Raw genomic sequence first — 121896 nt, forward strand, 5'->3', positions numbered from 1 at the left:
CAATTCCTTTCCATCATCTTTATTTCAAGGTCAGTTCTTAAACATCCCTTGGTATGATCAACATTGTTCTTTCTGCCTTTCCTATACTGATTCCCTTGAATACATCTTGCTCTCCTGCTCAAGCATAACAGCTTTAGGGGCGATTTCTCTGCCTTAACCTTGGCTGGGTTCTCAGATCTTTCTACCAATGCAAAGTTGATTCTTCTGCTCAACAATCCTGAGGCTGAAATAACGGAGATTGTAGCCAAATTTTTGCCGTGCACTTAGAACTAGGTTTCCTTGGCTTCTATTGGATTTACTCTTTCCTTTTCCCTTTTCGTCCCTATGCTGTATATGCCTAATAAAGGTCTCTGAATCTGAAATCATAGAGGTGTTCAGTATTCACCTCTGCACCATTTTCTTGATTTGAAACAGCCAGAGGGAGGGCAATATCTCACCCATTCTGGAAAGCCACATATTTCGTAGGTTACACATGGGTTTCTCCAATGGGCCAGATTTCAGCACCTGCTTTCAGTCCTTCGCTCTTGATCATTTGAATAGCAGGAAAAAATGGGGGTGGGGAGGAGAGAGTGGCAGGGAGACTTAGAATTTTCCTTAGTCTCTATGGTCTTTACCAAAGAGATCGGGGAAACTGCATCACTCTCCTCAGACACTGCCCCAAAACTCTCCCAGCACTTGCTAGTGCAGGACTTGGTAACCTAAATAGCACCCCCATGACTGTTACAGAACAGGAAAAAAGTGGAGAGGAAACTGAATCCCTTTCTCCATGCATGCTGTGGTCCCAATCTGGACCAGAAATTGTGCATGTAGAAATTGAGGAGAACCCCCAACTTATATGACAGTACAGGGCAGGGTTCACAGACTCCACCTATTTCCTCCTCAATGTTTGAACTGGCAACATTTAGCATATTGTTTGTCTCTTTTCATACACTATTCATACTAGTCCTATACCACCTATGGAACTCCTTTCCAGTACAGATCCATCAAAGTTTTAGATTGCTATACATTTGCATATGCAGGTATTTTGGGTCGAATCCCTAGGGTCAATTAATCGCATGATACTCACGCAAAATAATCAGGTTTCAGCAAGAACTCCCCACTGCTTAACCGCTAAACATGGATTCATCCTGGTTCTGGTGCTCCCACTCCCCCTTATCACATGTTTTTTAAGAACCTGCATGAAAGTGCACCTTTTAAAAAAACACACACTGAATCCAGATCAGTGGGGAGGTTCGAGGGTTGATTGTAGGTTTGTTTTCCTGCCATTGGCAGTGACGTGGAGCCTTCCAGCCAATCAGAGCGCAATCCTTTTTTTTTGTTTCACACTTGCAGAGACTAAGTTGAAATGTGGGTGCATGGAACATGATTTCTGTGCCAACTGTTAACTAAAATTTGACTTTCGTGGGTAAAGAGTGCCGAAGCCGCATGTAAATGTAGTCTAGCACGAAAACTATCCACTCATGCACGTGGTGACGTAGTTGTGCAAAAAAAAGTTTTAAAAAAATTCCCGCCCCAACACACCACAACAACCAATCAGGACGAGGAAGAAAGAACCGCTGAGCAGATTGCGCAATTGTGGGGAGAGCTACACTTTTTGAAAACGTGATTGACATAGATGTCTTCATCACACACACACACACTGCAATGGGGAGGGTGAAACCGCGATGAAAAGGTGCCATTTCTTTTGAAACCTGGTTGTATCTAGCTTTAATTTCTCAGTGGGGAAATGGCCTTGGATTCAGAAAAAGTTAGAAAATGGTTTACTGGGTTATTGTATACAAATGCTGGTTTAGTTGCATACACTTTATTTGAAAGTGCCCCTGGGTAAGCTGCAGTGAAACAGAAATGAGTTTCGCAGCAGCATGGTAAGTTAACTACAGTGAAATGCTCAGCGCCCATGGTATAAAGATTGAAAGTAAATAATAATTTTTCAATCAACTTGCAATGAAAAAGGGAAGAAAGCTTCACCAGTAGTCTGTACACATGTTCTACTGAACCTTCGGTTTCAACCCATCTTGACTTAATTACAGGTTTCTGTGAGGAATGTCATTGTTCAGCTAATTGTGTGAAGCTCTCTTCAAGGAAGAGATTATTAAATAGCAGCCAACCTGCTTTTATCATTTGCACTGATTAGGAACAGACAAATCCCTCTTTCACACGCACACACACACAGCTTGGGAACTACTTTCCAAGATGTAGTCACATACTACTGTAGAGCATGTGTGAGTATATCAAAACTGGGCAGTTCTAAGCACCTTGGTCTTTTCTATCCTGGCACTACCAGTACAACACAACAGGAAAATGCCAATCAAACAGGAATGACTCATGTCATTGGCCATGTCCACCTGCTTAGAATATTCATACTTCCCAGTGGAAAGGGGTGATTGATCACCATAGAAGCTGTAGCCCTTTTCTAGACCAAGGTCAAGAAAATTAAGACTCCAAATTCAGTTCAAGCTGCATTAGATTTAGCACTGATGACTTTATCTTATTTATGGACTATTTGCAGGTCACAAACCTCCTTCCAAAATACCCAGTTCACACTATCTATGAATACAGTGAGGACATGCAAAGAATCTAGCTGCTGTTGAAGTGTGATAAACTGAGAAGAATGTGCTGTCATGCTGCAGTCAACTCACAGTGACCTGGGGAGTACCAGGCAGGAGGCAAGCAGAGATGGATTATTGCCATTGCCTTCCTTTACATAACAGAAGTCTTACCGGTGGATCCCCATCCAAGTATTAACTTTGGCTGACCCTACTTGGCATTCAAGTTCTGATAAGCTTGGGCTAAGTTTAACCATTCAAGCTTTTGTGATCCATTAAATAAATGTAGAACTCAAATCCATCCTCCCAAGTCTGTATACTCATGAGCTGGCCTCAGGTATCTTTACCTCTATTTTTCTCTTCAGTATCTACTGGAGACTGAAAACTCCCAGGATAGATGCTGTTTCACTTGCACACCCTTAAAATATTCTTGTATCTGAATAAATATTAACAATAAGAGAACTGTCATTGCAGGACATTTTTATGAGTATATCAGGAATACATCAGTGCCATCTAGTGGTAAACATAATGATTTATTCCAGTGGCGTCAGAAAAAATATATAATTTTTAATCTGCTTGACAGGATATAAACCAGAATTCTTAGCTAGAACGGTTGTTCTAGTGTCCATGCAATACAATGAGATTGTTTGTAATTAAATGACAGGTGGTGTTCAGTTTTGAAAAACACTGGGGAGCAATCTGAAGCACTTTTACTTGGAAGCAAGTCCAGTCTTATTGAATGGAGCAAACTCCAAGGAAGGTATTCTTAGGACTGCAGCTTTTGTCAATTCAATCTCTATTTTCAACACAGTGCTGCAAACCACCTTGAGTGTTACAGCAGTGGCTAGATAGATTATCAATATTTAGTAGCTCTAGTTTCCTCCACAGGAGATCTCTCAAGATAGAGTAAAATGTGCCTTTCAAGTTAACAAAGGCAGTGAATAGTTTGGTTTATCTCTTATGACATATTTATTTATTAAGTAGGAGAGTATCAAGCAGTGATCCAGGGTAGAACTACCTTGTCAAAAGCCCACTTGTTCAGGGCCAGAGATTCCCTGGAGAGACATCCAGGACTTTAGTCTCATAAGAAGGATAGGTTATCTATTTCCCAAAGAAATGCATAGGTGCCCTCCAGCCAATGGGTTGACAGCTTTCCTCATGATAATAACATCCTTCTAAAGGGATTTTTGGGGAGAAAGCAGGGTACCTAGGAGAGCTTGTAACCACTATGATTAGGACCAGCGTACTAGATAGAAAATTATAGATGTAAAAACACCACCAGTCCTACTGCCATAAGTCCTACTGCCACTACATTCTGAGGGCCTGGATTGATGCTGCTATGCCCCCCACCCCCACCCCCACCTAGGCGATGGGCATATTTTGGCCTGCCTGCGGAGACTAATGGACCTGGAGCAGTTCCAGAACATCCTGAGGGAGACCCCCACACACTGATGGCTCACTTGACTCGCTGGTGGATACCAGACTCTCTGAAGTGATCGAGCTTGTCGCCCTAAGATATCCTCTCCGCCTCCGTACCAAGTCGGCTACCTGGTTTACCGAGGAACTGTGGCAGTTGAAACTGTTTGAGTTGGCTCGAGCGAGTGTGGTGGCGGGGTTTTGATGAAGGGTCCAGATGCTCGCAGAGGATGTTTATGAAAGCTTATGAGAGTGCGGTGAAGGAGGCAAAGAGAACTTACTTTGCCACCTCAATTGTGGTTGCAGACTCACGTCTGGCGCAATTATTTAGGGTAGTTCGGTCTTTGACAACCTCTTCAATAAGTCCTAAAATTAGGGAATTGGCTTTTAGCTGTGAGGCATTCGCGAGCCATTTTGCAGATAAGGTCTTGTCCCTCCGCCAAACTCTTCCGGCCACAGTTGATACAATAAGTGAACTAGAGGTCCCTTAGCTGTCTTCTGGTCCTCCTTTGAACCACTTCAGTCGACTCACACTCGATGATGTAGACAGGCTTCTGCTGACAGGTGCAAGCTACCACTTATTCTTTTGATCCATGCCCTTCCTGGCTGGTGAAAGTCAGAAGGGAGGTGCTTCGGAGCCACCTGTTGAAGATAATCAATGGCTCCCTTGAGCAAGGAGTCTTTCCAAGTTGGCTAAAGGAGGCAGTGGTCTATCTGCTTCTGAAAAAACCTCAGCTCAATTCTTTAGATCTAGCCAATTACCGCCCAGTCTCAAATCTTTCATTTCTGGACAAGGTAATTGAGCAGCCAGTTGCGGACCAGCTCCAGTTGTGGACCAGTTCCAGAAATTCCTGGATGGCACAGAGGCATTGGATCCCTTTCAGTCCAGCTTCCACACTGGCCATGGGATGGAGACAGTACTGTTAGTCATTGTGGATGAGCTCTGACTCCAGCGAGACTGAGGCGGCTCGGCGCTGCTGGTGTTATTAGATCTCACCGCAGTGTTCGACACAGTAGATCACAACCTTCTGGTTCACCGTCTCACCGAGATTAGAGTCCATGGAACAGTCTTGGAATGGCTGTCCTCGTTTCTCCATGAACGGGGATGGCAGGTAGCATCAGGGGGAGAGGACTCTAAATGGCACCACATGGTATGTGGGGTGCCACAGGGAGTAATCCTCTCCCTGATGCTCTTTAATATCTACATGCGCCCCCTGGCTGGGTTGGTTCGGAGCTTTGGCCTGTGGTACCATCAGTACGCTGATGACACCCAGCTCGTGTTCACAATGGCAGTCATCTAGCCTCTGTCCCAGGGGCTCTCCAGCATTGTTTGGAGGCTGTGAGTGTCTGGTTGAAAGCGAGCCAACTGAAGCTTAATCTAGCGAAGACGGAGGTCCTGTAGGTGGGTTGCGGAGAGAGGGCTGTTGAATTTTGCCTGCCAACACTCGATGGGGAGACCTTACATCTTGCCTCATCAGTTGTCAGCTTGTGGGTTACCCTGGACTCCACATTGTCGCTGGAGTCCCAGGTGGCAAAAACCACCCGGGCTGCCTTTTGCCATCTGCATCAGGCACGGCTGCTGGCTCTGTACCTCTCTACCACTGACCTGGCCACAGTGATCCATGCAATAGTCACCTCTAGAATAGACTATTGTAACTCACTGTATGCTGGCCTTCCTTTGGCTCTGCTCCAGAAATTAAAACTCATTCAGAACATGGCTGCCAGGTCCCTTTCAGGGGTGCATAATGGTGACCATATTACTCTGGTCTTGTATAAACTCCACTGGCTGCCAATCGAGTTCCTGATCAGGTTCAAGGTGCTTGTTCTGACATTTAAGGCCATGAGTGGTCTTGGACCTACATACCTATGGGACTGCCCATATTGCTCCTCTAGACCCCTCCATTCATCGGGGGGAACTTACTGGAGGTCATGAGTGGTCTTGGACCTACATACCTATGGGACCGCCTCTCCCCATATTGCTCCTCTAGACCCCTCCGTTCATCGGGGGGAACTTACTGGAGGTCCCTGGCTCGAGACAGGTCCAGCTGGCTGCCACTAGGGCCATGGCTTTTTCGGCCCTGGCCCCTACCTGGTGGAATGAGCTCCCGGCTGAGATTAGGGCCCTGTGGGACATCTGTGAGTTCCACAGGGCATACAGGGCATACAAGACTGAGCTCTTCTGCCAGGCTTTTCTATCATGCCAGCCAACCTGATTGGAATTTCGTTGCCTCCCATGGGTGTCTGGTTAGGGTTTTATCGCCATCTTTTTTTCCTCTTTTTTCTCTTTTATTGTTTTATTATGAAGTTTTAAAGTGTGGGTACCAGTTTTATACATTGTATTATATTATCTATATGGTTTTATTCTGATGTTTGCCACCTAAGCCCTATTGGGAAAGGGAGGGATATAAATTCAAAAATAAATAAATAAATAAATAAATAAATAAATAAATAAATAAATAAATAAAATCATAGACACACATACAAAAAAAATCCTGTGTTAAGCGAACCGTTTACTAAGTGGAGGAAAAAATAATAAGTGCCTAGTTATCTAATACAGTGTGAACATATAACACATTCCACCATACAAATGTATACAAAACATATAAGAATCAAACAATTCCCTTAATGATAGTCCTTGCTGCCTTATTAGGGACTTGAGTAATGCTGTACTCCTTCTCTGGAGCACGAAGTATTCAGAGGAAAACTATTCTATTCCCTTAATGACAGTCCTTGCTGCCCTTTTGAGGATTTGAGATGTATGTACTCCTTCTGGAACCTCCAGTAAGGAGCAGCAGTGGCACAGTGGTTAAGAGTAGGCACATTCTAATCTGGAGGAACCAGGTTTGATTCCCTGCTTCCGCCTGAGCTGTGGAGGCTTATCTGGGGAATTCAGATTAGCCTGTGCATTCCTACAAATGCCAACTGGGTGACCTTGGGCTAGTCACAGCTTTTCGGAGCTCTCTCAACCCCACCCACCTCACAGGGTGTTTGTTGTGAGGGGGGAAGGGCAAGGAGATTGTAAGCCCCTTTGAGTCTCCTACAGGAGAGAAAGGGGAGATATAAATCCAAACTCTTCTTCTCTGGAACACTAAGTATTCAGAGAAAAGGCATTCTATAATGCCATTTGCGATAACTAGCGTTTTCATAAATACTTTTTCGGTGGGATACTGCTGAATGCTCAGTGTTGTAAATAATCTCTGCACAGTGATAAACCAAAATATTATACAATTATCCACATAAAGGAATGTAACTCCTAATCTCATGCAGGTACACTTACAATGGATTATTCAGTATCACATCAATGCAACTTTCTTAATCATTTTCAAGGCACAGAATTCAGAACATGATCAGATGCAGCATACAGGGAATTACCCAAACATTCTTTAAATAGTTTATCTTCCCACAGGTGAATGACATCCAATTAAGGTAAGTATCTATGGTATGTGATTTAACACTCCATGTCCTTATACAAAAATATTTTTACAATACAGATGCAAAAATATTAAGGATTCACAAGACAGATAAATATAACATGGCAGTCATGAAAATAAACCTCAGTTTTATGATGTTACAAAAAATCAGGATAAATCAAATTCAGTATTATTCAGTATTATTATCGGATTGGCGCTGCTGGTGTTGTTAGATCTTACCGCAGCGTTTGATGTGGTCGACCACAACCTTTTGACCCACCGCCTGGCCGCTTCCGGGGTGCGGGCACTGTCCTTCAGTGGATTGCCTCGTTTCTCCGGGACCGGGGTCAGCAAGTGTGGTGTGGGGACCAAGCTTCCCGGTGGTGCCCACTTCATTGTGGTGTGCCTCAGGGGGCACTGTTGTCCCCGCTATTATTTAACATCTATCTGTGACCCCTTGCTCAGTTGGTACGGAGCTTTGGGCTGACCTGTCATCAGTACGCTGATGACACTCAGCTCATTCTGTTGATGGAGAGGGGAACGGTCATTGCCCCTGCGGCTCTCCAGCATTGTTTGGAGGCGGTTGCTGGTTGGTTGAAGCAGAGCAGGTTAAAACAGAACCCGTCAAAGACGGAGATCCTCTGGCTGGGGAGGGGAGGAAGGGGTGGGGATTTCCAGCCGCCGATATGGGAGGGGGCTACATTGGCACCGGTCTCCTCCGTTCATAGCCTGGGGGTCCACCTGGATTCGTCTCTTTCAATGGAGACCCAGGTGGCCCATGTAACCCAGGTTGCGTTTTTCCATCTGCGCCAAGCACGGCAGCTGGCCCCCTTCCTCTCTCAACCGGACCTGGCCACCATGATCCACGCAACAGTCACCTCCAGACTGGATTATTGCAACTCGCTCTACGCAGGCCTTCCCTTGCGTCTGATTCGGAAATTAAAATTGGTCCAGAATGCGGCGGCACGCTTGCTCACAGGAGGTGCCGCCAGAGACCATATCTCGCCTGTGCTGTGCCGCCTGCACTGGTTACTGATTGAATTCCGAATCGTTTTCAAGGTGTTGGTTTTTACCTTTAAGGCCTTGCGCGGCCTGGGACCCTTGTACCTACGGGACCGTCTTGACCCACATGTGTCAAATCGGCCTCTGCGCTCAGCAGAGGCAAATTTACTGGTGATCCCTGGCCCCTCAATGATGCGGCTGGCCTCCACCCGGGCCAGAGCCTTTACAGCTCTGCCCCCTGCCTGGTGGAACACTCTACCTCCAGCTACGTGGGCCCTGCGGGATCTTAATGAATTTTGCAGGGCCTGCAAGACAGAACTGTTCCACCGGGCCTTTGGGGAGCCCAGCCGCTGATGCCCACCCCTCTTTCTAAAATCTGTGGACCCTGCCATTCCCCTTCCCTCTTCTTTCCTCCCCCCCTCTTTTCTTAGGGGACTACGAGTAGGACGCCATCGGTAATTTTGATAGATGCTGCATTTTAACGGGGGTCAATTTTAACATATAGAGCCATATTTAATAACTATTTTAAACAATTTGATTTTATTTGTGCTCTATCTATTTGTTTGTTCGCCACCCTAAGCCCTTCGGGGGAGGGCGGGTTATTATTATTATTATTATTATTATTATTATTATTATTATTATTATTATTATTATTATTATTATTATTATTATTATTATTATTATTATTATTATTATTATTATTAAACTAAACTAAATGGAGGAAACTAAATGGATCCATAAATTTGACTCATATGATAACGGATTTTATTATTATTATTATTATTATTATTATTAATGATGATGATGATGATGATGATGATGATGATGATGATGATGATGATGATGATGATAATAATAATAATAATAAAATCCGTTATCATATGAGTCAAATTTATGGATCCATTTAGTTTCCTCATGCAAAAGTACTGTTCTGACATCCACTTGAAGGTTTTTAGTATGGTCATATGAATACACAATGCCAAATTTAAAGTCTCTAGTCTAGAACCATGATTGAAGTCCAAGAAATGTTTAACCATAGTTTCAGATACATAAGCATGTTTTATCTTACTGCTGTGCTCTAACACATGAGTCCTAATAGCACAACATGTCATTCCTACATAAGGTAAGTTACACAGGCAAAAGATCACATACACAGACCATTTGGTGGAACAATTAGTGAATGAGTTCAGTTTCCATTTTATATTAATGGGAGCATATTCTATAAGTTTAGTATTCAAAGATAATTCACAGGCCTTATAGTGCCCACAAGTATGATGTCCTAATACAGGATATTGTTTTTTATTAGGCATATGGATATTAGACCTCATAAGTTGTTGTTTTAGGTTCCTACTTCGTCTGAAACCTACAAGAGGTGGTGCAGCACAACCTGGCATATCTTTTACAATATGCCAGTGTTTATTTATTATCCCTTTAATTTGGTGTACTAAAGGGGTATAATCTACAGCCCAAGAAATAGCCTTCCTTTTATATTTTTCTTAAAGTGCAAGTACTGTCTGCCTCGTAGTGTTATTTACTCTGTTCCATGTACTCTTTAATGTATATTTTGGAAAACCTATCTTTTACAATGACTCTAGAGTAGACTGAGCTGAGGATTGAAAATCTGACTCAAAAGTAGAATTCCTCTTAAGGCGAATAAATTGGTTCAAAGGTAAATTGTGCCAACTGCAATGTTCTTTAAGAAATGGCAGGCACTGTGGTGTGGTGGTTAGAATATCAGATTAGGATCCAGGAGCCTCAGGTTTAAATCTTCACTATACCATGGAAGTTCATGGGTAATCTTGGATCAGTCACATACTCTCAGTCTAACCTACCTCATAATGTTGTTGTGAAGATAAAGTGGAGAAGTGAAAATGTAAGCCACTTTGGTCCTCACTGAGGAGAAAAACAGAAAAACTGAGGAGAAAAACAGAAATTAAATAAACAGAAATTATACAGAAAAAAATCTGGGAAAAGGCTTTTTGCTTTTTCTTCCACTGATGGGATCTTTCCCTGCCCATCCAAACTGATATTTGCTCTGCTGAAAAACAATATGCAACTGGCATCGCTCCATCATGCCTTTCTGTATCCCTCAAACATTGACAAACTATGTGAGTCTGACATACTTTATTATCTGATGAAGGGAGCATTGACTCTCGAAAGCTTATACCCCGAAAATCTTGTTGGTTTCTAAGGTACTACTGAACTCAAATATATCTGTTCTACTGCTGACCAACATGGTTACCTTCTGAAACTAACATACATTATGGTTCTGGATACACTTCCACATAACAGTTACCATTACAGTTAGCAGGCAAGCTATATAAAAATGCTAAGCAAAAGGAATGGTACAGAAAACAACAACAATGCTATATAGGATGGAAACAAAGATTCCATAATGCTATAGAAAAACAAAAAACAGCACTTTGATTGGTGGGGAAGAGGGTACTTTTGCCTATCTCCCTCTCCCCCTTCCCCAATACTATAGACCTCACACTGCTATAGCCTGCACAGATTTTCAGTTGTGCCATTTGTTCAAGCCTATGTATAAAACCAATACTGGAGTCTCTTAACAACACTTCCTGGAAGTTTCCATTAAGTTGTGAAGATTTGCCAGCAGCCCCACACATTCCTGATGAAACTAATGTGAACTTAATCTTCCTTCTTTTGGCCTGTGATAATTATTTATTAAATGAGTGGGAGACAGCTGTACCTCATGTACACATCCATTTGGTAATATTCATGTGAATGCCAGTAATTTATTCTTTCTATTAACTTTTCATGAAATGTTTACATGACCAAACAGCACATCTGGTGTTAACATTAGTAATCACTGCCCTGGTACCTGGAAAAATTATTTCTTTGCTTCAGCTGTATTGCATGCTCTCAATACTAATTATGTGTTCTAGAATGCTCCACTTAGGCCCTAGGGAACAGGACAAGGTGGGACCCAAACGGAGAATTCTAGAACAAAAATGGTCCAGGAAATGAAACATGGATTCACAAATCTTCTGTCATCTTTATCCTGAACAGGTTATAGAAGGGTGTAAGGATTTTCACTGGCCCTCCACTCATCATCTCAATTTGTTTGTCATGTTGTTGCTGGGGGCTTCCTATTGTCCAACAGCAGTATTTCAGGGACACCAGTGGAATCAGCAGAGGCAGGGAAACTCTGTTTGCTTGATAGAAGTACATTCCAATAGCAGCAACTGGTCTTTGGATCCAACTCTGTATGTTTCATAGCTGTACTGTGTTCAAAATCTCTAATAAATAATTCATTGTCATGAAGATCTAAGCATTCAACACACTACCTTGGGGCCCAAAATCTAACATATACATTCCTTTATGTAGCATTGGGCTGTTTGGGTTGTCTTAGTTGCAGGGCATTCATGACACCACAAGGTGGCTGTTCTTGGAACTCCCCCACCCACCACACTGCAGCCAGCAGCCCCTGCCACTCCTCTGAAGCTGCAGAGCCACTGCTGATGCCCATGCTGCTGAAGACTCAGGCAGAAGGAGAAAAGGGCAATCAACTGGGCCATTGGGGGGGGGGGCATTTTTCCCGCTCCCACTATCTGAACTATTTTTTACTTTCGCTTGGATCCCGAGAATTACTAAGGCAACCCCTGTCTGTGTGATCTGGAGATGAAGATTTAGATCCTGGTTCCTCAACTGTACATTGTTAAAAGAGACATAAAAATAATAATGAAAGCATTCACATGACCAAAAAGTCTTATGATTCATCTTTAGAAGATTACATACATGGATGGTGTACACTGGTTTATACTAACCAGCAGTGGCTCTCTAGGGTAGAGGTTCTTCCCAGCCCTTGCTAGCACAGATGCCAAGGACCTTATGAATGCAAAGGATACGCTCTACTTCTAATCATTGACCCATTCACGAACTTCCACAAATAGTAAATTTTCTCATAATCCATATGGGAGTGAGAAGCTCACAGTGTTAATGTTGTGCTTTTGCTTTACCTGCATTTCAAAATCAGATTCCTAACTTTGCCTATGTTCTGGTCCATTTTACTTTGTCTAGATCAGGTTTGTAACTCCGTGCTCTAGTGTTCATGGATCAGATCAGCCCCTGCCAGCATGGCCAATTGGCCATGGTGGCAGGGGCTGATGGGAACTGAAGTCCATGAACATCTGGAGAGCCACAGGTTGCAGACCCCTGGTCTAGATATTTCATTTAGGTTGAAATTTCTTTGGACCATCTGAATTAAAATGCTTACTCAAGCCAAAATACATCACTGCATGTTGCAATCGTAATATTATATGCCAGTTGGGATCTAGTGTATAGGACCATTAACAGAAGAACAAATGTCCCTGAAGTAGATAGCCCCAGGCTAGCTTGATCTCATCAGATCTCAGAAGCTAAGCAGGGTCAGCCTTGGCTAGTATTTGGATAAGAAACCACCAAGAAATACCAGGATTATAACATGGAGGCAGGCAGTGGCAAACCGACCGCCTCTGAACGTCTCTTGCCTTGAAACCCCACCAGGGGTTGCCATAAGTAAGCTGTGACTTGACTCCAAAAACAAAAGAACAAATGCTACCTGTCTTGTGCAAGGCCAACTACAAGCAATGCCAGCACTGCTGAGTCACAGGACCCCAGCTTTGAACACTCAGTAACCTTGCCATTCCTAGACACGTAATAATGACTTTTCATTTTACAAGTCAGTTCAGAAAAGGTGTTTGGACACCAGAACGGGCCTTAGCAAGCATGTGATTGATGGCCTCCAGTATTTTTTTCCAAGGTCTGGAAAATGTTCCACTTAGGATGTGCATGGCTGTAAAATAAATAAGGGCAATGTGTGTTTGTATGTCCTTTTTTGGATAAGATTCAGGCAGTCCAATATTAACTGGGGTGGTTGAACAAGACCACCCAGACTTTTTTGAAGGGCAGTCACAAACCCTAAACCAGAAGACTATTGTAGAAAACAAAGAGAATGCAGTAGTTCTCTGTTTCCATCATTAATGAAACTCTGACTGGTCTGAAATACAGTAAAGACTTCCTATTTGGTCATGTTGGTATGTATGTTATTATGATTGCTGAGTATCGAGGCAGTCAGCATGGCTGAACATTTTCCTTCCTGCCAGTTGCCAGAAAAAAAGGAGAAAGGCCTTTTTTTTAAAAAAAAAAACTGTAGCCACTTTAAACAATGTGGAAGATAAAATATAAATGTTTAAATAGATAAAAAGATGAATAAAAACTTTTGTATTTGGTGTAATTCCTTGACCTGCACAAACGTCCCACCCCAGTTTGTTCCAGTCCTGACTCACTAGTATACATTTTGGCATTACTTTGGATCTGCTGTTATCCCTGCCTCTCTAATCCAGACAGCTCTTCCTCCAAAACCAAAACCTTTAATGTCTTGAATTGGCAATCCTCAATCTTATTTTGCCATCCTCTAATTTAAATTTAAAATGTCATCAAAAAGGACAGTTGAACTAATAAAACAGTCAGATTTATAGTGGAATATCCTGGTTCAGTTTCATTTTTAGATCTGTTAACAACTCAATTTCAAGCTTGAATGTCTTTCCCCACCATTAATAGAGGTTGTGTTTGATGTTTTCAAAAGTTATGTTCTCCCTGCCTCTTATGGATATTAAGTCTGTTTTAAAACAATATATCAGAAGGAACAAACATGGCACCTCCCCCTCCTTGAATTAAAGATTGCAGGATTAAAGATTTCAGTGATCCATGCAAGAAAGTACCATATATACTTTAACATAAAGATGCTCTGGCCATTCTGCTGGAATCCCAGTATGGAGATGTTGCATCAGAGATTTTGCAAGTCACACCACAGATGCTGAATCCAAATGTAACTGGAATAGCGTTGTAGCACCAGAGCCAAGATTTAGGTCTGTTGTGCTAGACATTTGGCATATAGTCAGCTTGCTGCAACTATAATTTTTAATTGGATTGTTTTGGCTTTACTGTAATATGCAATAGGGTACAATATGGTACAATCCAAACCATTTGGGGGGGGGGATGACTTTGCACAGGCACTGTTCCTAAAATCAGTTTACCCCATCTTATTTCCCTAGAATTTTCAAAAATCACTAAAACCAGCAATTCTTTTGCAAAATCCCAGGTTTGAGCCACTGCCGTGTGAACAGTCAGGTAGGAGACATTTTATTTTCCTCCCTTCAACCCATTCACTGTAAGTTCCATGCCATCCATCGTCAGGGAGAATCTGCCCATCTGGCATTCTGTGCAGGTTTGCTCGGCAGGTTGTAGGAAGATTCTCTGAGCACTCCACCAGGTACAAAGTCCCCCAAGCACATTTTCTCCCTGTGGCAGGAAATGTGACCAATCTACAGTAAGATGTTCATCGTTGCCCTGCCATTCCAGGGAGGCTCCTTTTTCTTTTCTTTTTCTTTTGCGTGTTGCACATGCACAGCTATGAAGGTGCAGCCAATCATATTGTGGGATGGTCAGCATAGATGTGAGGGTTTGTTTATTTATTTATTTATAGTTTATATTTACTATACCGCCCACCCCCAAAAGGTTCTGGATAGTGTACAGTCTAAAACAACAGATAAAATACATCATAAAAAATTTAAAATCATACATAATTTCTGTATGCCTGCACAACTATGTACGTGTGGCAGTACATTAAAAAAAAGAGAGAGAAGTGTCTCTGTGCAAAGGTGCAAGAGCAACCCGAATTGTTTCTATGGGGTTCAATAGCTGCCTGAACAGCTCACATGTGAATTAGAGCAAGGAAAATGTGTTCCTTTATAACAACTGCAAACCATTATACATTTGCTGTGTAGAATCCACCTCAGCCATATCTGGAGTCCCTTTCAGTGGAACAGATTTTAACAGGCCCTGCACTCTCCCAGAAAAATTCAGTGCAAGTCGCTCACCCCTGTAGTTAATGGTGCAATCGCTTATCAAAGCAAGAAGACCCTGCAGTATATCTAATAACAAGAAATGGGTAAATCAGGGTAGAAAAAGAAAACAGGAGGGTTGTTATCTCAATGCAGAAAACTTCCAGATTATATATTATGAGACTGGGTTCCTCTGAAAAGCAGTCCTAAGTAGGTGTACTTTATGGCTGCAGTCCTATGAACACTTTCCCCGGGAGCAAGCCCTATTGACTAAAATGAGCTTATTTCTGAGTAGACCAAAGTGGTGTAGTGGTTAGAGTTGTGAACTAGGATCTGGTAAACCTAAGTTAGATTCTCTATTCTTTCACAGAAGCTTTCAGGGTGACCTTGGACCAGTCATCCTCAATCAGCCTCACTTATCTCACAAGGTAGCTATGAGGATGACATGGAGCAGAGAATAATATTGGAAGCCACTTTGAACCCTCAATGTGGATAACATATATATATCTGAGAATACTTAAATCCACGGATCAGGCTCATGGTGAGAGAAAGATTTTCTCCAGATTTGGGGAATTCTCCAGATTTACAAAAAAAAAACCCTAAAAATATTTTAAATATACCTTGAGTAATTTAAATCCTTCCCCCAAAATAAAAATGTCCTCTGTGCAGTGTAGAGAACTTACCAGAAAGGGGGCCTGTCACAGCCACTACCACCATGGTTCCTGAGGACCTGCCAATGATGCTGTGGCTCTGGAGAGCCCTGTCAAGCTTAGCCCAGTGTTAAACTCCCCACCATTTAACTATGATCCCTGCCCCTGAACTCCACAGGGGGGATTCGGGGGTAAGGCATGCACTTGAATGGTGGGCTTGGTGTGGCTGGGTCCAGAATTTAAACCTACACACTATCCCTGAACTCCACATGGAGTTTGGGGGTGGAGCATGCAGTACAATGATGGCCTTGACCTGGCTGGGTTCAGCTTTACTGCTGGCTTTGTCTGCAAAGTCTTGTGAACAATGCAGGTGGAACTAGCAGTATAAAGCTGGGCCCAGCAATGTCAAGCTCACAGTTTAATGCTGGGCTCAGCCCGGCTGGGTCCAGCTTTAAATGACAGTCTTTGAAGATGGAACCTGAAGTTTACAGTTGGACCCGACTAGGCAGAACCCAGCATTGAACTGCACATCCCACTTCCAAACTCCTGAGGACAAGCACTTAAACACTGGACCTGGCAAGCCTGAGCCCAGTTAAACACTGGACTCGGCCTGATTGGGTCCAGCATTCAACTACCAGTGGCAGGCAAGTGAGGGAGGGCATATGGAGAGGGGTTTTCATTCTTTTTTTTTAAGATGGTGGGATGAAGAGGCCCAAAATGCAGCAAAAATAGGCATTTTTTAGGATCCGCTGTTTTGGCTCCCTTTTATTGCCACCTTTTGGGGGGAGGAAAAAAATGAAAAATACCAACACGGTATTGGGGGGGGGAGATTCTGATAGGATTTACTGAATGCCCACCCCTATCAGTGGGTACCACCCTCAAAATGATCAAGATGCTTGCATACACCTTGATAACTTTCAGAATGGTTATCTGCCCTGAATTCAATTTTTCAGAAGCAGGTCCTTCTTCTGCTTCCCACAGCATTGTGGTATATTTGTGCACAGGTTTCCCTGACTTTTGTTCACTCATTCTCAAACTCGCTTTGCTCCAAAGCTTGAGAAAAGATTGCAGTGAAACCTGGCTGGCTGCTGTGAGGGTGGGAAAATTTGGTCCACATGGCAGCCATTTTCCCTGTTGCTGTCCCTGCAAGATCCTCTGTCTCCCACTGCTACCCAAAGGCTTTTCATTTTTTTAAAAAATAGTCCCAACAATATATTTATAGTGATATAAGGTTGGACCAATAGATGCTGGAGTTTTCTAAATTCTCAGTTTTCATTTTTTAAAAAGTTTCTATTTTCTTTTCTTGGCATATCTTTGTAACCAAAGGGAGTAGACAGTGTCTGAGATCTTTATAACAGTTCACACTGATTTTTAAAGTGAAGCCTGTATTTAATGCCCTGTGTTTTTAACAAACTTTTTTGTGTATACAATATAATAAATATAACTATTTTGGTATGGTTTTTATCATTTTTAGCTCAACCTTTGAAGTTTTCTGGCATTTGATAGTGACTAGTGTTGCTATTTGCCGACCTATGATGGGTAAACTAATTTTCTTGGTCTCAATCCTCCATCCTCAGGAAACTGGGGAGCAGAAGACAATGTATTATTGAAGGCTTTCATGGGCAAAATCAACTGGCTGTTTTGGGTTTTCTGGGCCATGCAGCCATGGTCTGGTAGTTTTTGCTCCTAATGTTTCCCCTGTACCTATGGTTGACATCTTCAAAGGCATGTCATGGTAAGATGTATTTCTCTCCATAATTACATAAGAAGTAGAGTTCAAGAGCACAAAATATAAAAATGATACTACAGAGTGCAGCAACTTCTAGCTATACAGGACAGCAGAGGGAATACCTTTTTTCTAAAGGCACCTCTTCATGTCTGTCTAAAGTTCTAAAGTTAACTTTCCCTTTCTCTGCTAGTAAAGAAGATAGGTCTTTCTCTTTTCTTTCCTATCCAGTTTATTAGTTTCTAAATAAAATTGTTGTTACTGTTTAATCAGTTCAGTGTCCTGACTGCTGCATAAGCACCCTGCCAACAAAATCCATTCAATCTGCACCTTGCTTATCTTATAAAGGGGAGGGGGGAATGGTTGATAATAAATTCACATCCCTTGGGAAATTTGTACATCTGCTTTAAAAGACCTGAAGTGAGGTTCTGTTGCAGACATAACATTCAAAGTCTGCCTGTCTGCGCAGCCTTAATAGATGGTGGACTCTGTTCACCCTCACAAATACGCAAAGTGAAACAACTTTGCCACAACATTGCTAACCATTTGTAAATTCCTGAGACAAGTCTGCATCCTGCTATTGATGTTGTATACTCATTTCTAGTAAACAAAGAATTAACATTACTTCAATTACTTATCTGTATAATAAGACTTAACATTCTTTCCGGGTTCTATAGTTCTTAAGGCATTTTATCTCAGCAGGTTTCGGTTGTAAACATGCTTTTTCTTGCTAGGGCAACACTAATTTCCAGAAGCTATCAAAGCAAATTATGCTGAGATTTATAGTCCAGTCTGCCATAGCTGTACAGAATTAGACCATCTATCACCACCCTCAAAACACAGCATTATGCATATGTTTGCCAACTGCACAGCAGATGGGTTCGTTTTCCTAAACTATAGATACACTTTTCCATTATATACACATACACTGTGTGACATCTAATTAAGGAATAAAAATGACTTCAGATGTCTAAAAGCACAAATCTAAGCAAGCAGGCTTGCATTAGCTAAAGAAAGCAATGCACTCTCAAAGGTTAATGTCATAATGAAAACCCAGTAGGAAAGCAGTTGAGTGATTTCTGCTTTCAAGGATGGCTTAATGCAGACTGAGATCTCCTTGCATAGCCTTAACACTTTCTTGTACCCAGAAGCAAGTTAGTTAGAAGAAAAGGTGGATGAATATTAGATCACACTCTATGCATTTCAAAGGCACAGTGGTGTCTTTTATGCCACATTTGTATCCCATTCAAGGAAGTTAAGGTAGTTTATATTTCCTATATTTTATCCTTACAACACCTCTGTGAGGTATTTTGGGCAAATAGAGGATGACTGAAGCAGTTACTGAGGAAGATTCACAGATTAATGGGGATTTTAAAATTTCCTCCCCATTTCTATACACTAAACAAGAATTATTACAGGGTGTAACAGGCTGGTATTTTTTTCCAAAATACCTTCACATTCAGCCTTGTTTCAGTTAGAAACCCAAAACCTAATATGTAATTCTCTATGGAGGCAGAACAAAGCAAAAACCCAATATACCAGATTGACTGGTTTCAGGAATTCTATTCCTGTCCTGCATATGTGGTCCCCTATGGAAAGACTCTGCTCTTGCACCCCAGCTTTGACCGCTCAATAAGCTACCAGTTCTCTTGTCTGGTTATAATTTTGCTCTCTCACAGCTCAGACTGTCACCAAATAATCAGTCAAATTCTTTACATTGACTGAAATATTCCCTCAGAGTAGATATGTTTAACATAGTTAAGGCAATCAGATATTCACACGAAGGAATCAAAATCCAAAAGCTTCTGAAACTTTTCCTGTCAGGGAGATAGTTTCCTCCCGCTCTGAGTCATCCAGCGGCTTCATCAGAGTGCAGGGCAGGGACGTAGGTATAGATTTTTATGGGGGAGGGGTTGGGGGGCCACACCCCACCCGCCCCTAGGGCATGGCCACGCCTCCCAAAGCCCCGCCCCTGGCCTAGCACTTATAAAAGCAGCTCTCCGAGGTCGGGGATGGCAGACTCCCCTGCCCTGCCCTGCCCTGCCCCTCCCCTCTGGGCAGAGGCATAGAGGGAAAATGGAGCCTAGTACAAAATCTGAGTTTTGCGGGGGGGCCCAGGCAGCCGCTGTGATGCTGGAATCCACCCCCAAACAGCATCACTTTCAATGGTGTTTAAACTAGAGAGCCCAAATTCTCCTTTTAATTCCACCGTAAAGGGAAAATTTGGGGTCCCTAGTTAAACAACATTGAAAGTGAGGCTGTTTTGGGGTGTGGATTATCCCCCACCCTGAAACAGCATCACTTTCAATGTGGCGTAGTGGTTAAGAGCAGGTGCATTCTAATCTGGAGGAACCGGGTTTGATTCCCTGCTCTGCCACTTGAGCAGTGGAGGCTTATCTGGGGAATTCAGATTAGCCTGTGCACTCCCACACATGCCAGCTGGGTGACCTTGGGCTAGTCACAGCTTTTCGGAGCTCTCTCAGCCCCACCCACCTCACAGGGTGTTTGTTGTGAGGGAGCAAGGGCAAGGAGATTGTAAACCCATTTGAGTCTCCTACAGGAGAGAAAGGGGGATATAAATCCAAACTACTCTTCTTCTTCTAAACTGAGGACCTCAGATTCTCCCTTTAAATCCATGCCGAAGGGGGTGGATTTAAAAGGAGAATCTGGGGAAATTTGAGGGGTGCCTGCTGTCAGGGGTGCACCGAGTTAAGCTGTTAGAGCATCAAACTGTTCAGGGTATCTTTAAGAGTTCTTCTTCCTAATGATAACTACCTAGGGTTTGGTGAAAGCGAACCAGGGGGTCCAAAGTTATGGATCCTCAAAGGTGTAGCCCCATCTCCTATTAGCTCCCATTGAAAACAATGGAGGATGGGGCACTCCCTTTGGGAGTCCATAGCTTTGGACCCCCTGGACCAAACTTCACAAAACCTGGGTAGTATCATCAGGAGAGTTTCCCAAACAATCCCTGAAAGTTTGGGGCTTCTAGCCCAAATAATGCGCCCCCTGCAGGCCCAAAAACCGAAAAGCACTAAAATGTTTTAAAAACCCACAAATGGGTGGGCGGAGCTTCGGACATAAGGGGGAGTTCAAACCTGAGAAACCCCCCCCCCCTTACCTACGTCCATGGTGCAGGGTAGCATATCCAATCAGGTTGCTTCCCCTGTTCCTATTCTCCACTCTGAAATTTAAGCAACCAAGTCATAGACAGACCTGCACTTTTTTTAACTCACTTATACTGGGAGGTCTGTCATACCCACAAGGGCTTTTCCTTTTATAAAGCCAAAGGAAATCAGATTTTGGAAAAGTTTTAATAATTTTAGTAAAGAATTAAAATAATAAAAAGTAACACATATTTGGCAAAAATATACACAGAGAGAGAGAAGTTCAAGAAGCCTAGGATTTAGATAGAGGTTTAAAATAGCTTTGGAATAGCAGAGATCATTGTGGGAAGTGCCCAAGGTCTAGAAGAGGAAGGTCTAAGGAGGCAGAATCCAATCCCTGTGTTGATGCAAAGAAAGCAGCAGCATTGCTGCAGCAGCTTTCTAAAATCTGTGGACCCTGCCGTTCCCCCTCCCTCTTCTTTCCTTCCCCTCTTTGCTTAGGGGACTATGAGTAGAACACCATCGGTAATTTGGATAGATGCTGCATTTTAATGGGGGTCGATTTTAACATATAGAGCCATATTTAATAACTATTTAAAAATGATTTTATTTGTGCTCTATCTATTTGTTTGTTCACCACCCTGAGCCCTTCGGGGGAGGGCGGTTTATAAATGTTATAATAATAATAATAATAATAATAATAATAATAATAATAATAATAATAATAATAATAATAATAATAATAATAATAATAATAATAATAATAATAATAATAATAATTGGGCACATCATGCAATTGACCCAAAAGCTGTTCAGAAAACACTGGGCGATGGACCTTTGTTTGGACAGACTAGATACAGAAAGATGTGACGAGGCAATCTTCCTAAACAAAGTGGATTTCCATTCTCAAGAGAGAACAATACAATGAACAATGACTCAGATGAGTAGAGCTCAGGATAGTCCCATTTTTTATTAGATTTTAGGTAGAATCAGTGAATTTACTACTCACTCAGGGTATTCCAATTCAGAGTAAAGTTTAATGATCCTCCAGTAATTGGACAGGAAAGGCATGATTGGATTGATTAGGGAAAAAAGGATTCAGGAAAGTTAATTGTGTTAAGGCTGAGTAATATTTGCACATCCTTTGTGGCTACAGAACAGGGGTGTCTTTTCCAGGCTAGATTTTTGTTATTCAGATGGCAACAGTCAAAACTGCAGGAAAAGTCTTGCTAACTGCCATGCATATTGATTCAGAGTGGGAAAAGCATGTTCAGGCAAAGCCCCTCTCTTGGTATCAAAGTCCAGAATTAAGATTTGACATCCATCTCAATCTGAATTGTATATGACATCAATAGAGGTGACCAGTAAGGCACTGTAAAGAGATAGTGCCCCCCCCCCATCTTGCCATGGGCTTGCCTGCCAAACATGCATGTACCCCAGGTTGGGAATCACTGACCAGCAATGGTGGTCTGCCAGCAAGAGGCCTTCCCCATAGTGCACTACACTTTCACATTTCACGCACAATCATGGTTGCTGTCAATACACTTTTTACTGTATTATTTCCAAATTATATCCTTTCCAATTCAGCATGAAGAGAAATGAGGCCTCAACTGAGCCAATGGGGGTGGGATTGAGAGATCGGCCCATAAAAGAAACAGAGTGGGGAATATCACAGGCAGCAACTTCTCCCATTACATGTACTAAAGGTAAAGGTACATATACTAAAGGTTGCAACTTAACAACAACAAAAACCCTTCCAGTTGAATGCTGGGAAATGTGATGTGCCCTCAGGACAATCAGAAAGACATCAGAGACCTTCATGACTATCAATGACAAACTATTATATACAGGGCTGGAGCGAGAGGAAACTGCGCCTGGGCTATGCGCACACCCAGCGCCCCTACCATGCCCCTGCCACACTCCAGAATGCCCCCTCCATGCCCTGGCCATGCCCCCACACTGGCGTGCACCCAGTGCGTCACCCCTCCCCACCCCCTTGGTGCTACGTGTCTGATTATATCCCATACTCAGTCATCGTTCTTGTGAAAACTTCCTTTTAGAAATTGCTGTCATCACCATTGTCAACATGGAAAATTGGACCTTTTCCACTGTTAGGATTTAGCAAACAGTTCAAAACAGCAACAAATATGGGGGTGGGGAGGAAAGGATAGACAGCTGGTCTCCGTTCAAAATGTGGTCCTCAGGAAAATGTTGGAGCCTCTAAAGGTTTCCTTGGTGCAGCAATAAATGAAGAGATGCAATAGAGAGCAACGGTAAAACAAAGTTTCCATCAATTATTCATATCATAAAATTTAATTGTACATAGACATTGGGGCATGTTTCAAAATGAGGAGGAAGAGAAGGAGGAGAAAGACATGAGACAAATCCGGAAAGCAATCCACCAAGTCCCTTAACAAGGGCTTCAGGGTGATCCCCGGCATGTTTGGTACATTTATAGCCTGCTTTTAATTCTGGCAGTCTTGAGAAATGCCTGCAGTGAGTCAAATAGTTTCTTTCTGAGCTTATATTGTAATCCATGTTGGAATTTTCAGCCTTGCTTACATGCAGCACCAGCAGCAAGGAATGCTGGGATACCTCTACAAACATTCTAAAGATAATAGTTAAAAACCGTTGGTAGTTCTTCTTCTGCTCCCTGACTGACTGAGAGAAAGATGTTCTCTGTGTACTGCTAACCAATGCTATGCAAAATTGCCTTTGTCTAAGATACTGTATAAGCTTACTACCACAACCAAAATTGTAAAAAAACAATGAGCCATAAATGAAACAATGTATGTGTGATACTTTGTTGATATATATATATGTGAGCCCCAAGGTCTCCCGGGAACTGTAGTTCCTCAGGCTGTTTTGAGAATGAGCTGTAAATAGGCCACTTTTTTCAGCCTGAAAAAGTATTAGAAAAAGAAAAGGAACTAAGGTAAATGTGGGAAGGGGGCGGAGGGGGGGCGCGGGGGGTGGGGGCACAAGGAAAAGTGGAGGGGCCAGGGGGCAATTTTCCACCCCCCAGGTGTGCGCCCAGTGCACAACGCACCCCCCCGCCCCTTGCCACTCCACCACTGCCTGTCCATGATCACTTTGAAGAATAGATAAGCCCAGCAAGCCAGTAAATTGTGCACATCAACAGTGGACAGAAATGCAGGTGCCAGACAATCTTCAAGGGCATTCATCAGGTAAAGTGCAACCACTGAAAAAGTCCTTTCTCTGAATGTCATCCAGTTAAACTCTGGAGAATGGGGTACAGAGACCATGATTTGGGAAGATAATCTTAACCAGAGGACAGATTGATCCTTAGCTCCTCAGTGTTGACTAAATGCTTGAAAATCTTTTTGATTGCTATGAACATACCCAAATCATAAAACCAGCTAGATTTGTAGGTATATGTGGGGATTCTTTCACAAAGCCCCTAGCTTTTCAGAATGCTCTTGTCCATTCCCATGCACTGTATTATCTGATTAAGTATCCTTTTCTTAGTGAATATCTTCACACTGTATAGGTAAATTCTCTCAATTATTCCCTGATAATAGTTTTAGGTGGTCATTATTCAGATCTCAAACCTTCTCTGATGCCAGGTGAGTTTGTTCTTGCATGGACAGGGAAGGCAGACAATTTCCAATCAGTTCTCCACCACGGCTTGGACAAGGTATGACAGTTCACAGTAGGGGTACATTAAGGTACATGCATTTCTCAGCACCCAAACACATCTGCCAGCATTATTAGCTGAGAAGAGAACTCTGGGGAATAGATGAGCAGTTTTCCAAAACATGTGCCAAGAATGTTCATAAATGGCAAGCAGATTCCAAATCAAGCTGAGGAGAGAGCTGTGTTGAACATCAATAGCTATAATGACCATAGCATCATCCATACTAGCACCTTAGAGAGAAATAAATACCTGCATTACAACACAGCTGTCACTGAAGTTTCACACAACAGAGCAATAGCTGTCCAAGCCATTCTCAGCTTGTTTACAAGCAATACAAAATATTTTTATATCTTGTCACTATCTTTGCAGAAACTGTAAACTAGGGAAGAATTTTGCTAACACTTCATTTGGAAACTTTAAATCAGAACTTGAGAAAGGACTTGGGAAAAAACCTCTGTTTCTCTCACACTGCTTTTCCTAATAAATTAATGATATAATTACCACAGACAATGCTTAGGACAGCTCTCATACTGAACTTTCCTGTTTCTGAAAACTGGAGCACAATAACAGGTGCAAAAGCACCACATGATATTCCTCAAGAATGGCTTGACTCTAAGCAGTATTTATTTACTATATAGATATATTTTTCCAGTTACACATCAGAGTATATTGCTTGATTTCTTATTGCCTGATTAGAGTTTAGAGTTTGATGAGTCATATATGAATTAATTCCATTGAAAATATCATTCTGAAGTAGACACTAGATAATATAATTAAGTTGGACAGTATTCTGACAGGTTTGTTGGGGCTAAACACCACCCAAAGGATTTTCTGACACTGTTTCCTGTCTATCTCACTTTACTGGAGTTCCCAGCAGGAATTTAAAAGGTTTGGGGAATAGAATATGGGCCTAGATATAAAACATACCCCAGCCTGTGGCTGCTGAGAAACCAGGTAAGCTGTCAGGGGCAAGATGATTTACTTTTTGAAAGAACAAGAACCAAGTATATTCAGAAAAATGCACACATAACTGAGGTAAGCATTAACAATCAGTAAGAAAATGTGGGATGTTATGTTTTAAATAGTACGTGCCCAAGGAAGAACCATCCCTCTGCACAAACAAATACAGCACTCTGTAAATTAGTCAAACCTTCGACCCAGCAAACCTTGCTGTAACACCTTATACTGATTTATGTGGCAAGGGAACTTAATTTATATACATTTTTAATCTACAGTTTCTTGTTAAACCCCTTAACAACCCTTCTATCTAATTCTAACTGTATTAACTAAAAGCATAATCCACAGTGCTGAGGCAACCAGGGGTGGCACCTGGAAAGGTGGCACCTGGAAAGGTGGCACTGGAAAGCAGCAACAAAGAAAAATCCCCTGGATAGTCTGAAATGAAGTTATGCCACCCTTTCATAAGTCCGAGCCATGGACCACAGAGTTTCTGGCTCCAAAGTCTAGGTGGAAACCAGCTAAAGTTGGCTCCACCCCCAGGAATGCCCCAGCCACCCCCCACTGATATCCACTCAGATGCCAGCATAGCTCCATGGCAGCACCCACTTCTAGGTTTCACTGCTGTAGAGCTGCAGGGCAGCCCGATGCTGGCATCTGTGTCCTCTCCACCAGCAGAGGTGCACTCATCAAATGAGGAGCATACATGTGAACTCGTCAATTGTGTGCATAGCGAAGGGACAATAAGAATGCTCATGTACAAGAGACTTCTAATGGCAAAATTCAGTGACTGTTTTTTAATGAAATTATGTGACACAGGAAAACCTGAAACCAGGATCACAAGTCTAATGCTTGGAATTTCTCACTGATGCTGACACTGTAAATATCCACTGTTTGCAGTGCAAACTTGCAGACAGCACTGTAAATTACACATAAAGTTTTGGGCCCAACCAATTTCAATTTCAGGAATCACTTAAGAACATAGGATATTGTAGAGGACATAAAATGGGAACGATTTGCAGAAATTCTCTTCCCCTTTCTTTTTCAAGCTCTTCCTTTCTTCACACAAGAGTGGGGAAGATCCATTTCTAACAATTCCCCACCCCCCCACATTCACCCAGCAACTCCTGTGCCTTGCCCTACACAATTCTCAAGGGTTTGCAGGTTAATGGGAAACTTTTCACAATATGGGGGGAGGGGGCTGCACTGAGCAGGCGAAGCAGCAAAGATCTTGTCCATGAATCTGCTGTTGTTTGCAGTTGGGTGATCCCAACCCAAGGGGTTATCGGGCTGACAGGGCTCAGATGTACTTGCTAGAATTTTTAACATGCACGCATAATATCATTTGGATCCACAATGATCAAAGGCTAATTCTCTAGTCTAGACACTCATTGCTAGACTTTGCTCAGGAGTATAGCAACCCATAAATGATTGCTTACTCTCTTGTTTGCCATCACAAGGATCACTCTACAATATATATCAGAAGCAATTACATGGATAATAGTACATAATCAGAACACTGTATGATCTTGTTTGATTGACTGCTATTAATTTCCTTTGTGAACATGCTATTAAGGAAATGACTTCTTGAAAGGACTGTATAGGAAGCCATAGGTTTTAATGATGCTATTTATTTTCAGAACTTGAATTGATGACAGCAGAGTTCATCTAAACTACACAGGAGATTGATTCATAGGTAGTTGTTTGGATCCACTTTTATTATTTCCATCTCAGTCTGGTTTTTGAACGCTGCAACTCTTAAGAGAAAGATGAAAGAAGATGACAGTCTCAGCACCAAAGTGACTATACTTTTCTGTAGTTTACTAAACAGGCCAAATAAATCATGCCATGACTCCACCTGGGACCTTCTAATTGACATACGATACTCCACAAATTTGAAGGACCATAATTCAAGAATTTTTATTACATGAAATTTATTATTACATTTTATATATAATGATATACTAAATGAAGTTTCTGAATATGCAGTTTGACTCCTAAGTCTACAAGGCTTAGGAGGACTACATCAATCCAAAGCTTTAAATGCCTTCTATTCTGTCTTCTGTATTTCATCTAGTTATCCAAGCTTGCTGTGAATTTTTAAAGCAAATGTGATGGGGGAGGGGGTTACTGAAGCTGAGAGCAATATTATCAAAGGTCTAGACCAGCAATTCCCAACCAGGGTTCCGCGGCACCCTGGGGTGCCATGAGCACGTCCCAGGGCTGCCACGAGAATGCTACTGGCCCCCTCCCTTCCCCCCACCCCTTCTTTATTTTCCTGGACGGGCCTTCTTCTCCCTTCCTCATTTCTATGCCTGCCTGTGCATTTTTTAATCTCCCTGATTTTAATCTCTCGCTGATTTACCAGCTGTGTCCATGGCTGTCGTTCCGTTTTTTCCCACTTCTCTCTGCCTACCTCTCCCACCCCAGTCATCTAAATTCCACCCTCCCCCACCCATAACCACATCTTTCAATCCTTCCCCACCCCAATACTCACCTCAACCTCTTCCCAACTCCTACACACACCTTCCAACCCTCCCCCACCCTAATACTCTCCTACCAATCCTCCCACTATCCCAACCCTTACCTTTCAACCCTAACCCTGCCCCACCAGAACCCTCACCTTTCCACCCTCCCCCACCTCAGGCCTCTCTGTTCCATCCTTCCCCACCCATGCCCACACCTTTCAACTCTTCCCTGCCACAATACTCACCTTCAACCTCATTCCCCACTCCTACCCACACCTTCCAACCCTCCCCCACCCTAATACTCTCCTACCAACCCTCCCCCATCCCATCCCATCCCAACCCTTACCTTTCTTTCCTCCTTCACCCCAAGCCTCACCTTGCCACCCTGCCCCACCAGAACCCTGACCTTTCTGCCCTCCCCCAAATCAAGCCTCTCTATTCCACTCCCTCCCAATCTGCCACCCCAAGCCTTCCCTTTCAACCCTCCTGCCATCTCTAGTCACTCCTCCCCACCCTCCCCCTATCCTCACCTTCCAACTTACCCCAAGCCACACCTCTCTGACCCCTGAGTCACAGACCTAGAACCAGGTAAGTGTTGTTCCATGAGAAAGGGGTGTAGGATTCACTACAGCCCCACTAAAGCCCATTGGTGTGTGTGTGAAAAACTCAGATTTTGCCCTGGGCTCCATTTTTCCTAGATATGCCTCAAGAGGGTGGCAAGCAGGAACACTGGGAGGGGAAGGTGGGGGTGGCAGGCGCGTGCCGCCCACAGGTCAAGGGTGCCGCAATGTCGAAAAGGTTGGGAACACTGGTCTAGACTCTGTCAAAGGGCTAAACTTCTAGCAGAGTAATTCAAGGCAGAATGCTTGCAGCTGAGATACCAACTAAAATGTCCCCACCTTGTTCAGGGAACAACGACCACAACTGCAGAAGAGAACAGATAGTTCCAATACTGATGGGGGCAGAAGAATCCTTAAAGTTTAGCTGTTAGAAACTGGGCAACAGCAGTAGGGAAAGTTGGCAGTGACGGAGCATCTTTTGTAGATAATGGCAGTGCCACTTCTGCTAACCCTGTTAAGTCCTTCACAGAAGAAGGCAACGGAAAACCACTTCTGGGAAATGCTTACTTCAAACACACTATGATGAGACAATCCAAAATGAAAAAAAAAGATACAGTGTGGAAGAAGCCACAGCTCTCAGTTCACAAGACCTGAGTAAGGTTGTTTATGATAGAACATTTTGGAGGATATTGATTCACAAGGTTGCCATGAGTCAGAAGCAACTTGGCAGCACTTAACACATATACACCCAGTGACCCAGCTGTGGATCATTTGGCACCAAACATACCAAACCAAGGTGGAGTTAAGATATGAAAAAGGAATGTAGGAAGCAGAAGATAAGCACAGGTAGGGTAAACAAGAGAACAGGAAGCATGTGTAGGAACAAGAAATACCTAGTAAAAGTTTGCCTTTTTTTGTTCTTCCTCACCCTGTACTCTGAGATAGTATTCTAGAAGTGAGTTTTTCTGCTGCTGCTCCTCCCAGGCCATTTTTCCATGGGAAAATTGTACTGATGTTAGCATGGGGAATATCCCTGTGCAGCAGGAAACTCTGCACAGTCCCCGAAGCCGCAGAAGGTCTGCAGAGGGGTTGCACCACCATTTCCCCTTTTCCCCATGACTTTCAAAAACCACCAAATTGGAGGTTCTTTTGAAATGCCCCCATGTGACTCCACTTGCTTCCACTGCCATGCAAAACCCCATGGCAGCAGAACCGTGGCCATTTTTCCTGCCTCGCGACTCTGGCCCACCCCCCCAATCAACAGGCACAGAATGTTTGACAGAATTTGTGTATAAGCCTTAAAAAAAACCCTTTCAAAATCTTCATGGGTTTTTTTCCCAGTATTAAAGAGGAAAATCACCTCTGAATGCCCATAGGAGAATGCCAGTCATTCCAGTGTAGCACCCATGAAGACTATAATGATTCTCCTACAGTAAAAGGCCAGTTCTGGCTTTCCTCCATTGCTCTGGCATTGGAGGCCACACCTTTTGGTCTACAACGAGACCATCAATTCAAAAACAGCTATCTCCATCAGAACAGAATGCTTAGTTTAAAACTTCGTTTAAAACTTAGTTTAAAACTATCTCCCTTATAAGCCATTTTGTGGTGATACCCATTGCCCCTTCTCAAAACTGTGGTGATACCCATTACCCTTCTCCTCCCATACCACTTTCTTAATCTGAATTGGGCCCATGCAATCTCCACAGCATTTCAGAATGGAGTTCCCATGGAAAACTTTGAGATGTTGTGCTGCAGAAGGTCCCATAGTGATCATATTACACATGCTGTCTAGTTTGGGTCACTTTCCCTCAAATAGAAATAAGATGTCAATCCACCTAAAAATTTGACTTAGCTGTTAATTCATTATTACAATTGAGATAGTTGAACCAATTTATGAGTCCTTCAGGTAGTCTAGTCAATATGACTGACTTTTCTGCTTCTTCTTCAGTTGGTGGAGTCCTGTGGCTCCACTGCTGCCGGCTGGGGGTAGAGCACTGTGCCACCATTTGGCTCCTCATCTGATGAGGCCTCTAAATCCCTGTGTTCAGCTGAGCCTGGCTGGGCCATAAGAAAATCCCTGGGCCATAAGAAAATCCCTGATGATTTTCTGCTCAAAACAAAAAAATTGAATTGATGATTTGTGGATTTGAGGACTAGTAGAATAAGGTAATGGACATAATAGAGAAAAGTGTGTAATTAGTAACAGCAAATTAGTAATAATTAGTAATAAAAAATAAAAATTAATGGAATTATAATTTTATAATTGTAACTAGGGATCAAGTGGTAAATGTTTGACTGTTTACATTTGGCTCAGAAGACAATGGAAGGCCTTCCTTTCTCCCTTATAGTAGAGGTTTTTTCTTCATGTATATTCTTAGTTGTTACTTGTTTGTTTCCTAACAAAATTAATAAAAAAATAAAATGGCTACTATTGGATTACAAAATTTTGGGAGGTTCCAAGCTAAGTATCCTGCTATGGATGGAGGCAGCTGTTTCTGAATGGGTGCTTCCTGCAGACACAAAGATGAGTCTTCATAGGCGTTCTTCTGAAGTGATTCTTCTAAAGTACCTCCAGCTCCAATGAAGTGGAAGAAAGCCAGGACTGACTCTTTGCTTTGGGGAAAGACATGTTTTGAAGAAAAAGGAAGGGCACTAGGAAACATTACTAGTCCTACATTTGGAGTGATTGCTCTAGCCTCTTACTCCCAGAACTAGAGATATGAGGTCCTTAATTTTGTTTCAGTAAAAGCATCATCAGTGATATGTGCCTATTCTTTATCATTCAAGATGTTAGTTAACTGACTCAATTTGGTGACATAATCCTGTGGAAATAAACTTTTTTTCTAGGCTTAGAAAAACATGGCATGATTCAAGTGCACTTCTAAAAGAAAACTATTCCACTCAAGCTATAGAAGAAGGTTCAAGGCAGTAACTTTTCTTTATGAGATCATAAAAAGAACATGTAATTTTATTTTTGCCAGGGAGAGGTAAGGAAACTTGGGAAACACATTGTAACAGGCCCGGGGCGGGGGGGGGGGGGGGGATAGGGGCAGGGGGGAAAAAACAACAAACAGCTGTTGTTCTTGTCTGCCACGACACCTCCATATACATTTACTCTAGAGAGAAAATTTTTTAAATGCCTTGCCAGCAGTTGGCAAAGAAGAGATCAGAATCAGGAAAGACAGGGGCCTTTCTAATTGCCTTAACAGGTATTAAAAAGCAAATGCAGTCCATGATGAGGGGCTGTGGAAGAAATGGATGTTGATCAAATGCAACTTGTCCAGCTGATAGGCATGGTGTGATGAATGTAACATGATGCTACAAGTCAATTTCTTAGCCACATATAGTCATCATTTACTAAAAATTGGATCATTGATAGAGCATTTCCTTTCATTTGATGACTCTCCAACAAGCACAGGGCAAACCAGGTTTATGCAGGATGTGTCATCAAACATTCTAGAGTTTGGTCTGGCCATAGCTGCCACATAGCATCAGCAAACAAACAACATCAGTCTAATCATCCAATGGTTCGATACCTGGGAAGCATTGTTGGAACGCAAGGCAGTGTGTTCCATCCAAAGAATTGGAGCATTTGGCTGTGGCAACTAAATTTGCTCAAGTGCCACCAGGAGATCAGATGGCTTTCCAGCATTCATGCCATGTCCCTTTTAGTGGAGGAAATGCCAAAATAAGCAATAGCATATGGAGGAAAGGAGGGGGGTGGAAATGTCAAGGTTAGAGAATCAACCACTTCATTATTAGCTCATTTATCCCTCTGTCAGCAAAGAGTGGCTAAATCAATACATTGTACACAACTGCCAACATTTCACTCCCAAATCAGAGCTGTGTTGGCTTCACCAGTCTGTTATAGATAGGCCTAAAGCTGCCAAGAAGAAGGATCTTTTCCAGCTACCTCTGCAAAGCAAGAAATAAAGAAGGAAAATACACCATTTAATGTAATGATTCTGCCACCATCTCAGGAGATCCTAACGCAGTGGATCCTACGCCTATCCTACTATTCTACTATGCAAAGTTGGAAGGCTCCTTGGAGGCTGGTTTGATCCTCACCAGTAAGTCTTGGGGCATGGCCGTATTTTAGATCAAATCAAATATTTAGGAGAAAATTTTCTCCTCACAAAAGGTGTGATTTGGTGCCAGAAAATTCTTCACTTACAGCAGGGGTCCCCAAACTTTTTAAACAGGGGGCCAGTTCACTGTTCCTCAGACTGTTGGAGGGCCAGACTAAAAAAAAAACTATGAACAAATTCCTATGCACAAATGATTGTAAAATGTTTGATTTCACCTTTCAGCCTTTCTGTCATGGTCTATTTTTAGAACAGTGACCAAAGTATGTCAAGTACAGGGTGGGCTCCAAATATTGTTGGGGAGGCTGTGGAATACCTTCCCCTGTAAAAAAAAAAGCAGAACTTTCCCAATGAAGCATTCCATCTAACCCAGGATCAGGTATCTTCCTGGGTTCTTTCCTCCCTAGCAGCCAGCAAGCGATTCGCCAGCCTGGCTGATGCCAATGGGAGTGAGGCGGAACAGAAAGCCTGAGAGCAACACATGGAGTAGCCGAGAGGGAAGGGCGGAGCAGGAGTTGCCACATGTAAGGTTTCCAACTCTGGGTCAAAAAATTCATGGAGATTTGGGGGTGCCATCATGTAATTGCAATCAACAGCCGTTGGGGCCGGTTCCTCCTCTCCCTCGAGCCCCCACTGCACATGAATGGAGCCATCGCCGCCATGCCTGGCAGGCCGGATAAATGCCTTCAGGGGGCCACATTTGGCCCCCGGGCCGTAGTTTGGGGACCCCTGACTTACAGTGTCATCAATCATGAACTATCAGGGCAAAGTGAAGCAGAATGAACAAGGATTTATCATTTTGAACTCATTTTGCCTTGACATAGCAGCATGTGTCAACACACTTCATGTGCTACAGACTGTCTGTTAGTAAATCCTGCACCAACCACTGCTCTGTGGACTGATGAGAAAAATAAACTAAAAAACTGCTGTCAGTCCTGTTGGAAGTGAATGACTTGGTGTTTCCCTCCCTTCTAGTTTGTTACACTAGATGAGGAAACTGTACCTACTCTATCGTATCTAAAAATGGAATTCCTACAAAAAATGAAGTATATTTGAATAAATAAAAACACTCCTGTGGTTATCCATTGCCAGTCTACACTTTTTTATCCCTGTAAGGCAGATTTTTCTGCTTTTTCCTTTTTTGGGTTCTTTGGAACTGAGTAGCTTTTCTGGTAGTGTGTGATGGTCTCAGGCTATAGTTCTAATAGTGTCCCACCCTAAGGGTTAGAATGCCTTTTTCTTTGGAAAACTGGCATTGGAAAACTGAAGCAGGTTGAAACAGATTAAGAGAAAAATTGATTGAACAAAGATGGAATTATGATGGAAATCAGGTAGAAGTAAGTTATGTACAATCTTAGGTTTCTGTCACAGACAAAAGATTTTACCAAGCTTCCTAGGTTTTTCAGATTCTCAGTTGTTATATTTCATACAAAGGTGCAGTTTCGTCTTCAATTACTCTGAGGTGTTACTGACTTATGGATTCAAAAAGACTTTGGGTTCTTCTCAGTGCACATCCTCTTTATTGTTAGACACCCATTCTGCAGAAATCTCCCTTGTGAGGTAACTTCAGCAGATCACTAATGCATCAGACAGGAAATCCTCCTCTGGATATAATTCCCCTTCTAACTGGTTTAGGAACTCTTCTTCTATCTCCCAGAAAGAAATATTCCCCTCACCCTTTATTTTTGGTCACTGTGGAAAGTCTCTCTCTAGTATTCCACCTCTACCTTTTCCAATAAATAAACTTCCAGTTCTTTTATTTGTGTATTACTGCTCTCAGCATTCTGTGACACACTCCCTATTTCAGATCAGATTCACTCTCTGGCCCATTATTCACTCACCTCCTATGGTGCAGCAGGGAGCCTCAAAATGAGTTTCCCTTCTGCTTTCTGGGCAAACAGGGATTCTCCAGCAGTAAAGTATCTGGCAGCTCCACTTCCTAATTCTCTCCCCGCTGGTGTTCCTGCTGTTTTGTGGGCAAGGACAGACAGAAAGAGCAGGAAGTCCTATGGAGGGCAGAATGTACAGTGGAGTTTTTCACTTTTTTTGCAAGGAAAGAGTTAACATAGTGCTTTAAGAGGTTTGGGAAACCTTGAGCTTTGATGATCAGGGTAGGTTAGCACAAAAAAACCCCTAAAGACTGTGCATGCAGGGGAATCAGCCACAATGGGAATGAAGCCTGAAGTCAAAGGAAACCATGAATGTATAATGGGCCAAAGACTGAAATTCTCTCAGGATAGATTTTTACACACAGGAATCCAAATCCAAAAACCTTTAGCTTTTTCCCCTCTCAGAGAGATATCTCCTTCCCCTGTTAGTCAGCTGGTTGCTCCATCTATCAGAGTGCAGGTGAGGTTACCCAATCAGAGTGCAGTCCTGCTCTTATTAAGATTTTTTTTCTTTCCATTCTATTTGTCTCTGCACTTTGTTTTCAGCTGCACTTCCAAACCTTGGCCGTTTTTGCATGGCAAAATTGCAATGGTGTGAGCCCGGAAATATACTTGTCCAGTCAAGAATTCCTCACGGCTCCCAGAGCTGCAGCAGATCTGCCCCGGTGTTGCTCCGCCATATTGCCTTTGCTCTGTTACTTTCAAAAATTGCTAGCAAGGTTTTTTAATATCCCTTTTTTAATATCCCTGTGTGACCCTGCTGCTGTGCAAACATCACAGAAGCAGAACCAGGGCAGAACTAGTGTATTTTTCCCACCTTGCCGTTCTGGCCCACCCAACACTTTCTGCGCCTCCCCTCCTCTTTTGTCACTCCCAGCCTAGTCATGCCAGGCACCCCTCTACAGGCGGCGCGCCTGGCCAGCCCCGAGCTCCCACCTTCCTTTCCCAAGGCTGGGGCAGGGAAGGGGCCAACCAAGGCCAGATACAGGCATCACTCCTCCCCTCCTCCTCAGTCGTTCCCAGCCCAGCCATGCCAAGTGCCCACATCTCAGAAAACATGCCCTGTTTTTAAATAGGACTGTCCCACGTTTTCACAAGACCATAGGTCACAGAAACTGGCTCAAAGCCAGAGGACCCAGCCCTTCCCTGGGCAGGGGACGACATGCCCTTCAGCCCATTGCAAGATCTGCAGCTGTGTCTTGTCCTTAGAGGGGTGGTGGTGCTGGGGCAGGAAAAGTTGTTTCCGCAGGGAGGTCAGGTTTCGCAGGCAAAGTGGGGAAAAAGAGGGTCTGCATAACTCAAGGTGGAGGGGAATGCCAACATCCCACCACTCTCAGGGATGAAATGCCATTCCCCCCCACAAGGAGGGGTATGCTATCTACACGGGGGGGGGGAGCCATCTCTCTTGTACAGAGGAAATGCCATTTACTCCACATAGGTGGAATGTCATCTCGCTCCTTGCAGGGCATGTATTTCCTATCCAGGGAATGCCAACTCTTCTTGAAGGGATGGAGGAATGCCATCTTCTCCTTGTGGGTGGACAAACATCTTCCCCTCATAAGGCGGTGGGGGGGAGAATGTCATCTCTCAATTACAGAGGGAATTCCATCTCTCCTTTCCCCCTCTCAGTAAAATTGCCATCTCACCTTGCAAGGATAGGGGAATGCCATGTCTCCATTAAAGAAGGAATGCATTTTCCTCCTCACAGGGGGGAATGCCATATCCTCCTTGCATTGGTGGAGGAATGCCATGTCCCCCGTAATGGAGAGGGAATGCCATCTCTCCCTTGTGTGGGGAATAGTATCTCCCACTCGTAGGAATGTGGCAAGGAGGAGTCTGCAGGAGCAGCCACTGCTGCCTCCCACTCACACGCTTTCTTCTCATCCTGCCTGGGAAAGGCATGTTGCTATTCATTCCTCTTCTTTTCACCCCTCCTTTTCTTTCTTAATTCACAGTTTCTGTCTCTGTGACAGTGAGTGGGGGAATGAGGGAGAATGATGCCATGTGTGTGACATGACCAGCAGCCAATCAGAATGCAGGAAAAGGAGCTTGTCTGCACATGAGTGGAACAGATCACAGTGCAAATTAAAAAAAGACCTGTGCTCATACGGAAACAACTGGAGCATTATAGGAGCAGAAGCGGGGATCCGTGCAAAGGTACAAACCGGGGCAAAATTGATCCAGTATGTGAGATCCCAGTTCCACCCCTATGCAATTTTGCAATGCAAAAATAGCCCTTATTTGTCTGTGCAGTCCATCACAGTTCTGTGCAATTTTGTTTATTAGATGGGCTTTGCTATGCAGAAAAAACTTGGAAGTGATATTATGCCTCTCTATGAATCTCTTTTCTAGGAATCACCTCTCTGGGAACCTAGCAATTCCAAGAGAAGCATTACATCACTTCCAGATTTTCCCCAAAAGTAATGTAACAGTTGTGCTGATAGCAACCCCCCATATTCCTGCCCCTCTAACTCCTGCTGGTTCCCAGCCACTATCAGGTAACTCAGCAGAATATATGCATTGAGTCTAGGATCCCGACCCTATGTCCTGGTATAATAGTCTCAAGTGGGTTATCTTTTGTTCCTGCATGTGTAGTGCTTAGTACAGATAGTGACTGCATGGCTTCAGCCTTACCCCTGTGGCATTTTCCTGTCTTGAAACAGACCGTTGCAGGTGAGGAAAACTGTGTGTGAAGAGATGCAGCTCCTTCTTCATGCATGCCAAAGTTGTGAACTGAAGAGAACCGGCAAGGCATGTGCAACTGTTACATCAGGACACAAAATAGAGAATCTGGACCCAACCAGTATACTCTACAATGTGAGAACTAGAAGTTGCGTTTTAGTTTCACCTTTTAAAATTATTATCCGCACAACCTGATTCCAGTGCTGTGAGGCACATATGGCTTATGGTTTGGGGAGTGGGGGAGAAAAACAATTTATTTATTTTATTTATTTATTTCTTAAATTTCTATACCGCCCGATCCCCGAAGAGCTCCGGGCGGTGAACAACATAATTTCAGAAGACTTCCTTCCTTTCGTTTCAGCAGTCACCCCTAGTACAGTTCCCAAGGTAAAGAAAGAGATTAAACTGGGGAATCTCTTTATCCATTTAACTTTGGACTGAACTAAACATGACAGAATCCATGGGGCCAACCCATGGCCTCCAATGCCATTTTAGAGGACAATTTAGACATTTAAAAATTGTCACGAGGGCTCAACCAGAATCAGGTCTGCAGCAACTGTGTCTCCCTCCCCCGCTGTGCCTTTAAAAATACCCAAATAATTCTGTTTCAAATAATTCTGCCTTTTAAAGGCATTGTGGGGGATGACAGATCATCTGTTGCCACTATGCCATGGTCCCAGTCAGGACTGGACCCTCTCAGTCATTCACCCATAAAATTGAATCGGGGCCATGGCTGCTGTCATGTCTAGTTTGGACAGGGTCTACAGGTGATATAGCTATTGTTATTGGGAAATGGGTGGAATGGTTAGAAATCTAGTTAAGAGAAGAAAAAATAATGTGTAAAGGTTTTCCAAGATAGCTATCCTTTCTGGAAAATAGAGTTAATTGTATAGAGCAGTGGTTGCCAATCTCTTTTCACTCATGTACCCCTTGGCAACCCATTTCCCTAAAATTGTACCCCCATATTAGCAAACCATATTAGCATATATATATGTAGATGTAGATGTAGATGTAGATGTAGATGTAGATGTAGATGTAGATATATTTGTGTACTCCCAAATGCTCCGGCATGTACTCCTGGGGATATGAGTATCCTAGATTGGGAACCACTGGTATAGAGGCTGTAAATTATGCAATCAGTATTATCTGTATAACAGTCACACCTGAGTGGTGGGTTCTTCTCAATGTCTACATGTATAGTGCCCAATTCAGATCATGACTGTGTTGTACATGAAGATGGGGTTTTAACCCTTCCCCTGCAACTGCCCAGGGGTGCTATCTACCCTACTGGGGGAAGTCCACAAGTATACACATGCATGTTCCCAGCAGATCAAATAGGGTATTGCCAAGACCATTTCCGATCAGGAAAATGCCCTTGGGAAGGAACCTGAGGCCCCTTCTCCACATACACCAATCACAATCCAAACTGGATTCCATATGCAGAGGTAGTGCAACTCGTGTGACAGTTGCACAAGTCACAAGCTGGGGAGCCCAGACCCAACCTGTGGTACCCGTAAAATATGAATTGGACATTGATCTTCATAGAATTTGCAAATTATTTGCCAGAAAGAAAAATTTATTTGATATGGAAGAATATGAAAGTTTCAATGGATTTGCTGAACGTGGGCCTCTTGTTGAATGAGTCACTGGCTGAACTGCCCAATGAAGTATATATTGGTCTAGGTATCCTTTCAGGAATTAAGTTTGCTGATGTCTGAACAGCAGGTACCTTTCTGTGTGGCAATTGTTACTGACACTTTCAGACAAAAGCAAATAAAATGCCATTACACAAAAGATCCATCATTTTTACCCTGCCTGTCATAACTGTTTACTAAAATATGTCTAAATCCTAGCAAAATCTTTTCAACGACACCTTCAAGGAAAGGAAGGGAAAGAATTAACCACTACAAATATCAATCACTTCTGTAATCCTGTCCAAGGAGATGTGAAGAATTTGTCATATACCCACAAAGAGCTTCTAAGTAATTTTCCAGTGATGTTCTTTGCAAATGTAATACTAGTACTTTTCCAGTAAAGGTTAAGTTACTGCTATATCATTCTTCATAATGTTGGCTTTGACATGAAAACAAGATTCCCCACACACAGATTCACACGTTTTTCTAAAATAAAAAAAATCATAAGGACATTTGAATCCTCTTACCTTTTTGTAGATTTAAAAGTGATGTCCCCAGGTTTCTTCTGAATCACCTTCTGCCCCAGTGAGGAGGAGGAAAGCCGGAACTTCCTGTTTGCATTGAAGAATAGATGTTTCAGAGAAGGAGGATGTCCATCAGCAGGTTCAACAGAATCCATGTGCATAACATTGGGGATCACTAATATACACTGTAGTGCTACGGCTGGCAGTGATGGGTTGGGTCTTAGAAAGAACCACTGATAAACTAAGGGCTGGTTACATGTTATGACCACGTTTTGGAAGCTGCTACAAATGCTCTGAAGAATGACTGTTGATCTGTGGATCAGCTGTTCACTACTCCTGGCATATTTAATTGACTGACCAATTTATGCCCTTCCATTACAATCTGTACTGTATTGTAGGCTTGCTATAATGCCATAAAATCTACTTTCCAAAGCAGCCATTTGCTCCAGGGGAACTAATCTGTAGTCTGGCAATCAGATTTAATTTCAGGAGTTCTCCAGGGCCCACCTGGACATTGGCACTCCTAAAAATAACACCTTGTCTTGCTTTACAGATAATACAAGCAAAGACTTTTCCTCTTTCCCCAAATGCACCAGGAGTATGGCGGATTTCTCAGAAGTGAGAGCTTCCTTAGAAAGTTTCAGCTTCGGTTTCCCCCAACGCACTCATACTGCCAATGGCTGCAGGCACATCTACCTATTCCTATTGTAAATGGACAGGTTCAAGGAAACAGTGCTCTTGTGTATCTAGAATGAGAGCTATCACCAAGTTAGTGAAACCAGCATTATGACTGGGCAAAGATTGTGCAGTCAGAAGGACACATAGGCTCCTTCCGCACATGCAGAATAATGCACTTTCAAACTGCTTTCAGTGCTCTTTGAAGCTGTGCAGAATAGCAAAATCCACTTGCAAACAGTTGTGAAAGTGGTTTGAAAACGCATTATTTTGCGTGTGTGGAAGGGGCCAAAGATGGTGAAACCAAATGGACATATGAAGCTGCCTTTCTAAGGAAGCTCAATTAAGGTCAGTATCATCTACTTCAACAGACTGCAGCTCTCCAGAGTCTCAGGCTGAGATTTTTCATATCACCTATTACCAAATCCTGTAAACCAGACATGCCAGGGATTGAACCTGGGACCTTCTGAATGCAAAGCAGGTGTTCTGCCACTGAGCCATGATGACCCTTCAAGAATGATGTTGTGTCGCATTCTAAACTAGCATGACTGCAGTTCCGGCAAACAATGTATCTGCTGACTCACTGTTTCCCTGCAGTCCATCTCTTTTACCCTTCAGTATCCTGGGAAAACAGAAGTGTAAAGGCTCTGCAGGGAAACTAAAACAGGAAGCATAGCACAACCCCCCATCCAAAACAGTGCCAAAAAGTGGTTAGAACCAGCCGAGACAGTTTGGATCTAAAAGCCAAAGGAACTTCAATTCAGGTTAGTTACCCTTAATAAGCAAGATGTGATTGATTTGACTTTTGGTTAGCAATTCTATGAATGCAGATCCCTAAATGAGTTTTGATGAGCTGAATATTTTCTCAAGTATTTGTCTAGCTCTCTTCCCAGCAATGTGTGTGTTCTGTTGTAATTATTACAGTGCATCCCATTAAGCTGTCTGCTTACTCAACACTTTAAAATATGCCCCATCTTTTGAATCAATTTCCAAGCCTCCCCACTTCCTTCCCTGGAGTGCTGTTCATTTTCATGCTGGTCTGCAACAGGCATTTTTAAAGCAGTCGGTCAGCCTGACAATGAAATCTAGCCAGACAGGGCATGTGATCCAACTGGGCCCTGCTTTTTTTTTTAATCCAGGAAAACGTAGATGTTACACTAACTTCTGCTAAAGCCACTGCAACTAAGGGTTCTCAGTGACCTGTGCACAGCAATTTTGGGAAGTCAATGATTTTTTTTTTCATGTGGAGGAGCAGTGGTGGTGAAATGTTAGCAGCAAGCTGTGATAGAGCCTTTTGAAAACTATTGCTGCCCAAAGGTAAAATAAATTAAAAGTCAATTCTGCCACCTTGTGGCAGACAAAGAGTAGGATGTCCTATTATTTGAGTTTTGGAGGTTAACAGTAGTGTACAATACAACTTGCCCCCCACCCCAGCGGTCAACATTCAGGGAGCCACTGTGCATGTGTGGTCAGAGAAGCTCTGTCATTGGATATCTCTTTCTCTCCTGTATTAGAGGCCTTACTATTTCTAGTGGGAAATATTACTATGTCTTCTCCTGTTGTGACACACGAACTCCAAGTTAGAAACAAGGATGTTGGTGTTAGAGAACTGGTTACAACTCCAGCTCAGTTTTCATAATGCCAAACTAGAGCTGCCAGGTCAAATCTGATGACTGGTGGAAGGGGCACCAGTGTGATGATATAATTTCTGGAGGGAATGCAGAAGTGATAGTGAGTAGCACTAGGAATTGCCAGAAACTCTATAGTAAAACCATAGAGTTTCTGATTATTCCTAGAGCTACCTGCCATCACTTCTAGATTTTCCCAGGAATTGACTTTGTCACATAGGTGGTGCTGACTTTCAAAAATTTTGCCCATGTCACCACTTTGAGTGGTGGGTGGTAACAGCAGCTTAGGGCAGGAATTCCTAGGCAGGTCTTGACAAACCCTATGCCAAACCATTGTTTGATGCAAAATAAGTAAGTTGGGTGCTGTGTGGTTTCCGGGCTGTATGGCCGTGTTCTAGCAGCATTCTCTCCTGACGTTTCGCCTGCATCTGTGGCTGGCATCTTCAGAGGATCTGCCACAGATGCAGGCGAAACGTCAGGAGAGAATGCTGCTAGAACACTCCCCCCCCCCCCCCACCCCCCCCCCCCCCCCCCCCCCCCCCCCCCCCCCCCCCCCCCCCCCCACCCCCCCCGGCCCCCCAAACCCCCCCCCCCCCACTCCCCTTCCCCCACCCCCCCCGCCCCCCCCCCCCACCCCCCCCCCCACCCCCCACCCCCCCCACTCCCATCCCCCAACCCCCCCCCCCCCCCACTCCACCATCCCCCCAACCCCCCCCCCCCCCCAACCCCCCCCCCCCCCCACCGCCCCCCCCCCCCACCCCCCCCCCCCCCCCCCCCCCCCCCCCCCCACCCCCCCCCCCCCCCACCCCCCCCCCCCCCCACCCCCCCCCCCCCCCACCCCCCCCCCCCCCCACCCCCCCCCCCCCCCACCCCCCCCCCCCCCCACCCCCCCCCCCCCCCACCCCCCCCCCCCCCCACCCCCCCCCCCCCCCACCCCCCCCCCCCCCCACCCCCCCCCCCCCCCACCCCCCCCCCCCCCCACCCCCCCCCCCCCCCACCCCCCCCCCCCCCCACCCCCCCCCCCCCCCACCCCCCCCCCCCCCCACCCCCCCCCCCCCCCACCCCCCCCCCCCCCCACCCCCCCCCCCCCCCACCCCCCCCCCCCCCCACCCCCCCCCCCCCCCACCCCCCCCCCCCCCCACCCCCCCCCCCCCCCACCCCCCCCCCCCCCCACCCCCCCCCCCCCCCACCCCCCCCCCCCCCCACCCCCCCCCCCCCCCACCCCCCCCCCCCCCCACCCCCCCCCCCCCCCACCCCCCCCCCCCCCCACCCCCCCCCCCCCCCACCCCCCCCCCCCCCCACCCCCCCCCCCCCCCACCCCCCCCCCCCCCCACCCCCCCCCCCCCCCACCCCCCCCCCCCCCCACCCCCCCCCCCCCCCACCCCCCCCCCCCCCCACCCCCCCCCCCCCCCACCCCCCCCCCCCCCCACCCCCCCCCCCCCCCACCCCCCCCCCCCCCCACCCCCCCCCCCCCCCACCCCCCCCCCCCCCCACCCCCCCCCCCCCCCACCCCCCCCCCCCCCCACCCCCCCCCCCCCCCACCCCCCCCCCCCCCCACCCCCCCCCCCCCCCACCCCCCCCCCCCCCCACCCCCCCCCCCCCCCACCCCCCCCCCCCCCCACCCCCCCCCCCCCCCACCCCCCCCCCCCCCCACCCCCCCCCCCCCCCACCCCCCCCCCCCCCCACCCCCCCCCCCCCCCACCCCCCCCCCCCCCCACCCCCCCCCCCCCCCACCCCCCCCCCCCCCCACCCCCCCCCCCCCCCACCCCCCCCCCCCCCCACCCCCCCCCCCCCCCACCCCCCCCCCCCCCCACCCCCCCCCCCCCCCACCCCCCCCCCCCCCCACCCCCCCCCCCCCCCACCCCCCCCCCCCCCCACCCCCCCCCCCCCCCACCCCCCCCCCCCCCCACCCCCCCCCCCCCCCACCCCCCCCCCCCCCCACCCCCCCCCCCCCCCACCCCCCCCCCCCCCCACCCCCCCCCCCCCCCACCCCCCCCCCCCCCCACCCCCCCCCCCCCCCACCCCCCCCCCCCCCCACCCCCCCCCCCCCCCACCCCCCCCCCCCCCCACCCCCCCCCCCCCCCACCCCCCCCCCCCCCCACCCCCCCCCCCCCCCACCCCCCCCCCCCCCCACCCCCCCCCCCCCCCACCCCCCCCCCCCCCCACCCCCCCCCCCCCCCACCCCCCCCCCCCCCCACCCCCCCCCCCCCCCACCCCCCCCCCCCCCCACCCCCCCCCCCCCCCACCCCCCCCCCCCCCCACCCCCCCCCCCCCCCACCCCCCCCCCCCCCCACCCCCCCCCCCCCCCACCCCCCCCCCCCCCCACCCCCCCCCCCCCCCACCCCCCCCCCCCCCCACCCCCCCCCCCCCCCACCCCCCCCCCCCCCCACCCCCCCCCCCCCCCACCCCCCCCCCCCCCCACCCCCCCCCCCCCCCACCCCCCCCCCCCCCCACCCCCCCCCCCCCCCACCCCCCCCCCCCCCCACCCCCCCCCCCCCCCACCCCCCCCCCCCCCCACCCCCCCCCCCCCCCACCCCCCCCCCCCCCCACCCCCCCCCCCCCCCACCCCCCCCCCCCCCCACCCCCCCCCCCCCCCACCCCCCCCCCCCCCCACCCCCCCCCCCCCCCACCCCCCCCCCCCCCCACCCCCCCCCCCCCCCACCCCCCCCCCCCCCCACCCCCCCCCCCCCCCACCCCCCCCCCCCCCCACCCCCCCCCCCCCCCACCCCCCCCCCCCCCCACCCCCCCCCCCCCCCACCCCCCCCCCCCCCCACCCCCCCCCCCCCCCACCCCCCCCCCCCCCCACCCCCCCCCCCCCCCACCCCCCCCCCCCCCCACCCCCCCCCCCCCCCACCCCCCCCCCCCCCCACCCCCCCCCCCCCCCACCCCCCCCCCCCCCCACCCCCCCCCCCCCCCACCCCCCCCCCCCCCCACCCCCCCCCCCCCCCACCCCCCCCCCCCCCCACCCCCCCCCCCCCCCACCCCCCCCCCCCCCCACCCCCCCCCCCCCCCACCCCCCCCCCCCCCCACCCCCCCCCCCCCCCACCCCCCCCCCCCCCCACCCCCCCCCCCCCCCACCCCCCCCCCCCCCCACCCCCCCCCCCCCCCACCCCCCCCCCCCCCCACCCCCCCCCCCCCCCACCCCCCCCCCCCCCCACCCCCCCCCCCCCCCACCCCCCCCCCCCCCCACCCCCCCCCCCCCCCACCCCCCCCCCCCCCCACCCCCCCCCCCCCCCACCCCCCCCCCCCCCCACCCCCCCCCCCCCCCACCCCCCCCCCCCCCCACCCCCCCCCCCCCCCACCCCCCCCCCCCCCCACCCCCCCCCCCCCCCACCCCCCCCCCCCCCCACCCCCCCCCCCCCCCACCCCCCCCCCCCCCCACCCCCCCCCCCCCCCACCCCCCCCCCCCCCCACCCCCCCCCCCCCCCACCCCCCCCCCCCCCCACCCCCCCCCCCCCCCACCCCCCCCCCCCCCCACCCCCCCCCCCCCCCACCCCCCCCCCCCCCCACCCCCCCCCCCCCCCACCCCCCCCCCCCCCCACCCCCCCCCCCCCCCACCCCCCCCCCCCCCCACCCCCCCCCCCCCCCACCCCCCCCCCCCCCCACCCCCCCCCCCCCCCACCCCCCCCCCCCCCCACCCCCCCCCCCCCCCACCCCCCCCCCCCCCCACCCCCCCCCCCCCCCACCCCCCCCCCCCCCCACCCCCCCCCCCCCCCACCCCCCCCCCCCCCCACCCCCCCCCCCCCCCACCCCCCCCCCCCCCCACCCCCCCCCCCCCCCACCCCCCCCCCCCCCCACCCCCCCCCCCCCCCACCCCCCCCCCCCCCCACCCCCCCCCCCCCCCACCCCCCCCCCCCCCCACCCCCCCCCCCCCCCACCCCCCCCCCCCCCCACCCCCCCCCCCCCCCACCCCCCCCCCCCCCCACCCCCCCCCCCCCCCACCCCCCCCCCCCCCCACCCCCCCCCCCCCCCACCCCCCCCCCCCCCCACCCCCCCCCCCCCCCACCCCCCCCCCCCCCCACCCCCCCCCCCCCCCACCCCCCCCCCCCCCCACCCCCCCCCCCCCCCACCCCCCCCCCCCCCCACCCCCCCCCCCCCCCACCCCCCCCCCCCCCCACCCCCCCCCCCCCCCACCCCCCCCCCCCCCCACCCCCCCCCCCCCCCACCCCCCCCCCCCCCCACCCCCCCCCCCCCCCACCCCCCCCCCCCCCCACCCCCCCCCCCCCCCACCCCCCCCCCCCCCCACCCCCCCCCCCCCCCACCCCCCCCCCCCCCCACCCCCCCCCCCCCCCACCCCCCCCCCCCCCCACCCCCCCCCCCCCCCACCCCCCCCCCCCCCCACCCCCCCCCCCCCCCACCCCCCCCCCCCCCCACCCCCCCCCCCCCCCACCCCCCCCCCCCCCCACCCCCCCCCCCCCCCACCCCCCCCCCCCCCCACCCCCCCCCCCCCCCACCCCCCCCCCCCCCCACCCCCCCCCCCCCCCACCCCCCCCCCCCCCCACCCCCCCCCCCCCCCACCCCCCCCCCCCCCCACCCCCCCCCCCCCCCACCCCCCCCCCCCCCCACCCCCCCCCCCCCCCACCCCCCCCCCCCCCCACCCCCCCCCCCCCCCACCCCCCCCCCCCCCCACCCCCCCCCCCCCCCACCCCCCCCCCCCCCCACCCCCCCCCCCCCCCACCCCCCCCCCCCCCCACCCCCCCCCCCCCCCACCCCCCCCCCCCCCCACCCCCCCCCCCCCCCACCCCCCCCCCCCCCCACCCCCCCCCCCCCCCACCCCCCCCCCCCCCCACCCCCCCCCCCCCCCACCCCCCCCCCCCCCCACCCCCCCCCCCCCCCACCCCCCCCCCCCCCCACCCCCCCCCCCCCCCACCCCCCCCCCCCCCCACCCCCCCCCCCCCCCACCCCCCCCCCCCCCCACCCCCCCCCCCCCCCACCCCCCCCCCCCCCCACCCCCCCCCCCCCCCACCCCCCCCCCCCCCCACCCCCCCCCCCCCCCACCCCCCCCCCCCCCCACCCCCCCCCCCCCCCACCCCCCCCCCCCCCCACCCCCCCCCCCCCCCACCCCCCCCCCCCCCCACCCCCCCCCCCCCCCACCCCCCCCCCCCCCCACCCCCCCCCCCCCCCACCCCCCCCCCCCCCCACCCCCCCCCCCCCCCACCCCCCCCCCCCCCCACCCCCCCCCCCCCCCACCCCCCCCCCCCCCCACCCCCCCCCCCCCCCACCCCCCCCCCCCCCCACCCCCCCCCCCCCCCACCCCCCCCCCCCCCCACCCCCCCCCCCCCCCACCCCCCCCCCCCCCCACCCCCCCCCCCCCCCACCCCCCCCCCCCCCCACCCCCCCCCCCCCCCACCCCCCCCCCCCCCCACCCCCCCCCCCCCCCACCCCCCCCCCCCCCCACCCCCCCCCCCCCCCACCCCCCCCCCCCCCCACCCCCCCCCCCCCCCACCCCCCCCCCCCCCCTCCCCCCCCCCCCCCCACCCCCCCCCCCCCCCCCCCCCCCCAACGCACACCTTGGAGCCAACTGTTTTTTTCTATACTAAAATCTGAGTATCCAGGTTAAATTGCCATGTTGGCACTTTGCAATAAATAAGTGGGTTTTCGGTTGCAGTTTGGGCACTCGGTCTCAAAAAGGTTCGCCATCACTGTGATAGTCGCCTTGCTGGCAGAAAGCAGATACCTACAGCGGGCAGTCCTCAGGAACAATATTATTTTTTTCTTGCCACAATTCATAGTGAATCTCTCCTCCCTTCTCCCTGTCTTTTCCAGACTCCAACGTGGATGTCATCTACATTTGCCCCCTTCAACTGAGCGAGGAGTTACGGCAGTATTACCATAAACTCCTAGGTCTGCAGGCAGCCGCTCGATCTGGAGACCCCGAGGACGTTGCTGACCTGCAGGACAGGTTCAAAATTCTCACCCCCGAAGCCATAAACAGCTTCCCTGTGAGTTTCTCCCTTCTAATTACTACAGCTGGGGGGGATGCCGTAAAATTAAATTGGAAATTTTATAACTTGCAATGCTCCGGTACCCATCAGTGAAATATTATTGCCAGTGTTAAGAGCTTCACAGATTAAGTGACTAGTTAAGGGCGGGTGCTGGAAATGAAGACCCCGGTTTAGCTTTTCTAGGCTGAAAGTGGAGCTGAGCTCGGTCCTTCTTTCCGCCCAGGGTTACGGCCTCCATCCGGAACTCTGAACTCGAGGCGTTTCGCACTCGGTGGAAAACGGAACGCAAAAAAGGCTCAAACTTTCTTCCCCTGCAGCTGTGCGGATATTTGTTTCCTCCTCCTGCCCTCTTTCCTTCCTCTTTAGTTTTATTGCGGGAAAATCCAATTTAAGACTCTTTTCTGCCCCTTCTTTTTCGAGACTTGGATCGTTTAATGGCCTTAATTGAGGGGCGTTTGGTTCTGTTGGTTGTCTCGAACCCATTTGGCCCGTTTGAAATTTACAAGAACGTACTCCAAAAAGCACCCTCACGCGCAGACACACAAACTCTGTAATCTTTGCTTTCTCTCTCTCTCTCTTTCCCTCTCTCTCTCTCTCTCTCTCTCTCTCTCTCTCTCTCTTTCTTGTAGTGCTTTTGATATTGCTGCAATGCAGTAAATCTAATTTATCGCCGGGAGTGTGGAGGCGCTCCTTGCGTTTTTTTTGCCGGCGCTCGGCTGAGGTTGAGCCCGTGTCAAAGTCGGGGCTCCTTCTTGGCTTCATGGTAAGCAATGTTCATTGTTCATTGTTCCTGCTCCACAAGATCCTTGCTGGGTAATTATTTGTACTATAAACCTAGGATGTCTCACCCTGTGACAACTCTGTATGTGCTGTCATTCCAACATGCACATTTGTGAACTTTTAAATTTCGCCCTTTTATAAACCACAGCCTTTCCGTGCAGCCAATCTGTGTTTTTTTGGTCAGGCATTCAGTACAACACAGTACATTATGAGATTTGCTGAAGTCTTGCCCATATTGATTTCAGGGGTGTGAGGAGCACCACTGACCTCACATAGGTCTTCTCACCATACAGAAGTAGCCAAATTCTGTTTTTGGAGGATCAGGGGAGAGCTTGAATAGCTCACATGGACAAGATTTGCAGTTCTTTGTTCTAGAGGCCTAGATAGTTGCACTGAAGCTAAAACTGCACCTTTATTTTTGGTAAGATGGACAATTTCTTCAGTCTGAAAGACAGCGATGGAAATACCTATTAGCAACAAAACCTACACAAGAATCTGGGCAGAAGCTTCCAAATTAAGAGCCTTAAAAAGTGGACTGAACCTCAGAGATCATCAAGCCCAAAGGAACTTTGACTCTCAGACAGCACACAGACACATGCACGCACACACACACGCACACACACCCGATACCAGAAGACAAACTGCTTTTGAAACTTTCAAAAGTAGATTGTGATTTGGAACTGGGGGCGGTGGTGTAAGAGATCCCCGCAGGTTTGCCAGAGTCTGTGAGCACGCCTCAAGTAGCTCTTGGGATCCTGACCAGGATATTTAGCCATGAGTCTTTTCCAGATGTGTCTCTCTGTGTCGTTCATACGATGGTCAACGCTGCATCTGTGATCTTAACATCTCCCAGATATGCTAAGGGCCCGGCACAGGAGATGTTTCGGGGGGCTTTTCTTTAGTTGAGATGCCTATGCATGGTCTAGAACAGTGATGGCGAACCTTTTCGAGACCGAGTGCCCAAACTGCAACCCAAAACCCACTTATTTATCGCAAAGTGCCAACATGGCAATTTAACCTGAATACTGAGGTTTTAGTATAGAAAAAACGGTTGGCTCCGAGGCGTGCATTACTCGTGAGTAAGCTTGGTGGTAGTCGGTGGCTTTGCTTTGAAGCAACTGTGCAACACTTCGAACGGGTGAATCACGACCCTAGGAGGATTTACTCAGAAGCAAGCCCCATTGCCAGCAACCAAGCTTACTCCCAGGTAAAGGATCACGCTTTAGTTCTTTGCATGAAAATCAGCAGGGTTTAACAGCGCTTAACAGGGTTACCTACTCTGCTTCCCCAAAACTAGATCTTAGGTTTATTGCTAATAATCTCCCTGAATAATTACACTATTATCACATGACGAACTCTGTGCACGCGTGCCCACAGAGAGGGCTCTGAGTGCCACCTCTGGCACCCGTGCCATAGGTTCGCCACCACTGGCCTAGAAAGGTTTTTTTTTAAAAGTGCTGCCAGATCTCTCCATGCCTTCACTGGACATTCTCTCGTTCTGTTTCTATGTACTTTGCTGCTTCCCGTCCCATCCTTATTTTGGAATCTGCTTGACTGCAGACAGTCATCGCTGCCGAGTCATTACCTGCCTTTGCCTATTGACCCCGATCTTCCTTGGTGGTCTCCCATCCAAGTATTCATCAGGACTGATCTTGCTTCGGTGCTGTGTGGTTTCCGGGCTGTATGGCCGTGTTCTAGCAGCATTCTCTCCTGACGTTTCGCCTGCATCTGTGGCTGGCATCTTCAGAGGATCTGCCACAGATGCAGGCGAAACGTCAGGAGAGAATGCTGCTAGAACACGGCCATACAGCCCGGAAACCACACAGCACCCAAGTGATTCCGGCTGTGAAAGCCTTCGACAAAATAAGTAAGTTTCAAACTTGTGTTCCCTTAACTCCCTTTCAAGGAAGGATAACCACACTGACACATGCCCTCAAGATGAAAACTCAAAAACATGATGAAACATGGTTTTCATGTTGACTTTGGAGGGTTAAAGCAAACCATAGTTTGGCAGTGTGGATAGAACTGCAAAATATGGTTTGGCAGAAAACCAAGAACTGGAGCTCACAAGAAAAGGACAAGACAGCGAGAAAGCATGTAAAGTTGAATTTTGTTAATCTAAAACTAGACAAGGGTTTGGTGTAATATTGATCTCCAGATGACAGATTGGTCCTACTACAGGAAATGGCTGCTTTGGAGGGTGGACTGCATGACTTCCTGGCTTTATGCTGGCCCTTAGAAACCAGTGAACCAGAGACTGGTCCTCAGGATGAATTTGAGCATGGCTGTGATGTCACTGGCAGGGATTCAGACTGTCCATTGCAAATTTCGCTGTAGGAAGGATCTATCCCCCCAAATTGGTAAGCAACCTGATTACATCTTCCACTTCTTTTTAAAATATGTTCTTTTGATTTGATAATACACATGAATGTGCTAATTTATCAACAGAAAGTATCCTGAAGATATAAATGTTCTCTCTCATGCCATTTTCTGTACATAATATACAGCCTTCACACTAAAGATGTTCACATTCTGTTGTGAATTGACTTGCATCCCTTTCAGAAGGAACATTTGTCTAAATTTCACACCCTTCTAGACCAGTGACAGCTGGTTACAGGCTTTAAGGAGCTGCCGTCTTGCTTTGAATTTTATCCTAATTTCTTCTTCAGATTAACTGGACAAAAACCAGTTGCACTGACTACTTAGGTGATACCATGTAAAAGTGTTTATTTTAAACCTATGAAAAGCAGTGAAATTGTAAAAAATTTGAAGGCATTTGGATGCGCAAGGATTTTTTTTAATTTTGAAAGAAGCAAATATGTTTCCTATCCTCCAATGATTCACCTTTCTCCAGTGTCAAAGGAGTCTTCCTGCAACTTAAGTGACTCTCCTGTGCTCAGTGGTATGGTAGAATCTGCTCATTTCTTCCACAAAGCAAAATAATGGCACTTCTCAACACAGATGGTAAAACATCTGGTTCAGGTTCTGGTCACTTTTCATCTTAAACTCTGCAACATTCTTCTCTCTCTGTTGCTACACTTTACCCTCATTACATCTAACTGGTCTCCCACGGCCTCCAAAAATAATTATCCTCTCACCCAATGGTGGGATCCCAAAATTTTAGTAACAGGTTCCCATGGTGGTGGGATTCGAACAGTGGCGTAGTGCCAATGGGGCTGGGTGGGGCACAACAGGGGCGTGGCTGGGCATTCCGGGGCGGGGCATTCATAATTTCTCTGTTACTGTAAAAAAACTCTTACTGTAAAAAAAAGTTCCTAATTTCCAGCTGGTATCTTTCTGTCCATAATTTGAACTCATTATAGCAAGTCCTATCATCTGCTGCCAACAGAAACAACTACTTCTCCTCTAATTGACTGCCTGTCAAATACTTAATACTTTCAAATACTTAATTTTGTTTCTAGAAATCAAAAGAAGGAGACTTTCCTTAAACAAGGAACTTTACCATATTTCTGAAACATGTTTTTAAAACAGCCCAACAGGGAGAATTATCCCGTTTTCTACCTTCGCTAACCAGCCACACAGGAAACAACAGGACTTTATGATTTTTGGACCTAATGGAATTTCTAACGGAAAAGCAGACCCAATTAGTAACCCCCTCTCGGCACACACAAATAATTAGTAACCCACTCTCGGGAACTGGTGAGAACCTGCTGGATCCCACCTCTGCTCTCACCATTCTAAACATGTGACATACTTCTGTAAATCGATACACTGGCTCCATGCCTGCTCAAACTCCTGGGAAAAGGCTGTGAATCAGTGGCAGAGCATCTGCTTGCTATAAAGAAAAACCCAGATTAAACATCTGGCATCTTCAGCTAAAAGGATCAAGTAGTAGGTAATGTGAAAGATCTCTGCTTAACAGCTTGGAGAGCCACTACTTGTCTGAATAGACACTATGGATCTCCATGGAAAAAGCATCTGTTTCAATATTACACAACTTTCTGTGTTTTTGTTCTTCTGTTGAAAGCCTTTCGGGATCTCACCAACTTCTCACTCATACCTTAATACTCCACATTATATCCTGCCTATGACCTTTGCTCTTCCAGTTCTATCACCATTCAAGGAACATCTTCTGTGCAGTTCTTCAAACCCATCTCCTTGGGTTCTTATATTCTCTATATGTTTTAGTGACCAAAACACAAAGGAGTAAGGAAAACACCACAAAATTGTCTGTTCTTTTAACAAAATAGTACAGCTCACTTTATATGAACCACTCACCAGAATTATTATTGACCCATAAACAAGACAGCATATGGGAATAAAATAGACCCTCCCAGGAATAACTGTGGGGCAATAAACCAAGGTCCACTTCTCTATTACCCGGCCCTTCCCTGAGAAGGTCAGACATATAGTTCTCACTTCTTCCTGTTTTATCCTTATACACTGTCATGAGGTAGGTTAACTGTGTCCCAAGGTCACTCAGTCAGCTATATGACAGAGTTGAGATTCAAACCTGAGACTTTCCACCCCCAAAGCAGAGCTCTGGGGCAGGTTTCTTTTAAAAAACAAAAACCTTCCCCTTCCACACCACTTTCCAGAAGAAACGTTTTAGGGAAATGTTGGCCTGCAGCAGGAAGGGGTAGGTAAGGAATTCCCTTCCATCAGCACAGATTTTCCACAGGAGTCAAGTCATCCATGGAATTCTAGTGTTATGTTTCTTTGGTCCAAATTCAGCATTTTATTCAGTCAGCTTATCAGTGATCAATAGTGACAATCTGGAAATGCTCTTGTAAATCTTTGTCTTTTTTCAAGATGAGGAGGAAAATGAATATGCTAACAAAAAGATGTAGGCAAATCCCAGAGGAACAAGCCGAGCAACTCATGAACTTTGGTCACTCCCTCTTCCCTTTTTGCACACACATTATTCATGGGCTCTTTCTCCAGTTAAAGGGTGGCTTTGATGCACTGAGGCTGCCATCCTCTGGAAGACGGTAAATTGCTCCAGTGAGGATTTTAACTGGAGGCCTGCACAGTTTATTTTAAATAATCCCCTGTGAATGATGACAGAAATGTGCTATGAATAACTTTCCTCCTTGGAATTCCAAAACTGCTTTGAACTTACAGAAAAAAGCTCAAAGAATTCAGAGGCTGGTTTCACTGATGTGCCAGAGGCCAGCATAGCAAATGATACATCAGTGTTTACAGAAAATGTCACATAGAGGAATGGTGAACACTGAGATCTCAAGTCGCTGAAATATGCTGTTCCCCACTACTGCAAACAGTGAAGTTTTGAAATACATTAGATTACTTTTTAGAGGACTCTTTTTCTCAATATGCTCATCAAAATCCACAAATGTTTCATTTTAGTTTAAGAACATAAGAACGAGCCTGCTGGATCAGATCAGAGTCAATCTAGTCCAGCAGTCTGCTACTCGCAGTGGCCCACCAGCTCACATGCAGGATGTGAAAGCAATGGCCTTCTGCTGCTGCTGCTCCCGAGCACCTGGTCTGCTAAGGCATTTGCAATCTCAGATCAAAGTGGATCAAGATTGGTAGCCATTGGTAGTTTGTGATTTCAGAAGATGATTCATAGGAAATTTGACCATTCTTCAACTTCAGCTGCATAACTGCTCCATGTTTCTCACACGGCTGTTTTACAAAATTCCAAATTCAACACAGTACATTCAACAACATCTGTTTTACTCCTACAAGTTAGCCGAGTTACCAGCTCTGGCTTGGTAAAATTCTTGGATATCTTGGGGGGAGGGCAGGGGAAGGAGCTCAGCAGGAATGTCTTGTCATTCATTACAACCCATCCTGGTAAGCAGCCATTTCCTCCAATGGGACTGATCTCAATAGTATGAAGATCTGTTAGAATTCAGGGAGAACTCACCCTGCCCCCCCCCCACGCCCAGTCTTGAGACCGATATCGCTTCACTCAATGGATCTTAATTGTTCTAGTGAAGCAACCTTTAGGGATTGGAGGAGATAACTCCCTGCAATGGACAGGAATGAGCAGGTGAATGTGTGTGTGAAAAGGCAGTATAATTTGCATGCTGAAAGTGACAGAGAAGCAGACAGAAACCCCTGGGGGTTGGCTACAGCCCTATGGAGGGTGAAGGATCTCTCACTTTCCCTGAATTTCATATAGAACAGCAGATCAACTGATTTATAGGGATATCTCTTTGCTTCACCTATATTCTAAGTGTACATCTGTAAATGAAGGAAATTCTACAAAAAACACTAAGTCTTCAATATTCAGGAGACAATCCAGGGTAGGCACTCATCCCAGCAAAACCTGACCTTTCAGAAAAGGATGGGTGCATGCAACCATATACCGGTACTTAGGTAGAGTCAATTATGCTTGCGAACACTTAAAAATGACTTGGAATATTTTATAATTCATTGAATGGAATTTGAAAAGCACAGCTCTTTAAAGAATGTTAATGGTTGGAGGGCCTTACATGAAAATTCAGAATAGGGTATTGAATAGTTGTATCATCTCTCTCTCTCTATGTTGTATCAGATACATATATATGTTAAGTCTCAGCCATTTTAGAGGGAAGTACCCCACCCCCACCCCCGGTCCTTTCTCTGTTGTGCTGGGTTTTCTTCTTTGCCGTAATTTGATGGTATTATTTTCATATTGGATATGAGGTTACCATATATTTCTTGTTTGTTCTGTTGTATGGTTGATTTTCTTGTTCTGTATATGTGCACATATTTAATACAATTTTTTAAAATAAAAATAAAATTGCAGCATCAAAGCAGGGCCTACAGCAGGATTAGTAATATAGACTGGAGCTGGAACTAGGATTGTTAATTACAGTTCAGGAATTAGTTTGGAAGCAGAGCTGGCGGATCACAAAGTTTGGGGATGGGAGGGAGCTCACCAGAGATGTGACTCCATAGAGTCTGCCCTCTGAGGCTGCCATTTCCTCCAGGATGGTCTGGAGGTCCATTGTAATTGCAGGAGAACACCAGACACCATTGAATGATGGCAACCCTAACTGGAACCCTGCAGTTTTATGGCCATTCTAGGACCACTCCCAGTGTTTTACTACAAAAAAATGTTGTTTTGTGAGACTGAGGGTGCCATCAAGCACAAAAGCAGCCTACAGTGTTTACATACTTATCTAGGAGTAAGCCCCATTAAATACAGTGTGAATTACTTATGAGTAAACATGCTGTGACAGAACAGCCCAGCTGGCCTGTGAAGACCCTTCTGTTCAGCTGTCTGAAGCAGTCACTGAGGTGCCCAGCAACTGCCATGACTCTCTACCTGGCAACATGCCATTCTCACAGCTCACCTAGCCCTCAGAGTAGTTTTTCCTCATACTCCTCCATTGGTATGCTGACACCAACAGGTCCTTTTAGGAATTATGCCTCCTTAGAAGTCCAGTACTTCCCGCTTTCCTTCCACATTGGCATTCTAAGGCTACACTTGGTGCCCACTGAAGGGCAACAGGTATATTTAGAATATATAATCCTGTCAAGCAAAGTAATGAGCAGAAATGTGGATTATGTGGCATGTTAAATTAAGAATAGTTATCTCTCAAAAGACCAGCCGTTTTACCTCAGGAGTTCATAAACATAAGAAGAACTTTAACTGACAGAGAAAACATATACAGAATATACACATTAACAGAGAACAGCTTTTCACTTAGTCAAGCAGTCAGGCAAGTGAGTGAGTGAGGGAACAGAACACTGCCAATGGATTTTTAACTGTAACCTTTAGAATGTTCATACAGCTTCCCAGAATTCCATGCTGCTTTTGCTGCCACTGCATGCAAACAAGGCTGAATATTCCAACACCCCTTCTCAGACTTGCATGAATGCACTTTATGAGTCCATATCCACTGTGTAGTTTCTCCAATCTTTCTTTTGGTAGAGGCTTGATTAGTACATCTGCAATCATTTCATTAGTATGACAGTACTTCAGTTCTACAATATCCTGTTCCACTAAGTGGTACCTTACTCTGATGTGCTTGGTGCATGGTTGTACTCTTTTCATCTGCATCTTGTTTTGCTTTAAATTCTCTTTTACATCTTATTGCTTTCTTGTTGGATGGTTGTTTTACTAAAGTCCTCATTTGGTTCTTGTGCAGTGCCTCAATTTCATCTTCTGCTGCCTTTCTCCATCCTATGGCTTCTGCAGCTGGCATTTGTTCAACTTCTTTCCAACTTGTTGGGTCTTTCAGCAATGTTGACTTTGCCATGTATGATAATCGTGGTGTTTGGATTCCTTTATTACTGAATGATGAGCGTCTGGATTGGTCAGGAATTTGATTTGTTCTTTGAACCTCCTCTGCTTCATCTTCTGTGGTTTCATCATCTTTATCCCCTTCTTTTACTGTACTTCTGTCACTTTCTGTGGTATCTCGTTCTCTCTGATCAGGGTCACTGTTCATTATCCTTGGTATTATCAGCCTTCTCTCTGGTTCTGCTATTAGTTCTTGTGATTGATCAAATTGCTTTCTTTCATCAAAACATACCACATGTCTAACTGTAACTTGCTGTGTTCTGGTATTCAGCACTCTGTATCTCTTGCATCCTGGTGCATATCCAACAAAGATGGATGCTTCTGTTATGGGATCTAGTTTTTGTCTTCTTTCTTTTGGTATATAAAGAGTATGCTCTGCTGCTGAATACTCTGATGTGTTTTAACTTTTTAACTTTTTAAAACGTTGAACTTTTTTAAAGATCAAAGCAATACTGCACTGCTCTGGACTAAAGTTTATAGATATATATTATGGATGAGAGACAGATGGGCAGTAGAGCTTGACAGTTCTGAAGGTGGACTAGTGGGATGTAGGCCCAAAGCCTGGGATCACTTCCATTTTACTGGACAGGCTTGGTTTTACAACACAGAAAGAAAACATGATATCTTTTTTATATGTAAATGTACCTCTGTAGGGTAAACAAATTCTGGTGAGCTTCAGATTCCAGGGCCGATCATTCAGATTGTATACTCAGCTTGCATGGTGATGGGAGGCTGAAAAGGAGCTGTGCCTTTGTGTGCTTTGTTGCAGGCTGTTTGTTTGCTTGCGATGTATGTTAAACATAAGGAGCAACATCCATGCCATGCATCCATCAACCAGGCTCCCCGGAGTGTGGGCAGATATACAAGAACCTTAAGTCCTCAGCTGAGGTCTAGATATGACCTTACTTCTGTTGAATGGTAATATTTACAATTAAAAAATCTGTTGACATCTACATATGGCCTATGACATTAAGGATCTCAGAATCCCCTTTGTGTCTGGAAACTATAATTGAATGAAGGCTGAAAAATAAACCTATGATATTTGTTTATACACATTGGATGTTGATTAATAAATATGGTATGCAGAGTCTCAGGAATAAATGGGATAAGGAGCTAGATTGCCACATTTAGCCAGGGTAATGGGATATGGCCTTAAGTTTATACCTGCTCCTTCCATCTTAAGTTGCAACTTATTCAGCAAAAGAGAGAGAGAGAGAGAGAGAGAGAGAGAGAGAGAGAGAGAGAATACACTGCACACCACAGTGATTCTTCAACAAAGGAATTAGTAAAGTGTCTAACTGTTTGCATTGTAACTCACAGGACACAGCCCTCAAATATATGCTGTGGGCATGTCTAGTCATTTGTTTTTTCTGGGAAAAAGGTATTACTCATACCAGTTTTGTATTTGAATGTTCATTGATTTTAGAGGATGGTTATATACTTTTAAACTATTTCCTCATCTCTTGGAGGCTAGCTGATGGCCAATAAAAATTACAGTGCCCTTACTACAGTTACAAGACTTGTATTACAGCATTGGAAACATAAAAGCCCATCGCTGGAAAGATCCTAAATGCTAGGTCTAGCCAAGCCTAGACAACTTTCCACAAATTTCACATGCAGGGATCCTACAATGCAGATTACACCACTGTCAGAATGCAATCATCTAAGGAGTGTCATACAAAACCCTAAAATAGTAGAGACATTTTTCATTTTCAAGTGCCAGCCTTGTGCGGAATTGTACATGAATGAGTCATTGTGAAGATCAAAAGCCCTGGGAACTGGTCTTGTTTACCAGAGATGTGTATTCAGGATCCAAGCTTAAAGCACAGTGATTACACACAGGATCAAAGGGAGAACATCAAATGCATCTGACCCAGCTGTAATGCGCCCACAAGTATGTAGATCGTTTTATCATGTCATGCCAAAGTATATTTTCATTTAAAAACAAAACAGATCAAATTGTCCTTTTTTCCCCTACATTATTACATCTGGTATTTTTCATGCCCTTTCTCCCTCTGATCCCACTGGTTCAATACATAATGTCTAATTAATTCTTATGTGATACACAGCTATTTTCTGCCTGTAGGGATACCTGATGCCACTGCTGCTCATTTTCAAACCATAATGGATTTTCAGAAATGAAGCTGATTTGTTTCCATAAGTGGTAGAAGAATGGCATACCCTAAAAACATTTTAAGTGATTGTTATTGAAAGATTAAAGGGATTCCAGTTTTTAAAAGACAGAGTGATCACATAGCTTCCTGACCAAGCATAATACATTTCTGAAACATAAGCCATCATAGCTTTTATTATAGGAATGAGAAACTGGGAAGTATGACTGCATGGTAGACTCTGAGTTATTAACCTTAGCTAGCTCAGTACAAAGTTGCCTGGCCTTCTATTTTTATGGGATCATAAAGACTTGATGGAGACATCATGCTTAACCATGGTTAATGAAAATAGTAGCATTTCAGTCCAGACATGATTCTAATTTGCACAACCATAGTTAATAGATTAGCAGTACCTTATTGCTCTGATTCTGCATTTTCATCCAATTTCCTCTAGGATTTGAGTTCTGAATTATTTGCTCTTGTTTCCAGTATGAAACTGATGTGTTAAGAATTACTCATTATTCTTCTTAAAATCCTACATCTAGTTGTGGGCAGGCCACCCTGTGGATTGGCAGATCCAGATAATGGGGCAAGGTACTCACAGATATTTTTCTGCAGGCCTGGGAGTCACTGCAGTACAATGACAGCAGTGTTAAAAATGGGGAGTGGGGAATGGAATGGAAGAGCATATACCCTCATCCACATAAAGACCTGAGTAAAATTGTAACTTCATATGCCATTTCCTCCTGCCCCCACTTCCATGTGCTCCATGCCCCCCACTCGTCGCAGCCTGATCCAGACTACACAGTCAGTGGGGAGCATAAAGCATGGGGAGGGAAGAAATTGAAGATGGTTACAATTTTACTTAGGTCTTTATGAGGAACACGGAACAGACAACACCAAGGAAAGAGAAGGAATGGTTTGGTGTAGGGAAGGTAGTAGTGCTCGAATGGAAGTGGGCAGGCAGCAGAAGAGCATGGCCAGGCTGTAACTAAACAATGCTACCATCAGGAGGTAGAGGGGAAAAGAGAGGAGGTATCATGGAAGGGAAGATGAGTTAGGCAGGCAGAGATGAACCAGGCAGAGTTGTAACCAGGGTGACTAGAAAACGAGTGCATAGGTGGGCTGGGAACACAGGTGGGCCAGTAAGCAAGTAAGGGGGTGGTAAGGAGGATGAGTGAGGTGATATAGCCAGATGAATCCAAGAGGATGGTTTGAGAAAATGCATAATAAAAGGGCAAAATGGAAGTAGCAGAATGCCAAAAGGGAGGGAAAGTACCCAAAGGGGAAGAAGCAGAAGGAAGTGGTGATGGTGGGCTGCTGGGGGAGAAACTTAAAGATGAGATTCTTCACCCCTGTTGTGAATCTTACAGATGTTCTGCTTGCTGTTATTATTTCTGAAATTTGGATGGAATACTAGGCATGTAATTTCCATACTGTCCAGGCTGCCTGTGAAGATCTTCTCAAGCCTTGCTCTTCTGTCCTCAACTGCAGAACTACTGAGTGTGACAACCAGCCACAGGGCTTTTTTTGGCCATGGCACCATGCCTTTGGAATATTCTCCCCCTAGAAACTCACCTGATGCCTACCTTATTATCTATTAAACAAAAAGATAAATAATTTTTTCCCAAAAACTTAGTTAAAACCCTGACAGTTTTTAAAGCTTTTAAATGGATATCCTTTCTAGGCTACTTATTTATACTACTTGCAGCAAAGCCCATTGCGGGGGAGATGCAATAGGCCCCAGCAAAGAGTGGAAAAGGAAACATCTCCCTCTGAAATAGGCTTTACTGGAGCTGAAGTGGGCCCTGCCCCCTGTAAGTTGCTTGCCACTTACCTGGTTCTTGATAAGTGGTTTGGGGGTGGGAGAGGATGGAGAGGAGTGCTTTGGGGTGGGGGAGGGTGGCAAGATAAGGGTTGGGGTGGCAGGAGGATTGAAAGGAAGCCTTGAGGTGGGCAAAGAGTTGGAAGGTGTGGCTGGGGGGAGGGTAGAAGGTGTAGTTGGGGTGGGGAAAGAGGGAAATATGTACCTTGGGGTGGGGAAGGGTGGCAAGGTGTGGGTAGGGGTGGATGGAAGGGGTGGTTAGAAGTGTGGGAGAGTGGTGAGGTATGGTTAGGGGTGGGGGAGGGTACCAAGGTGTGGTTAGGGTGGCAAGGTGAGCATTGGCATGCTGGGAGGGTGGGAAGTTGAGGCTTGGGGTGGGGGGATGGTGGTCAGATGAGACTGGGGAAGGATGGAATTTGGATGGTTGGGATAAGAGGGGGAGGCAAAAAGGCCTCTCTGGGCCCTCCATCCCAGGGGTGGGAAGGGGAATGGCTTTGGTCCCTGTGTCTCCTGCATTCTAATTGCCTAAGGACTCATTGTTGGATGTTCGAACCCTTAGCCAATTATGTACAGAGATCCTGTGATGGTAACAGTTCTTATGACTTCTATTGCTGTATGCGAGATGATTTTAAATCGTTTCATGTTTTATTGTATTTTATTTGCTTTGGTACATCTAAGTAGAGTACACCAAAATTAAAATAATCATAATGTCATCCAAATACATGTACTACCTATTAAATCAAAGCTGCATTTCATTGTATTTATTTATGCATCTTTACTGTATGTATATGTTGCATTTTGTGATGGGAGCTGCTTCAAGCAGTGCTCTGGAGAGGCAGCCTAGATATTTTTTAAATAACTAAATAAATACTTCCCTCCAACTTCTACATTTTTCAGCTTATGAAAATACTTTTCTGGAAGATCTCTCTGCTGCTAACCGACCTCTCTTCTATCTTTAAACTAGAACTTCAATGTTGATTAATCAGTTTCATTAAACCAGTTTCAATCAATTAAAAAGAATTCATAATTAACTGGGCAACAAGTTTTTTAATTGGGCAACAGGTTTTTTTAAAAAAATGTCATAGAAGTGCTTCTAAAAAGTCATGATACAAGGATTGTCCCCTCCACCCCATCAGGCCTAACAGTAGTCTGGAAGGGAGGGTAGTTCCACCGGGATTCGGAACAGAGGTCAACAAAAGCCACTTCCCTTAGCACCAATTTAAGGCTTCCCTTAGCCACTTAGCATCAATTTAAGACCTTTTTCTGACTGCTTTTAAAGATTTATAAATACAATTTCTGGTTTGTAGTGTGGCTCTAAGGGGGGGGCAACACTCTTCCAGCAGTGTCAATGCCACCTGGAATATTGTGTACAGTTCTGGGCACCACAGTTCAGGAGGGATATTGACCAGCTGGAGCGGGTCCAGAGGAGGGCAACCAAAATGGTAAAGGGTCTGGAGACCAAGCCCTACGAAGAGAGGCTTAGGGAGCTGGGGATGTTTAGTCTGAAGAAGCGTAGGTTAAGGGGTGACAAGATAACCATGTTTAAATATCTGAAGGGATGTCATGTCGAAGAGGGAGCATTAGGAAGAACTGCCTGACTGTCAGGGCTGTTCGACAGTGGAATTCAGTGCCTCGGAGAGTGGTGCAGTCTCCTTCTTTGGAGGTTTTTAAACAAAGGCTGGATCAGCATATGTCGGGAGTGCTTTGACTGTGTGTTCCTGCATTACAGGGGGTTGGACTTGATGGCCCTTGTGGTCTCTTCCGACTCTATGATTCTAAGAGCCAGTGTGGTGTAGTGATTAAGAGCAGGTGGATTCTAATCTGGAGAACTGGGTTTGATTCCCCACTCCTCCACCTGTGGTGGAAGCTTACCTGCCATATTCACAACCTGAAGGCACCAAACAGCCTAGGGCAGGGGTAGGGAACCTGCGGCTCTCCAGATGTTCAGGAACTACAATTCCCATCAGCCTCTGCCAATTGGCCATGCTGGTAGAGGCTGATGGGAATTGTAGTTCCTGAACATCTGGAGAGCCGCAGGTTCCCTACCCCTGGCCTAGGGGAACAAAAAAAGCTTAAGCCACTTGTAGGAGGGCAAGGATTGGTAGCAACCCTATAAAATGTCTAAATACACAGTAATATGAAACTTAACAAGCAGTCAGTTTTCTTTCTCTAAAAAAAATACATCAACTACTCAAAAACTGCCAGTGTTTTAAACAGTGGCCTTTAATATTCCTTTCAGGGAACATAGGCTTGGAAACGCAAGAGTACCGAATATACTAGTGTATAAGCCGACCCGTGTATAAGCTGAGGCACCTAATTTTACTGCCCAAACCTGGGAAAATTTATTGACTCGGGTATAAGCCGAGGGTGGGAAGCCAGGAGGCAGAGGGAGCTCCTTATTTGGACAGTGACATCAGGGGGAGTCACTGCCCAAATAAGGAGCTCCCTCTGCCTGCCGGCTAGCTGGGCTTTGTCAAACCCAGCGGGCAGGCTGAGGGAGGTCCTTATTTGGGCAGTGACATCAGGGGGAGTCACTGCCCAAATAAGGACCTCCCTCTGCCTGCCAGCTAGCTGGGCTTCGTCAAACCCCAAGGCACCCGGGCTGGCAGGCAGAGGGAGCTCCTTATTTGGGCAGTGACTCCTCCCGGTTTGAGGAAGCCCAGCCAGCCAGCCTCGGGGTTCCCCCCTCACCCTGGAGGAGGGCAGCAACAAGGGGCTTCCAGGCGGCAGGGAGGTTGTCCCGGCCGCCCCCAGCCTTTTTGCAATTGGCAGAAAATGGTGATTCGCGTATAAGCCGAGGGGGCTTTTCTCAGCCTTTAAACAGGGCTGAAAAACTCGGCTTATATGCAAGTATATACGGTAATCAAACCCTGGACTTTTGTCATTTCTTTCCTCCAGTCAAAGCACTCTAAGCATCTGCATGGATTAGATATACCCCATTTCCTTGAGGGCCTAGTAGTCCCTTTCTAGTTCTTCTTTACAGACTCATTTACATACTAAATCCCCCCCCAGCAAACTGCCTCAATGCTAATTAGGTGCAATAGTGTAGAGAAATTCTAACACTTGTAACATAAAATATTACACAACCTTCAGCAGTACATGGTTCTTCTCTTACCCTTACAGATCCCTCTTCTGGATGCCAGCCATAAACATTATTTACAGGCAGTTCAAATTACTCCAGATGCCAGTGTAGGGAACTGAAATGATACATCACAACTAACCTTCAATCTGGAAAGCTCTCTAAGTACAAGTATGTTGAGAATTCCTATATTGTTGAGCTTCATCTTTCCTTCAACTCCTCCATGGTTAGCTGTGGAGAACATTCAGCCAATATATGAACTTGGAGAGTTTTATTATGTTTTTAACAATGCTCAGCTTTAATGTAACAGGAACACCTGGGCATTCTCCTAAGATCACTGGAGCAGTGAAAGACGATTGTGACAACCAAAGGACTCCCTCTTGTGGCTGAAATAGAGAATACTGCAGTCTCTACATCAAAGATGTTGATTTCCATGACAGTAGATCTATGACTTCCTATTGTATCTGCTTATCTCAATACATCTAGCTCTAGCCTTTACATTATTACAACAGATGGAAGTTCGTTACACCTCTGCTGAGGGAACAGACTTCTTTTCCCTCCCCACAAATCAGCCACCCCTCCTCCTGCCTAGGTTGCATATAAATAAGGTCCAGCATACTAATGAGCAACTTTTTGCATAGGAAACTACCTTTAACTTTTTAGTAATCTGTATTTATTTATACTTCCATGCATTTGAAGAAGTGAACTTTAACCCCTGTGTGAATAAGTTTAGTTGAGTGCCACTTGACTCCTCTTTTATTTTACATACTTTTAGGAATTCCAGCCTGATTCAGGGGATTATATTTTCTGCACATACTAAACAAGCAGTTTAATATTAATCTAAGGCAGTACCAATCACTCCATGGCTTGCTTAGAGCCACATTCACATTTACCATCAACTAAAAAAGTCATACGACTACTGTATGCCCTGTTTGCCATCTGATCAAATGTACACATAGAATAATGCAACACTTTTTAAAAAATATGAATCACCTCTCTAATTTCCAGGGTACCTCTGAGCATGCAGAGTTGTCTCCAGCCCTCGTTGTTAAACCTTAGCCAGCCCTTGTATTCAGATTGTGGGGAAGAGCTTTTTTTGTCAGCCTTCTTGATCCCTCTTCAAAAGGAGGCACAACAAGTCAATTAAGAGTGAAATTGCCAAGGTGCCCAAAGACCAGCTGGCTAAGGCGAAAGCAGAGTATGACCACAAAGGAATAAGGAATTCCATAGAAGCAGAAATAAAAGGCTTTTTTGGTGTAAAAGACCGTTTATTCAGACATCCTAGAAAGCTCACGTACACGACGTGGCAGGAATAAAGTCTCCCGCCAGAAGCACAGGTTATAACTCTGTCCATCCCATCCCCCCTCCCGGATTCCCATGGGAACGGAGTTCTCATCTCTCTCGCAGAGATAAGGTCTCCGCCGCAGATGCTGGCCCATCGCCCGGGTTATGGAATGCAGTCAAGGCCAGGCGTCTGTCCCTCTCATCAACACCATTGAATCCTTTACACTCTGCCTCCCTTAAAAAAGACTTCTCCCCCCCAGGTTTGTGCGAAAAGGTGCGATGGAAAGCAGAAATGAGGGCGGGGGCGTCAATATTTTCGGAATAAACCCATTGATTATACCCAGAGGAATATCCCACCCAAGAGACTAAATATTGCAAGCGTTTGCGATTAAAACGAGAGTCCAGGATGGCGTCAATTTCGTAATGCTTGTGGCCATCAATTATAGTCGGTGGGGGTCTCTCCGGCGGGTCGTGCCAGGCATCGGAAACGGGAGCCTCCTTGAGCAAACTGGAATGGAAGACAGGATGGATATTACTTAGAGAATTAGGCAAGTCCAACCGGGCAGTGACATCATTAATCACTTTAGTAATCTGAAAAGGTCCCACGAATCTTTTGCCCAGTTTTGAAAATTTATGCACGTCTCTGAGATTTTTGGTAGACAAATACACCCAGGCGCCCACACGCAAAGGGAAATCCGAGCGGTGCTTATCCGCTTGAAGTTTTTGGGAGTCTTTAGCCTGCTGTAAGGCGGTCTGGACCATTTTCCACCCCTCGGCCAGAGATGAAATCCACTGCTGAAACTCCGGAGGATTCAACGCTTCCGCAGGCAGTTGCGGCAACGGAGGGAAGGACCGACCAGACACAATTTCGAAAGGGGTTTTTTTTGTACTGCTATGAACCGCATTATTATAGGCGTATTCTGCAAACGGAATTAACTCGCACCAATTGTCTTGGTGGTAGTTGGTGTAACAACGTAAATACTGCTCCAGGGTTCTGTTCGTTCTCTCTGACTCACCGTCACTTTGAACGTGGTAGGGGGCGGCAACTGCCGGGGCGGCCCCCAACAAACCCAGAAACGCTTTCCAGAACTTTGAAATGAATTGGGGCCCGCGGTCGGAGACCACCTTAATGGGGGCGGAGTGTAGACGATAAATATGCTGAATGAACAGACACGCTAACTTAGGAGCGGAGGGGATGGAAGCACATGGGATGAAATGGGCTTGTTTAGAAAATAAGTCCACCACCACCCACAAGACCGTGTTGCCTTGACTTTCTGGCAAATCCGTAATAAAATCCATGGAGATGACTTCCCAGGGGCGGGAGGCCACCGGGAGAGGCTTCAACAGACCATGGGGTTTTCCCGGAACGGTCTTGGCTTCCGCACAAACAGAGCAACCTTTAATATATGTCTCGATGTCCTTGCGCATCGCGCGCCACCAAAATTGACGGCGGGCCAAATGTAGAGTTTTTAGGAAGCCAAAATGTCCAGCCGAGCGGGCATCATGACAGGCCTCGAGAACCTGCTTACGGAGGGGGGGAGGCACGTACCAACAATCCCCCCGCCGCCAAACACCATTCTCCAGGCGCAATTGGGAGTCACCTTCCTCCGTTGGTGGCTCGCGCAGCCCCGCCTCCTCGAGTCCCCGTAGGAAAGGAGAGACCAGGCTGGGAATGGGTAGAGAAGGAGGAGTGGACGTCTGAGATCGGGTGACAGCCAGCCCCAATTGGGAGGGGGAGAGAACAGTGCGTGGAATATCCCGTAAGGCAGCTCCACCCCCCTCCCCGGGTAGGCGCGAGAGCGCATCAGCCAGTTTATTGGTTTTTCCGGGGAAAAAATGGACAGTGAAAGAGAAACGAGAAAAGAAATCGGCCCAACGGAGTTGTTTTGCGGACATCTTGAGGGGGGTGGAGAGGGCGGCCAAGTTCTTGTGATCCGACCAAACTTGAAAGGGGTGTTTAGCCCCCTCCAGCCAGTGGCGCCAAGTGGAAAGTGCTACTTTGATGGCCGCAGTCTCTTTATCCCCTACAGTCCAGTTGAGCTCAGCACCGGAGAATTTCTTTGATAAATAAGCACACGGAACCAGCCTATCATCTTTATTTCTCTGCAACAGGGCTGCTCCAAGCGCTTTGTTCGAGGCATCCACGTGAACCACAAACGGAAGATCTGGGTCAGGGTGTTTCAGGATGGGTTCGGTAGTAAAAGCTGATTTTAAAAGCTGAAAGGCTGTCTGACATTCTTTAGACCAGGAAAGGGGGGCCCCGGGCTTGGCAGCCTGTGGATCTTTACCCTTAGTGCGTAAGAGGTCTGTGAGTGGGAGAGTCAGTTCAGCAAATTGGGGTATAAAGTCACGATAGAAATTAGCAAACCCTAGGAAAGATTGGAGTTCCTTTCGATTGGTAGGGGCAGGCCATTGGAGGACTGCGTCAATCTTAGCAGGGTCCATTTTTAGCCCTTCGGAAGAGATCCGGTAACCCAAATAGTCGATAGAGGTTTGGTGGAAACAACATTTAGAAAGTTTGGCAAAGAGGGAGTTGTTGAGCAAGCGTTTCAATACTTCCCGAACCAATGCTTCATGCTCTTCCATGGTTTGGGAATAAATTAAAACGTCATCTAAGTACACCACTACACCCTTGTATAATAAATCATGAAGAACTTCGTTGATAAGGGCCATAAAAGCTCCGGGGGCCCCACTTAACCCGAATGGCATTATTAAGTATTCATACTGTCCAAATTTCGTGTTAAATGCAGTCAAATGTTCATAGCCTTCCGCAATTCTGACCCTGTAGTAAGCTTCTCTTAAGTCCAACTTAGTAAAAATGCGTCCCTTGCCCAATGCATCTAAAAGGTCCTTGATTAATGGCAAAGGGTATTTATTGGACAGGGAAACCGCATTGAGTCCTCGGTAATCCGTGCAGAGTCTTAAAGACCCATCCTTTTTTTTAACAAACAATACAGGAGCAGCATGTGTGTGTTTGGTAGCCCGCCGTATGAACCCGCGAGCGAGGTTCTTGTCCAAGAAGGCACGAAGTTCCTTCTCCTCATTGGGGCTCATGCGGTAGATTCTACCTTTGGGCAGTTGCGCCCCTGGCTGTAATACGATTTTGCAGTCAGTGTCTCTATGGGGTGGCAATTGATCGCATTCTTGCTCCTGAAATACTCTGGCTAAATCTTGGTAAGCCGGTGGAATGCCGGTAGAATCGGGAGCAATTAGAGCGTGCATCGCTGATGAAGCCAAGGGGGGGGGGTATGTCAGGAGAAGGTGAGTTTTCCCCCCAATTCATGTGTTCTCCGCAGGGAGGGTCAGTGAATTCTAAGATCCTTTCCTTCCACATGAATTTTGGTTCATGCAACAATAACCATGGCATGCCCAGAACTATGGAGTGTTTGGCCACCGGCGCCAGAATAAAACTAATTTTCTCCCAATGGTCAGCGCAGCGGAGGAGGACCGGTTGCGTTTTGAACTGGGCCGGTCCTTCGACCCCGAGAGGACTGCCGTCCATTTGGGTGAACGGTATGGGCTTAGCCAGGGGGACTCGGTCTAGACCAAGTTCCTCCGCCACCTGGGGCCGCATTAAACAATGGGAGCACCCAGAATCTACAAGGGCTGAGGCTATAATACGAGTATGCTTAGCGGGGTTGGCCAGAAACGCTTGAATCGTAATGGGAGCGCTGCCTTCACTCACCGCATCTGGAGTCGAGCCCATATCCATGGGGGCTGAAGAGAGGCAAACAGCTGCTTCCCCCTCCTCTGGGTCGCCTTCGGTAACTGCCTTAGATGAGCCCGTTGGGGGCGGCCCGGATTTGCGTGGTGGCTTGGCAGATGGGGTGCGCGCGGCCGGAGCGGTTGGCTTCTGTTTTTTCGGGCAGTTGGCGGCTAGATGACCCGGTCCCCCGCAGTAAAGACACAATCCCAGACGGCGACGATGCTCGGAGGTGGTCTCGGTAGAGGCTGCTGGGCTTGGCTTGGGAGTCGCAGCGGTGGTTGTAGCGGCGGGTTTTGGGCGTGGGCGGCCCCCGGCACGAGCGTACTCCAAACGAGACGCCACTTGGGATCCCAAGTCGATCCAATCAGCAATAGTGCGGGGGATCCGAATTAGAAACACCGTTTCACGCAGTTTGCCGTCGACAGCATCTGAGAAGTATTCACATTTCATGCGCTCAGGCCACTCAGGAGGGAGTCGAGCAGCCGCCGCACGAAATTCACGGGCAAATTCTGCAAACGAGCGGTTGCCTTGCTGAATAGATTTGATGGTGCGGATGGCTTCATTTTCAGCACCCGGATCTTGGAAGCGAGCCCTTAAGGCTTGGAGGAACGCCGGCACCGTGCGAGTATCCTCATCTTGCAGATTCAAAAGAGTCACAAACCAGTCGGCTGCCGCCCCATCTAAGACGGAACCGATGTCCCGTATTTTTTCGCGTTCAGACCGGTACAAATCGTCATAGTCCTCCATGTGGGCATCGAGTTGTAGGATGAAGTAGGGAAGTTTGGAAGCGGTCCCATCGAAACGGGCAGGTATTGGAGGTCTGTAATATCCTCTCTCCACGGCCCTTGGCACCCGCTGGGGCGGCGGTTGCGCAGGTTGAGGCAGCGGCGCAGGGGGGGCCGGAATCGGTGGAGGTGGGGGTACCAACGCCGGTGCCGCTGGTGTTCTGGTGGGAGCCGGTCCTTGGAAGGTGGCAGATGCGCGAGTAGCAGGACCCAGCAGCGTCGCCCCTCTGGCGTTGGCTGTACCAGTGACAGCGTAGACTCCAACTTGGGGCATCTTGTTCTGCTGCTTCTTCAGTTCCCTCTCCAAGGCGGCTAAATCTCTCTCCTTGCGAGTCAAGGCATCCTGGTGCGCATGCAAAGCTGCTTTCTCTCGTTCCAGTTTGGCCAGTTCGTCTCGTTGAACAGCTGCAGTTAGTTCACTTTGCGTACGCAAGGCCTGAACGCTTTCGCGTTGACGCTGTAAGTCCAGTTTGGAGTGTTCCAGGACTTTATCATGGACTGATAGGTTCTGCACATATTGCCGTTGCAGCGCGTCTTTGGCACGGTCCAATTCGAGTTGGATTTCTTTGCGCTGCTGTTCCCGGTCTCTGTGTAGGTTTTCACGCTCTTGCTGCAGCTGCTCTCGTTCCTCTTCCCATAGCTGGCGTTCACGGGCCCATGCTTCTTGGGCATCTCGCAGTCGGCCCACTTCCTCATCCCAGCTCTCTTTGGATGGGAGGGGGAATAGATCCGGATGGGAATGCAGGCTTTCTTCGGATTCCTCTTCATCAGAACGTAGGACATCGTGCCCACCGGTGGCTCCACGGGGCACCTCAGGTGCAGCTGCTGATCCGGGATCTGGGGGGTCCGATCGGAAGCTGGTACGGATACCCCTCCCAATCCCCGATATAGTCCCGGTTTCAACGGTGGTCTTCGGCCGGGCCCCAGTGCTATGCCACGGTGGATTCTTGGGAGCATCACCAAAATACGAGTCCAGGAATCGTTCAATGGACTCCTGTGTTGCCGCATGAAAGGTGGTCAGACCCGTCTCCTCCGTGACAGGTTGCATCTGAGGTTTGTAATCCACACGGAAACGGGCAGATATCCGATCCACAGGCGCTCGATCCATAGACAGCGCCCCAAACGACTCATGTAAGTCCACATGATCGTCTCCTCGTCCCTCGTCCCAACGAAGTAAGGGAAGACTCGTGTCGATACGAGGACGGGAAAGAGTTACCAGCGAGACCCGTTCTCCCGCCGGCTCCTCCAAATCCAGAAGGGAAAGCTCGGAGCCCTCTTTGGGGGCTACCGCACCTTCCACAGGAATATTCGACCTCTCCATGCCGAGACACCAGAGGTCCACTGCACTAGGAAGATAGATGAACTAGGTTTCCTGCCACAATGTAAGGAATTCCATAGAAGCAGAAATAAAAGGCTTTTTTGGTGTAAACCACCCCCCCCCCCCCCCACCCCCCCCCCCCCCCCCCCCCCCCCCCCCCCCCCCCCCCCCCCCCCACCCCCCCCCCCACCCCCCCCCCCCCCCCCCCGCCCCCCCCCCCCCCCCCCCCCCCCCCCCCCCCCACCCCCCCACCCCACCCGCCGCCCCCCCCCCCCCCCCCCCCCCACAACCCCTCAGCCCCCCACCCCCCCCCCCGGCCCCCCCCCCCCCCCCCCGCCCCCCCCCCCCCCCACCCCCCCCCCCCCCCACCCCCCCCCCCCCCCACCCCCCCCCCCCCCCACCCCCCCCCCCCCCCACCCCCCCCCCCCCCCACCCCCCCCCCCCCCCACCCCCCCCCCCCCCCACCCCCCCCCCCCCCCACCCCCCCCCCCCCCCACCCCCCCCCCCCCCCACCCCCCCCCCCCCCCACCCCCCCCCCCCCCCACCCCCCCCCCCCCCCACCCCCCCCCCCCCCCACCCCCCCCCCCCCCCACCCCCCCCCCCCCCCACCCCCCCCCCCCCCCACCCCCCCCCCCCCCCACCCCCCCCCCCCCCCACCCCCCCCCCCCCCCACCCCCCCCCCCCCCCACCCCCCCCCCCCCCCACCCCCCCCCCCCCCCACCCCCCCCCCCCCCCACCCCCCCCCCCCCCCACCCCCCCCCCCCCCCACCCCCCCCCCCCCCCACCCCCCCCCCCCCCCACCCCCCCCCCCCCCCACCCCCCCCCCCCCCCACCCCCCCCCCCCCCCACCCCCCCCCCCCCCCACCCCCCCCCCCCCCCACCCCCCCCCCCCCCCACCCCCCCCCCCCCCCACCCCCCCCCCCCCCCACCCCCCCCCCCCCCCACCCCCCCCCCCCCCCACCCCCCCCCCCCCCCACCCCCCCCCCCCCCCACCCCCCCCCCCCCCCACCCCCCCCCCCCCCCACCCCCCCCCCCCCCCACCCCCCCCCCCCCCCACCCCCCCCCCCCCCCACCCCCCCCCCCCCCCACCCCCCCCCCCCCCCACCCCCCCCCCCCCCCACCCCCCCCCCCCCCCACCCCCCCCCCCCCCCACCCCCCCCCCCCCCCACCCCCCCCCCCCCCCACCCCCCCCCCCCCCCACCCCCCCCCCCCCCCACCCCCCCCCCCCCCCACCCCCCCCCCCCCCCACCCCCCCCCCCCCCCACCCCCCCCCCCCCCCACCCCCCCCCCCCCCCACCCCCCCCCCCCCCCACCCCCCCCCCCCCCCACCCCCCCCCCCCCCCACCCCCCCCCCCCCCCACCCCCCCCCCCCCCCACCCCCCCCCCCCCCCACCCCCCCCCCCCCCCACCCCCCCCCCCCCCCACCCCCCCCCCCCCCCACCCCCCCCCCCCCCCACCCCCCCCCCCCCCCACCCCCCCCCCCCCCCACCCCCCCCCCCCCCCACCCCCCCCCCCCCCCACCCCCCCCCCCCCCCACCCCCCCCCCCCCCCACCCCCCCCCCCCCCCACCCCCCCCCCCCCCCACCCCCCCCCCCCCCCACCCCCCCCCCCCCCCACCCCCCCCCCCCCCCACCCCCCCCCCCCCCCACCCCCCCCCCCCCCCACCCCCCCCCCCCCCCACCCCCCCCCCCCCCCACCCCCCCCCCCCCCCACCCCCCCCCCCCCCCACCCCCCCCCCCCCCCACCCCCCCCCCCCCCCACCCCCCCCCCCCCCCACCCCCCCCCCCCCCCACCCCCCCCCCCCCCCACCCCCCCCCCCCCCCACCCCCCCCCCCCCCCACCCCCCCCCCCCCCCACCCCCCCCCCCCCCCACCCCCCCCCCCCCCCACCCCCCCCCCCCCCCACCCCCCCCCCCCCCCACCCCCCCCCCCCCCCACCCCCCCCCCCCCCCACCCCCCCCCCCCCCCACCCCCCCCCCCCCCCACCCCCCCCCCCCCCCACCCCCCCCCCCCCCCACCCCCCCCCCCCCCCACCCCCCCCCCCCCCCACCCCCCCCCCCCCCCACCCCCCCCCCCCCCCACCCCCCCCCCCCCCCACCCCCCCCCCCCCCCACCCCCCCCCCCCCCCACCCCCCCCCCCCCCCACCCCCCCCCCCCCCCACCCCCCCCCCCCCCCACCCCCCCCCCCCCCCACCCCCCCCCCCCCCCACCCCCCCCCCCCCCCACCCCCCCCCCCCCCCACCCCCCCCCCCCCCCACCCCCCCCCCCCCCCACCCCCCCCCCCCCCCACCCCCCCCCCCCCCCACCCCCCCCCCCCCCCACCCCCCCCCCCCCCCACCCCCCCCCCCCCCCACCCCCCCCCCCCCCCACCCCCCCCCCCCCCCACCCCCCCCCCCCCCCACCCCCCCCCCCCCCCACCCCCCCCCCCCCCCACCCCCCCCCCCCCCCACCCCCCCCCCCCCCCACCCCCCCCCCCCCCCACCCCCCCCCCCCCCCACCCCCCCCCCCCCCCACCCCCCCCCCCCCCCACCCCCCCCCCCCCCCACCCCCCCCCCCCCCCACCCCCCCCCCCCCCCACCCCCCCCCCCCCCCACCCCCCCCCCCCCCCACCCCCCCCCCCCCCCACCCCCCCCCCCCCCCACCCCCCCCCCCCCCCACCCCCCCCCCCCCCCACCCCCCCCCCCCCCCACCCCCCCCCCCCCCCACCCCCCCCCCCCCCCACCCCCCCCCCCCCCCACCCCCCCCCCCCCCCACCCCCCCCCCCCCCCACCCCCCCCCCCCCCCACCCCCCCCCCCCCCCACCCCCCCCCCCCCCCACCCCCCCCCCCCCCCACCCCCCCCCCCCCCCACCCCCCCCCCCCCCCACCCCCCCCCCCCCCCACCCCCCCCCCCCCCCACCCCCCCCCCCCCCCACCCCCCCCCCCCCCCACCCCCCCCCCCCCCCACCCCCCCCCCCCCCCACCCCCCCCCCCCCCCACCCCCCCCCCCCCCCACCCCCCCCCCCCCCCACCCCCCCCCCCCCCCACCCCCCCCCCCCCCCACCCCCCCCCCCCCCCACCCCCCCCCCCCCCCACCCCCCCCCCCCCCCACCCCCCCCCCCCCCCACCCCCCCCCCCCCCCACCCCCCCCCCCCCCCACCCCCCCCCCCCCCCACCCCCCCCCCCCCCCACCCCCCCCCCCCCCCACCCCCCCCCCCCCCCACCCCCCCCCCCCCCCACCCCCCCCCCCCCCCACCCCCCCCCCCCCCCACCCCCCCCCCCCCCCACCCCCCCCCCCCCCCACCCCCCCCCCCCCCCACCCCCCCCCCCCCCCACCCCCCCCCCCCCCCACCCCCCCCCCCCCCCACCCCCCCCCCCCCCCACCCCCCCCCCCCCCCACCCCCCCCCCCCCCCACCCCCCCCCCCCCCCACCCCCCCCCCCCCCCACCCCCCCCCCCCCCCACCCCCCCCCCCCCCCACCCCCCCCCCCCCCCACCCCCCCCCCCCCCCACCCCCCCCCCCCCCCACCCCCCCCCCCCCCCACCCCCCCCCCCCCCCACCCCCCCCCCCCCCCACCCCCCCCCCCCCCCACCCCCCCCCCCCCCCACCCCCCCCCCCCCCCACCCCCCCCCCCCCCCACCCCCCCCCCCCCCCACCCCCCCCCCCCCCCACCCCCCCCCCCCCCCACCCCCCCCCCCCCCCACCCCCCCCCCCCCCCACCCCCCCCCCCCCCCACCCCCCCCCCCCCCCACCCCCCCCCCCCCCCACCCCCCCCCCCCCCCACCCCCCCCCCCCCCCACCCCCCCCCCCCCCCACCCCCCCCCCCCCCCACCCCCCCCCCCCCCCACCCCCCCCCCCCCCCACCCCCCCCCCCCCCCACCCCCCCCCCCCCCCACCCCCCCCCCCCCCCACCCCCCCCCCCCCCCACCCCCCCCCCCCCCCACCCCCCCCCCCCCCCACCCCCCCCCCCCCCCACCCCCCCCCCCCCCCACCCCCCCCCCCCCCCACCCCCCCCCCCCCCCACCCCCCCCCCCCCCCACCCCCCCCCCCCCCCACCCCCCCCCCCCCCCACCCCCCCCCCCCCCCACCCCCCCCCCCCCCCACCCCCCCCCCCCCCCACCCCCCCCCCCCCCCACCCCCCCCCCCCCCCACCCCCCCCCCCCCCCACCCCCCCCCCCCCCCACCCCCCCCCCCCCCCACCCCCCCCCCCCCCCACCCCCCCCCCCCCCCACCCCCCCCCCCCCCCACCCCCCCCCCCCCCCACCCCCCCCCCCCCCCACCCCCCCCCCCCCCCACCCCCCCCCCCCCCCACCCCCCCCCCCCCCCACCCCCCCCCCCCCCCACCCCCCCCCCCCCCCACCCCCCCCCCCCCCCACCCCCCCCCCCCCCCACCCCCCCCCCCCCCCACCCCCCCCCCCCCCCACCCCCCCCCCCCCCCACCCCCCCCCCCCCCCACCCCCCCCCCCCCCCACCCCCCCCCCCCCCCACCCCCCCCCCCCCCCACCCCCCCCCCCCCCCACCCCCCCCCCCCCCCACCCCCCCCCCCCCCCACCCCCCCCCCCCCCCACCCCCCCCCCCCCCCACCCCCCCCCCCCCCCACCCCCCCCCCCCCCCACCCCCCCCCCCCCCCACCCCCCCCCCCCCCCACCCCCCCCCCCCCCCACCCCCCCCCCCCCCCACCCCCCCCCCCCCCCACCCCCCCCCCCCCCCACCCCCCCCCCCCCCCACCCCCCCCCCCCCCCACCCCCCCCCCCCCCCACCCCCCCCCCCCCCCACCCCCCCCCCCCCCCACCCCCCCCCCCCCCCACCCCCCCCCCCCCCCACCCCCCCCCCCCCCCACCCCCCCCCCCCCCCACCCCCCCCCCCCCCCACCCCCCCCCCCCCCCACCCCCCCCCCCCCCCACCCCCCCCCCCCCCCACCCCCCCCCCCCCCCACCCCCCCCCCCCCCCACCCCCCCCCCCCCCCACCCCCCCCCCCCCCCACCCCCCCCCCCCCCCACCCCCCCCCCCCCCCACCCCCCCCCCCCCCCACCCCCCCCCCCCCCCACCCCCCCCCCCCCCCACCCCCCCCCCCCCCCTCCCCCCCCCCCCCCCACCCCCCCCCCCCCCCACCCCCCCCCCCCCCCACCCCCATCCCATCAGCCCCTTCCAGCATGGCCAATTGGCCATGCTGGAAGGAGCTTTGACAGAGCCAGCAGTCCTGCTTATCATCTGGAGATAAGAACCACAGCTCTAGGGAATGGGCAGGCTGGTGTGAGTGTAATGGTGTGTGACAGAGACGATCCAATCTTGTGGCTTGTCTGCAAAAGTCTGTACCTGAAAGCGCTGTAGAAAAGTGTAACTACTTTGTGAACTCATAACCAGTTAAGTTATTGTGCCTCAACCAGGTTTCTACTTTGTCTACCTGGAGATCTGTGCTGCTGTAAATACATAATTCTTGGTTGTTTATATATTAATCCAGCCTCAGTGATCTCAACAATCTCCTTCTGCACCACAAAACTTACCTCGCTGCAGCAAACCCAAAACCTATACACTCACTGCTGGCACAATACCTGGAGGCTGTGTGTCCCCTCAGTAGGAAAAGGAAAGGTTTGTCACACTGCCCTATACTAAATTAGACAACTAGTTCATCAACATTAAGTGTTGTCTGTTCTCACTGGCAGTGGCTTCTGACAGAGGTCTACTACCCAGTTCTTTGAACTGGATTCTGGGGATTCTACATCAGACCTTCGGCAGGCAAAGTAGATGTCCTATTACTGAGCCATAGCCCTTCCCTCTGACTCAAGGACTCCCAAGAGTTCAAAGATCTCAGACAGCAGAACACATGTCCACAGTGAAGGAAACTGGTTTGCTTTCAAATCCAACACAATGATATCATAACTAGCATAATGAAAACCATTCACTATCAACAGATCACTGATAGATTGCTATCAAAAGTGAGCATGAACAATTTTAACCAGTGTTCTTTACATACATCCTATCAAACTGTGTGAAAGTATACCACAGAAGCCTTCTTGGAGGACAGTTCAGATATTTGGAGGCTTGGTAGAATGTTTTATCCACACTTCACATCCCACTTACAGATTGACTGACGGAGCTACAGACTCGTTCAACAGTAGACCACATATAACAGAACTTTTAGACTAATGCATCACACCGTGTCTTTTGGAATGTTGCTCTGTGCCCCTGTAAAATTAGTTCCTAAAAAAAATCTCATTTAAAAAAGTGCCCCCTTTGCTATGCTTATTCTAACAAAATTGTGCTCATGCTAATTCTTAAACTCTACAATTCATGAGGCCCCTATCCACACAAACTATAAAACTCTACATATGAGCCACAGACCTTCATGTAGGTAATGCATTGTGCTTCAAAATATCCATTCAAGTACATGGAACTGATGATTCGATAGAATCAGGTTTGTGATAATGAAGTTTAAAGTGATCTGTGAATTAAAATGGCTGATCACATACCATCAATAAAGGGAAATGCTATGCACAAAGCATATAACAGCCAAAATAATATTTATTGAATGCCCAAATAGATTGTTTTCACGTACAAGGAGTATCTTCCACAAAACAAACACTCCCTATTAACAGTCTTGAAAAGGCATGTTGTGGTCATAAAAAAAGTCCAAGTGCCGAAAGTGACTGAAGTTTGCCAAAAAATTTTTTTACCAGATTTCGCCACAAAAGAGCTATTAGTCCTACAGTGAATTCAAAGTAGTCAACTGTGCTGCCGTTTATTTACCTTCTACTGCCTCTAAGATAATTTAATGACCTTACGATTAATAATAAAAAGGACAGTCATTTTTATTTATTGAAGAAATGCAGTTCTAAGGGCAACTTATCCATTACCCAACAAGAATCATCCTGGAGACCAGCACTTATTTAATACCACATACACAATGCAAAAGATGCTCATTCCGATAATTTAAGCTCAGGATAATTTAAGGTCGGGATACCAATGTCTCTTGTTGTGGAACGTAGATCACAAGTCCTCATGGGTAGTAGGTGAAGATGTGTTCTCTGACACTGCCTTGTCTGTCAAAAGCAATGTAATTCAGTTAAAAAATACATGTTAATATTGTTCATATTACTATCGTCACTTAGAGTATGGGCGATGCAAGACATTTTAAAGTTTAAAGGTCCACGTGATGCAGTTATGGCTCATACCCTCGTTTTCCCTCACCTGGCTCAGGACTGCTTCTCAGATGACTGTCAGCTGGAAGGCCTTTGAAGGGCACATCATCATTATACCCTGAACTTGATGACGAGTGGGAGGCGTGGAGCATGGGGGGGGGGGGAGGAGGAAATGGCGGATGAAGTTACAATTTTTCTTAGGTCTTTATGTGGAACGGTATAGTTGGCTGGTCTGCAGGTATTATCTTAAAGGTTCTACCCCACTCCTGTCTTGAGGAAAGGAGAGGAGGACTCCTTGGATCTCTTCGGGATAGGAGACCGCTGGGGCCCCTCAGTTCCCCAAAAAACTGTGGATGCATACAGTTTGTATGGGGGCAATTTCCCTTTCCAGAGGCTGTCCGGAAAGGAATATTCTGGAGGGCTCCACAACTCATTCATAAAATTTCAGATACGGCATTTTGGATCCTAGCCATCGGGACATGAAAGACCTTATTCCGAGAGGAAAGCAAATACATTCTGTCAGCAACATTAACTTTTATTGGAAGGGGGTGGGGATTAAATTTTATTGTAAACTAGCGGGCCCGGCCACGCATTGCTGTGGCTGAATCTGGTGAAGTGGAAAAGAAAGAAATGACGGTTCGAACGTAGTGTGAACAATGGTTGCTCTCCTGTCGCCCGTGGCAACCCGTCCCGTCCCCCCCCTAACGTTCCCCTTCCTCTGATAGGGTGGGTGGGCCATGTGCAGGTGGCTGACCCTGTCCCCTTCACTTGCCCGGCAGGCAAATTATCTAGCTTAAAACAAGCTGGGAGGCGCCATGAGCTCGTTGTTCAAATTTCAGATCGTTGAAGGTCCAGCCAAACCCCTGGACCCTCCTCACCTTCCCCTTCCTCCGCACTACTGGTGGTAGGTGGGCCATGTGCAGATAGCCCGCCCATCCCTTTCACTCAGATAGGCAGTGGTTTTCCAAAGGAAAGGCATGGTTGTTCCCCTTGTATCAGAGGGTGTTGCTTTGATAGCCAGCAGATGGCGCTGTTGCGGAACAGAACTGTGGTTCCAACTGTCACAGGTGTGGCATGTACACAATAACGGGCACAGTTGTGACATGTACACAACAGGAGGTGTGGAAACAGTATGGAAACCTAGCCGTACGCGAATGCGACGTTGTGTGAAAATTTCAAAGCAATCGGTCCAGTAGTTTTGGAGATTACCTGTCAGCAGAGAAACGCACTGATAGATTTTTATATATATAATTGTTTTGAGTGACAGGAAAAAGTGGTACAGAAACATGGTAAATAAGTAATACTTTAACACTAAGACCATATTTCCTTTACTATGAGAAATCCAAAAGATACCAGGAGTGTGGTTCTCCTAGGAATGTATACTGGATTCATCATTACACTGAACATATTTGTTCTGAACACAGTATCAATGACTCTGATCAGATGTCTTCCAGCTGCGACATGCTGACTAAAGTCCAGTGTGCTCTTTCCCCTTTCAAACATTAGAACCCTCACTGACCGTCAATGTGCTTGAAGCTTTCGAAGTGTACATGCAAAAAAGGAGTAATTAATCTGCCATCATTTATTCAGTGTTATGTAGTCTGATAGCATAAGAATTTGTTTGCTGGATTCAGCCAAGTTTTACCTAGTTCAGCATTCTTTGCAAGAATCCTAAATAGCTGCAGATCCTCTGCAAGAAAGACACAACCATGGCTGGACTACAGTTCACTCATGTCTACTGGAACCAAATTTTAAACACTCAGGATAATTTCCCCCTGGCTTTTAAATTCAAAGGAAACCCCAAGCTAAAATGCTTGGAAAAAATCTTTGGGTCCCATGGTTACCTATATAGATATGATAAGAATCAGAAGGCAGAAAAACAAAGGTATCTGGCACAAGGAACACTGTGGGTTGGGGCCTGTGTCTGCAAAGGTGGTTTCATCGGTGGAATGGATCGATTGCATCAACACAGTCTTTGCAGGACCTAGCAGTTTTGGCATGAAATTAGATTAGATTTTCTGCATTTCCCTATCCCAGGGATCTGTAAGTATACTCACCTGTTTTTATAATTTGAGAACAGACACCATCCTTGTCTTCAAAGCCCTCTGCGCAGACACATTTGAAGCTACCCAAAGTATTTACACAGTCTTCATTTTCTCTCACACACACTTTTTCAGATAGAGTACATTCATTCACATCTGCAAGAGTAAATAAAAGTCATATGATCCAATAATGTAAACTGTATTAAGACTTCAGTAATATTTTCAAAAAAGAAATGTTTAGTGTCTTGATTAACAAGTACAATGCTGTTAAATCAGACCCCAAAATGAATTATAAACTATACCATAGGTTAATGCTCCAAATAGGCTTAGATGACAATGAAAAATGCAGTGCACGTTTAATATACATGCAGTAAATCAACAGACATGCAATATAAACTCAAAGTTTATGGGGATGGAAATATCCCTTTAAAACCCATAATCCAAACTGAATATCCAAACACAGAATGTGCAAGTAGTCCAAGTGGACAAGCCCCAAGTCCTCCTGCAATAGAACAGCACGCAGTTTGATTCAGCCATGCACTGATGGGACACACTTTGTAAGAATGTTCCTATTGAACATGAATTGTATTTATTACACTGTGATCCCAGGAAAATTGTGGGCAAGAAGCTATAATCAAAGCTAAGGAAGAAGATTTACTATTTCCACAAAACGGCCATAGAACCGGGGGGGGGGGGGGGGGTCCACTTGTTTATTATGTTTAAACAAGAAGACCATTCAAGTTCTGCAGCTCACTTTAAAAACAATAATTGGACAAACTGATGACCAATTGAGCAGGGGTGCTCAATTTCTTTAATTGTGTGTTCTGAATTTTGACAGAATGTCAGGTGCAACTATAAAATGGTTGCCACAATATGTTGGAGATCCCTGATTTAGAGACTTTTCCCCCTAAAATGAACAACTGTATTATTACCAATGTAAAAGAATCCTTGACTAATTTGCCCCTTTGTTCCCATGCTTCTTGTTTAAGTCTATGACTGTCAGTATTTCTAGGTCTTCAACAATTATAATATACCCAGAATTATGAAGAATGCAAGTTATGGCTATTATGTGCTTACTACTAGTTATGCTGCCACTGAGAGTTGGAGGAACTTGAAACGCAAAGTCCTCCAGCTCACAAATGCTCATCCTCGTTCTTTCCAAATCCAAGACTCTAAAAGGGCAGTTCTTTGTCTTACCTCATACTCACATCACGAAAAGAAACCAATAATTAAATTCTAAAAATTTAAGAAATGCATATATTTGAATTCTTACTGCTGTGCTCAGTTCTTGCAAAAACACAAATGTTCAGATTTCATACTCAATTTCCCCTGAACTGCAGGATGTTTTTAAATATCAGTGGGATGAATCCCACTCTCCAAAGACCCTCCCTTCAACTTAACTGGCTCTTCTTTCAAGGGGAGAGCCACATAAGGTGAAGGGATGCTCTTTAGGCCAGAGGAATAATTTCCAACTTTGCTTAGTGAAGTGGAAGAATACAGGTAGAGTTATCCTCATTGTCTTAAAAGCCTGTACTGGACAGAAGAAAGCAAGCTAATGTACAAATTCAACTGTAGAAAGTATTATGTTTTTCCTGAAACTATGGCCTTGGATTAAAATGTAAATGTTGGTTTCTGTGAGCAAATGCTCTTGTTTGTTTGTTTTTATGTTTGTTTGCTTTTTTGTGATTAATTTAATCAAATTAGGGCTCCTGCATAAAGTGCAGGGTCGTGTAACTGCTTTTGCCACACATTTAGCTCACCGTTGAGTGCTACCACAAAGCAGCCAGAAGACAGGTTCAGAAATATGGCATTTTATTGTAAGTTGATGACAAGGGCCTAAGAATCAGGGCCAACAGAACTCCCCACAAATTTAAGTGTCAACCGCAATGTAAAGAAGAAATCTGACCTGTGCATTTTTCATCTTCCATTTCATAGCCAGCTATGCAGCTTTTACATTTGCCAGGACCTTCTCCCGTGCACTCTGAACAGCTAATATCACATGCTGAAATACAAAAATGCAAATTCAGTAACACATCACAACTAGGATGCAGAATAGTTAAGGCAAAAACCTAGCACAGAGAGTGCAACTGGGCTGAGAGAGACAGTAATGGCTAATCTTGTGATCAAGGCAAAGTTATACAAGTTACTAAAACAGAGAAAATAAGATGCAAGGAGCCTGAATCTAGATATCTGCAAACTAACTCACCTGCCAAATGTACCGTAAGTAATCAGAACAAATAAGCTACAAGAACACTTCAGAGGTGTTTTTACATATGGATCTTATTTAAGTTTTATGGTTTAATTGTTCAAGACCTTGGCCTATGAACAGGGGATTTGAAAATAAACAAACAAAACAGTTCAGACCATTCCATGATACTACAGAACACAGAAAAGATGCCACAACAAAAGCGTCATTTTAGACTCCTCTTTTCGTTCTCCACTCTTCATTTTCTTAACTCAGTCTGCCATTTCACCCCACTCCATCCCTACCATTTGAACTGCCCTTTCCTTTCACTGATCCTTGTGTTAGGATCACAGTCAGTTTCTATTCCTGTTTTTCCTACAGTTCTCATAATGACAACACCTTCAATGTCTCCTTCTACCCATCAACTTCGATCTTCTAGCCATTGTGACCACTTAGAATTTTTTAAAAGACCCTCTCACTCAACAGAATCTTTTCCCAGTTATTCTTTCTCTTTTATCCCTAACCCTATCTCCTTCCCCATTTCCATTACTTGGAATTATCTAACCCACTTTACTACTTATACCTTTGGCTGACAGCCCAGAGCCAGCTTGCTTGCCCTGACTTCTCTCCACTACTTCCACCTTGTTGAACTTCAGTTCCAATTCCATTAAAATGCTGTTCTCCTTCTGTTCTTATTCTCAAACATCCAAAACTCTATACTAGAAGAAACACATAAGCAATCTTTGTTTATCCAATACAAAACTAAATGTTTTACTACTTAGGGTTAAGTATACACTGAAAGGAAACCTTTGCAAGAGAAGGAGCCATCTGTGTTTAAACAGTATTGGTTACTGCTGCAAGGGGAGTCTTCTACAGCACATTCATCCACATCTGAAAAAAAATGCAGAACAAAAGAAAAAAGTCAGACTTGGCAGATGAACAGAAAACATCCAACATTTGTGCTGAACACCAGGTCGATTTGCTTGGCAGACCTTTGGCTGAGGGAGAGTTCCAGTAGTGGTGCAGATACTTGCTTGGACTCAGCTTGTTTCCAATGCATCTGTCCATCTAAGGTCTTCATCTTCCTGCCCTTCCTTGCTGGCATGCCAACATATTTAGACACAGCAGAGGGTTGGGGACAAGGCCAAAAAAACAGTACATCTACCTTCAAAAAGCGTTGCATTAGGGCAGGGGTATCAAACATGTGGCCCAGGGGCAGATCCAGCACTTGAGAGGGATTATCAGGCCCACGAGCCACCTGAGGCAACCACCCCACCCACTGTCTGGCCTGGCAAGCCGGCAGCAGGCTCGCCACTCCAGGCAGACACCCCTCCACTACTGAGTGGTGAGCCACTCTCCCCAACCTCAATCTGAATTAGGAAGGTTGCTGTGGGCTCACCGCTGAAGTAATCACCCACCCACCCCCAAGTGATGATGTGGGCTGGCGAGCCTGCTTTGGGTTTCCAGTGAAGGTAGCCACCTCCCCAATGCTAATATGGGCTGGCAAGGGTGCTGTGGGTTTACTAGCTGAAGAAGCCATCTCCTCCAGTGCCAACCACCTCCCTCATAGCTTGTCAGCTGAGGTAGCCAACCTTGAGTGCCAATCTGGTCTGACAAGCCTGCTGCGGCTCGCCAGCTGAGGCAGCCCCCCCACCCTCAGTGCCAATCATCTACTCCCACTGCTGCTCTGGGTTGGTGAGGTAACCACTTCCCTCCAGTACTGATTTGGGCTGGTGAGCTGCTGTGGGCTCAACAACCAAGGCTGCCACCCCCTCCTCCATGGGTTTGGCCCTACCAAGTCACATTTCTGTCATATCTGGCCCTCATTAACAAATGAGTTTGACACCCCTGCATTAGGGTATAGCATGTCAGCCTAGGATCTGGAAGACGCAGATTCAAACCCCCACTCTGCCACAGCAGCTTGCTGAGTAGCCTTGGCCAGTTATACTCTCTCAGCCAAGCTTCCACTATAAAGGAAAAAACAACACTATAAGCTGCTTTGAGTCCTTACTGGAGAGAAAAACAAGGTGTAAGCACCTAAATAAATAAAAATATTTAAGGGATGAGGGATAATAACACTAGATTATTGGCAGTTGATTTTTTTTGACTGCCTGAACAGCTAAAATGCAGAGCTAAAGCTGATTGGATCCCAACACCATACTTGATCAGAACATTCTCCTGCAATCCCCCAGCTGGATTCATGCAGTTAAACATATTTTTCAGTTGTGTTTTCATACAGGAGTTTTCATAGTGGTGGTGTTGCCTTTATTCTTTCAGATGTCCATTTCTAAATTGAGCCCAATGTTGTAGATCAGTTTTATATCCAGAAGCCTTACTCACCCACACATGCATCTTCATTTTTGGTCCAACCTTCTTTACACTCCTGGCAGTCTGTATTTGTTGCACCCGTGCAAGTTTTACATGAATCATGACAAGCTATGCAGAGAGAACAACCTTTTAGATACTAAGAACATAATACTACATCACACAGAACTTACGATTTTGCCTGCTTTACGTATGACTTACAAAAATAACTTGTAGGCATGATTTACATACGCATATACTTTATATATTGATATCTGGCTTATAACTCATGAATGCAATCTCTCTTAATTCCCCCATACGTTAGTTTTTACACCCACACATGCACATATCAATACACCACACACAGCTGTCATCTCTGCAGGTCACATTTCAAAGAATTTCTTGTGACATGCACCTAATTCCCACATTACAACACCAGTAGTTTGCCAGTGAGGAATTAGTCAAGTGTAATCCTAAACCCAGCAAAAGGCATGTCCATCTAGTTCAGTCGCCATTTTGATGTGCACCTGTATCTGTTTTCAATACACAGTTGTCTTTTGGGGGAAAATGTTATTTGTGGATTTCAGATTCTATGTAGCATCCTGAGGTTGCAAAACAACTATGGAACTCAGGACATGGAATGGAAAACAGTACAATTTGAAACATTTTGTTACGTAAACTGAAGATATGTTCACTGTCTTTCTGCATATTTTTCCTAACATTTAATTGGTTTTTCTATCTTCTATTGCCTATGCTTAATATTGTAAGCCAGTCATCTGCTTTGTTATTAACTCTGGTATTGCTCAAAGTCTGACAGTATACATATGGAAGACAAAGTAGTTTCATAAGGACATTTTAAACATATATTTGATACTTCTATGGATAAAATCCACATCAACATTAAGATCTTAATTATATTTCAGCAATCAATAATCTATTTTCCAAGAGAATGCTCAGGTTGAGATCTATGGAGTGGGAGCCAGTGAATCCGTTCTCTTAGCAGAGGTTCTTTCTTTAAACTGGAGGAAAGAGCATTTACTTGTGGAATGGATCCAATCAACAGAGCATTTATTTTAAACTACATATGCATTTAGTTGATATAATTAAACTGATTTTAGGATAAGTTAAGAAAGATCCTAGTGAAAATAAATTAGTTCTATTCAATTAACACACGTGATTAGCATTTTCAAGTAAACTTGAAAGTGTAGCACTATAAAGTACACTATCAAGACAGCAAGAAACAATATAAAAGGCTACCAGGTTACTGACTTCCTTAAAAATGCTATATTCGGGCTACAATTAACAGCATGCATAAATGGGAGGAGGGGGCTTGCACTTTCTGCCAATAATTCCAATGGCTTCAGTGGAACAAAACTAATTTAACTTCTTGCCGACAAAGTTCTGAATGTGAACTCAAATAGAAATCCTTCAATTTTGAGAACTACATAGTTACAAAAACATAACCAATGTCCCTTAAGTATATAAATGTACCTGTACAAACAGAATGTGTGTCGTTTTTGTGTGAGTTGTAGTAGCCGTTGGAGCAGTCCAAGCAAAACTCTCCCTTGTATTCCTTGTTACAGCTGCATGACCCATCACCACCTCGAGTGCCATCTCCATCACAATGGCCATTTCCATGGCAAGGCCTGTCTGACCCACCAATGCAAGCTTAAATGACACAGAGTAGGGTTTTAATATTTTAGCACAAAACCAACTACAAGTCTTTCTAACATTTTGCTTACTACAGTTAAGCTTGTTGTTCATAAATTTAATTTCACGTTTAGTCAACTACAATATAACAAATTCTTTTGAACCTATTGTGTCCTCAACCACTGCCAACACCAAAAGTGCCTAAAAGCCATAATTCCCACACAAATAACCTATATCTCACCCTTTTAGGAAGTTATGACAGCTCGCTTGCTTTGCAGCAGCGTTCACTGGAGTTCATTTTTCATTGATGACACTCATTGAGTCATATCACAACAAAAAACATTCTGGCACTCCAAAGACTACCAAATATATTGTGTTAGTCTTCAGGGTGCCACAAAACTCTTTGGTTATTTTTACTGCTACTAAACCAACGAGTCTCAGGAACAGTATTAATATGACTGAAGAGTAACTCAACACATAAGAGTAACTCAACACATTATTATCCTATGATTGCTTAGCTGACAGAGGACAATGCTGGAGTTGCACATTTTATTTTTCAGGCAGCTACTCCAGCTGACCAACACCATACCAGCCTTCTTCTCTGCCTACCACATCCTCATCTAAGATTTTATCTTTAATGTAAACAGCGCTAAAGAAACAAAATTAGAACAGCTCTGCATAATAATGCTTTATTATTATTTCTTCATTACCAAGACAATCAGATCCATAGGTCCCAGCAGGGCAGCAAACTTCAATCTTTTCTATGCAAAGCCACTTAAACAAATCAGAGTTTGTCTTTCTCCTGTAAAGACAATGACATTTATTTTTAAGCAAGCATGAGATTCCTGTATTTCTAGTTCTATGTATCTACAACAGTAACCTTGCTTTGCTCAAGGGGAAAAAAGTACAATTTTGTATCAAAGGTTCTAGACCACAAAGGCTCGCTTCTGCCTATGACAAATAAGTCTCACACTCTTTATAAAGGTGTGTGATAAATCTGAACATACACCTGTACTGACACTGCACATTCCCAGCACTGGCTTATGACTCTTCTGTATAAACCAATACAACAGGTATGTGTACTACATACTAGAATATGGCATACAAGAAAATGCGTAGTACACTGGCTGGCAATTACTAAATATATTGACTCAAAGGCTATTTACAAATACATCTATTCACAATACATACAATATAATACACAACTTATTCAAAACGGAATTTATTTGAAATGGACTCCATATTCCTTTAAAAAAAAGAGAGAGAGAAGAGGCATGATGTTGGATTTCAAGGAGAAAATGGGTAAAGAGCTGCACAAGATGGGACCAGTCACAAAATGTTGGGAGCTTCCACATCAACGGGGAAGGCAAATGGTGCTCTCTATAGATGCAAAGGTGATGTTTCCTAGACTCTTCTCACGATGATTAATTCACCTCAAAATAATTCTTTGTTTTGGGGTGGCGATGCTGTTGGTTTATGGAACATTTGCTTTCTTAGTAACTGGTAAGCCTAGTATTACAATGGTTTGGAAACAAGACTGACAAGAAGCAGTTCCTACATGACAGCAGATTATTTTATAAACAGGACAAATTACTGCTAATTTGATTTTTGTTACTGCAAGGACCCACGGATTGCAAAATCTGCCCCGACTTATTTAATAACTTATTGTTTCATGATGAAGCACTGTCATCCAAGAACCACAGAATTAAGGGCCAAGAACACTCATCCCATAACCAAATCAGAATTTGGCTAAAGAACTGAAGATTCAGAAAGTACAGCTGAGATAGGAATGTTTCCAGCTATGCATGGAAATTTTTTTGTTAAGTTGTGGTTAAACTAAATAGACCAAATTACTCAGCATCTATTCAGTAAGTACCTGGGAGCAAGATGTAAGTTACCTGTGGCCAATTAAGTAGCAAGTTGGCAAAAAATAAACAGCTCCATCCAGCTGCTCTTTAGTTTTTAAACTGAACAGTTAATCTTCTGCACTGGACTATTTGTCTTATTTGGATTGACTGGACTATTCCTATTTATATACATCAAACAGTCAATCACACTGTTTAGTTATTTCAGCAAAAAATTGCAACTGTTGATACAAGGGCCTGGGGACGTCCTCCCCCCAGAGTAGAGGACTGAATAGTCCCAGCATGAGGGAATTTTTGGTCAAACTAGTCTAAGCCTCTATGAGGGTCTTTTGTCCTATGGATGTCCAGAAATGTGGCAAGTATTCTAACTGATGGATCAATTCAGTAATGGAACTGATGGATCAATTCAGCAAAGCACCACACATAGTACAGGAAGAGATTAGCTCGCCCAGCTCTAATTTATTCAGAAATATCGGTTCAGGCTGAGGTCTGGTCAAAATCATGGAAGCTTCTCCTTTTGTGAATCCACTGTAGAGTGAGATAAGCTGACTGTAGAGTCAAAGAGTGAAATAAGGAAAATGGGAGGTGACGTAAGTGCCAGATAGACCATTAGGCATAGGAATTTCAAACTCAAAGAATCCACATTTTGCCTACACATTCAATCTTGCTAGTGCAAGGATCCACGTGTGTGGAAGGTACTTGCTTGATTAAGCCCTTTAAAGCTGTAAACATTCCCATTAAAGCAACCCACCTCGATAGAAATATACCTCATTGGTAAAGTTACATCATTGGCCATACATTTGTTTGGTCAACTAGAATCATGCATAAAGGAAAAATCTTTCATTGTACTGTAGCCCTTTTTCTGGACTACACCCCATGTTGGGACACTTCTTGATTCTGGGTGGGCCATGCTGGCCAGAGCCCATCTTGGACTTTGAAACTCTGCTACAGTCAGTCTTGTTAGGTAACATCTAAATTCAGAATCAATGCTTGCAAATATTCTTAGGTTGCATACTTAACTTTATTTTTTTATCCTCACTGTTCACTGCTTACACAATGTATATTCCTGCACTTTTTTTACTAAATCACTTCAAATGTGGTGTTCTTGGGTTTTTGGCCTTCAATCTGAATCCATTACTTTAATCTATATTGGCTACAGATACCAGAATAACTATTTTCTGGAACTCACCTTGTAAGTAAGCATCCTTCCTTGCAGGGATGACTATTTGATCTTAGACCCAGGAGGACTAGAAACTTAGTCCCTCTGTGTTTAACTGATGAGGTGGCTAAGAGACTGGTAGAAGTGTTACCCTGGGGTTGTGAGGATTCACACTTCCAGCTTTTGAGGTTTTGCCTTTGACCAAACCATCACCCTTAAGGAAGCTTTAAGTCTTTGACAGAGATGAGCTAAAAAGTCATACTTAAGTTAACTAGAATAGCAATTCTTGCTTAAGTCCTGTCCTCTAAACAAATGTGGCCACAGTAGATACAGAAGACAAAGTTGCAGAAAGATACTCTGACTGATGTGCCCACAGAAAATAGCAGAAACATTTTAAAATTTGGAACACGTGATCATCAGGAGCTCACAGAATTCTAGGCTAGAAGAAACTCTAGCCTAGAAACTTTTTTCTATTATTTCCAATGCCGGAAAATCAAAGCTAGATAGGTATCTACTTGCTCCTAGGAAATGCCTAATTGCTTAGGAATGGCAATACAACTGTGATCCCTAACACTTCAGCGAATAGCCAGCCATCTTGCAGTTTTCTATTGGCACCACTGGTGCCTGAGGGAAGGAGGACTCTACATAATCTGTTTGTGTAGAAATTTGCTGGGTGGCCTTGGGCGAGTCACAGTTCTCTCATAACTCTCAGTCCCACCTGCCTCACAATGTTCTGGAGAGAGGAAGGGAAGGCATGTTGTAAGGTGCTTTCAAACTCATTAAAGGTAGAGAAAAGTGGGGTATAAAAACCAGCTCCTGTTCTTTTTTTTTAATTTGCTGCTGTGATTATATTCTGCAATGTAGCTTAATATGCTAGTTTGTGTCATAAATCAGCAGTGCAAACAGCTCAAACGAACGTGTGCAATGTAAAAAATGTCCAACGAAAGTATGCATCGCACTCTGGTGTGGGCTATACAAACTAATATTAGTTGGTTAATTAGTATTTTATTCAACAGTAACAAGCAAAAAACTTTCCAATCAATAGTTCATCATGGATACCTCCCCACAGATTGTTTGCCATGCATCACACAATTGGCAAACACAGTTTTTTGTTCGTATGTACCTTATGGTTACTTTCAGTCACAATCACAAGTTAGTTTTGTTATAACAAGTTTATCATCAACTTTAGTAGAGAGAAATAAAGTATCTGCTTAGACTGTCTAGATCAGGGGTAGGGAACCTGCGGCTCTCTAGATGTTCAGGAACTACAATTCCCATCAGCCCCTACCAGCATGGCCAATTGGCCATGCTGACAGAGGCTGATGGGAATTGTAGTTCCTGAACATCTGGAGAGCAGCAGGTTCCCTACCCCTGGTCTAGATTTCCAGTCAGCTAGGTATGATGTAGTACACAGTCATAACTTTTTCACCAGCATAACGTTAGCTTCAGATAGATAACTGTATCCAAATACATGACCCATAAAGGAAAAGGAACACTATGTTTCTGATCTGCTAAGAAGCAGGTAACCAAACCACTGAACAATTTAATTTGCTCATAACATTTGTTAAAAAGTATCAAATATACAGGCTGAGATGTTTAATTTCATTTTCTGTTAAGTTGTTCAAATAATTATACACGAACATTGTATGGAAAAGAAAATAGTTGTATATTACAATAGTATGCCTTACAATCATAATTGTAATTTATCTTGTTGGGTACATAAATCAAGACACAAATTGCCCAAAGTACTAGAGCAACTAATCATTCCCAGTGACGTAAAAATAATTACTACTGCTACAACTACTACAAAACAAAAAAGTATAAGCAAAGAGGTATCTCTGCCACATACACATTTGAACACTATTGTTCTGAGACAGAATATATTCCCAGGTTTCTTTTGTACATTTTGGGGTTATTTATTTAAAACATTTATTACCTACCTTTCTGTTCCACAGAACTCAAGGTGGCTTATGATGAGTTAGATTACTTTTACCCATCATATACATGATTCTGCATGCCAGTTGTGTGCACATACATGTATAAGGTGACTCACAAATGATTACAATTAATTTGTAACTGCTTAACACTACAACTATAAAAAAGTAAGTATACCCAAATCTCTCCTATTTCACAAATAATTCTGTGTTGATATTGAAGAGAATATTTAATATATTTTATCAACAGCTAACAGTCAGCTTCTCCATATTTCTGTACTTCCACATACAGTATACTTGGAAGAGAGTATGGAGTCTCAAAGCAGTTTACAAACACCTTTTTTCTTCCTCTTCCCCCAACAGACACCTTGTGAGATAGGTGGGGCTGAGAGAGTTCTGAAAGAGCACTGTGACAAGCGCAGCTCACCCAACAGGCTTGTGTAGGAGCATGGAAACAAAACCAGTTCACCAAATAAGAGTCCGCCGCTCATGTGGAGGAGTAGGGAATCAAAACCAAAATCTCCATGTTTAGAGTCCACTTGCTCTTAACCACTACACCATGCTGGCTCTCAACAATCAATATCATTGTATGGGTTACAACTATTAGTCATAAGTATGCAGTTTTAAAGGATTATTGGGTTACTATTATAAGGAACACTATTTGATATATGGAAGAACAGAAGTGGATAATTTCAACATTTAAGTTGGATCCTCTCATTATTCAAATCATAACTAATTCGTGGAGCTGAATTGCCTTTTTAACCCCATACCTATCAGACCTTAAATCTCAAAATAGCAAGTTCAATTCTAACTTGATTTACACATTTACATCATCAAGGTTCATATAACGTTTCACATTTTAAACAAAAATAAAGCTTTGCAGATGCAACTGAAGGCAAAAAAGCTGGCTTTGGAGATTTCTAGAGCTAAGTGAGGATAGACAAGGAAGAATAACTTGCCCTTCTGATCCCAGGTGGAGCTGTCAGTTAGATAAACTGTCTTCTGAAGTGGCAAATGAAGCAGGTCTGATCTGGAATTAATAAGAACCTTATCACGGAATCCTACCAAGCAATGCTGACAAAGTTCATCACCTGCACTGCAGCAGCATTAATGCAAACTTCTGGATTCAACTGACAGTTGAGAGAAAATAATGGATTGGGCCCATGCACAAGAGTCAAGCTTCTTGTTAGTTTCTTCTGCAAGGTACTGCAGAGTTGCTACCCTTAAGTTGGTCATGCAAAAAAGTGAGGCTAGCTTGCTGATTGTGGGGGCTCATCTGCTTCACATACTTTTTCAAACCATGAGACTGGTAAATTAGCTGTGGCATTTTATACTTCCCACAGTTATGCTGTTCGTCAATTGGAGGCACCTCATTCTCAATATACAAAACAGAGAGAAGAACATGAGAGTCAGAGACATCAAGGCCATTCATATTTGTACAGGTGGTTTTCAAAACACCTTGACATCTATTGCTGCAATATAAAAACAACCTATGGCCTCATCTAGGACCCTAAGACATTCATTAGAACTAAGGAGCCCCATTAACTAGGCATGATATTGCCAGTTTACCTAGAGCTACCATTTAAAGTCTGCTACAAATGCACTGTCCTCTTCTTTCCAGAAACAAAATGTTAAGTGCCATGGCTATTCTACTTACCATTTGAACCACCATGCTTCAATGTGTTCTTCATGCTCTTCAACCATGTTGTTGCATTCAAAGTTGCTACTGTCACACAGGTTCTCTATTATCTCTACTAAACGAATTTCACTAAATAATAACAGAAGAGAACAATACTGTTGGTAACATGTTTACAATACTCAGGTTGCAATTCAAGTTCTAATGTGTTACATAAAAACTATATTTGCAAATCCACATGCCCTACTACAAAGATGAAAACATAAGCAACAGATACTGCAAACAAAAAACTTCATTGTATTAAAGGTTAGAGTGACTGCCTAAGACAGAGAGACTTGAGTTCAGATCTCCACTTGACCATAAAAGCTCACTGGGTAAACTTGGGTTAGTCACACTCTTTTAGCTTGAGCTTTGACACTGTTGGAGAGCACAGTATATTGTACTCCTCTAAAAGCAACACAGAAGTGTTGTAAATAATGTCTACTGCAGGGAAAAAGTAAAGTAGCTGCGAAATATGGAATATTCTTGCTTTGAAGGATGCAAATCTTTGCAGCTATCTACAAGCCAGACCCACTTAACTCCATTCCAAATAACAAAACACAGGACTGGTCATGTATGTTAAAAAGACCTAACAATGGCACTTGACTGTCCACCAGAGTTCTCCTTCGCATCTTATGCTTTCCTTTCTAAGATCATACAACTGCAAACAAAAGGAATAATTCACAGTGACTGAACTCAATTGCTTACTCATAGATCTATAACCCTTCTGCCAAATACTCAATATATTATGACCTCCTGTAGACAGCTTAGATATGATGCAAAGGCTCTCCACAGAAAGTACTATGGGCCTTTACCCTGCCTCAGAGATGTAATAAAACTTGATCAGTTATTTCAAGCATTTTTCATATGGAAATTAATCAAATGTTTCTTCAACCTTTGGTTGAAAAAGGTCTCACTCTTCTCAAGTGATGACAGAAAACCTACAGGTCAAGAACTTGTGGGCAAAAGGGGGTGGGACCTCATATTCAATACTCCAAGAGTTTGTGTGATTAACTTGTATGTTTAAGATAAATTCACTTGTGGCAACAGTCCAGCCACTCTGGCAACAAAAGACAGATTTGGCTAGCAGCTCATAAAGTTACTCTCAGAAGATTGAAGGTAGGCAGTTCTCACCTTATAATCCAACCAGAAGGATTTTATATCTGGCATGTGCAGTCAATTGAATGGTCAACATGCATGTGGGTGGGGAGTTATGAACAAAGAAAGGCACTTTTAGGAACTGCTTTTCTTCTGAACTGAATCTTTGAGTGTGCTAAATTTGTGATAAGCATTCATATCGAAGCAAAAGTTGGAAGGGTGCCTGGTAGCTCTTGAACAACTAGGAGCTTTCAAGTTCTTGCAGGTAATAAACAGGAATCTGAAGGCCACAAACAGCTCTGGGAAGAAACAAGGGCAGAAGAGATAAGAAATGCCCAATTCTTCTTTTCCATTCTTGTAAACCATCTATCCCCTTTCTTGAAAGGGAAGCAAGATTGACCCTGGTTAGTTACTTGGATGGGAGACCACCAAGGAAGTGCAGGATTGCTCTGCAGAGATGGACAATGATAAATGGCCTCTGAATGTCTCTTGGCTTGAAAACCCCACTGCTGCAACTTGATAGTACTTTACACTTCCATGGAGATTCCTTGCAACGTCCTGACTCCAGACCTTGATGTCAGAACACACCAGCGTAAAAACGCCACAGCTCTAAAAGGAGTCTCACATAAGTTTGGTTGGCAAGGTCAGGCAGATGGAAGGGGCAAGACTGGATGGCAGAAGAACCTCCATGGGGAGAATGGCTTGCAGTACTTCGCATATGAAACAGAGATCCATTCAGATGTCTCTTCTGCTAGATGCACCTCATGGGCTTATATATTCCACTTATTTCTTGCATCCATATCACTAATCTCTCCTCTTTGCTCAGTTGTAGTAATGGTATGGTGTGATGTCTGAGCTGGGCAAGGAAACCAGGATTTCCTTCCAATCATGGCTAAAAACAACCTTCAAACTATGATTCTAAATCATCTAAACTAGGCAAGCCCAGATGAGCAATAAGCACAACTTGTCATATTTGGAGACGGCAGCAAGCTACCAGTAAAACAAACTAAGAAAAAAAGGTAGAAACATACATGCAAGAAGGCGTATTTGAGCTGTGAAATCTAAAGATTTTTTTCAGTCTGTAACCCAGCACATGCTCTCCTCGTGGTTCCCTGAAGATCACTATGCTCAGTGAATGAAAAATTGCCAGAGGTCCTTGGCTCTAAAGAGATTTGGCTAGCCTCAAGCAGAGCCAGGGCCTTTTGGCTGGTGGAACACTCTACTGAACAAGACCCAAGCACTGCAGGATATTAAACAGTTCTGCAGGGCAATACAGAGTTGTTCCACCAAGTGTATGGTTGAGAAAGCTACGGTTATTCCATTCAGGTCTCCTCCTTTCCCTTTTCTTCCTCCCTTCCTTCCCCTTGTTTTCCTTCCCTTGCCTTTTTCTGTTAGTTCCTTTTTTCCCTTCCCCTTTTCCCTGAAACTTCATTCATTCAGACGTCGAAGATATTTTTGAAGGAATTTAAATTGAAATTGATGTGGGATTTTAAATTGTTTTTAGATACTTGAGATTTCAATATGTTGGACTGAAATTGTTTGTGAATGTTGGGACCTGACCCAAGACCTTATGAGAAGAGGCAGCATACAATACTAAATAAATAAATGATTTTTAGCCCATTTCTTCCAAATACAGAAATGCATAAAAGAGTGCAACTAAGAAGTAGGAACAGCCCAGTTTCTCCAAGTTTAGCTTCAAACATCAACCATATATTACACAAAATGACAGTCGAATAACAGCCTTTCAGCTTTTATTGGCTGTAGCAATAACAAGCTCCCAGGTTTTATCATTAAAATCCCCCCAAAATTGCTGCAGATTAAAATATTCCCAACTTACATATACTGCTTTATCTGGTCCCAGGCATATTATAAATTGCAGCCAAGAATGTTGCCTTGTTGAAAGAAAATGCACTCATACAGTACCTGGTCTCATACTTAGAAAGTGTTTTTTCTTCCCAAGCTGTATTACCACCTCCAAAGTTCTTTTTGGCTGTATCTGTTAGACCCTGCAGAACAGAAGAAGTATTTTTCAAAAATGGCTGACTAGCATTATTGCATCACTGAAACATCACTAAAAGCTAAATAAAGATACTAATAACATTACTTTTCACATCTAAAATTGTTGCATAAGTATTTCCAGAACTCAAATGTAAAAACCAAAAGAAACCAGAACTGTACAGACAGAAGATACAATAAAGCATTATTTAGAGTCTAAAAATAGCAATGTTGCATATGAACTTATAGAATCTGCCAGCAGAACACTATCAGTTGTGATTTTTAATGCCAAAAGATGCAGCAATTTGACAAGGCTCTGTTGAACGAAATCTATTATCAGGCTTACTTCCCTCAGGTTCCAGGTCAGGTTCTAAAGCAGAAATAGTGTTAGCCAACTAGGTCAACAACCATTAAAGGAGAGAATCAGGGAGTTTAATTTTGAAGCATTTCATGGACCTTTCAGCAACTTTCAATATTACCATTTGTTAGTTATGGAATTATTCTGGACTGCTTTACCAGACCCGGTGAAAGCTCAGTGGAAGTCGACTAAAAGTCAGCTCCACTCCTGTGAACCCTAGAATGCCCTGGACTGAACCAGCATGCTCTACCATGCCTGTGAGGCTGCACAGTTGCAGGCTCTTCTGGGTCTGGGTGTTGCAGAGCTGTGAGGCGCCCACCAGCATCTTCATCCTTTCTGTTGACATATGTGCCATTTATGCTAGTGAGGTGGACAAACTTGCCAGCATATACCCCCACCACTCTCAGGTCTATTTTCGTCCCCTACCCCTCTGGATTGGGCTGCCCATCACATGGTTAGCTGTACACATGTTGAGAGTAACACAAGAAAAATTACATGCAAATTGACAGTACATGGATTCATTGTCACAAGACTTCTAGCACAAAAGATCTTTTTAACCTTCTCAACCTTTCAAGACTGCCCATTGTTGGTTTTAAGTTCATTTTTACAAAGATACTTTTTTAACTTTATAAGTTTTATCATTGCATCTAAAATTGGTGGTTGTGGATTTGTTTGTTTTTTGTTATCTTTACCATAAGTCACCTTGGATATAGTTCTATAACAAGAACAATATAAATGTTTGTAACAAAGCAACCTGCCTCTATCATTGTACAGTATAGATTGAAAGGCAGAAATGTTCTAAAGAGACCTGTGTGTTTCAGAATGAACACGTTAAAGAGATCTCCCCCTAGCTTCAACCTATTCTCATTGCCAAGCTCACCTCAGTATCTCCTGGCCTTTCCAAGGAACGCTTCAATAGTCAAACACAGATCAGAAGGGATAAGGAGCAGTATTGGGGGTTTTTTTCCTGGGAAAAATACTTAACAATGCCCAGGAAAGCATTTTGCACACAAATACACAGGTAGAGTAGCCTCAGCTCTCTTTGTGACCCTTATTAGGGCACACATAACACTGAACACACATACACATACACAACAGTTTGTTTTTTAAAAAAACCCTCAACATGTATTAACTGAGAAATAAAATCAGGTTCCAGCACTGGGGAAAAATCACATGGTCTTGCACTAAATGTCAAAAGAATTACTCTCCACACGAAAAAGAGCCATACACAAGGTAGATCTTTGGATGCACACTGAATAGAAAGAAAAACAACCACGAATGTAAGATTGCGCACTTAAAAATGTTATACACACACAAGATTAGTACACCTAATTTGTATGCAAATATTAAACAACCCGCTCATAAAAAAAAAATCTGAAATACCTATAGGGAAAAACATAGTGCTGCATTTGAGAAAGCAGTATGTGTACATTTAAACACGCTCATTTATTCAAGTATTGGTGTCCAGCTTTAATGTTAAAATGTATGCTCACCGGCTTTTTCACAGGGCTGTGCGCGACCCCTTGAACGCGCGGCCACAGGACGAGGACTCTACACACTGATTATACACGTGATACTACGTGCGAACAAAACGAAAGCGCTTACCTGTTTGAATCGGTCCGCGATCCCACGGCAGATACTACAAGCCTGCCTGAGCCGGACCTGGGAAGTGGCCAACCCCAGCGGCAGGACAAGGAGAAAGAAGATGACGAGCGGCGACAGGGCAGCACTCACCCGACCACTCCATGAAGCCCTGCAAGGGCCCAAGGCAGGCGGCCGCCTCATGGTTACTGCTGCCAACTAGCGCCCCGTTTCGCCTTCATACCGCGGTCGAAACATCCGCCCACAAGAGCGCCGGTTCCGCGCCGGGGCCATTCAGAATTCCGTCCCAGACCCACCCAGGCTCTGCCCACTCTAGCCAATCCGCTTCATGCCAGCGGAGGCACATCGCCGTTCCGATCGCCAGCACGTGGCCCAATCGGAACGTGCCACGCTCCGAACCAATGGGAAGCCTACCTGGAGGCAGGAAGGATAGGGATGCAGAGGAAGTTTACCTGGCTGCCATGTTGATTCAGGGCAAGAATTCATGACCGCCATGTTAAGACAGGGGAAGTATTACTTTAGCTGCCACTTTATGCGTGGGAATGTATTTCTGCCCGCCATGTTAAAAGGGAGGTGAGCGGCGGGGGAAATTCCCTCTGAACTGGGAATTAAGCAACAAGTCCCCGACCGGTCAAATTTGAAGTGCTGTTCCGTGACAAAAAACAAGAACAACAACAACAACAATAATGTTGCGTTTCATTTACCAGCGTCAACGATGCCAATGAGCGCCTTGTTCCCTATTTAAATACAGAATTGTCACCCAAAAATTTCAGGCCCCGCCTTCTTGCCGGAGCTGCGGATGTCACGTGACTTGTAGGGTTCCCTGTCTGGAGAGGCCACGTGGGTGGCTTTGCGGGTAAGTCCGGGTGGGGGGCGCGGAGGGAGGGAGGAAGGGATCGAGAGTGGGACAAGCATTGCTTGTCTCTAAAAGGGTTGGGCGGCCCACTTCCTTCGTGTCCGTTGCTCTTCAGTTTAATCTTGTTGGGATGGTGAGGAGGAAGAAATAAAATAGACTGGGATCTCTTGTAGTGAACGGGATTAACGTTTAGAATTAAACACGGAGCCAGGTTTACACGAGAGAAGGGAAATTGGAATCGGGTTGTCGGATGTTGAGCCATGACAAAAACAAGGCTGATATCTCTATCTTTTCCTCCAAAGACGGTGCATTTGTAAATAATTTTTAATGTCCAGACTTAAGTCACATTCCGGAACATTACAACCGCATAATACTGAATGGGCCTCTGTTTGAAACATGAAAAGGTGCAAGGAGCATCACTGCACATGTTTGAATCCTCTCATGTCTGTTTTTTTTTAATCCTTGCAAACAAATTCAGCCTAGCAAGAAAAGAGTATTGGGATTCCCTCATCTGCAAAAGAAGAAGTCCTAAGACGGGTCTGCAACTTGCGGCTCCGTAGCCGCATGCGGCTCTTTCGTCCTTGTACTGTGGCTCTGCGTGGCTGGTTAGTGGCCGAAAAGGCGAGGGATCGAGGGCGGGGGGGGGGGGGGACGAGGGGAGCCTTCCTTCCCTTCGGCCCTCGCAGGCAGCTCCAGGCCTCATCCCCGCCTTTCTTCTTCCTCCTCTCTCTCTCTGGAGAGCCAACGGCTTCAGATCCGGAGGGGAGGGGGATACCTGCGAGTCCCGCTGCAGCCTCAACAGGGAGAAAAACAACAAACCAGGAGCGCTTCTACTGCCACCTCCCTCACATCGCCCCTGCAAAACAGCTCCGACCTCCGCCGAGGAGCCCACGGGCCACGGAGACAGAGAAGCTCTTCCTCGGGGCTACATTACCTTTGTTCTGCGGCTGTTGCTCGCCCATCTGCGGGTCCTCCCTAACTGCGGGTTATTTTAAATGTCAAAAAGTATTTGCGGCTCCAAGTGTTTTCTTTTCCTTGGAAAATGGGTTCAAATGGTTCTTTGGGTGTTAAAGGTTGCCAACCCCTGTCCTAAGACAACAGAATTGAATGCCCGAGGGGAGGGAGCAGAGTTAGAACCAGGCCAGGATAGTGGGCAGTAGACTAAAAGAGCAGGGAAAAGGATATGGGAGCCAAGCATCAGACAATGTACACTACTCAGAACCATACCATGGAGAAATCCTTTTCATTGCTGAGTGGCCTCACTTTACTGTCTTGCTGCTCCTTTTTGGATGCAGTCAGAGAGAAGAGGTGGTGTGGCATCTTTCTGAAAGATAGCAAGAAAAGTGATTCTGTACGATGCTCTTGATCCAACGAAACAACCTCCAAGAGGGACTAAGCTGTGGGTTGAAGACCACTGGATTAGATTATATATGGAGAATAATAAGCATTGCTGAAATACCAGTCACATGGGTGCTTTTCATTGTTGTTGATAGTGAGGATTAAAGCTTCTCATAGACAGTTTGAAAAGAATGCTGGGTAAGACTTACAGGGCTGTCCTAAATACACTCTTTGGAATCCTACTGACATCTACTCAATGGAGCTTGCTCCCAAAGAGTGTGTTTAGGACTGAACTGTGGGCCATGTTACAGTGCAAGAGACTGTGGGCCATGTTACAGTGCGAGAACAAGCACAGAGCACATGCTTGATTTATCTGTGATGTTTTAGAATAGACTGTGACAAAGTCATAGTGAATGATCAATCTTATGGCTAAGGGATCTTCCCTATGCCCACACTGTGGATTTTTCAAATGCTTCTTTTCACTATTTATCTCACAATGATAATGTAGATGGGAATTTTGGATCCAGTATGGCTGAGAAGAAAACCACCAAAGGACAGTTCCTTCTGCTTTTCCTGATCATCGCAGTAGCCTTCACACATTTAGCCATTTGTCCTTTTACAAAAGTAGAGGAAAGCTTTAACCTGCAGGCCATCCATGACATTGTGTATCATAAATTGGACTTGGAGAAGGTAAATTAAGCTTTTGGCATTCTTTAAAAATTATTATGAACATGCTTTTGAGTTGGGGGTTTTCTGCAGCAGAAAGTGAACTGCACACAGCATGATCTTTAAACCCTATTATGGCTTCATATTGTTAGACTCCAGAGTTACTCATCCTGCCCTGGATTTCTAGGTGGATGCAGAAGACTGAAAACAAGGACTTGAATTCTGCCTGCTTTCCATTATCTCCCTTTGCAACTGTGATGCTTTATTTTGGAGTGTTCTTCCCACACTTTGTGCTGTTCATGTGTCTTGAATGCACAGCAAACATGTAATGGTGGAGGAATGGCATTCAACATTCTCTGCAGAGGAGGGCAGTACTGTGCAAGCAGAAGGAAGGTACAGAATCGAAGCCACTGGATTTAACCCTCAGGGATAAACCCTACATACTTATTTGTGTGTTATGCTATTCCTTCACAGATGTGCCTGCAGCAGCTTGCAGTCTTATGAAAGCATTTAAAAATATACATATATCTGGCTGCACGCTTGGTTGGATTTTAAGGCATCTGTCAGTCATTTAGGTATACTCAAACATATTTTTCTACAGGAGGAAGTGGTGAACAAATAAGATAAGAACTTAATTCTTATGTATTGTTCATATGTATGCAGTTGAGTATTAATTGAGAAAAGCATGATGTCACTTCAAAGGTTTGACACCTTAATTTGTCTTTCTCTTAACCAAAGCTAGGCGTAGCTAGGGAAAATGGAGCCCGGGAGAAAATCTGAGTGTTGCTCCCCTCCCCCACCACGACCAAACAACATTTTTTGCACCAGGTCATCTCAAAGTCACCATCACATTATATAACATGCCCCAACACACAAATCTGACAGACACCCAGGGCTCCCTAGTTTACACAACATTGAAAGTAATTCTATTTTTGAAGGGGGGAATCCACCCTGAAACAGCATCACTTTTAATGTTGTTTAAACTAGAGAGCCCAGATTCTCCTTTTAAATACACCTTAAAGGGAGACTCTGGGCTCCCTAGTTTAAACAACATTGAAAGAGATGCTGTTTGAGGGGGGATCCACCCTAGAACAGCATAATTTTCAATGTTGTTTTAACTAGGGAGCCCTGATTCTCCTTTCAAATCCCCCTTAAAGGGAGAATCTACCCCAAAACAGGATCACTTTCAATATTGTTTAAACTAGGGAGCCCAGATTCACCTTAAAGGGAGACTCTGGGCCCCCTAGTTTAAACAACATTGAAAGTGATGCTGTTTCAGGGTAGATTCCCCACCCACTCCCCAGACAGCATCATTTTCAATGTTGGTTGTTGTGGGTTTTCCGGGCTGCGTGGCCATGGTCTGGTAGATCTTGTTCCTAATGTTTCACCTGCATCTGTGGCTGGTATCTTCAGAGGTGTATCACAGAGAGAAGTCTGTTATACACTGTGTCCAGACTTCTCTTATAACAGACTTCTCTCTGTGATACACCTCTTAAGATGCCAGCCAAGATGCAGGTGAAATGTTAGGAACAAGATCTACCAGACCATGGCCACACAGCCTGTAAAACCCACAACTACCAGTTGAATCTGGTTGTGAAACCCTTCAACAATACTTCATTTTTTTAAATCTAAGGAGCCCAGATTTTCCCTTTAAATCCACTCCAAAGGGGGTGGATTTAAAGACAGAACCTGGGGAAAATTTGAGGATGCCTGTCAGGGGAGCAATGTTTAAGCTGACAGTACCAAAATTTTAGGCTATCTTCAGGAGACTCTCCTGATGAAACCATCCAGGCTTAGTGAAGTTTGGTTCAGGGGGTCCAAAGTTATGGATCTTCAAAAGAGTAGCCCCATGTACTATCATCTGCCATTAAAAACAATGGGGGATGGGGGCACCCCTTTTGGGGATCCATAACTTTGGACCCCCTTAACCAACCTTCCCCAAACCTGGGTGGTATCAGCAGGAGACTATCCTGATGATACCACCTAGGTTTAGTGAAGTTTGATTCAGGGGGTCCAAAGTTATGGACCCTCAAAATGGTAGCTCCATCTACTATTAGCTCCCATTGGAAACAATGGAGGATAGGGCACCCCCTTTGGGGATCCATAACTTTGGACCCCCTGAACCAAACTTGGCTGGTATAATCAGGAGTGTCACCTGATGATAGCCTAAAATCTTGGTGCCGCTAACCTAAAAACTGCGCTCCCTGCTGGCCAACAAAGTAAAAACACTAAAAATACCCCCAAAATTAAAAATGAGGCCAAATTTCTCTGCGCCCCCAATGGGAGACGCCTGGGATATTTGTCCCCGGATGTTCCCATTGTAGCTATGCCGCTGCTAGGAACCATCAACCCACAGGCGAGTTAAACTGAAATACTTGACTGAAGGGTACTAATGGCTTGTCAGTCAAATGTGACATCCTCCACTTGATTATTCCTGACGATCTCTGAAAACTAAAAACAAGCTGATTATATGAACTAGTGCTAAGTTGAAATATTTGAATGACTAATAGTAGAGATCTGGCTACTTCTGTGAACTTATTTTATGAGCTCATTCCTGACTCCTCCTGAGAACAATGACCACACTGATTGTGTGAACTGGTGCACCAAGGCTGCAGTACAGAAATTGTGTTAAGAGGGTAGCCAGGATGCTGCTAATCTTTACCAAACATATATTCTGACAAACCCTGTATATGAGGATGTTCAAGAGGGACTATACTCCTTTTTTGCATATATTATCACAACTCTTTTTTCTTATCATATTCTGATACAAAATGTTACCCTAACTTTTTATTTATCAAATCATTCTCTTTTTTCTTAATATGAGTTTGTTGCAAACAAATCAAAATAATTTTTCCTTAAATAATGAAAAGGGTTTTTTCCCCTTTTTTGAGGTGAATTTGATCCATTAATGTCCCAAGAAATTATTTTTGCTTCCATTTCTGTTCTCAGTCTTAATTATATAATATTTCCTTAACTTTGACATTGTATTGCTTTATAGTCACCTATAATCAGTCTAGTCCCTTCTCCGCCACCTTTCTTCTCTCCACTTATGCTCTCTCATGGTTTACTCAGTCCTCCAGTCTATCACTTTCCTCTTAATTTCCCTCCATGTTTTGTTACATTCCTCCTTTAATGTTTATCTTTTGTTTTCCAGATCTTTCTCATTTATCTTTAACTACTTTTTCACTTAATTTGTTTTTCCTCATGGTAGTGTCTTTTCTATTCAGTCAATTTCTGCAACTTTTCTCCCCGTTTCTGCACTCCAAACAAATAACAACCAGCGCATTTGAGAACAATTTCTCAATCACACCCACCTCCCTTTCTGTCATAATACACCTTCTCTTTCACTTCGAAACCCTTTTTCTAGTGTCCAAAAGATTTTTTTTTACAAATTGCAAGATGTCTAACCACCAGCTCACCCTCGGCTGGTGGCTTTCTGCTCCCATACCTGGCAGACATGACTCCCCTGGCATGGGTTCCTCCAAATGGGACACCTGGGCTTCCCAGGTAGGCAAAAATTTCTCTGACTTCTCCACCTTGTCCAGGAAGGATAGGGTGCCCCAACTGAGTGGAGTCCCAAGTTATAACAATTTTAAATCTGTAGGTGATTCCAAGCTCTTTGCTCGCATGTAGCTTGGTCTGCTTGCTGAATGAATGTTGTTTTCTAGTTGTGATTGCTTTTGTGTTTTTTGTTTCCTTTAATTGTAGTACGATCATCATGAATTTCCTGGAGTTGTCCCAAGAACATTTCTTGGTCCAATATTTATTGCCCTGCTTTCCAGCCCAGCCATCTATGTACTGTCTCTGTTTCAGATGTCTAAGTTTTATGCACAACTGATAGGTATGCAAACTCTTACTTGAATCAGTGAGGACTATTTTTTTCTGCTTCGACTATATCTTTTAATGTTAATTCTCTGTAGTCTCTAGTGATGTTATATAGCCAAATTAATGTAGATGTTTTTGTCAGGTAACTGTCAGCTTTGCTGTTTCCACCACCAATTATGAATCCATTTTCTTTTTTGTTCTAATCTAAGTTCGAGGAAGCCTGGGGCTGTGTGTGATTTATGCCTTGTGGCGGTTGCACAAAGAAGTCAGGAAGCAGTTTGGTTCAACCGTGTCTGTGGTTTTCTGTCTAATCACTGCGACTCAGTTTCACCTGATGTTTTATTGTACTCGGACCCTTCCAAACATGTTTGCCCTTCCTGTTGGTAAGTTATTATAGCAAACCTTTTCTTTTGATGGAAATATTGTATAGTTTCAAGGGTGTGTGTGCTGTCAAGTTGCAGCCAGCTTATGGTGACTTCGTAAGGATTTCAAGGCATGAAACAAACCATTGTCTGCCTCTTCATAGCAAATGTGGACTTCCTTGGTGGTCTCCCATCCAATTACTAGCCAGGACTGACCCTGCTTGGTTTCTGAGATGGGGCTAGCCTGAGCTCTCCAGGTCAGGGGTGACCAGTCATAAAGCAGTATCTCTGTAAAACATCATGGAAAAAAACGGCTTCAGGATTTTTTAGCAGAACTAGCTTCAAGGACTGAATAGCAGAATTTTTGGTGTCAATGTTAAACACCACCAGAGTACAGGAGCTCAGAGCACATGTGTGGAACATCTAGATGAATGGCATCCTGGAGGTTGTGGTTGATAAATCTAACTTGAGTTTCTAAGTATGATGCAAATTTGAAATTTCCGTTGATGCCATCCTGGAAGTACAGTCTACTTGCAGTGATATAGTGTGAACCAGATCACAGTTGCTTGTGAACATGGATTTGACAGCAAAGCTGTACCCTTCCCATCACCACCATAGCCCATGGATCATCTCCAGTTTTTGCTGAAGAACATGGAGGTGTTCAGTAAGAGAGCCTAATTAGTGACAATTAATCTCTACTTCTCCATCATGAGAATGGCATGCTTGGATACAACCAGTGGTGGGATCCAAAAAATTTAATAACAGGTTCCGGTGGTGGTGGGATTCAAATAGTGGCATCGCCACACACACACACCTCCAGTTCCTATTGGGCAGGGAGGTTGCTTTAGTAACCCCTTCTTGGCACTCAGAAAAAATTAGTAACCACTTCTAGAGAAGTGGTGAGAACTGGTTGGATCCCACCTCTGGATACAACCTAATATTCAGTGGAAGATACCATATTCGGTGGGTCATTGAGAGAGTTTTTGGAAAGACAACAAACACTCCAACTGGTGTGCTCTAGGGCTTAGTTCAAGTGCATTTGTTGCCTGCAAAACTATCTATGGCCTATTTGGTATGTATCACAAAATATGAACCCACCCTTCCATTAAAACTTTCAACAGCCCTGTTTTATCATAAGGATAAGTTGGGGTGGGGAGAAGGACACTGTCCATTTCAGCACCACTTACAGAGTTTCTGATGTGGTCTGTGATCCGGTACCAAGACTCTGTAGCCTTTTACAAGTAAAGAGGCAAACTGCATTCCAGTTCAGAGCAAAGGATCTACAGCGGCAGAGTAAGAAACTGTTCTTGCATAAACGAAGGTATGCAACTTTATATCACTCATATATGCTGATTCATAACCTGTAAATTTTCTGCAGCCCTAACACTGTTTTCTTTAATGAAGACCTGTATTTGGTTCTGAACTGAGACACATTGGGTTCTTGACCCATAGGTTCTAGACTCCAGATCTAGATAATTTTAGATGAAAATGCAGGATCTTTTTCATTTAAAATGAGCTTTTAGCTACAGATTAATGGGGACTATTTTCAATGGAAGCTTTAGACACTATTGTTATGGTTCCTTTTAAAAAACATGGTTGTTAGCTACCTTGACACTTCTGACCTTAACACAAGGTTTTTGTTCATTTGGGGGGTTTTTTTGTAACCAGTTCTACTGGCAGTTACATCATGGATGCAGCAAAGGCAATTCCAGTTTATCTGGTTCTCAGCTTTGGCGATTATTGTCTTCAGAGCCGAACTCTGTATCTTTCTGGGCCTGATGCTTCTAGTGACCCTGTTCAATAAACGACTCTCTATTCTGAAAATGTTTTCCTATGCCATTCCTGCTGGAGCTTTTTGGTTAGGTAAGTCCTTTTGAACTCAGCAGGATTTGTTCCTGTGTTCTCCTTCCAAAACTGTCTAGTGCTGTGGTTAAACAAACAAGTTCTCAATTTTATGTTAGAAGATGAGCAAAATGGGTTTTCTTTTAAAAGGGAGAACCTGCAGTGTGCCTGTACTTTGAATTCAGCCCATATGCTTGTAGGGCTGGTTTGCAGATGGCTCTTTGTATGCACTTTACACTCAGTCATAGGTGTCTTATATGAACTGGAGAGTATGCATGCACATTTGAAGACAGATATATTCTGTCCATCTCCTCTGACAGTTGTAAAGGAGATTGTGTGGGCAGGGGTGTGGTTTTACATAAGTTCCAGTTGCTATGGAATGTTCCGTGTGATCTATGAGTATGGTTAGTGTACCCTCTAGGCTTGCTCTGAAAGCCCACTGTAAAGTAGGTCTTACACACTGGGGCAGCTTATAAACTCATCTTCTGATTACATTCTACATCACTAAACATCTATGATCCAATGACTTCTTGTTAACAACAGTGTGACTCAGATGGTGCAAAGTAGTGGAGTGGACCAGTAGAACACTGGTGATATTGTAGGATATACATCTTCTTCCTACCAGTGTCAGTTTGGTCTGAAGGCTTTCTGTGAACCATGATCCAGATCAGGCCCACTGTATGCTTACATATGAATTAAAAAGATTGCAGTAAAATACAGGTTTCTCTGTTTTCTGTCTCTTTTGCATTCTTATAGGATTAACTCTGGTCACAGATTCTGTGTTTTGGAGGCAGGTTCTATGGCCTGAAGGAAAAGTGCTTTGGTATAACACTGTTTTAAATAAAAGTTCTAACTGGGGTGTATCCTTTAACTGTTGGATGTATGATAAAATACTAAGCTATCTTATACTCAGATCATTGGTCTATCATGGTCAGTAATATCTGGAGATGATGGGAATTGAATTTGTAATATTCTATATGTAAAACAGGTTCTACTGAGCTATGTCCTAAATTGAATCAGCAAGTCTTATTCAGGAGATTTAATTACAGATGGCTAAATTATGATTTTGACAGAGAAACCCATCAAAAAACCATCCTGGGTGACACTTTTCCCCATATCCAACATAATAATGTAGTATGAGAAACCATAGTTCAGATGAGATGGTTTTGTTGGGCCCAGTTTTGAAATTTCTTTTTCAATCCAGAATCCTTAATTACTAATTAGATCTTCAGTTGTCTACATCATGGTTATCTGAGAAGGTTTTGGATGTCAGTTATATTACTGAGCTCAATAGAAAGTGTTAAAGAAGACCAGTTTCTCACTTATTTGGAAACATTTCTGAATTGTAGTATTGAAACTGGGATAATGTAGCCAACAAAAATGTAAGCTCTTTGTGCTTGAAGCTGACTTGAACTTTAGATGGCTTATAATTTCCACAGCACTTCTGTAGAACTCCATTTTTGTATCATTATCACTGTGTCTTGAGCAGCTTCATAGAAGGAAGGCATTCAGCAAGTGTTACCTTTTTTGCTGCAGCACTGAAACAATTCAGCTATTTGAAAGTGGCTGGAGTGCTGCAAAACAGTGAAAGTCAAACTGCTGAACTTCACGTATCTCAAAACTTTGTTATGCCTAAAAGAGAAAATTGGGAGTATGTGTATCTTTCTATATTTGTGCAGATGCACTAATGTCTACCCGTTTTGGATGACATGTACTAAGGTTGTCGGGCCTAAGGAGTCCAGCACTGGGTTAGATCCAGAGGCTTCCTTCTGTTTCCCTGTTGGAGGAAAACCCCATTACAGAAAATGAAGTCCAACCAAATACAAAATTATAATTTTTCTCAATGGCAAATTTGAATAGCAATGATAAGTGTTTTCAAAAATATTTTTTGGTGGAGTGAAGCTTGCATAGGTGGACTTTCCTACTTCCTCCTTCCATTGGAGATCTTAAGCTTTCTGGAACTTTATTCTTGGGGATCCCATGAACAGCACCGTGGGCAAAGGGGAGGTCAAGAGCCAAATGGGCAGAATCTCTCCCGTAATAGAAGTGCTCTCCTTTTGTTAGAAGCAACTGTTAGAATACAAACCAATGTCTGCTTTAAAGAATCCTTAACTCTTTTTTCTCTTGAAGGTCTCCCCTTTCATGTGGTATTTTTATTCAGCCTTGCCACGAGGTCTGGGGTGTAGTATTCTTTTCATACCACTAGGTACAGTGGACAGAAGGACCCGAGTGTTGATTCTACCAACAGTTGGCTTTATTTTTTTGTATTCATTTCTGCCTCATAAAGAACTTCGGTTTATCATATACACTTTTCCAGTTTTCAACATAGTGGCTGCCAAAGGCTGCTCCCGAATGTAAGTTTAGTATTATCTGTAAGCATAAATAAATTGGATTTCAAATTCACTTAGATTTGAGTAAATCCTCATTAGATCAATTCAGTTTTATCTTGTTTTTTTATTTTGTTTTTAGCTATTCAAAATTAGGAGCCAAAAAAGGTCCTTCACAGATGCCGATCAAATAAAGAATCTAATCAAAATGGAGTTTGACTGGCAATCCTTATATGGTCATATGTGTTAACTCCTTTTTGATATATTGTTTCTACATTTATAATGTTATTTTTCTGTGCATTTTACACACTTATTTGTGCACTGAATATTGTTTGCAATTGTATGCTTGTCACATTTATTCATACTAATGACAGTTTTAAACACAATTATAGCTTTCAAGTCAATTGAAGTTAATGGGCTTTAGAAGGATGCAACTGCTTAGGATTGTACTGAAACAGCACTGGATTTTGCAGAAAGTTCAACAGAAAGTCTGATGGAGGGACTGATAATAGTACGTGGAGTACATGCACCAGCTGACTATTTAATTTAGCTGGGATTTAAAGAGTCCTGCACTTGAGCAGAATGAATTTCTATAAGCATACAAGGGGTGGTTTGTAAATGTGTCCCCCTGATTAATTGCATACCATCTAATGGTTACTGTGACTCTCAGGTGCATATATTCTTTGGATCTTGAGAGATGAAGGAAGTAAATCTGTAAACTGCTATCTCCAATTACAAAGTATCAGAAATTTCAGTCAATTACAATTAAATGTTTCCGTTCACCAGAAAAGATCTATCATTGCTATGTACTATTAAGGAGATAGTAGCCAATAAAACATGTTGAAGAGGTGTCCTTACAGATAACAAAGTTGTCTCCAGGTATATCTCAGAGGTGTTAATATGAAGCATAGAAAAATACCAAAGTTTCTTACTATTCCAGAGGAATATTGAGCAGCTTAGTAAATAATAACATTGTTCCGGATAAGTAATTGGAAGACTTCCAAGTGTAAGCCGATATCTGGGAGACCTAGGTTTAAACACCTAGCTCTTCCATATAATCCCTTCAGTGGTATTGGATGAGTATAAAGATATTTTGTGCAAATTTGACTTCTTTAGAAGAATTCATAATTATTCTCTCCTATAACTTACCACTGCTGATTTCTGCTACAGAGGAAAGAACACTGACTCTGGTGCAATTTTTGTTCTCTCCACAGACTAAACAATTATAAGAAATCTTGGCTGTATAAATTGGGATCTCTCTTTGTTGTAGTGCACCTGCTAGCAAATGCTGCTTACTCTGGAGTGTCACTCTATGTATCTCATTTCAATTACCCTGGAGGAGTCGCAGTTCAAAAACTTCACCAGTTGGTGCCTCCAAGCACACGTGCGTAATGCTAAGGTGAAACTGCAGAAGTCTTGTAGCCTGTATATTTGACAGTCCTTGGGCCAAACAGTGTAAAAGTTTATATTGGAAATGGTGGGAGGAAGAGAGGGGAAAGCTGTTTGGGAGGAGTGCTATTTGGAGAAGAGAAATGGCAGAAGAAGGGTTGTTGTTGAACATTTGTTGATCACTTCTCTTGAGTCCTATTTGAGATAAGTGAATCCTCCCCTCTCAAAACTGCTTTTTTATTCATTCAAATATTAATAGCTTACTTTTCTCCCCAGTGGAGCTTCAAAGCAGCTTACAACTTTGTTCTCCATGATGGTGTAATGCTGTGTTGATAGAATAGTTATAATAGAGTGTGGGCCAGAGTCGTTGACTCAGACAAGAACCACAGTGATTATTTGTAGTGACATGAAGAACTGTTTGGCAGAGGAAGGAACTGTCACAGTCTGCTGAGAGGTCCTTCAAGGAACTTGAAAGCAGCAGGATGGCAGCAAGATTGAAGTGCTTGTGGGGAAATCTGACTAGAGCTCAGTAGCAAGAGTAGTTGAGTTGGAAGGGGTCTTATAGGCCAAACCAGTTCTCTATGCAAGAACTATACATGTAGAGTGTTCCCAACAAACATCTGTGCAGACCATCAAGTGAGTGAAATCCCACAGCTCCTCTAAGGCTGAAACAAACCTTATAAGAGATCTCTGAAAGAAGGTTTTCAGTTGACCAAAAAAAAAAGTTCATCCTAACACACCTGACAGTTCTCCAAAAGTTCTCAGCTCATTCTATGATGAGGGTGAAGTGTGTTTCCTTCATTGCCAGCCCACTCCCCATCCCCTCCTCACTCCTTCCCTTCAAGTCCTGCCTCTTCCTTTTTCACTCGTGTTCTTTATTGTGACCATTTTAAGTCTCTTGTGGATTCTACTAGAATCACATGGATTAGTTTTTAGAACTGGGATTATGGGGAAATACTGTCCAAGACAGATTTTCACAAAAGCTTTTGCAGACTGGTATCTGTCCTCAGTACTGAAGAAGTGCTAACAAGCAGATGTGTTTCTTGTTTTACATTTCATTTGGAGTGTTTGAGAGAAAACTTATGCAAGTGAAATGGACAGACTGTATCCACATGGACAGTTTAGTATATTGTTCCTGCAGAGGATATTGCAGAAACACTCATACTTCTGTTTGTTGGTCCTTCCATTATATACTATATAATGATGTCATGTATTTCTTTCTTGAGGTACAGTTTGTTCTCTTTTCAGATGTTTCTGTTCACATTGATGCTGCCTCAGCACAAACTGGAGTCTCTCGATTTTTGCAAGTCAATTCTAATTGGAAGTAAGAAGCAGAAGTTGTTTTCCTTTTAGATAATTTTTTTCTGTTTTTTCTTCATGACCTTTCCTAGATATGTGATGATTGCTGTCCAGTGTTCTTGTCAAAACAAGGATAATGCCCAGTGTTCTCTCCAAATCTTGATAAATCTCAGAGGATTGTCAAAGAAGCAGCTGATAGGTTTGTTCTTGTTGCCACAGGAAGGGCCTTATCCTCAGACTCCCAAGCAATCTGCCTCAGAGAAGGCGAGGGAGTAAAAAATACTGTGTCAAGAGACATATCTGAGGCTGGCAAAAGTCGTCCTTGTGTTTCTGCTTACCACTTTTGACCTGATTGGTGCTACTTCCCAAGGTCAGAGTCACTACAGAGGAGTTACAAGCAGAGAGTACCCTGATGGATGCTCCTTCATATTGTGGAGAGAATAGAGGTGATCAAGTTGAAAGCTGTCTCATTAGTGTCATGCCACTTGGCGCTTTGCAAGACCTAGCCAGGCCATTTCCCGTCAGGTTGGAAGCAGTATATAAATGTCATACTGCCTTTGTTTCAACCATTGTCCCTTCCTGTGTGGTGTGACAGGAGGCTCCTTGAGGGTGTTGCCTTGTCCCATGTGCTTTATTTGCTCTCTCATCACTGAGAATTGGGAAAAAAATGGGGGGAGGAAGCCCACTGTCGTTTGTCAGATATGCTCCATAAGTTTGACAAGATATGCATAGCAGTAAATAGTTGCTTCTTTTAAGTAATGGGTGGATGTACCTAGATTCCCACCATTATCTAGAAGCCAAGAATTTGAAATTCCAAATGTGAAAAAACTGGTTTAATTGAGTTAATAGAATTTCAACAAAAAAGTATTGTGGTAAGATCTGAATTGTTTCTATAACTGGGGAGCATTTCATTTTTAAGATATGTTAGAATAAATCTCAGAAACAAAATTAGTAATCTTTAAAATAGATGCATGTAAGTTTATTGGTTTACTTAATTTGCACCCTGATTTTTCTCCCTTATGTCACTTAACATTATTTCTTCTCGATTTTATCTTTTCCACAATCCTGTGAGGTAGGATTGTGGGATTCAGGCCTGAATGTGGGATTTAGGCCTGGGTCTCTTGGATCCTAGTCTGACATGCTAACCACTGCACTAACTGTCTATGCCAGGGGTCCCCAAACTAGTTGAATCTGAGTGAACATTTGGAATGTAAAATGTAAAGAACAAGTAGCAGGTGCAATAAACAAATAGCTGCCATGGCAGTGGCATCAATCAAAAACTGGCTTCCATGGGGGTTGGGGTCCAGTCACAAAATCTTGGCAGATTCCAAGCAACAAAAATCCTTCCATAATGTCGCCAGTTGTTTCTTAATGGGCACCACCTCAAAATAAAGTTAATACCAGCTGGCTCTTTCTAAGCTACCTTCAACTCAAGTGAACTGAAAGATAGCCTGGATTGACTGTTTACACTGGAGAAAAAATGGCTTGGGGCAGAAGCAAGGTAACACCAGGAAATGTATACGGGGACTCCACAGCAGCCAGGGGCACCACATTGGTGATTTGTTGGTTATGCTCTTAAGTAAACAATCCAGCATTTATGACTGGAGCATTTAAATATCCTCAGTGATTCATCGGCGACATCTGAACCATTTCATTGCCATGCCCAGATTGGCCTCAAGGGAAAAAAATGACAGGTACTTGATTAACTTTGTCCAGAGACTTAACTGCAACCAGCTTGGCATGAATGCTAATTCAAGGCAGGCTGTGCCATCCCAGCCTTTGTAGTCCTTGCATCAGGATGAAAGGATTTATCCATGTAGGGAATTTTAGAATAATAGTATGCACTGAAGCTTCCATCTTAATAACAGCTATTGTAGTATCCAGAAGCAAAGTATTGCTTGAGGAGTTGGCAGGTGCTCAGTTTTGCTAATAACCTGCCCAGACTTTCAGCTACAATTGGTAGATGAATCTCATATGCTACCTGGCAGCCTGAATGAAGTCTCTAAGGAGACTTCTGCCTCGTGATCAGCTTGCAAAACTAAAATCCGCAGAAGTGTGTTCTCTGCTATTTTGGACATTATTGTTAACTTTGAATGGCCAGAAATTGTTGCCTTTTTTCAGCCTCAGTTTACTTAACTGATCACACTAATCCATACGATGATCTTATTGAAACTGTGCTGATGTAAAGTATGGTATGTGGATCTGCCCCTGAAGAAAACTCTATCTATTCTACAGATGGCATAGAAAGTGGGAGCTGGGAGTGTTACGAACATGTTACCCCAAGTTTAAGATTGGTTTTTAGTTTGCTTCTGTGTCCATTTCTAGGTGTTAGTGTTTACCTTTAAACCCCTTCACAGCCTGGGGATCTTCATGTCTGTGGAACCACCTTCACCTATATGGTGTCCACAAGGCAGTGCCAATAATTAGATGAAGGAATATTAACGATTCCCCCCACCCCCACCCCACGTTACTTAGAACTGTTTCTGCTCAGGCTTGGACTTTCACAGTGGTTACAGGATTCTAGCAGATGTGGTCTCTTGGAGATTCTAGAGGCTTATCTGACCTGGATGACAGACTAAGCAGAGGCTAATTAGGGTTGGCCCCAGTTAGTACGGTACCTCATGATTTTTTTGTGTGTGTAATGTACTCTGTATGGAGCTACTTTTGAAGGATATCTTTAAAACTTCAGCTGTTCAAAAACATGGTGGAATGCTGCAGAGATAATATCCTTGGATAACTACATTGGTTATTAATTGGTTTTGACCTAATTGGCCCTGGTATCTAAAGGATTATCTCATGTACCCATCTGCCTGTACTTCACACCAGTGGTGCTAACTCAGTATCTTGAGTCATGTGTGGCTCTTCTGAACACTGTTTCCAATATGGCACTTGTCCCAAGTTTCAGGAATGTCCCAAGTTGTCCAGTAGGGTTGGGGTTGGCATTTGGTTCTCACTGTGAAACAGTTGCTGTTAGAGGAATCAGTAAGTGGTAACCTCCCTGAGATTCAGGGTTCATGCTGGTGGAAGTAAATGTAGCTCTTTTGGTTAATGGTAATTGTGAATGTGGCTTTCTGTGAGCTGCTTTACTTGTTTTTGTGGAGCCCTCTCAAGGTACCGTGGCTTTCTGAAGTGACAGTTCAGGGTAGTACAGCCTTCTTTGTGATGGTTGCATGACTATAACTTTTGATTGAGTTACTGCCTCATTCTCCTAGAGCAGTGGTGGCGAACCTATGGCATGGGTGCCAGAGGTGGCACTCAGAGCCCTCTCTGTGGGCACGCTCACACAGAGTGCCCCCCCCCCCAATCTAGGCTGGCCTGGGCCACTGGGCTCGATTATTGGCATTAAACCTAAGACCTATTTTTGGGGAAGCAGTGTAGGTAATCCTGTTAAGCGCTGTTAAACCCCACTGATTTTCATGCAAAGAACTAAAGCGCAATCCTTTACCTGGGAGTAAGCTTGGTTGCTGGCAGTGGGGCTTGCTTCTGAGTAAACCCTCCTAAGGTCGTGATTCGCCCATTGGAATAGTTGCTCGGTTGCTTCAAAGGTAAGCCACCGACTACCACCAAGCTTACTCCCGAGTAACACATGCCTAGGAGCCAACAGTTTTTTCTAAACTAAAATCTCAGTATTCAGATTAAATTGCCATGTTGGCACTTTGCGATAAATAAGCGGGTTTGGGGTTGCAATTTGGGCACTCGGTCTCAAAAAGGTTCGCCATCACTGTCCTAGAGGAGTATTGTCAAGTTTTTAAGATCCAGAAGTACTTTTTTTTGTTTGCTTTATCTAGTTGTGCCTTTATTGCATCGTGACAACAACTATCAAATTAAAAACTAGAAATTTCCAGGCACTTTTGTTAGAAAAAAATAAAATACATAATGATCATTTAAAATATCTCAAAATAAAACCACTTTACAATCAATTTTTTTTCCTGTTCCTGGTCTCATTCTTGTGTGATAAGAGTTTAACAGCACAAGCAGGAGCGGGGAGAATCCCCCTCTGGATGTAGCACAGGCTTCTGCTGGTGTAAAAACCTTCTCCAGGGCACTTACACTGTCAGAGAGGCAAATCTGCCAGTACCCGGTGCTTGCGCACTGCCCCTAGCTATGCTAACATTCTGTGGGGGTGGAACTGACCTTAGTCGGCCTCCAGAGCAGCCCTCGTACGTTGGCAAAGCTGTGATTTTCGTGGCATATCTGTATTCTCAATGGAGAGCAGGGCTGCTGTTTTTTTAAAAAATATTTGGGCTTCTCACACTGCAGAAAAGCCCTGTGGAGCAGGCAGAGTGGCACTCAAGCAGTGCCTTCCCTGACCACCTCAGCTCTGGATTATGCTGTAAATGTTTGTAACACTTTTGGAAGCTGCTTTGAATTTTAAGAAAGTAGAAGAAATACATTTTTTATTTTCTCCAAAGTAGAGAATTATTTTGTTTAGAAATCACTTTTAAAAAAAATATGGAAGTGTAAACATTTGATAACTGTCATCCTGACTTCTTGATCCTATCTAAAGAACCCTCATAATCCATATACATTTTTGGGAGAAACTGTACAGAGTTTTGTGCCCCATCTGTTGGGTTTTGTAAAGGTGGACTGCACAACTCTTGTCTTACTAATTCAGGTTGGTCACTGAATATTAGCTTTATCTGTAACCACAATGGGACAAAACTCAGAAATTTTAATAGATATACAAGAGTTCAAAGGACTGTTAGACAGGACTTGTGACTGAGGCAGTGCTACATCTTTACATTCCAGAAGTCTGAATCTTAACTGTTGAGTTTATCTGTAATTTCCAGTTGACGTGAAGATAGCAAAGCTCAAAAGGAGTTAATCACATTCTCTTCGATAAGGGAAGTCTAAACTCAAAAGTAGATGCACCTGAACTGGTTGTGGGCAACAGTTAATGAAGGAAAGTATCCTGTTGCTTATTACAAACTGCCAAGTTGGATTGGCAATGATGTCCACATCCAACTTCAAAAAATTAACACAAGAGGAACTATTATTCACTGAGTTCAAAGAGGGTATTTAAATCTTAAGAGCAAATCTCTTGGCTTGTAATGTGAGAGGAATACATAAAATCCAGTTTTAGTAAATGTTCGTGCTGTGTTAAGCGTCTTTGCTCTCACCTGTGTTCAGAAAATAAAGGAGTGTTCCACTACAGAAGCCTATATATAAACTAAATGCATTTCTGGCCTATATCACCAATAACTCAAATGGAAACCCTAATTATGTTTACCTGTTCCTGCAGATAGCAGCAGTTACCAAATTGAGCCTGCTTCTGTAGCTTATAGGTTGTACAGATTTCTCCTACTGTTTTGTATTCTAGCTCTGTTCATTGCGGAAAGACTGCTACTGTACCCCTATTGTAGACTTCAGATAATGTAGAGCAGTGAGTCTATGGCTCACAGAGAACTACTTTCACAATTATAACCAGGAGTCACATTTACATTGATTCCTGGCATGAGGCTTTCAGCATACCCACTTCTCTGGCAATAGCTATTTCAAGGAAGGAACCATCTGCTAATCACAAACACTTCTGGACAAGGGCCTTGCCACTTTCATGAAACATAGGATCATTGCTGCACTGGAAAATAGTGCTCAGAAGAGCATTGGGTGGCATGTCAAAGAGCCACATGTAGCTTCTGGCACTACATATTATGTAGAGGCTCCACAGTAGCCATAAAAGCTTCAAAATGGTGTTTTCAGTATCTCTTTTCTGTCACGATCACAATTGAAACACTTCATGTTGGAACTGATGCCTGCACCAGAGCTTTATTTAAAGTTCAAAGATTATTTTCTGTACTATCTGGAATGTTCTATAACCAACTGTCTTTTAGAAGCACATACACAGTGATGTTGTTCTTATACAGTTTTAGGAGTAGCTTGGTAGGGGATGGAGTATTCTCAGAAAAGAGATCTTATAAGCCTTGGCACTGTACACAGAGCTAGGGATCTTTTGAACAGGGCAATTGTATTTTAATGCTTTTTTTGCAATAGTTAATTGTTTGTTCTGTTGTAGGTATGACAAACGGGAAGACCTGAAACCAGGTGATGAGTTAATGCTTTCATACACACACATTCTTATGGAGATGGATGCTGTCCAGGTGTCACATTACAAGACGACCCACCGCATCCTTGCACAGATTTCTGGGACTACTGGGATTACTTTGAATTTCACCATATTACCTCCATTTACTTTAAACTTGAAATCTAAACTAGCATTGTTGGAAAAACTTCCTATTTCTTCAGGACCATAATATTTTTTACAAGGCTTCACATTTTAGAGAAAAAAAGGAGGCCGCAGCAAGACAAAACAAAGGCAAGGAAACAAAAGAATGAAGTAAATTCTTTAATAATTTTTACAACCCCTACAAGTTGCACATGTAATTTTGTCAGAAGGGAACCTTTCAGGTGCTTTGTAGTAAACATCCCTATGCATGCATTGTCTTGCTTTAATATATGCATTGGGATGTTACCAAAAAGAATCTGATTCTCCTTGACAAAACTACACACAAAATGCATAGGGGTTGCAGAAATTATTAAATAATTTGTTTCCCTCTGCACCATTTGTTTCTTTGCCTTCAGTTTATATTTTGGAGAGCAATTGGTGCACCAGCTTAAAACCAGAAGACAAGAACTGTGGAAGACTGAATCTTTCAGTATTTTTCCCTTCTATGATCAGTTTGGTATGCTCTGAAGTTGTGTGCATACCATTTTATATAATCCAGCTGTATATATTACCATATAAGTGAATGCAGAAATATTCTATATAATCTCTGTGATGTGACACACTGTTTAAATTGATTTAATATACTTCTAATAAATTGTGTAGCCCTGTAATGTAGTACTATATGCATTTATTATATTTGATTAATGGATGTACTACTGTATATTGCCCTATTAACCTATGTGAAATTTTAATGTCATTTGGTTAATATCTTATCTAAATTCATGCTGAACTACTACAAATAGCCACTCAATGTTGAGAGCAAGATTACTGCTTCCTGCTTTATCCATTGGAAAGACCAAAACACATTACTCTCAAAGTGTGTGACTGATGACCCATTGAACATTGGGGTAACTGTTTACATTGCTGGGATATTTTGAACATAGATTATTAGATCCAGCCAACTTATTTGCTAAATCTTCTTCCATTCCCCTTTTTATTAAAGCTCTAGTCACATATAGTTTTTGTTCATGCAGATATCACGGTGGCTTTCTCCTGTCAGCAACTGTGGAAAAGCTGGCTAGAGCCAGCCTGCACGCTATTCAGAAGCAACACATGCATGTATATCTGGCGGGCAAGCGTGTTCCCATTGTCTCACCAGTCCATGCTAATAAGATGTTGTGGGGCCTTTATTTTACACATCATAAAATGGCATTGAGAAAAGTTGCTTTTGAACATGTTAACAAAAGATATGTCAATCAAGAGAAAACACTATATCCTTTTGCCAAGAACTATCTGTCTTTACTAATGTTTACATCTGTGTAAGGCACAGTTTTAATTATTCATGTAGTAGAACATACAACTTTTCAACTGATTGTGATTCAATTATCTGACCAGTTGCATGAATACATATTTTCCTATGACTATTTTCATTACATTTTGTAAATTGTTAAAATAAAACAGTAAAGAACTTTGAAAACAAGCAGATAGATGTCCCAATATTTTAAGTCATACCTTGTAGTTGGGTCTGGTTTCTCAATGGTCATAGCAATAAGGACTATTAGAGATGCATGGCCTTTAAGTAGGTATAAAAGCACCCTCGCCTGCAACCATTTCTTGAACTGAACCAGCCATTCAGAAAAAAAATGTGCCACTTGAAATTACTTGTTTCATTTTTTTCCCTTTCAGAGTTAATCATAGTGCTGGGTGTAGCCCTTGTGTGCAGATTTACTTAGATGCACCAAATGCCAACCTGTAAAACCAGTCCATCCACACTGTCCTGCCATTTCTTTTGCATAGTATGCCACACATTTGATCAATTTTATTATGCTGCTCTCTTTGATGGCAGTGTTTCTGCCTTGATGTACAATTTATTCAGGTATGCTGCTGGTGACATTCAAATCACTTGAAGTAGTAAATTTCATATTCTTACAACTGCAATAATGATATCCTACTTCCAACACTCGAGTGAACAAGAGGTATTGGGGCCAGGATTTTGATTGGTAAGTAAAACTTATTGGAATCCCAAATGACTACTGAGTGTGTGTGTGCTGGTTCTCTGGACAGACCTGTGCCACATATTTTGTCTGAGGTAAAGTGTGCCATATTGTAAATCCAGCATTCCATATATTTGCAATCACCATCTACAAACCAACAGTTGTGAATGCTGATGTATGCAAATTACACTTGCATTTTCATTTGATTCCCCTTGCAAAAATCTATGGTGAACCGATGGATATACATATAGGCAATCCCCTTACTTCTATAATGGTTTAACTGGATTAACCTCAATAATTGTATTTAAAACATTTTTACACCACCTTATACCTGATCAGCGTCCTCAAGGTGTCAAATATGGAAAGGTTAGACTATTTGAATCAGTAAAAACATAATAAAAATTATATTATAAAATAATTAAATAGAAACACAAACATACCCCAGAACCAGGGATGAAGGCCAATAACTGTTATAGGGAGTGCCTTCATCCACTGATGAAAGACAGCCAGAGAAGGAAACAAATGACTCTCAGAAGGGAGTTCTTGAGTTTTGGTGCCATGACTGAGAAAGCCCTTTCTTGAGTTGTCACTAGTTTAGCCTTACATGGCAAGGGCAACGAAAGTGAATTGGTAGGCTCATATAGTAGTGATCCTCACAGTAGTGGTCCTATGCCATTCAGAGCTTTAAAAGTTAATATCAGCATCTTGAACTAAGTCTGGAAGCTAATTGGAAACCAGTGAAGACTAAACAAGACTAAAGTCATATGGTCCTTAGGATCCACTCAAGTTAATACTCTTGTCTGCAGCATTCTGCACCAACTGTAGCTTTCAGCCAGTTGTCAAGGGCAGACCCACATAGAGCAAATTGCAGTAATCTAATTTAGATTATCGGGGCATGCACAACAGTGGTATGAACTTTCCTCCCCAGGAAGGGCTGCAGCTGGCTCACCAACCAACTAATGAAAAACAACCCTGGCCACCACTGCCACCAGGAGGTCTGGGTCCATGAGTACTCCCCAGCTGCAAACTTTTTCCTTTAGGAAGCTGGCAACCTCATCCACAACAGGGAACAACCCATTTTCTGGCCCAGACATTCCCTTCACCAGTATCACTTTGGTTTGGTCAAGATTAAGTTTCAGATTGCTAGTCTTCATCCACCCCCAAAACTGCCTTCACTCATCTGCTCAGTTTTCACAGCCTCTCTGGGATCCATTGGTAGCATAAGGTAGAACTGAGTGTCATTCGCAAATCGATGCCAGCCTAAACCTCCAGATTATCTCTCCCAGTGGCTTTACACAGATGTTGAACAGCATGGAGAAGATGGAACCTTAGGGAACTCTGTAGGCCAATGGGCAGAGCAGCAGTCGAGCAGCATGACACTCTGGTAGCACCAAAACCATTGCAGAACAGTGCCTTCCAGTTCCACTCCTGAAAGGCAATCCAGGGTACCAAGATTTATGGCATCAAAAGTTGCCAAGAAGATCAGTATTCACTCTCCCTCTGTCTTCCAGCAGATGTCATCCACAAGGGTACTCAAGGCTGTTTCCCATAATCAGGTCTGAATCCAGACTGAAATGAATGCAAACCATTTACTTCATCCAGGCATTCCTTAGGTTGGCCACCTACCACTCATTTAATCACTTTGCTCAATAATTGTATATTTGAGACTGAATGGTAGTGATTCAACTCTCCTGGATCTACAGTAGGTTTCTTTTGGAGTAAATGCATTACTGTCCACTTCAACACGGCAGTGACCACTCTGTTGCTCAGGAAGGCATTTATTGTCTCCCAGATTCAATCCATCCCCTCTTTCCCAGCAGATTTAAGCAGCCAGGAGGAACAAGGCTTGTACAAGGTGAATGGTCTCATTCTCAAGAGTGCACAAGCTGAAAGCTAGCCCACAGAACTGGACAAATCAGCTCCCCTCAACCCCGCATTGGGCCATTCAATCTTGTGCTGCTAATGTAGCCTCCAAGTCAGAGCAGATGTGAGAGATTTTATTGGAAAACTGCTTAGTAAAATGATAAAAGCAGGTTGCAAAGCAGTCCACTTTCTTCTTTTGGCCAGAACTCAAAAGATCCTTGATCACCCAGTTTTCTGCAGATCTTCACTATGGAGATGCAATGGCAGCAGAGAAATTTTGTTTCTTTGCTGCCATCACTGCAACAGAGCAGGCTTCAAAATGAGTTCTAGCCTGTCTGCTTCGTCATGAGTCTTTCTTCGCTGCCACTCCGGGCATCTCCCATCTTTTAATTATCCACAGCCCCCCAATAAACCAAGGGACTGCTTGAGCTCTTAAACCTGAGAGGGGGGAACCAGGTGTGATTTTGTCACAA

General features: G+C 46.7%; 2 protein-coding genes across 7 annotated transcripts; one reads left to right on the forward strand and one right to left on the reverse strand.

Annotated features, from left to right (window-relative positions):
* Positions 1 to 76997: 76997 nt before the first annotated feature.
* On the reverse strand, positions 76998 to 97841 carry CRELD2 (cysteine rich with EGF like domains 2). Its single transcript, XM_048499675.1, has 10 exons — positions 97503 to 97841; positions 95468 to 95550; positions 92429 to 92539; positions 86524 to 86615; positions 85655 to 85831; positions 84200 to 84295; positions 82667 to 82750; positions 81581 to 81676; positions 79690 to 79830; positions 76998 to 77533 (listed from the first exon to the last, which is right to left on the reverse strand). Exons 1-10 carry the CDS (start codon positions 97680 to 97682, stop codon positions 77481 to 77483), a joined length of 1113 nt encoding a protein of 370 aa, XP_048355632.1. The 5' UTR covers positions 97683 to 97841; the 3' UTR covers positions 76998 to 77480.
* A 113-nt stretch (positions 97842 to 97954) lies between these two features.
* Positions 97955 to 119043, forward strand: ALG12 (ALG12 alpha-1,6-mannosyltransferase). 6 transcript variants are annotated; one of them, XM_048499669.1, is made up of 12 exons: positions 97956 to 98355; positions 98834 to 98960; positions 99095 to 99360; positions 100202 to 100383; positions 104068 to 104200; positions 104394 to 104567; positions 106215 to 106409; positions 107145 to 107248; positions 108519 to 108742; positions 109930 to 110099; positions 111353 to 111428; positions 117417 to 119043. In XM_048499669.1, the coding sequence occupies exons 3-12, from the start codon at positions 99351 to 99353 to the stop codon at positions 117652 to 117654; spliced, it is 1506 nt and encodes a 501-aa protein (XP_048355626.1). In that variant the 5' UTR covers positions 97956 to 98355; positions 98834 to 98960; positions 99095 to 99350; the 3' UTR covers positions 117655 to 119043. The 6 variants fall into 6 exon arrangements, with proteins under 6 accessions (XP_048355631.1, XP_048355626.1, XP_048355629.1 ...); XM_048499674.1 differs by lacking the exon at positions 106215 to 106409 and having other exon boundaries at positions 97955 to 98355; XM_048499672.1 differs by lacking the exon at positions 99095 to 99360.
* The last annotated feature ends 2853 nt before the right edge of the window (positions 119044 to 121896 follow it).

This window comes from Sphaerodactylus townsendi, linkage group LG06, assembly GCF_021028975.2.
Source record: "Sphaerodactylus townsendi isolate TG3544 linkage group LG06, MPM_Stown_v2.3, whole genome shotgun sequence".
In the NCBI taxonomy this organism is placed as follows: domain Eukaryota; kingdom Metazoa; phylum Chordata; class Lepidosauria; order Squamata; family Sphaerodactylidae; genus Sphaerodactylus; species Sphaerodactylus townsendi.

What these genes read in the sequence shown, in the direction of transcription:
- ALG12 (XM_048499669.1), top strand. An exon ending in TGCTGGAGCTTTTTGGTTAG is followed by an intron (nt 106,410 to 107,144) that starts GTAAGTCCTTTT and finishes GCATTCTTATAG; the next exon opens with GATTAACTCTGGTCACAGAT. An exon ending in GTTGGTGCCTCCAAGCACAC is followed by an intron (nt 110,100 to 111,352) that starts GTGCGTAATGCT and finishes TTCTCTTTTCAG; the next exon opens with ATGTTTCTGTTCACATTGAT.
- CRELD2 (XM_048499675.1), bottom strand. Translation starts at nt 97,682, where the DNA reads ATGAGGCGGCCGCCTGCCTTGGGCCCTTGCAGGGCTTCATGGAGTGGT. An exon ending in CACACATTCTGTTTGTACAG is followed by an intron (nt 84,296 to 85,654) that starts GTACATTTATAT and finishes CTCTCTGCATAG; the next exon opens with CTTGTCATGATTCATGTAAA. An exon ending in TGGCTCCTTCTCTTGCAAAG is followed by an intron (nt 81,677 to 82,666) that starts GTTTCCTTTCAG and finishes TTTGTATTTCAG; the next exon opens with CATGTGATATTAGCTGTTCA.